We start from the raw sequence: 121896 nt of genomic DNA on the forward strand, positions 1-121896 counted from the left end.
AGCAAATGGCCAATGCCCAGCTCTGTCCACAGGGTGAGGGCTGGGGTCATCTCTCCTCCAAGCCCTCCTGGGAGAGGGGTGGGGGGTGGGGGAACAGAAGATGCTGGGCTGTGGATCCCCATCCCTGTGGGGCTGGGTGGGTCCTATTTTCCCCCCTCACCTGTCTCAGAGGTGGAGAGGAGGTGCTCCCCAGGGCAAACGTCACAGGATGTGGTTGCCGCTGGGATGGGCCCCCCTCCTCGGGCCCTCTGAACCTCCCCAGAGCCACGGGGGATTCCTAGAGGAGGAGCCACTGCTGGGGTGGGTGGAGCAGACTCAGTGGGGGCGGGGAGGTGTTGCAAAAGCCTTTTTTTTTTATCAGACCTAGTGGGTTCAACACCAGTCTCCACCCTGTCCTAGCTGTGTGGCCTCAGGCAAGTCCCTCAACATCTCTGAGCCTGTTTGCTGTAAGTCTGTCTGTAGAGTGTGCACGGCAGGAGTAGTTAGGCAACTCACAGGCAGTGGTGAGGGTTAGAGGCTTGGCGATAAATGCTTCCTCTCATTAGTATATTAATTAATACAGGCGAGAGATCTCCTTAAAATGCTCAGCAGTTCACAGGGTCTTAGTGCGCTGGTGCTGGGGGCACGGGAGGACATGAAGAACATGCTGTCGCACTCTCATTTCACAGATGACGACACTGAGGCCTGGGGTGGGAAAGGGCTGGTCTAAGGTCACTCACTGGGAGATCACAATTTGGCCCCAGCCACCCCACCCCCGCCCCTGCTCAGACAGGGAGATGGGGACATCGGAGTCCTCCCTCATTTCTGCAGCCTCACCAGAGCTGTCCCCCTCACTCCAGCTCCTCCACCCCTCAGTCCAGGAGCAATTCGGAAACTCTGAGGCACATGTCCCCTACCCACTCTCAGCCCCTGGGCAACCTGGGGGCACAGTGTCACACATGGCAGAAGGACTGATATCCGGAGGGAGACCACGGGCCGGGGGGGGGAGGATGGGGGCTGCTCACATAGAGGTCTTTTCCCCCATCCCTATGCCTCCCAGGGATTCAGGCCTGTTCCTCACCGAGCCCACACCTGCCAGGCCCCAAGCTGGGACCGGGAAGGCCAAGATAAGTGCCATCCAGGCTTTGACCTGCAAGAGTGCTAGCCCGGCAGGGAAGCCACAAACATAAGCAGTGCCTTACCCTCCACTCTCAGGAGGCCTCGAGTTATAATACGCCTCAAGGATCTGGGAGAGGAAACACAAAGATGTTCGATGGCTGTGGTAGCTGAATCCTAATTTCAGAAACGTTGACACGGGGAAGGGGCTATATCCGAGACCAGAGGCCCCGCAGCAACTTCACGCTCTGCAAGCCCAGTGAGAGGACGATGCACAGGGGATTTATGGGGCTCAGGAGAGCCCCTGACCCAGGTGGGGGGAGGCCATCCAGGAAGGCTTCCTGGGGAGGCGACGCCTGATCTGGGTGGCAAAGGATGAGTAGGAGTTAGCCTTGGAAGTGGAGCGTGCAGGGAGTTTCCAGTTAAAGAAATGGCATGTGCAAAGCCAGAGCAAGAAACTGCAGAGCTCTCAAGGGAAAGGGTGGTCCCACCTGATAAGAGAGGAGGCTGGGGATAGTCAATTCTCACCCCAATCCTATTGTGTGGGTGAGAAAACTGAGGGCCAAAGAAGTTAAGTAAAATGCCCAAGGTCACGCAGCTAAAAAATGACAGTGCTGGGATTTAAATACAGATCATCTAGCTTCAGAGTCTGAGCGTTAACCATGTCACTTCCAGTAGAAACCCTTTCCTGTCCCTGTGCCGTCAAAGCCACATTGCTGGGCATAGCCAGAGCTCCAGCTGGGGTCTGTAGATACCAACTGGTCTGGGTGTCAATGGCACAGGCACCCAATGTGCTCTGGGATGCTGGGCTCAGGGACACAGAATCTTTCACTGCCTGGGCACCAGTATAGAGCCAGGCTCTGTGCTGGGCTCTGGGGGCACAGAGAGGAATGAAACCTGGCCCTTACTCTCAGGGAGGTTACAGACTCTGGGGGAGACAGACGGAGACCCATGACCACAGTCCATCACCATGGCTTGGTGGTGGTGATGATGGTGCTGCGTAGCATTTACCGTGTGCCAGGCAAATGTTATTTCATATAATCCTCCTAAGGGCACTCCGAGAAGGTATTCTCCCTAATTCATAAATGAGAAAACTGAGGCCCAAAAAGGTCGAGGAGCCAGAAGCCACACAGCTGGCAGGTAGCACAGCTTTTCTGGCCAGCTCCAAGGCCCCAGCGTAAACCCACCGCACTGCACAGGGAGCGCACGTTGTGGGCATGTTTAACCCACACAAACTTCAGTGCATCTGCTCGCAGCGAAAAAGAAAGAAAAAAAGCAACTGAGCCCACTGTTCAAACACCCAAGAGGAGAGAACCAGGGGCTGGGGACCCTCTGTGCCCTCAGATAGTGAGAACTGTTCACCGTGTGGGCATCTTGCCACACTGGATGGGATTTTAGTTATTAAAGATTCATCTTTTATATGTGGTGGGTCTGAAACACACAACCACCACTTCGTCTGGTTGATGTAACACTGCAGGGAAAACATCGGGGTTGGAGCCAGTGCAGGACAGACTCAAGCACACAAGCCTTCCTTGGGAGCATTCTTTTTCCTTCCCCCCTCCCTCTGTCCTTTCCTTCCTTCCCCCTCATTCTTTCCTTTCTTTCTTACTTTCTTTTAAATGGGAAATACTTTTATGTGGTTCAAAACTCCAACAACATAAATTTATACTATTAAAATCTTCAAGGTTTCAAATCCCTGTACCAGCCAGCCACCAAAAAATAATAATAACAAAATAAATTCTTGTCATGTACACTTTCATCTGCAATATCCCTACACTATTTCCTCCACCGACTCCAACCCAGCTGAGCACTATTGATTCTCTGATGCAAACACAAGCAAATATGTACACATCTTGCTGCACCCCCACCATACAGAAATGGTGTTCTATCCACATTCTTAGGCTCCATGCTTCTTTTCACTTCTTAAGTAACCCAGAGAACTGTTTTAAGGAATTCTCAAGAGGAAAGTTACCAAGCACATAGCCTCCTCCCCATGTGGGCCTCCACCAGATTGCTACAGAGGGGATTGCTCTGTGCAGACAGAGGGGAAGAAGCCATTTACTTTGCCAGTGTTTACTGGGGAACACATGACAAAAGAGGGGACAATTGGGCAGGCCATTGAAGGATGTGTAGGAGTTTGCTGGGTGGAGGAGAGAGTGAAGGGTGCTCTCAGTGGCTACATGTGCAAATGTGGTGCACGTTGCCTGAAGCCTGGGGGACGGAGGTGTACATATGGGGACGACCATTGGGGAGCATCTCAGAGGATCTTGTGTAACTTGCCCAGGGGTTTGGTCATTGTCCTAGAGGCTCTGGGAAACCATGAGTAGTTTCTAAGGTAGGGAAGTGGTCTGATGAAACAGATGCTCTAGAAAGATCACTGCTGTGACGTGGAGGTGGGGCTGGAGCCTGGAGGGAGGGAGGCCAGTCGGGAGGTGGCCACAGAGCATGGGTGGCCAGGTCTGGGGTGTGGAGAAAAGGAGAGGGATTGGAGAAGGATTCCAGGATTTGGAGAGTGATCACAGACATGGGAGGTGATTTTCCAACACAGCCGCCTCCAGCCACGATGATAATATGATGACAGTGACATTAATAACGATAAGCTCCAGTCCTGAGTATTTAACTATGTATCAGGCACTGTTCTGAGCATGTGACAGGTACAGACTCATCAATTCAGAGTTTTTCCCAGAGCAGTCAGCGCATCATGGTGCAGCTGGGCCCTGGCTGCTACTCTGCACGGCCTCCTGAGGGTGGTAAGGTCCACGCTGAAGGCTCGTTTCTGAAAGCCCAACTGGAGCCACATCCCATTCTTCAGGCCCCACAGTTAATTTGCATCCTCCAGATGTCTAGAAGATTCCAGGAGGATGAGGCCATGGAGGTTCTGGCAGTCTCATCCCCCCCAGGGGCCACTCAACAAAGCCACTCCAGGGAGCACAGGCTTGGGCTTCCCTTCCCTGCTGGGGCGTCGCCTACTGGCACGAACCTTCTCCACTGGAAACCTCACCTCCGGGGTACACCTGCCAAGCCACTCTCAGCTCCCATCCCTCCCTATTGCCCTATCTGCGGTTTCCACTTCCACCCCTCATGAAGAACCTCTTGACAGTTCTGGAGATGGGCAGAGGTGGCTGGAGCCCCACATGGCCCCTGGGCATGGGCCCCCATTGGCCACGGCCCCAGGTCCCCCTCCTGGCTTCATGAAGATGGGCTGGAGTCTCCTAAGCAGGGAGGAGCAGGGGAGACCCATCAAGGAAGGGATGAGTTCAAAGCAGCCTCAGTGGAAAGTTCATCTCCCACCACATCCTTCAGCTGTTTACCAGTTTGATGGGGTGCTGGCACCTGACATGAAGACAGGCTCAGCCCTCACCAGCATCATCGAGGAAGGACCGAAATAGCAACAGAGGAAGACAATGAAGAGAGAGATAATGGTGGTGGTGGGGGGGGAATAACAAGACAAAAAGGAAAAGAGGAAGACAAAGGGGAGGGGACGGCGTGTCTGAGCAGACAGTGGAAGAGACAGTGAGGCCAGACCAAGCTGCCTTTACCCCCCTCACCCTGAGCCCAGCTCTGTGCTGAACCCCCTACATGTAATCCTCAAAAGCTCCCAGGGCCATAAGGCACCTTCATCTCTGTTGCCTTCCAGGTAAGACAAGTTAAGCCCAGAGAAGTCATGGAACTAGTTCAAGGTCACCCAGGGCCCCCCCGAGAGCCAGATTCACAGTCAGTGCAGCACCACAGAGTAGGCAGGAGGGAGAAAACGAAAGAAAACAGAAAGGTGGTGGCTGGACAGCAAGAGGGGTGGGCTGCAGACCAAGGGGGACCGTGATGCACCTGTCTCGGGGAAGGATACCCCCCAGAGGACCCCAGCCCCATCGCAGCTGGAGGCAGGTGCCCCCTCCTGGCCCATCACAGCCCAGCTCCTCCCACCTGACAACCCCCAAGTGCAGGAGGACTGCAGGGCTGTGGGCTGTGCCTCAGAATCATCCTCCCTCAGCGTGACCTGCTCACAGCACCGCCTCTGCCCGTGGGGTCTCCTGCCTTCCCTGCCACCGCCGAGCCCCGGCCAGGCGCACACAGGCCTCCCTCCACTCGCTCACACAGCAGGGAGAGAAAAACAATCCACATCCACACCTCACAGACACGTTCTCCTCCACGGCCTCCAGAGACTCCGCATTCAGCACGTGCAGCTCCTGCCTCCCTCCCATGGCCTCCCCTCTTGCCCTCCCTCCCCTTGGCCTTGCTCTGTCTCCCCGCACCTGTCAGGTGGGGGCGGCTCTCATCTGAGGATGAGATACTAAAATAACGGGGGGTAAGTAGTCCCCCAACTTTTCTGTATGGCCGAGACACAGCCATGCCCTTTGTCCCATGATCATGACGGTCCCCCTCTGCTCCCCCAAACCCATGGCCCTTGTGTGGCCAGTGGCCTGGCTTCCTGGTTTGCTCTGTGTTTCCTGCTCTCACCCTCTCTCCTCCCACCTTCTTGCCAAACTGAAGGGAGGTGGGTGCATCCTGCAAGCTGCAGGAGAGACTTAGCACAAGTTAGAGATGCACAACAGACCCAAAACCTAGACCTGTCCATGCAGGACCACGCCAGTTCATGCCACATTCACCCTCGGGCAGGAACAACCCATTTCTTAGGAGGGCCTTTCTGGGGTCTAGGGCCAGGCAAAGCCACCCACCATGGCCTTCTGTCCCCAGGCCACCTACCCTGGGGATAGTTAGTGCAGTCCAGAAGTAGCCAGGTCACCCTGCTAGTGTTAAGGCCCCTCCAGCTATGGTGAGCCCTCTGGAGTATGGGGCGATGGCAGTAGCATTGAGTCTGGAGCTGTGCCCAGTAAAGGCCCAAGACCCCCGCCCTCCCTTCTGGTTCCAGAAGACTCACCTCTTCTCCTATCCACACTCAAGCCTCCCTGCTGCTGTGTCAGGCTTCGTTCCCCATTCTGATTTTAAGGCCTGTTCTTCCAGCGACCCTCAGCAGGGATTGGCATGCAGCATGCACCCCCCAGAAGCAAGCCTTCCTCCTAGCTCCTCACCAGCACCCAGGACAGAGCCCAGCCAGAGGTCCCTGAGCTCCCTGCCAGAGGTCTGGGATAGCCTTTGTGTCACCCAGAGTCTCAGAGCTTGACAATCCCAGTGAGATGAGACCCACGGGCAGAATGAAGTTGATTTAAAGCAACATCTGTCAAATCTGTTATCCATTTACATCTTCATAGTTTTTGCTTTATCTGTGGACCATTTTGTTTTGGGGGTTACTTATAGTTTTTCTTTAAATGAACTCACTTTTTAGAAATTTAAATTTATTTCAAAAGGAATCTTTAGACATCTTACAAAACATCTGGCAGGTATTTACAAAAATGCTGAAGTCACAAAATACAAAGACTCAAGAACTGTTTTAGATTAAAGGAGCTAAAGAAACATAACAACTAAATGCGAGGCATGACCTGGGATTTTCTTTTGCCATAAAGGATATTATTGGAACAAGTGGTGAAATGGTAATGAGGTCTGTATATTAGATGATACATTATATCAGTGTTAGTGCCTTGATTTTGATTTTGATAAGTCTACTGTAGTTATACAAGAAAATATTCTTGCTTTTAGGGTGTACACACTGAGTATTGACATATTTAGGGGAAAAAGGACAACATACTTTTAAGTGGTTCAGAAAAAATAATCCGTGTGTGTGTGTGAGTGTGTGTGTGAGTGTGTGTGTGTGAGTGTGAGTGTGTGTGTGAGTGTGAGTGTGAGTGAGTGTGTGTGTGTGTGAGTGCATGTGTGAGTGTGTGTGTGAGTGTATGTGTGAGTGTGTGAGTGTGAGTGTATGTGTGAGTGTGAGTGTATGTGTGTGTGTGTGAGTGTGTGTGTGAGTGTGAGTGTATCTGTGAGTGTGTGTGTGAGTGTGTGTGAGTGTATGTGTGAGTGTGTGTGTGTGAGTGTGTGTGTGTGTGAGTGTGAGTGTGTAGGTGGGTGGGTAAGTAGGTAGGTGGGGGGGGGAGAGAATATTAACACTAAGGGAATCTAGATGAAGGGTATCTAGGAATTCTTTGTATTATGCTTGCAACTTTTCTCTGTGTTTGAAACTATTAAAATTTAAAACAAATTCAAAGGAGATTTTACATTGCTGTTACAAGTGGAAACCAGTATTTCTTGCTATCCATTGACGATAATTCTCAAGTAAAGCAATGTTGTTGCTCTCATTGGATACACTGTCCACTAAAGTCTGAGCCTAGGACCTGCCTGTCCTTGGTTATATGTGGAGATGGGCAAGGGTGAGAGAGGCATTAAAGACATCCTCACACCAGCCTGAGCTGTTCTCTTTGCGGTCATGAGAAGGACTGGCACGGAGTTGAAAACGGCATCGCTTTCTCACAATGTGAGTTGATGATATTTGAAGTCCTGTCCTATGGCTACGAGTTCTAGAACATTCAGTTCATGAAAGTTTAATGGGCACCCTCAGGGTGAGTTCTGTTATGGTGACCTGGCACTGAGAGAGGATAGCATCCCTGCCCTCAATAAGCTCCCAGCCTGGGCAGTCACAGGCATTGGGACGGAAGAGTGTCCAGGGCAGAACTTGCTTCTCTGAACCCCAACATTCCTGGGGTTCCTGAAGTCCAGAAGTGATGACCCCAGGGCTAGCAGGCCCCTTCTCCCAGAGCAGACGCACAGCAGGAGTAGCTCAAGGCTGGTTAAGAAAAGAGACCATCATCACTGTGAGAAATGAGGTGGCGGGACCCAGCCCCACCAGCCGTCACAGCTGGGAACACGGAGAAGCCAGATGTCCTCGTTCTGAGTATCTGTTCTGACTCCTCCTGCTACCCATGCCCACTGGGCTCCTCCTAACTGCAAACGAGCCTTCCTCCCCATCTTTCTTAGGGCACATTTCATTTGTTAAAAATGAACTTTTTATTTTCGAACAGTTAGACTTACAGAAAGATCACGTAGACAGTACAGAGGGTTTCCCTCACCCCACACTCCATTTCCCCATCACTGACATCTTGCATCTGCATGGGAAACTCATCACAATTAACGGACCAATATTGATACACTATTATTAATTAAATCGAATACATTATTCTGATTACTTCAGTTTTTACCTAATGTCCTTTTTCTGTTCCAGGATCCCATCCAGGGTGCCATGGGACATTTAACCATCATGTCTCCTTAGACTCCACTCGGTTGTGACAGTTTCTCAGACTCTGTTTTTGATAACCATGACGGTTTTGAGAAGTGTTTGCTCAGGTATTTGGTAAAGTGACCCTCAACTGCAATCTGTCTGATGTTCTCATGCTTAGACTGGGGTTGTGGGTCTGGGGGAGGAAGACAGCAGAGGGAAAAAATGCCATTCTCAACATATCACATCAAGGGTATGTACGATCAGCACGACTTATCACTGTGGACGTTGACCTTGACCACCTGCTGAGGCAGGATTTGTCGGTTTTTCCACTGTAAAGTCACTGTTCTTTCCTCCTTTCCCTGCTGTATTCTGGAAGGAAGTCACTATGCACAGCTCACACTTAAGGAGGGGGAGTCATGCCCCACCTTTTTAAGAGCAGAGCCTCTACATAAACCATTTAGAATCTTTCTTCATGGGAGATTTGTCTATTTTCCCCTATTTAATCAATCATTTATTTATATCACTATGGGCTCATGGGTATTTACTTTGGGTTATAGTCCAACACTATTTGTTGCTCAAGCTGTTCCAGCTCTGGCCATTGGGAGCTTTTCCATTGGCTCCTGTGACAGTTTCACGTACCCCTATTGTTATGGCTTTGCTTGAGCACGTCCTCACTTTCTGGCACTGCAAGATGCTCCAGGCTTTAAAAAGGAAGGAAGTCCTGACACAGGCTACAACACGAACAAACCTGGAAGACATTATGCTAAGCAAAACAGGCCAGTCACAAAAAGACAAATACTGTATGATTCCACCGACATCAGGTACTTAGAGTAGTCAAAATCATAGAGACAGAAAGTAGAATGGTAGTTGCCAGGCCCTGGGGAGAGGGGGTTTTGAGGAGTGTTTAACAGGTACCAAGTTTCAGTTTTGCAAGATGAAAAGTGCTCTGGGATAGATGGTGGTGACGGTTGCACAGCACCATGAATGTGTTAGATACCACTGTGCCCTTAGAAATGGTTAAGATGGTACATTTTATGTTATATGTATGTTACCACAATAAAAAAAAAAAAAATATGTTCCAGGCTCATTTGGTATATTCCCTGCCGTAGTCTTAGAATCAGCCATTTCTCCAAGAAGCCTTGGTTCTGTTTTTTGGAGAATAATATTAGGAACAAGATCTGGTGCTAAGTGTGCTTGCTGCTGCTGGGCTGTGGTTGTTTCCAGGCATGTCAGCTGAAAGAGCAAGGAAATGTGTGTGTGTGTAGTAACGTGTGTTTATACACAAACCAGTAATGACTTCTCTATGTTTCCATCTGTATCTATATTAAGGCAAACGTGAGCTCATCCGAATGCCTCCAGCTCTGAACCCTCACCACATGGAACATTCTAGCCTCCTCCTCCTGTGGTTGATCTGTAGCTCCCCTCCCCCCACCATCTGCCAGCCACTTACTTAATTGTTCCATTCTATATATCATTTTTCTGCCTTATATTTTTCATATTTTCTCCATCAAGATGATCAGTTCCTCAAAGGCAAAGATCGAGCTTCTTTATTTCTTTCTGTCCCCTCTTCTCCCCCACAATGCCTAGCAGAATGTCTCTTAACAAAACAATATAACTAATATTTTATGAGTGTCCACTATGGGTCTTTTTCTCTGCTCACCTCTAGGGATGCAAAGATGGCTTACAATGTGGGGCTGACTCTGCAGATACTCCAGTGCCAGTGCATGTTTGAACACTAAATACAGGATCTCAGCACCTGCCTGGAACCCCAGCTCCATGTGGGCAGGGACTTTTGCCAGCTTTGCTCACTGCTGTATTCCTGCACCCAGAAGAGAGTCTCACACGTAGCAGATGCTCAATAAATGTTTGAGGACAGGAGGGAGAAGCAGTCCTCAACTTTTGTATGAGTGCCTTCCAACCCCCTTGTCCTTGTGTCCCTCCCACACAGACAACCCTCAATGTCCCCTTCTGTGCCAGTGCAGAATCACCCACGTCAGCGGATGAATGAGTTTTGGAGCTGCTACCACCTGCCACCCACCTGCCCAGCTGAGCTCCTTTGTGCAGTTATTTTGATACCTCATAAAGTACTAAAGATGAATAGAAAATGGAAACACAAAAGGGCCCATTCCAGCCAGAAAAGTAGGTCTAATTAAAAATTTGAAATCAAAAATTAAAATTAGTAGGTCTAATCCAATACAGCTAAGGCAAAGTGGAACCCATCTGGCCTGCTAGCCTCTGGGAAGCTCTCAGGAAAATCCTCGAAACTGGCTGTGAGGTCGGCCTTTGCCAGCCCATGGCATGACTTTTCCTTGATGCAGGGAAGGGGTGGAATGAAGAGGCCCCATGCTCCAACTGGCTTTTGAGTCAGGTCCACCAGGCATAGGTGCCCTTCAGGGAACAGATCTCTTGGCTTTTATGCAAGCATCGGAAGGTCTTCGGTTAATTGTCTTTGTTTGAGAAACAGGCTTGCTTGTTTCTTTGACTTCTGTTTCTATAAATAGATTGTGCTGCAACCTGAACATCTGTGTCCCAAAAAGGTCTGTAAAAAGTTGTAAAAGGATGTCGCTGTCATCCATCATTTCTGCCCCAATTTAAAACAACGTAAGGGCTCAGCTTTGCTCCTATTCTGCCACCTGTCCCCACTGTATCACCACCCCACCCACCACTCACCCCAGGACAGGACCAGGTTTTCTGAGGGTTCCAGACACGACCCTGGTTCTCGTCCTCCAGTCACTGAATCCCAGACCACAGGAGCCCAGGCCCTGCCTGAGGGGGTCTGGAAAACCCACCCTTAGGCACAGAGCCCTGCCTGCAACACCAGCTCCATGTGAATGACACCTCTGAACACCAAAGTCCCTCAGTATGTCACTTTTTAATTAAGCAAGATGAAAGCATGAAACATAATTAGAAAGTAAGCCTTTGGGGTGTAGTGGTGGGAATCAATGTATTATTCCAAAGGCAGAGGGAGATGATTTTTGCACTATCCATTTAGAATGAATCACTCCTCCTTCATTCATCTTGCTTTCATCCGATTTGCAAATATTTATCCTGCTCCTAGTCAACGGTTTCCCTTCCTCCCCCTCCACACACGTGCTCCATGCCAGGCATTTCCCATATGTTATTGCATTTAATCCTAACCACCCTCCACAGCGGCTACTGTTATTATCCCCATAGCTTAGAGGACAACAAATGACCAGCAGCAGAACCAGAATTCAAACCCAGATGCGTGGAGCCCAAGGCCACGCTCTGCCACGGTTGCCTGCTGGGAAGGGGCCAGTGCCAGCGGCTGCAGGCTTTTCTTCAGGGATGTTTCCACACTGGCCACAGCACCTAGGGGAGGGAAGAGACAACAGACCCCTCTCATACGTCGATTCAAGGACATCTGATTTTCCTCTAAGAGGAAAACACCCCCACAAAAACCGGAAAGCAGCCTTGCGTGTCATGCAACAAGTTTATCAGTGCCATCTCAACAGCCACCCCCTCCCCAGGGTCTTGACTGGTGGGACCTAGAGCACCTTCAGTCTGAGAGGCTTCCTTGGGTGGGTGGAGGGGCTGCAATGTGGGCCTTTAGCAGCATCTACAATCAGCACGATACCCCGCTAAATCCAGCCCTTCCTCCCAGAAGCAGCTGAGCAACGGTGGACAGAGTCTCAAGTCCACCAGGTCACCGGCCCCAACTCCATTTCTCCAGTCATCAGAGCTCACTGCCAAGTTGCCAAGCCAGGAAAGGAGTGACATTTGTGAGGACCATTCCACATACGTGTGACCCTCTTGCTGGCTAAGCCTCACCATCGCCTGCAAAGTCTGGGACTGCTCCCCTACTTTGCAAATGAGGAAATCGATGCCCAGAGGGCTTCAGTGATAAGCCCTTGGGCAACACATCAGTGCCAGAGCTGAGGCACAGTCCACAATGTAGGCTTTTCCCTCTCAGCGGTCTCAAACTGGCAGCCTGGGGGCCAAATTTGACCCACAGATGTGCTTTTTGAGGCCAGCTCAGTGTTTTTCAATTTTGGAGAGAATGAATTGACAACATTTGAAAATCAGGAGATTTCACATAGAATTCCAGACTCTGGTCTCCTTTGGAAAAACTGGAAACCTTGGCAACCCCAGGCCTGGAACCTCAACAGTCAGCTATCAGGAGCCAGGAGAGGTTCCCTCCAAGATGGCTTTGTCTTCCCTGCCCCACTGCCCATGGCCTCTCCCTCCACAAAAGCCAGATCGGTCACATCTGAGCCCTGGGCAAGCAGCGCATGGCAGTTGCCCCAGCGGTGGAGCTGGGGAAGGTAGAGGGAGACTCCGAACGCCCAGCCCTCCCCTCCGGTTTGTGGCACCTCCCTCTAGCCGAGACCACTGGAGTGGGTGGAGGGCTGCACAGAATCGTCCCAGGGGACTTGGAGCACCAAGGCCTTTGGGTGTGGCCCGTCCCTGGTCTGCCTGTAACTCATATGGCACCTCCCACTGCTCCCTGCAAGGCCTGCAGAGAGATGAGCTTTTTATAGACAAAAACAGAGAGGGTGAAAAGCAGCCACACCGCCCCCATCCTGCTGCCAAGCCTGGCACCGGGGGTGGGGCTGGCATGGGCTCAGTGCTGTTTCTGGTCTGTTCTGTGCCTGGCCTTCTCCAAGGCTTCTACAGGGTCTAGGAAGTTTGTGGGCTTAGAATGGGCCAAGATGGTCCTCCAGGGGCATTGGCAGGTGTTTGTACTTGGACAGATTGATATGTACAAGCTTTCATCTGTTCACCACAGACACTGAAATTGACTGATGCTGGGAAGAGCCGCTTCACCAGAATCACCACCGCAACCCATGACGGTGCCTGAAACACTAACATCAGCAGCTTGCCCCTTTGCGTTAAAGGTGTTGGCTCCTCAGGGGTCATTTTTAAAGGCTCCTGAGAAGTATCACCATTAACACCTGAGCATGAATTGCATTCCCAGACTTCTCAAATTTTGAGAGCTGGTGGAGAACCAGAGATCACTTCATCCATGGCCAGGAGCAGAGCTGGAGCCGCGATGAGGCTTTCCTGAGTCTGTGGTCGAGGGCAGCCGTCAGCAAACTTTTCCTGTAAATGGTCAGAGTGTAAATATTTCAGATTCACTGGCCACAATCTCTGTCAAAACTACTTACATTTGCCATGAGTGTACAAAGCAGCCATAGGCAATACATAATTTGTATGCGTCATAAAATATTCCCTTTTTTCCAACCATTTAAAAATGTAAAAATCACTCTGCCTGCAGGCAGTACAAAACCAGGCACCAGGCCAGCTTTGGCCCAAGGGCCGTAGTCTGCTCACCCCTGGTCTAGGGGAGTGGGTTCTGGAAAGCCACACCGTATGTCCTCACACATTTTTAAGTTGCTTTCTAAAATGTTTCATCAAAAGTTTGACGAATCAGGATGTGATTCGCATGTCAATCCAATGTCCTATTTTCAGCACTGACATTTAAAAGAAAACTTACGTCATCCTTTTAAATAAACCTAGTGGAATCAACTCTCCTGTCCACCATCATCTATTTTTAAAATATATGAGTAAGTCATTCCTCAACAATTAGTACCTTTACATCCTTCCTTGAACTCTTATTCTACTCTTTCCACACAGTCTTATCCTAGTATATTTTTATGCTTTTAAGTCATAGCAATCATCCTATGATTCTATGAAACAAAAATATATACAAATGAACGTGTTATAACTTTGTTTCCTGTGATCAAAATTTCCTCCTTAGGTTGTGTTGCCTTTATAATTATTAGCACACAAAGCAAAATAACATGTACACTACAAATTTTGATATTATTTATTATATTAAGATAAATGATAATTAGCCACAAAAGGTAAATTTTATTGGAAATGTATCTAATGTATCTTAAGGGGTGTTTAGGTTTCCCCTCCCCTCACTTAGTTAATGTATCCATGGATACATGTTATTTAGTGCTAAAACAAGACAGGAATTAGCATCTTGTTTTTTATTTTTATAGATATGAGTGCTGAGTACATGAAACTAGAAGAAATTTTTTATAGTGATGCTACTCAGTTTTTCAACTCTGTCCCAGTTAGATGCCAAAGAAATGCAAAGTAACCTGAAATCAAATTATTTTTTAATTTTTAAAATATTGTTGAAAAGGAAAATTGGAAATCTCTGACTTGCAAAATGATTTGTTACCCATCTTAGACTCATTCAATTCCTCAGTGCCAATGTCGACATTTCAGACCGTGCCTTGATTGGTGCCCCTGAAGTTTTTCCACCCCATGGAGTGTGGGATGGGCTAGGCCCACATCTTTTTAGTGAAGTGGAGGAAGAGCAATTACGAAAGACTGATGGGAAAGACGAGCATGCGATGCATGGACTGGGAGGAAGGAAGTCCACAAGGAAGATGAGTACCTGGAAATCTATTCCCCTTGAGACAACCTGTTCCCCTTCCCATCTGAAGACCACCGGCTGTAAGACTGGCCTGAAAGCGTGAATCTTACTTGTTGGGAAGGCTCATCTCACAAACACCAGGAGACAGAGATCGCTGCAAACAAGCAAGAGGTTTTTTTATTCCAGCATGCTGGGGTCACTCCGTCTTCAGGACAGAAGCAGCCCCGAGCCCTTAACACAGCCACTTTTTATACAGTTTTTAGACAGACTGTGGCAACAGGATAAGTTGTACATAGCTCATACGTCATCTGAGGGGACCTTTAAATTCATTGGTAGCTTTTTGGCGGGTTGGCACGCTAACAAGGAACAGTGTATTGCTTAATCGTCTTCCCCTCTGGGTCAGACCCGGTGGCCCCTAGATAAGGAACTGGTCAGTCCTTCCTGGAACTGGGTGTACTTTTGGAGGTTACTCCCTTCCTGGAATCTACTGTTCTTGGGCCCACCTTGACTATGCTTATCCTCTACATGACCCCTTACTTAAAGCTGCCTTACTTAAAATGGCTGATGTACTTAAAAATGGCGCTAATTATGTTCCCTGTCACAAGCAAGCAGTAGTACAGAAGCAAATCGTGTATATTAGAGTAATAAAATTTCCTTTACACGGCCTAGCTCAAAGATGAAGAAAAGCAGAGCAACTCAGTCCAAACCCCTGTACTGAGAGACTGGACCAAGCTCAGGCTTCTAGCAGCCTCAGGCCATGTCCCTGGGACAACCCAGCCCCCTCTGGGTTCCCATCTAGAAAAGCTCAGAGCTGTCCAAAGAATTAACCTTCATTCATTCCAACCAACACGTGAGGAGGGGCCCCTGACCTCCCTTTTCTTAGAGCATTTATTTTAAAAACCTACAGTTGTAAATCTTTTCTGTCCTTCTGAGACATATGTGTATCTCCCAGGAGTATCTTTCTCAAGGACGTGAGAACCATTCCTTTGAAATGTCACCACCAGGAAGAAGAGGGCCTCTGTCTCCTAGTCTCCAGGAAGGTGGGAGCCTCACTCTGGCGAACACCGGTTAGCCCACGCAGATGACCTAATCACAATGACATTGACCAACCCTCTTCTCTGACTCTGCTCACACACTCGCAGCTCCCCTCCCTACTCTGTCCTTCTCCCTTTAAAACCTCCAGTCACCGCTGCACAAATCAAGGTTGAGCTCAGTTTACACTGGACTCTCTTCCCTACTGCAGTAGTCATCACTGAATAAAATCTGTCTTTGCCACCTTTAACTAGGGCCCGGCTTTATCTTTAAGGGTGTACACATCTCCTTCCCTGGCAGAACCACTGATCAATTACGGCGCTCTTCCCCAGGGGACCGGGAATCCAGTCTAAGAGTCCCTTCTCCAAAGTGCTCGAGGCAACTACTGACCCTGATCACAGAGGCCACCAGGAGGACACAGAGCCACCCATCCAGGCAAGATAGAACAGCAGCTGCCAATGCTCCCACAGAAGCCCCCTCCCATAAGTCCCCTCCTCCTCAGTCCATCTTCTCTTTGCAGAGGATTTATTGGCTGGTGCTCTGGGGAGCCCAAGTCAGCATCCTGGCAGGACAGACTGACGTCCTTCTGAGCTGAGAAAAGTGCCTCCTTGTTCTGGAAGAGGAGAAACAGGACCCTGATGTTTTGGGACTGGAAGAAACCATGAAGATCCTTAAAGATCACCTAATGCACAGATTATATTGTGTAGCAGGAGGAGGAAGGGATCAGGTGACTTTCCTGTGGCCCCTAAAGTTAGCCAGAGGCCACCATTCCCCTCCATTTCAAATGATCCTGACAACTGTAAACACCATGAGGCCTGGCATGTGACTGACAGAGGGTGACCCCAAGTCCCTCAAACTGCTCAGCTCGGTTCACCTCTGTAGACTCTAAAAGCCTGCGGCAGAGGCCCAAGAGACTGTTCCAGGGGTGGGGAGCCAACATCGAGCTGTATATGGTAAAAATATAAGTTGAGATGCCCCTCTGAAACGTAGTAGTGTCCCTCCCCTGTGGGGCTAGAAAGCTGTCTCGTGGCCAGTTCTGGAAATCGTGTGGCTTGGAACCCTTCATAGGGCATGGTAGGGCCGAGGGAAAGGCAGTCCTACCCGGGACAGGGGCTTGGACTCCTTGACCTCCAGGGAGCCCCGGCTGCAGCCTCCTGGACTTCCTTTAAGGCCCTTGGAGTGACAAAGCATAATTCAGAAGTCAGGTCCCACAGAGAGAGGGAGAGTAAAGAAAATCAATCATTATGGAGACCTAAGCACTCTATTTAAGCTCAAGAGAAAAAGAAGGTGGGAAGGGAAATGCTCGGGGCAAACAACCTCTAAGCAACACCCAAAGACCAAAGACCGCGCCTGGGGGAGAAGGAGCCCAGGCTGCTGGGGCAGGGCCTAGAAATTTTTGTCACTGTGTGGGGGCTGAGTGTTGATGATTGTGAAAAAGGGAAAACATCCTAAAATGCTATCGAGAGGAGACTGATTAATTAGTATGGCTCATCACAATGGAATGCTCTGGGGGGAACACGGTCAAGACTGGCTGGGAGAGGTGACCCCAGTGTATGATTGAGCTAAAAAGCAAATTTAAAAACTGTTTATAGTAAGATCCCGTTTACATAAAATAGTGCCCCCCTCTCTTTCACACACACACACACACACACACACACACACACACACACACACACACACACCTCCAGGTATCTGACGGTATCTGTAAAGTTAGAAAACAGCTTCAGGCCAGCCTCGCGGGCGCAGGGCCCCGTACTCAGAAGGGCCTGAGTTTGGTTCAATGTGTTGCTGCTGCCTCTTCATTCTTAATTATGTAGCTGGCTCTGCATGAAATAAATTCACTTTTTAAAAAAAAAATCAGCTTTGATGAGATATAACTTACATACAATAAAATGCATCCATTTTAAGTGGACGGCTGGATGAGTTTTGACAAATATATACATATAAATATTCCTGTAACCACCACAGTCCAGACATAGAACATCTCCCCCAACTCCCCACAACATTCCTCATGCCTCCTGCAGTCAGTCAGCCCACCACCCTAGCCCCAGGCAACCACTGATCAGCTCTGTGACACTGTCACTTAGTTTTGTCATTTCCAGAATTTGATGAAAATGGAGTTAAACACTATACACTCTTGTTTCCGCCTTCTACCCTCAGTGCTATGTTCTGAGAGTCACCGTGTTGTGTCATCAGTGGTTTGTTTTTTATTGTAGAGAAATATGGACATATGTATACCAACCACTGTTTGTCCCTTTCCTCACTGATGGACATTTGGGTAGTTTGCAGTTTGGGGCTACTATGACGAACACTCATGTACAAGCCGTGTGGGAATGCATGCTTTCATTTTTCTCGTGTAAATACCTAGAAGTAGAATTATTGTGTTGTGTGGTAGGTGTGTGTTCAATCTCATAAGAAACTGTCAAACCATTTTCCAAAGTGGTTGGACCCTGTTTACATAAATAACGTGTTACACTTTTTAATACTACGATCAATATGTTTTTCTTCAATTTCCAGTGCACTAGACACATTACAGACCATCCAAAAAAATCTGGAGACAAGAATTAAATAGTGATTATTTATTGTACTTTTTTCAAATTAGCAGTTGGACCCTTCATACTTGGAGGTACTTCATCTGAAAAAGTGTCTAGAGGTTTCACAAAAACATATTGAGCGTGGTATTCAGAAATGTAAATAACATAGTATTTTAAAATAAGTTGATCTTATGTTTCCTGAATTTTGGGGCCCCCTGAGTGTGGAAAAATGACTATTAGGGTCACCTCAACATTTTAAGCATTTTATAATAACAGTTATGGCTTATTTCCTAGCTATAAAAGCGATATTTATTTGTTTTAGAAAACTTAGAAAATACAGAAAAGAATAAAAATAAAGTTCAAAATCCTAACCATCATAATGTTATTTTCTCCGATGTGTTTGGCCAGGCATTTGTTTGTGTTTAATGATATTAATTGTGCTTTTTATCTTATGTTAACTTTCTAAAATACTTCATTATTTACAAAAGTAGTACTTCCTCATAGCAAAAATTTTAAAACAAAATATTAATACTCAAAAATTTAAAAACAGAAATAAGAGGCTCTTCCCCAAAGCTAACACCTACTATGCATCCTTCCAAATGTTTTTCACATCTGTTCAGTCCTTTAAATATATACACGTGTATGAATATTACGTGCTTTTAAACACATATAATTTAAAGATGTATACAGTTTTACAACCTAATTTTTTCATGTAGTAATATGCCATTAAATGTTTTTAGAAATCAAGGTTTTTAATGTCCACATCATATTCCATTGTATAAATGCACCTTAATTTATTAAACTATTTTTCAAATGTTATACACCGGTTAAATCTGTGTGTGTGTGTAACAACGCTGCTACAAGCATCCTTGTCAGTAAAACTTGGCTGCAGCTCCGATTCATTGCTTAGGATAAAGTCCTAGAGCTAGAATTTCTAGATTAAATTACACATGATTTTTAATTTAAAAAAATATATATTATCAAATTGTCTCCAAAATGTTTTAACCAATTTACCCTTCCACTAGTCAAAATTCAGTTGAACTGTTCTAAAATTTTTAACTACATTAAAGTGAAAAATTATCTCTCATTGTTGAATTAATTTGCATGCTCATGATTATTAGGGAAATTGAGTTTTTTTCATTTCTATCTGTTCTTTTGTAAATTACTTATTTTTCACCTAATTTTTCCATTAGGATGTTATCTTTTTCTCATGGAAATGCAAAAGTATTTGATGTATTTTTTAATCCCCAGCATTTATGACAGTACCTCAACCATTGTAAGTACTCAATAAATGTTAAATGAATGAATAAATATGGGGATATTAGTCTTTTTTCCTATATGTTGCAAATATGTGTTCTTAGTTATCAAATAGCTTAAATTTTTGCTCATGGTGCTTTTTGATTTACAGAATTTTAAAATCAATTTCTATTTTCCTTTTGTAGCTTCGTTAATTATTCTGTTTAATAAGTCTTTCCTTCTTCCTTAAATTGGATAAGCATTGGCCTATATTATCTTCTAGTTCTATTTTTATAAAGCACTTACATCTTAATACCTGGCAGGGCAAGCTCTATTTCACCACTCCTATTTTCCAAAAATGTATTGGTAACTCTTGCCAGTTTATCCTTTAGGTAAACCTTAAAATTACTTAAATCTGCTCCTCCCTGCCCACCGCCACACACAAATATGATTTGAGTTTAGGGATAATTGCCTTTAGTTTATATGTTATGATACTTGGTCTTTCCATGCTGTACCTCGGGTGACTTTGCACAAAATCTCTCCTCACGTCCCTTGGATCTGTGTTGGGATGAGTTAGAAGGGACAAGAGAGTCCATGAAGCGGTTAAGTGACACCCACATCACCCCTAAGCTCTGCACCAGCCTCCTGATTTTCAGTCTGATGTGCTCAAAGATGATTAATTAATCAGTAAATATCTTTAAAAGACAGTCACCAAGTCATTGAGATTCGGGTCAAATAGGCACCCTCTCACTGCACATTGGAATGTACATTGAGAGACTCTTTTTTAAAGCAATCGGAAAATGTGTACCGAGGGCTTTAACCATGCCTGTGCTTTTGAACGGGAGACTATGTCTAGGAACTGCTAAGAAAACAGTGTGAACAGGGACTGGCCGGTCAGCCAGTTGGTTAGAGCATGGTGCTGATAACACCAAAATCCAGGGTTTGATCCCTGTTCTGGCCAGCTGTCATAAAAAAAAGAAAATAGTGTGGACAAACATATATACACGAAGATGTCCTAGAACTAGATGTCTCACACCTAGGAAACCCATTTAGTAAATTCTGGTATGTAGGTCAGATAGAACTTTACATGGTTTCAGAAGTGATTCCTTTTATAAATCCCAGCAAGAGGTACAGTAAACAAACCTAATGGTTGCCCGTGATACTGTGGATGGTAAGATTGATGGGATTCTTTTTTTCTGAATACTTTGTAAAGTAATATTCCAAGTTTTGCACCATGAACACGTGCTTCCGTGATAGGAAGCAATTAACCTGAATTAAATTAAATTGAAATGAATAATGAACATTTTCCAAAATTAATATAGCTTTTTATTATAACAAATCCATACTCATTGAAAGAAAAAAAAAGGCTAAACACTAAACACTGCACAAAACCTAAAGAACAAAGTAAAAATAATCTAAAGTCCTACCACTCGGCGATACCACCTCTATCATTCTGCGTGCAACAATGGACACATGTGCACATACACACAGGGACCCGTGCAAGTTGCTTTGCAAGCCACTTCTCTCACTCATCAATATGCCATGGACATCCCTCCACATCAATGAAAGTCCATCTACCTCATTCTTTTTTAATGGTCTGCATTAAAATATTTCCATCCATACATCTTACGGTATGGATGTACCACTATTTATTGAACTAATGCCCTTTTGATGCACATCAAGATTGTTTGCAATATTTCACCCAGTCATTAACGCATCACTGAGTGAGCTGGACTGGGAGTCAGCCTCTGATCTAGTGTCTTATCTACTCTTAACTCACTGTCCTGGAAGGGGGCCTCATGAGGACATGGGGGACATCAGATGATTGCTGAGATGCCTCCAGCTGCAGCATTCTCTGATATTTTGTGGCAGCTGATTTCTCAAGCATATGAAGTGCTTGGTGTAATTTAGAGTAAATGGCACAGCTAAGAATAGTGTTCCTCTGTAAAACGATACTATGGAAGCCCTCAAATGCCCACCAGACTTAAACAGTACATACTTCCCATTCTGCAGGGTGACTAGATGGCTTTCAGCGCCATCTTGGGCTATAAACATGCTGGAATGCAGTTCTGTCTGCAGCCAGGCCAACATCACTCAAAACACCTGCCTTTTTCCCAGTCATCGAGTTCTCTTTCTCTACAGACTATTTTCAGAGTCTTGCCCTTTTTCTTTCCTTGAACCTCAAACACACACACATTAGGATGCCCAGGGCTGCATGTTTGCCCTACAGCAAATTTCTCAATAATCCACCTGCTATCAGCCACATGCCCCCCTCCAAACCTTGCAAATGCTCCAAAAATGGGCCTCTCCTTAGCAAAGAGCTTCTGATGTTCTGTAGCAAGCACAAGAGTGGGATTCAACCAGGCAGATTGTCTCTAACCTAACAAGAGCAACAACCATTAACTGAGCACCTACTATGTATCAGGCAGTATTTTAAGCACATTTCACGCTTCACTTAATTTCTGTCCCTTCAGAGCTCTAAATTAGTGGCTTACCAGGTTCTAAGGTGACTGAGAGAAAACCTGAATTAAAAAACAAAAACCAAAAAGCCCTCCACTACGTAAAGCTCCCACACTGCAGCAACAGCAAGAAGTTCACATCAGGTGCACATCCGCACCAGACTGCACAAACATCACCTTCCTTCTGGTCACTGAGCATCTGTGTGTGCGTCTCCCCTGCCTGGCCTGCGTACCCTCCTCTGATCCATACACCAGGTACCAGTGTGGGCCTTGCCTCCCCCACGAAGCCTCCCCAACCCGTCCACCCAGGCCCCATGCGCACTCTTTCCTCCGCTCCGTTTCCACCCATTGCAAGCTCATCAGAATTCAGCAGGTAACGGCTTCCAGTCTGCCCCATCCTCCCACCCCTCCCTCCTGGCCTCTGCCCTCAATTGAAGCCACCCACTGCCTGTTCTTGAAACGCTAGCCTGGTTTCAAGCAACATCACAGAAGGCTACCTGCTTGGTTGCATGCAACCTGTCCTTTTTAACTAACATTCAGCCAAAGCGATCATTAAGACCCGGCTTTCACAAAGAGGGATGGCAAATTCTCCACACTGCAGTGTCTACAAGCAGTTCAAATTAAGGACAAACCCGCAACATCCAGCCCAGCACCACAAAACAATCTCTCTAAACAAACACTCCTGAATACAACATGCATCAACATCCACTGCGCGTGTACCCATGACCTCAGTTCCTTCGCTTCCCTCTAATTACTTCTCGGTGAAATGTAGATGATCACGGTGCCCACCTCCACTACTAAGTAGTTGTTTACTTCCCTTCTCTGTGTCTCAGTTTCCTCATCTCCCTGGGTCGCTGCGACTCTAAGTGAGTGGTGGCTTGAAAGGCGCTTAGAACAGGGCTCGCCCACTACAAATGCCATCACGGCATTTGCTCATCATGACACAATTGTCAAATTATTGCAACAACGTAACACTCCCAGCACAGTGTCTGGCATGCAATAAGTGCTCGATAAACTCCAGCTGATGGTGCCGTGTGGTTATTACTACTTCTGAGTTTTCAAAGCCCCTTACATCTTTTTTTCACACGCCATCAGAGCGCGTTCAGCTGAATTCCGTTTCTATGCATTTTTCTTTCTCTTTTATTTTGTAATGAAACAATGCTTTGGGATGGCAAACCATTAGTTAGGTTTGGTTTTCTTTGTTTTCCTTTCTTAAAATAAATTGACTGATTTTTTTTCCCCCTTGGCTCCTCCAAGTTGTAAAATATCACAAATGAAACAACATCTACCATGGAGTCCAAAGCAGAGAGAAGCCACTTGCACCCCCACTCTGTGCCCCCCACAAACCATTGTGCCCTGACCCTGGCCCCTCTGGTCCAGCTCCTTGCAACTCTGTTTCCCCAGGTAGCTTCGCAGGGTTCTGCCTCATGGCTGGTCACAGGACTTTCCTGGGCTGCTCTATCACCACCCAGACTGTCATTTTTAATGGCTGTTTAATCTGACTAGCTTTTTGTTCCTTTCCTTAGTCATGTCTTAAGTGGCACATTGGTTTTCTACCCAATAGATTAGTCCGCAGTGGACATTTCAAATGCACAGAACTTTCTCCTTTAAATAGTGTCCTTAAAGTTAGAACATGTAAAACAAGACATATAATCACATTTTTCCTGGTTTAAATATAATATACAGTTGAAGGAGATCAAAGTACGTCACCCCCAAATATGCCACTTGGTGTAAGGATTGGTTTTAGCTGCAAGCGACTAGCTCTCTGCCCTCCCCTTTTCTGTCTAAAAGCAGGGCATAAATTTCCCTTTGTGAAAGTAACATAAAAATCCATTTGAGAAGGTGTCTCCTTCTACCATGCCAAGAAGAGGACACATTCAGTCACTGGAGGTGTAGATGAGTCTTACCAGTGGAGAAGGCACCAACTTGAGTCTGCATAGCAAATCTCATAAATAACCCTTATGTTCCATTAGTTTCTCCCACATATTTACCATCCCACAATTTATTGCCCCTACAAGCCCAAACCCACTCCCTTTCTTTTGTCTAGTTACTTCTCCACAATTTACTGCCCTTTGTTAAAATGGTATAAAGTCCCTGGATCTAGCCCCTTCTTTGGGTTTTCACTTCTTTCTGGTGAAGCCCCCATTTGCATGCAAAATAAACCTTTCTCCTGTTAATCTGTGTTTTATCAATTTGATTCACGGGTCCCAGCCACTGAATTTAAGAGGGTGGAGGAAAAATGTGTTTATCTCCCCTATACAGTAACACGTTGACATTTCAGAAAATGTACAGATATCTAAAGAAAAATAATTAATTGCTCATGAACAACCTCTCCACCCCTCAGACCACGAATGCCCCCATTTAGGCATCATTTTTTCTAGCCTCCCACCCCCTCCTGCATAGACACATATGAAGCATGTGTCTATAAAACAGGCACATGCGTGTCTGTAGAACAGCGTGAGGAGCAGGGGAGCAGAGAGCCGCACGGTGTTCTGGCTACTTCACCTCCCAGTCATATGACCTTGGGCTTATCACTTAACCCTCCTCAGCCTCATTGTCTCACCTGTGAAACGGGGAGAAGAGGATTTGCCTCACAAGGTTGTGGTGAGGATTCTATAAGACACAGAAAGGGCTGTTTGCAGCCCCTGGCACACAGTCAGTGCCCGCTGACTGGTCTCTATTTAAACATAAACTTTCATTTTAGTCCATAAACATTAGTAATCAATATTTTATAAAAGCATAATATATGTATATATTATATATTCAGTATTTTATAAATAAAAAATACAAAACTATAAATTACAAATTAAAATATACGATGCAGCTGCAAGGACACTATAAATCTACATGTGTAGCTTGATAGTAACACTTCTCGTCTTTACAAGCTGTTATATCATTTTGAATGCCTGCATAATACCTAAAAAGCCCATTTCCACCCCCCACCCTCCCTTTGGTGTCATTAACATCCCTGTGGAAGTGGCATCCCGTGCATTTGGCCTTTGATTTATAATCACCAGCTAAAATGCACACATCATCTCTGGAGGAAATCAAACCACCAGCTCCAAGTGCTTGGACAGACTATTCCCCTCCAAGCCCCACAGGCATCGTCAGTTAGTATTTCCTGGGGGCTGAGAAGGAATCCAGAAAAATGAGAGGCTTTTGTACCCCAAGCAGGCCACACTGAAACCATGGAACCCTCAGACTGGGCTCGACTCACAGAGCACTTTCCCTTCTCCTTTGGATGCTTAGCAGGAGGGAGGGCAAGTGTCCCATCCCCATGGCAGAGGTGTGGACACTGAAGTTCAGAAAGGGGAAGGGCCTGGACCAGGGTCACATGGACAGTGACAGAGCCAAGATCCCTCCAGGTCCGGCTGAGTTCCTGTCCAGTGCTCTCCCCCCCACACCACTTTGCCCCCCAGGAGAGAGGAGTCTCCTCCTGAGACAGAAGCTCAGAGCAGCCTATACCTGGAGGTCTAGGGAAGTCTAGGGTACAGAAATCTCCGTCACACCCACACTTCCATTCCTGACCAGGGATCCGAGGCTAGACAGCCCAGCTCCAGCATGGGGTTCAGGCTGGTAAGTGCTGGGTCCATACAGAGTCCCAGGGCAGCTCCAGACAGGTCCCTGTCTGCAGTTCCCACCCGGCCCTGCCTCCCCAGAACAAGCCTTCCAAGCCTGGGGGGACAAAGTGAGCCCCACCTTCACCACCCCTCACACAAAACCGCAGGAGCCTGGCTGGGGGGTAAACCACAGATAGGGGCCGCTGCCTTGTTCCCAGCTCCCCAGCGTTGGTCTGAACCCTGCACCTTGGAGGAGCCCTGCGCGGAGGGCCGAGACCAGGAGGTGATCAGCAGGTGGGGAACGTGGATGTCCAGGGAAGTGCTATGGGCAGTCAGTTCCCAAAGTAGCCAGCTCTGTCTCCCCAACACTGTGCAAAGGGAAACAGAGACCAGACAACGCAGTCTGTGTGTCCCGGAGCAGCTTGTTCCTGGGTGTGGTTTCTCGGCACCTGGGAGCTTTTTAAATTAACACCAAAGAGCTGCTGACTTCAGCAAACTCCCTGCTCTCCTACCTGGGGGAGCCGGGTCTGGCCCAAACCACACATCGCTGTCCTCTTCCAGCTGCCACCATCACAGGAAATTAGCCCCTGTCTCTTGGGGAGAGAGTGAGCCACTAGTCAATTTAAACGGATTCCCAGGGCTCAGCAGCCTCGGTATTCATGGCTGGCGGCTGCCCCTCTGTAGGAAAGTTGTAGGAGCAGGAAATCACATGGGAAAATGGCTCAAAATCCAATGGAAGAACGGCTGCCCAGGCTTGATGCTGAAGCCAGGGGTTTTAAGGGACCATTGAAAGGGTTTGGAATTGGGCTGACGAGGGTCGGAGCCTGACTCTGACCCTTCAGGGCAGGTTAGCCAGCAAGAAATTTCATCTATAAGACAAAGACAGTAACAATCCTCAGGACTCAGTTTCTTCAGCTGTAAAATGGCACAGTAACAGTAAGAGAATGTCGGGACAAAACTAAAAACGACCCAAATGTATCAACTGGTGAACAGATAAACAAAAAGTGGTCTAGCCGTACAATGAAATACTACCCAGCAATAAAAACGAGCTAGTATTAATGCCTGCTAAACACGAATGAACCTCAAAAACATTATGCTAGGGAAAGAAACCCAGCATGAAAGACCCTATACCGTATAATTCCATTTATATAAAACGTCCAGAAAAGGCAAAACTAGAGACAGAAAACAGACTTGCGGTTGCCTAGGGCTGGGGTAAGAACGGAGAGTGACTGCAAATGGGTACCAAGAAACATTACAGAATTGGATTGTGGTTACACAGCTTTATAAATGTTCTAAAAATCATTAGATTGCACAATTTAAAAAGTGAATTTTATGGTATGTACATAATACCTCAATAAAGCTGTTTTTAAAAAGTACCTGGCAAACAGTGTCTATTGTAAGGATCAGTTCAGATATTGTATAAGAAAGTGTTTTGAAAACTGTAATGTGCTGTGGAGAGGCCAGTCCTAATTACCAGTAAGGCTGCAGCAGAGAGCAGGTGTGACCACAGCCGCAGACCCAGAATCGACACGGGGCTCAGTCCTTACTAGCTGGGACCGTGGGCAAGTTACCTGATTCATCTCTGCAATGGAGATAGTAACAGCTTCGGCCTCAGGGGCCAATGTGAAGGTTAAGCCACTTAGTACCCACTTTGCACGTGGCCAGGTGCCCAGTAAACAGTACCTTGTTATCATCCTCATCCTCACGATTCCTATCCTAGCAGCTCAGAGGCCTCCAAGACCAAGAGCAGGCCTGGAGGCACATCCTATTCATCAGAGTGTCCCTCCTGAGACTCATGCTGCCTGTCACAGTCCCTTGGGCTTCGGATCAGACTTGGTCATTTGTTCTGAACCTCCTCACATCCACCACACAGGAGGAAGCTGGGCTCTGCCCGTCACAGAGCTGCTTCCTGGTCCCACGTAATGGCCATGATGTGTGGCCAGCCCAAAGGCACCTGCAAGGAAGGGTGGGGTCCCTGAGATGGGGCAAGGAGAGGAGGCTGGCTCCAGGACCAGGGAGAAGACACAGGTTGAGCAGCCCAGAGCCCCACCTGGCACAAAGGAACAGAATAACACCAGATGACTCGTACTGAGCCCTGAATTGTCTCTGTGCTTTAGAGCCAAGGAAACTAAGTCTCAGAGAGATAGAACACATTTTCCTGGGTTGCATAGCTGCAAGTGGCAAGCAGGAGTTAAACCTAGTCTCTTTATGCCAAAGCCCAAGTACAGGTGCCCAGAGGAGATGTGTTAAGTGGGAGGTGTGAGGATAAATGAGGGAGGAAGGGAACAAGGCTCTGCCCCTCTCCCCACAACCCCCAACACACACACTGGGCTGCGGAAATCATCCAGATGATGCTTCCCCTGAGGGCACTTGTGAAAATGCAGACTCCGGGACCCCACCCCAGATCAACTAAATAGAACCTCTGGCCTGGAAACAGGAAATGTGCATTTTTTAAAAGTGTCCCCAGGTAATTCTTAAGAAGTTTGAGAAGCACTGCCCCGCCAATAATGTAGGAAAATAGAAGTGCAAATAGAGGAAGATCCAGATGTCAGAGCAGATCACTAGTTTGACTGTCAAAGGATCATATAAAATGCAGCCACTAAGGCTTCTGGTGTGCACAGTTGAGACACTCACAGTGTGCTGATGAGCAAAAGCCTTGCACTGACTTCTCGCAGGCCCCACGATGCCCACAGGTGCAGAGAAGGAAACTGAGGCCCAGAGAGGGGAAGTCATGAAGCCACACCTGACAGAGTGGCCACCAACCCAGACCCATGGACCATGTGAGACTTGTCCCTACACCATTGCCTGCAAGTTCTGCTCAGTGCAGACCCCAGATAGGCATTCTGAAGACCCCAAAGGTGCTTTTCCTCATCCAGTTGTGGGAAAATAGCCTAAGTGATTCATTTTCAAGAATAGCTTAACAACGGTTGCTTGACTAACTCGTGGTGTGACAGCCCATGAAAGTACACGTTCCCGAGGGTGACTTCTCACGATGGTGGCTGGTCACCTTGTTCTTTTTACTTCCTGGTTCTTCTTCCTCCTCAGGACCTTTGGCGGGTCTTTGTTACGAGCTTAGCCTGAGCCCACCCCTTTCCGCCAGAGGGAAGCAGACAATAAATGCCTTATAAGGAAGTAATAAAACTTAGGTGATGTCCAGGAAGATTGTGCACCCCACAGTACTCAGCCAATGAGGAACTGGGGGAGGGACTTGCGCACTAGGGAATAAATTGCTCAGTGTAACCCTTTCCAGCGTGCCTGCCCAACAGATACCTCATCTTGCAAAACTGCCATTAAAGTCTCACTTTGCTATACCTCATGTCTCTGTGTCCATCCTTTGGCATTGGACCAGTGAGGGCATTTCTTACACAAAGCTGCATTACTCCCAGCTGCGACCAAGCTGGGGCCACCTGGCGAAACTCTTTTGTCAGCAGAGTGCCACCCTAAGGTACCAGCCGGATGCACTGACGGCATGATGTGCTGCTCACATGGCCCCTGATGCTTTTCCAGCATTACCACCATTTAGCAGTCACAGTGACAAATGGGTCTGCAAATTACAATCAGACCCAGAATGAGGCTGAGCTCAGAGCCACTGCCTAGGACCCTGGCGACGCTGGGTCCTAAAGGGAGCCAGGCCGGATTCCGGGTTCTTCTGCTGTGGAGCCATAGCTTGGCCATGGTCTGGGAGCTTCTCCCTGGATTACGTGGAGAACACCCATCAGTCCACAGCCCTGGCAAGCTCACCTGCTCCAGCTTTCCTTGCCCCCAGCGCCCCGCCCCCTAGCTATACCTTGTCACCCGCGGCAGTTCCTGGGAAAACACATCTTAGCCAGACCCCAAAGTGCACCTCACCCTCCCACTCTAACAACTCAACTCCAAACCCACCTCCTCAGTGAAACAAGAGCAGAGTCACAAAGATCCCCACCCCCGCCCCTCTGAGTTCCACATGCCCCAGCACATGGCACCAGCACCCCAGAGCATGCTGTCCCGAGCTGTCGTCACACCCAGGCCATTGCTTATCGTCAGTGACTGCTCAGTGGCGGTACTGGCTGCAAATTGCCTCAAATGTTTTTGAATGTGACATTCCACAGGGGCCCAAGGTCATCACACTGTCAACACAAGCTGTGTGCTACGTGGTCTCCGTGCATTCTCTCAGCGCATCCCCACAGCAAGGCCATGAAGCAGCCATTGTTATTACCTCCATTGTACAGACACAAAAATAGGCTCAGAGAGGTAAGCGGCAGGGCCAGGATTTGAATGTGGGTCAGGCAGACACCAGAGCCGGTGCTCTTCTGGACAGCCATGCGGCTCCACCTTGCTGTCCTTCTCACAAGCAGATGGCAAAAGGAGAGCACCGGAATGGGGGTCACACGGTCACGCATCAGGGAAAACACTGAGTCCCAAGTCCACGGGAACCTCACTGCCAGCATGGCCTGTGATCTATCCCCCAAGCCAGGACACTTTGGGGAGTAAAGGGACTATTAACAATGATGGTGGGACAACCGGTGTGAATCAGAATGGTCCCAGGCAAGCAGGACCTAAGGCCACCCAACACAGAGCTGAAGTTGGCTAAACTCTCTGAACCACGTTTAAAGTGATTCAGAGAGTTTATGATTATGAGGACACGCTAAAATAATTTGTGTGACCGCACTAAATAAACTATAAAACCTTATATCCAAATGTAAGTGTTTTGTTTGTTCTTTTAACTTACAATGACAAACTACACTGAGACTCATGAATACGTTCATGGCCTAACTTGACCCTGGGCAAGTCACTTTGCCACTCAGGACCTCAGTTCTCCTGGTGCTGTAATGAGGGGTCTGACCACATTCGAGCTGCAAACCGACAGCACGTGTGCCAGACTTGCCCTGTGTGACAAGTTTTGTTTGGTCGGCAGAGAATTTTGAAGTTTTTGAATCTGAATGTCATAGCCCTGCCACTCCCTGTTGGTTTATACCTGGCCTGGTTCACATGGTACAGTCACCTGCCTGGCCCCCGTAGGCATCTGAGTTTGCACCCTTTGGAACAGACACATCCAAAAGTATTTTATGGTCCTGATGTTCTAGGAGTCTTCCTAGCACTGATAAATATCCGAACTGAAGATATGTAGATAGGTCGGTTGCAGCTAATGTCCAACACTAACCTGTTGGATGGTTAATGCCCAACATTAATCTTAAACACAAGAACAACACCCCCTGCCCCCACCACCACCAATCGACAGTCAGCTGAGAAAAGTGGAGTCACAGAATCAAAGGGTCATCATGCCTCAAGTGGGTGTTTTGGTTTTTCACAAGTTGAACCATTGCCAACCTCTTCAGGTTAACCTTGAACCTGACAACAAAGGTGAGAGAGTGGGGGGAGGGAAAAAGCCTCCACCCTCTGTGTGAGCCTCGGCCTCCTCTTCCATAAACCCGGGAGACTGATGTGTACCTGGCTGGATTGAGAGGCCTCCGTGAGCTTCACAAACACAGAGAGCCCAGTGTGGGGAAGGTGATCAGTAACTGGAGCCCCTACACTTTCCTTCTCATCAACCCACAGTAGGTAGAGTTAATATGGAATCCCTCTCCATAAAGAACAAATACTTGTCAGCAAATCCACCCCGGGTCTCTCTTGCACGCAGCTTCTTGGAGATGCAACGTGTTGTCAGTTAAAGAAGCAGTGAATTTGGAGTTGTGATGACTTCTATTTGAACTCCAGCGGTGGAACCTTGAATGAGCTCCTTCACCGCTCTGGGTCTTTTTGTGCACCTGCTAAGAGGGGGTAATAATGACCCCTGTCCTGCCCACTTCAAGGTTGCTATACTATCTATTGGTACCCTACCTGTGAGATCCAGTAGTCACCAATGGACGTGTTAACTGTCATGTCGGCTGAGAAACTCCCCAACTAGCACCAAGCCCTTTATGCTCAATTCCTGTCTCTGCCATTGAAGCTAATTTAAATGAATGCCATGTTGGGTCTTTTCTTTTCTAGCAAGGACTATACATTGGTATTATCTACCCAGGTTGACTGGTCCCTAGGGTGTAATTCTTATTTGGGGTAATAAGTACATACAAGATGAACAAATATATCAATAGCTAGATCCTATTGACAGAGGAAGCCAGCATTCTAACAGTCAATAGAGCCAGTTCTTTATTATTTGTGATATGTGATCAGAGATGGGTCCAGGTTCTGAAGCTTATACAATTTGGGAAAGTCCTGAAAAATAATATAACAGTACACAAATAAAATTAAAAGGCCTTAGAAGGGCCACACAAGTGAGGCGCCCCAAGGCTGACCTTCTCCAGCTTCAAGGTCAACCTGCCTGGCCCTGTCTGTACATTGTTCCTTTAATGCCTTCCCAATCATCCTATATCACAAATGCACTATTGAAGATGAGAATCAGCACTTAGAGAGGCAGAGAAACTTGTCCAAACAAGCTGTCCAGGAAAGACCAGGTCCAGTGGACTCCAAATCCCATATTCTTTTGGCCACACTATGCATCTCTTGAACAAATGTTAAAAGATGTGGGTAACTGGTACTGATGAATGGAACACAAATTTGGAGTGAGTTTCAGGTTCGCCCCATTTACACCCCACCCAACTCCCACCAGAACTCCTGAATATCACAAATATTCCGCCAGGATCCCACACACAAAAAGTCCCGGGTCATGACTATATTACAGTAATGGAAAACGAGAACACGGAAAAAACCTCCATCATTCCCAGCAAAGACTCAGTGGGGCCTCACCAAGCTCCCCCTTGCTCCCACTGAGGCAGCTTCCGGCAAGTGTTTGTACAGCCAGCGAGAAAACAGAACTCTTGCTGATCTCCATTCTGAGTTTCACAGCATCCCCAAAACGTGCCGGAGTGGGCTGAGTGAGACTCTCGGGGCTCAAAGTCTATCATTACATCTTGGTTGCGACCACAGAGGGTTTTTTTTTTTTAAACAGCAGCTCAAGGGCAGAACAATTAGTCAGGGCTCAGAGGTTCCGGATCGCTACTGTATGGGACCATAACATCACTGTAAGGCCCCAGAGCTCAGCCACCAACCTCACTCGGAGCAAAGAAAACTCCCAGGTACTTTACCAGACACACACAGCACCGTCCTGTTTGGGACTCAGTCATTTGGCACTCAAGGTTCTCAACCCGTAGTAACAGTGCTTCAAGCTTTTGAAACTGAAAAATGCACCCAAAAATCTCGATGACACACCATGACTCACACCCCTCCTGCAGCCCCAGAGTGGGGTGGGGTGGGGGGCTCAGTCCCTTTCATTCACACCTGACATGAAACCAGGTTGGTCCGTGTCTGTCAATTTCACTTCCTGTTTCCTTGGTACCATCAGTGAGGGGAGCTGCTGGGAGTGTTGGACAACACACCACAGCGGGGCCACACAAGCCCACCCTGTTGTGCCTCCAGAAGAAGCACATCTTTGGTCTGGGTGGTAAAAATAAAATCTGGATTGAAATATCAAGTATTGGGCTTCCAGACCACCATTCATTCAAGGTCCATCCATTCAGTAAGCCTCTAGAGAGGCCTCTCCCAGGACGAGTGTCTGTTAGGAGTCGGGTATGGAAAGAAAGATACAATTTTTCCTCTCACCGTCCCCAGAGCCCAGGGGAAACTGAGAAGTCAATAATCAACACAGGGAGATGGGTGCTGGGGCGGGGTATGCAGGGTGCTAAAGGATGGGGATGGGGAGGGGTTGGGGTCAGTCTGCTCTCAAGGAGTCTAGGCAGGCTTCTCAGAGGATGACATGGTAATGGTGATGACGATGACGATGTCAGCGACACTGGCTCAGCATGGCAACATTCCGAGCACTCTCTGACACATCACATTCATTAAGTCATGGAAGCTTAGTCTAGCACCTGTGTGCAAGACAGACTGGACAGGGCCTAAGATCAGACGTGGGAAGATGGTGAAGACATACAGTACTTTCTACGCAGGATCTGAATTGGGGTTCAGGATATAAGCTACTCTTAGGAAGCACTATGTTTTCATGTGGAAGTCTGAGGCCACGGAGATCCTGCCAAGATGACTTACAGACAGCCAAATGGAAAAACAAGAAGATGCTGGGGGATTCACCTTACGGCACTGCAGCATTTAATACATTGATTCCACTCCAGTATTAAACCATTCCGATGCAGAGGCTTAAACAACAGTGGCCAGCAATGGTACAATAAACTTTCACACACAAAAAGAGAGACAGAGAACAGAATTGTGATTATTAGAGGTGGGAAAGGGAGGGGGCAGTTGGCGAGAAACTAGTTAAGGGTCACAAAGATTGATTGCGTTGTGGGAACATGATTATACTAATTATCTTAATTTGATCACCACATATTGCACACGTTTTGATATTTGATTCTGTACCCCACAAATATATATAATCAATAAAAAAAAATTTTTTTTAATTAAAAATAAAGAAACAGTGGACAGTGGCCAGGTCCACAGAGGGCTCTACCTCCTCACTTCATTCCCAACCCCAAACCTCCCCTGCCTGCCATGTCTTCGCCTTGAAGCAGCATGGAGTGCTTAGCCACGGAGCATGGTTAGGAAGGCAGGGGTGAGCGGATGGGGAAAGGGACAGCCCAAGATCACGTCCCAAGAGGACTTTCCCTCCAGCTGGAGAGACGCAGCCGAGCCCCGTGGAGCTACCAGTGAGAAAGACAGATTCTGTCTCTATTTCCACGAGCCATTAACATGCTCAGTTCTGGGACACAGTAGCAGACAGGACAGCAGTAAAGATGTGTTGACGGCGTGATCCAGTAAGAAGGAGAAAAAGAATCAGAGACCTAGAAGATTGATGAGGACCGTGGAAAGATCGTGGTGTTGAAGTCATGCAGGACAGTTTTGCCCACGATTAGCTGTGTGGCTCTGCATACCTCGCTGAACTTCTCTGTGTCTGTTTCCTCGTCTTTAAAATGAGAATACTGATACCTCTCAGGGTGGAGGATTAAAGAAGCTACTGTTGTGAAAGTGCCTGGTCCACTGTAACGTGACCCACAGATGTGACAGGACTTGTTGCCTGTGCGTTATTGTCATCGCTGTAGCTTGCCTGTTTTTGAGTCCAGAGCTAGCCCCAACCCAAAGGGGAAGTCAGCCAAGAGAGTCAAGCCCTCCATCTTCCCTTTCTCCTTTCCAAAAGTGTCCCAGCTCTGATGCTGTCCCAAGACACTTCCTCAGGCTATAAAATCCACATGAAGGTGTTATTCAGAAAGGTCCTCCCGTTTCCTCCTTTTAAAAGGGTACCACGAGCAATGACTCTAACAGTGGTATTTCAGGAGGCATTGGGTGGCTCTTGGGCTTTCAAATTCTATCTGGCAAGCATCTAGATTAAGTCGAACCAAAAACCTGGATAAAAGCTGAAAAATCCAGACAACACGTAGAAGTTTCTAAGTTTTCACGAGTTAACAAACAGGTTTCAACTCACATACCAGATCTGATAGTATGAAACCCTGATTATGCTGAGAATGAATCTGAGCTGCATCTGAACTCAGCAGATTGATTAGCAATGTCCATCAGTGCACAGGAATGGAGTGGTCATACGTGTGTCATACATTTGTTACTAGTGTGGACAAAACATCCAGACATGCTGCCTCTTTTCATTTGGGTTCACTCAGATGTTCAGACTGATAGACCCAGCCTCAGTGTATGACGGCAGAAGATGCAGGTGCCTGTCGGAGGAGACATCCTCCCCACAAACATCCCCACCTTATGTCTGCTCCAGCAGCCATCTGCCTTCGTTTTCTATTGAAAGCACCCTGTCACCTTTTATATTTCCACTCAGGAAACAGCAACCATGGAACAGAAAAAAATCAAGATCCCATGTGCCTTGATGGATTCATTTCGATACAACTTCACTCAAGAGCTAGCCGCTTCCTGATTTCACATTTCACCATCAAAGACGAGGGCCAGGGCAGAGCTGGGGGGAGCGGACTTATCGGCAACATGCCCAGCTGAACAACATCCTTCTGCCTAGAGAAGCGACTCTGGATGGCAGCCTTGGGCCCCAGCAGCCCATCCCAGCAGCCAGCAGAGGAAGGGCATTCTGGAATATCACCCACCCGTCCCATCAGCCAAATGTGCCAAAGGTGAACAAAAGCCTTGACAGAACCCGAAATGAGACAAAGCCTGACTTTCTGTACAGATGAGGAAAGAAGGCCCAGAGAGGGCAGCGTTGTGGTTATGGTCACACAGCAAAGCTCTGGGGTCCAGTCTCCTCACTTCGGCTCGGGTGCGTCACCCCCACAGCACACACCGCTTCAGGCTACTTGATGCAGGGATGTCCCCACTCCTTTCACTAAGGTGGGGACCAAAGTGTCACATTAGGGGCTTGAGCAACCCCAGAACCAGGATTGTAACAAGTTGGTCATCCACTATGGGCCTGGTGGAGAAAAGGACCATGCCCTGGACAGAGCAGGGGGAGGGCAAAGACTGTGAACTTTAGGTCCTCCCCAGGGGGTTTCGTGAGCAACTACTTGGTCCTCAACAGAGAATCCCAGCATGAGTGAAAGGCATCCACAAATGTGGTGACCATGCACTTTGTGGTGAGAATCCGGCACTGGCTCAAGTCCACTGAAGGGAAGAATAATGCATTCATTCATTCAATGAAGTGTGTGCAGAGCTCTGTGGCTACACTCCTGAAAAAATCACAGTACCTAGGTTTTCATGTTGCTTACAGTGAAATCATTAACACTAAATAAATGGGTATTGTGCTCTGAAATACAACAAACCACTGCTGCACCCAGAAACACGGTTGAATTTCACAGACGCCATGAGCCAAAGAAGCCAGACACAAAAGAGCACATTCTCTGATTCCATTTCTGTGACGCTCCAGAAGAACAGAAGTTGTTCTATAGTGATAGAAGTCACACTACAGAGGGCCAGCCCGTGGCTCACTTGGGAGAGCGTGGTGCTGACAACACCAAGTCAAGGGTTAAGATCCCCTTACCGGTCATTTAAAAAAAAAAAAAAAAGTCACACTACAGCTTAGCTCTTGGGGGAGGGGGGATGGAAATGTTCTATATTTTGAGCTGGTGGTGGTTACATGCGCGTGTGTGTGTGGGCGTGCAGGCGTGCGGGCAGGTGTGTGTGTGTGTGTGTGTTGTATCTCAGAAAAAGCTTTTTAAAAAAAATCATTCACAGTTTCTGTCTACACATCTGATTTCAGAACTAACCTTATATATTCTTGATCCAACAATGAGAAGGATCAGCCAGAGACAGTCTTTGAATCCTTCTTGTGACATAGATTGGGGACCCTGCAACCCATTTGTATTTCCTAGCGATCACGGTGGATGGTCAGCCTGGGGCACAAGTCTGTCAGTGGAAATGCGGTGATCACAGCGAGACCCTCCCCGTGGCCCGTGCCTGGAACTGGTCAGGGAGTCGGCCATCTCGCTTTCTGAGCTCAGTCAGAGGAGCAGGGGTGACCCAGGCACCCACCAGAATCAGGGACACATGCATCTCAGATCAACGACAGCCATGGCCAGAGCTAGGCACGGAGGCCCAAGGCTCCAGGGTGACCTAGTTTCCGAGAGAGCTGGGGCTGGCCTTGATGGCCACTCATGCTCTTTCCTCTGCTCAGTGGGGGGTGGAGGGAGCCCAAAATAGCAACCCCCACCTCAACCCACTCATAGACAACAGGTGACAAAAAAGGGCACGCTGGAGAGGAATGGCTGGCAGACAGTGTGGTGGGCTCCAGGCAAAAGTGTCTGACTCTCTTCTCTAGGGCACAGCTGAGGAGTGACAAAGCTCCAGACCCTGCTGCCAGCACCCACTGTCCCTCCCTCTCCATAGTGATGACACCAGTAAGGCTCCAGACTCGCACCCTCATGACCCACTCAGCATCTCCACCTGAGTGTCCAATGGCATCTCAAGTGTCATATGACCAAAAGCAAACTCCCGCCCATCCCCATCCCAGGACACAGTCCTCCATCCTTTCAGGTGCTCTGGCCAAAAAGCATGGCACTACCCCTGACTCCACTTTCTCTCACATCCCTGCTACAAACCATCCAGAAATCTTATTGGTTCTGCATCAAAATGTGGCCAGACTCTGACCACTTCCCGCCACTTCCTCTGTGACCGCTGTGGTGCAGGCCACCATTTCTCACCTCCCGATGGGTCTTCCTGCTTTCTGCCCAGCCTCCCTCCCATGTATTCTCCACACTGTGTAGAGTGACGCTGTATGAAAGGCCCTCATTACCTCCAATCTCATATCGCACCACTCTACTCTGCTCCCACTGCTCGACTACTATGGCCTTCCTGCCATCAAACACCCTAGACAGCTCCTGCCTCAGGGCCTTTGCACTGGCTGGTCCTTCTGCCTGGAATGCCCTTCCCCTAGATATCCACATGACTCCCTCCCTCGCCTTGGGCAGGGCCTTCTCTGACAACCTATTTAAAATTGCCACCCCTCCCTCCCACTTCCCCTTCCCTGCTTTAATCTGCTCCACAGCATTTACCACCACCTGCCACACAATATATTTTTACTTATTCATTGTATTTATTGTCTGTCTCCCCAAATTTGGCTGTAAGAAGCATGAGGGTAGGGAATGCCTCTGGTCTGGCTTGCTCATTGCTGTATCCCCCGCATCAAGAACAGTGCCTAGTATACAGCAGGCACTCGATAAGTTATTGAATAAATGAATGAGTCCAGGATCAGTGACCTCCCTCTGGGATTACGGTCTTGGCAGCACATCTCTCCTCCTTCCTCCTGGCCCCCCAGTGCCCACACTTCAAGGCACCCAGTGTGTCTCCAGAGATAGGGGACCCCTCGGTTCTGATGCCTCGTGATGCCTCTTGCTTCTTTAGGCAAAGCATCTATCTTCCTCACATCTGTCCTGCCCTTTCTTTTTATTTATTTTATTTTTAAATTAATTTTTTTGGTGGCTGACCAGTACGGGGATCCGAACCCTTGACCTTGGTGTTGTAACACCACACTCCAACTAACTGAGCTAACTGGCCAGCCTCCTGCCTTTTACAATTTACAAAGAGCTCTGAAGCCCTGGGGAAGGCTTCAGCATCCTTGTTGCAGAGGCCAGGAGACCCAGACTAAGGCTCAAAGACACGCAGCTCAGAAGAGACTAACCCCCGTCCTGATACCAAGCTTCACCCTCACTCAGTTTCACCCTGTCTCTGCCACCTGCTTCCTCCAGACCAGCACCAGCAGACACACTGTGATGACAGTGATCATACTGGTCAGAGGACAGACAAAACCAATGAGGCTCTTACCACAGGGAAAATGATTCAGCCAGAAACCAGGGGGCTGGGGCTGGGCAGGGGGATACAAAATGGATTAGGGGGCCTGGGAGGACACCAAGGATGGCGTTAGGTTTTTTCCGCTGACCTAAAGCAGATCCTGCTCAAAACACAGCAAGTAATATCCTTGGCCCATTAAATGCATATCCCTGTGACCTCATAACCCTATACCTAGAGATTTATTGCAAATCAATCGTCTCAGGAGTGCACACGGGGACTGTCCAGGGATGTTCATCAGAGCAGCACTGGGGAGAAGAGAACAGTGTCTCCAGACACGGGAGTGGGATTCATAAATCATGACTTCCTTGAAAACAGTGAATGAGCACTTACATTTCCTAACTCGGAAGACAGTCTTGACATTAAGCATAAAACTGTGTAATGTAAGCCCATTCTTTGTGGGGTTTTTTTAACAAAGTATATGTATTTGCACAGAGAAGCATCTAGAAAGATGTACATCGGAAGCATTAACAGTGGTTGTCTCTAGTTAGTGAGCTTAGAGGGAACTTACCCTCTTTTTCATTCTTTTCTGTATTCCATGAATAATTTTACAAATAGCGTATACCAATATATTCTTAGTAAATAAAACAGAAAAGTTGCACCCATTTTAGAAAAACGAATGAAACACTCCAAAGGCTTCCCCGAGGGGCGCAGCCTGCCAGGGCCATCTGCAGCCAGACCTCGGCACCTGCCCGTTGGGAACAGTCTCTAAGCCTCCAAAGCTGAGAGCCTGGCACCTCCAGCCAAGACTGTGTGTGACTGAGGGGGAAAAAAGAGAACCACTTCCTGCAGAGAGGGGGTGGTGGCAGCTCTGGGGGAGGAGAGAAGCCCACCCCAGCCCCAGCAAACGTGAATGCGACTCGGGGACCGCCCTGAATCACAGGGCAGTGTGGCCTTTAGTATGGCCAGGGCTCAGCAGTGCTGCTGCTGCCATTGACCAAGGGCCAGTGACCACCAGGCCTGCGGGCAGGATGTACCCAGCAACACGCCGGACATTGTGGGCACACAGAACCTCACCCTGCTTTAGGGAACCTGGTCTGAGGCAAACACAAGGCCTCAGGCAATAGAATCCCCTGCTGGTCTCCAGAGCTGTGCCCATGTCAGGGCCTCTGGATGGGATCCCATCCCTCTCCAAGGAACGCTTTTGGGCATATCCCCAGCAGCCTAGAGAAGTTTACCAACCCCTCCCACTCCCACCACCACCAAGGGAAAGCCACTCATCGAGGTCAAATCAGAATTCAGGAATCAGACAGTGTTCCCCTCGTCTTTGTATTCAGGTACCTAGCCCAGGCCAGGAGCTTAGGACAGCTGATCCAACGAAGGGACGGATGAATGAAAGAGCCGTCCACAAAGACAACCCACACCACTGCTTTGACAAGAAACACCTTAGTTCATGAGCCGGGCTTCTCAGGGGCTGGAGGTGCAGCTGTGTCCTGAAGAAAGGAGCTGTTTTTAAAAAGAGAAGCGGGAAGGACTGGGCCTGGAGGGCACGGGCCAGTGACAGGAATGGGGCTAAGGACCCCACTCAGTCCTGCAGGGGGAGGGGAAGCTGGCTTCTGGGAAGAAGTGAGGTCTCACCCAGGGCAGTCCCACAGGAGGGAGGTGACGGCAATGGTGCAGAGCCTCAGTTTCCTGCCTTCAGAGGGGGAGGGCCAGTCCACATGGGGTTTGGGATCACGAGGCCCAAGTCTCATTCTCCATCGGCTTCCCACCTGCCAGACGGTGACACCAGTCAGGGGCTCCTCTGGTTAGATTGAGTGACTTGGAGGATTCTCACGCTTTCTGTGGGCCTTGGCCTGGGACAGAAGGGGGCATAGCTTGACACCTTGTGCCTAGGGCATCAGAGGCTGATCCTAGAGAGTTTGGGGCGGCAGGAGACAGGCCTTTGGTGAACAAAGACGGCTTCCCAGTGAGCATGAGGTGGTGGCACCACTCCCCCCGACCTCCCACCACCACATGGGGGCCTACCTCGGTCACCACCACCCACTGTCACCCCCAACACACACACTCTGACTGTGGTCACACCCAGACCAGCGGGATGGACACGCAGAGCCATGAACCCAACCCAAGCTGAGACGCCAAAAAACACAGACGACCAGCTCTGGTGGACCAGGATCTGGAGGGGGCTTTGGAAGCATGTGCTCTGGTCTGCACTGCTCTTTTGCAGGCCCAAAGGGAGGAAAGATGTGGTCAAGTCAGAATCCCACCCGGGATCAGAAGCCAGGGCCCCAGACTCCATGACAGGGTGTCATGGAGAGTTTTCAAGATAAAAGGCATGGCTTCCCAAGAGGTCTGAATTAGCAGGATGTGGTACCAGTTTGCCCATGGGGGACAGTCCCCACCCCCAGATGCTCCACAGACCCTCAGACCACCCAACCTGGAGTTGGGGTGGGCAGGGTTGCATTCGTCCCTCACTGAGGACAGTGGACCCCCAAAACCTTTGAGGGAGATAAGATAAACCCACATGGCACCCAGAGCCTTCTGGAGTCCTCCCAGCTCTAATTCACTGAGTGACCTTGGGCAAGTCCCTTGCCCTCCCTAGGACTCATTTTCCTGGTTCATACAATAGAGTTCGGTCTCTGAGGTTCCATCTGACCCTGAGAAGCTGTGAGACTCCAAGCCTTGACACATTCTTACTGTCACAACTATTTTCTTTCCTAAAAATAGAAAGGCACCAAAAATGATTGGGAATTTAGATACAAGCACCGCTGTTATTTTTGTTTATTAAATTTATTTTTCTAATTTTTTACTATTTTTATTTTATTTCAATAAAAATAATGAAAAATTTTGCCACCTTCAAAGAAAGCATTCCTGACAATGTTGTTGGCCAGGTCGACGGCTGCAGTCCCTTCCCTCTATTTACTGATTTTTTATTTTATCTACTTTTGCCCGTGAATCTGGAGCACATCAACTGGGTATTTTGGTCAAAATTTCTTGTACGTGCTGCATCTCCCCTTTGGATGAAAAGCTCCTAGAGGATGGAGATTATGTCTCCTATATCTTCTTACCCTAGGGCACAAAGAGTTTGAGACCCAGAGCATAAATTTTATTTAGTCTAATTCCAGATCTTTGATGGCAAGGCCCAATACTGTAAACATGTTAATTCTACTTTAGATCAATTCATAACTTCATTGAAACTTAAATCAAATGGGATTTTTTGGAGGTGAAGAGATTTGACAAATTTATTTGAAAATGTGTGAGAATACTTACAAGTGTTAAAGAAGAAAAATGTCCTTGCACATATCGAGAGTTATACTACAATTTAAGGATTCACAGAAATTAAAACTGGGTGTACCATTTTAGGCATAGATTAATTAATGGTAAAAAGAGAGAATCTAAAAAAGGAAACCCATATAATTTATAAAGAAGTTCAATAATGTGGTATTTCTAATCCATGGGGGGAACGTTAAAGGTCACTTTAAATAATTAAAGCAAGTCACATCTCACATCATAATCAAAAATAAAGTACAGTTGGGTTAAAGATTTCTGTGTAATAAGATAAAACAACAAAAATACTTATAAGGGAAAATGTTTACAACTTCAATGTGGAAAATGTCTTTCTAAGCATGATACAAAAACTGAAAGCCATAAAGAGAAAGAAAAAGAATCTTGACCACATAAAAATTTTAAAGTTATGAATAGTGAAAGACATAATAAAAATAAACACATGACAGGCCAGGAGAAAATATTTGCAACACATACAACAAAGAATTGATGTCCATTAGATACAAAGAACTTCTGTAAATCAATCAGGAAGGGACAGACAACCAAAACAAAAAACAGGCAAAGAATAGGAACAGATAATCAACAAAGGAAGAAATACAAATATCCACAAAACACACGAAGAAGGATTTAATCTCCCTCATAATTAAAAAGATAAAAATTAAAAACACAATTAGATACCTGATAGCTATATATTAGTAAAAGTTAAAAATATGGGTAACATCCAGAATTGAGGAGGTGGAGGGGCAATCGGAGCTTTCCTACCTTGACAGGAATAATGTCAGTGGTTCAACTTTCTTAAAAGAACCAGTCAGGCATTATTTTTCAAAATTTTTATGTGCTCGTATGCACGTATCAAATACCACATCTGGAAATATCCATCCTACAAGATATTAGACCCAAGTGCCTAAAGACACTCCTTGTAACGGGAGCAGACTAGTTGTTGATGAATAGAAGAAGGATAAATCATAGCACATTTATATTATGGATGACTGTGCAGACCTTAAAGAGAATGACATAAATCTGCATGTGCCGACAAGGTGAGCCACTCTCAATTTAGTAAAAAATGACAAAAAAAAAAAAGAAGCAATAAGTATAACATGATCCCATTTTATAAAATAAACAAATATGTAAATAAAGATTCAAACCAAACTTTTAGTGGTGGTTACATCTGAGCAGTGGGGTCAGTGGAGAGTGAAAGGAGAGAATGTTACCTTTTAAAAATTTATGTTAGTGCTCTTTGAATGCATTTTGATGATACGTGCAACTTTGCATATATACATACTGTGTGTATACTTACATAATTAACAACAAAACAACATATCCTCACTGGCCCTGTGCAGACGTTATTTTTATTTTAGTAATGAAAAAGCAGTCCCAGCTTATATCACTTGCCTGAGAAACTCACACGTCGTGAATGACTAAGAAGAAATTCCAGTCCCAGCCTGAGCTAAAGCCAGGGAGGACCCTTCCCCGCCCAGCCCACCCACCCTAAACACAGAGCTTGGCTGTGTACATTGCAGACTTGGTGGATGATGGCCGGGGGTGGCAAGTGATCATGCACTGTTTCTTCCAGTGCTATATTTAAAAATATTTCTGATCATCAAAGTACTGTAGTCAACTGGGGGAAGTATAAAATTGTTAAGAAAGAAAAAAAAAATCAACTACCCAGAGACAATTATTATTAATATTTTGGAATATTTCTTACAATATTTTCACTGTATTTTAAAACACGGTTGATATCACACCGTAGGTATAATTTTATATCTTTCTTTGAAAACAACATGTATCAGTCATTTTCTTACGTCATTAAAAATTCTTAAACATCAAAATTTTAAAACACACCAATTTTTAAATAGTAGTATTTTACCTACTTAATTTTAATTTTATTTCACCCTACTTACCCCAGCCCACAGCAATCTAACTTGCAGGACACCAAAGTGTCCCATCTAAGATAAAATTTACTGAGTACATATTCTACTCCAGGCACAGAGATGCGTTAAGATATGCCATATCTCACATCACACAGCAAAATTAATTCTGGGTGCATTAAAGGGCTAAAGAAAAAATATCACAGAAAGGCTCGTATAAAGTGGGTGAGAGTATCTATAAAACCTCTGTGTGGGGCAGGACTTTCTAACCCATGGTATGGGAGAAACCACAAAAGAAAAGATCACTAGATTTGTCTACCTAACATTTTGACACTCTGTAAACAATATGAACCAAAAAGTAAAGGTCAAATAGCAACCTGGGGAAAATACTTGTAACAAATATGACAAAATGTCAATAGCCACAGTAAATAAAGAGCCCATACAAATCAACACAAATCACGCACTGAGACCCCAATATCTAACTGGGGAAAGGCTGAGAGTGTGCTATCCGTGGTAGCCACTAGCGACATGTGGCTGTTTAAATTTAGATTTAAATTAAAACCTTAAATTAAATTAAATCAAATCTTAAATAAAATTAAATTTAAAATTCAGTTACTCAGTCAAACCAGCCACATTTCAAGTGCTCAATAGCCACATTTGACTGGTATTAGACTGCACAGATATAGGCCATTTCTATCATCACAGAAAGTTGACTGGAAAGCGCTGATTAGACAACTCACAGAAGAAGACACACAGGTGATCAATAAACACATTTAAAAATTCAACTTCATTCAGAATAAAAGGAATGCAAATTTAAACAAGGTAATATTTTATATTCATCTAATTAGGATGCTGCTAATTGAAAAGTAAAGAGTTACTGACCATCTGGAAAATAATTTGGCAATATAAATTAGGAGCTATAGGACCAGTTAGCTTAGTTAGTTAGAGTGTGGTGCTGATAACACCAAGGTCCAGTGTTGGATCCCTGAACTGGCCAGCCACCAAAAAAAATCATAATAATTAAGAGCTATAAAAACCCTCGGCCCAGCAATTCAGTTTCTGGGAATACATTCTAAAAAAAATAATCAGAAATACAGAAACAGTTTTATGCAGAAACTAATGTATCCCTGAATTTTTATTAATTCAGAAAGAGAGCTCAGCCTCAAAGTCCAACCTCGGGGAAGTGATTGTACTTACAAAGGTCACCCGCTCGATGACCTTTGTTTTTCCACAAGGATCTAATGGCCTGGGAAATACCTATAAGATTAGATTTAAAACAACAACAACACATTCAAAAATGAACAGCTAAGATAACATCAACCATAAAAATATGGGGATTATACATGCACAAAAAATAACCTGTCAAATGTCAGAAAAAATACCACTGGATAATAGGATTCAGAATATTCTTTATGCTGTTCAGTAACTTCTGAATTTTTAACAATGATCATTTGCTGTTTTTATACAAAATGAGGAAGGTTATTAAAAATTTAGAGGAGACATAAGCTAGTGATTAAGAGCAGGGACTTCAAAGCTAGCAGGCAGGAGCTGCAATGCCAATACCCGGCTGTTCCTTGGCTCTCAGGCCCCAGACAAAGTCAGCTTAGTGTCCTCGTCTGCAAAATTAATGACAGCATCTGCCTCCTAAGGGTTTGAGGGAATTAACCAAGATGGTGCCTGCAAAGTGCTCAGAGAATTTGTCCACACGGCAGACCATACGTGAGAGCCACTGTTTGTATTAACATGGGAAATGCTTATCTTACGCTGTTGCATGACAAACCAAGACCCAGAATCCTCTGTATAATAGTCTCTCATCTGGAGAAACACACACTTTTTAAAAAGTCCAAAAGGACGAGAAAGAGCTTTCCCAAGCTGTTAACAGTAGTCACCTTTGAGAGGTGCGAATATGAGTTTCCTTTCTTTCCTTAAAGAGGCAAGAAAATATTTTTCTGTGCTTTCCAAATTCTCTTCAATGAGCACACTACCTTCACGATGAAAAAGAATTTTAAAAAGAAAGAGCAAAGCTGAAACAAATAAAAGTTTAACAGGTTGTGCTGAAGAGGGCATATTTAAGCCCAGGCGGTCAGCCAGTGTATAAGTGAGAGAGTGACCGCGGTTGGAGGTTAACAGTGGAGACTTCTGGGTGGTGGGATTCTGGGGGTGATTTAAAATTTTTTTACACATATTTTATGTACTTTCCGAACTTTGTACAAAGGACAGTGATTAGGTGAGATTTCTTCTAATCAGAAAAAAAGGTAGTTAAGAGAAAAAAAGAGGGGCTGGCTGGTTAGCTCAGGTGGTTAGAGCGTGGTGCTGATAACATCAAGGTCCAGGGTTTGATCCCTGTACCAGCCAGTCACCACCCCAACAAAAAAAAAAAAAAAAAGAAAGAAAGAAAGAAAAGAAAAGCAGGTTCCCTTTCTTGGGCTGGTGAGGGAGACTGAGGCAGACAGAGACAAGTACCAGGGGGCAAGGGTGGGGGAAGTGTTAAGGCAGTACAGGGACCACACCCTGAGAGGGAGCCCACCCTACTGGGCTGGACCGAGAAGCCTCAGAGTGCCGTCCTTGCTCCTCTTCCAGCTTCTTGTCCCCTTGCCCACCTACAAGCCCAGCCTGGCACTGCTGCCAACACACCGAGGTACTGATCTGGACTGGGAAGTGGTACCTTTTTATTTTCTAAGCTTCTGATGAAATGTCTGTGAATTTTTTCATGGTCAGAACAGATAGGAAAGGAACTTGTATTTTGCAGTTCCTATAACCGATAACAGATCTGTCACATTTCTGTCACTTACAGATTTTTTTTTTTCCTCTGAGAACCTGGGAGTGATCGTCCCCTCTCTGCCCCATGAGCCCCTAAAGCTGGGCCTAGTTGTGACAAATGCTCCCAAACCCACAGGCCCCAGGCCACATACCTGGGGAACAAAAGAGAAGCCTCTAACATCAAACAGGGCCACAGCCATAATGAGGAAGAAATGCCTTCTCAGGGTGAGGTCCTGCTGCTCCTCTAGCAGGCCGAGACCTCCTGACCTCTGAGCTCCACAAGTGTCCCAGGGCCTCAGGCAAAGCGTGTGAAGCCTCTTAGTAGGGGCCCCTGGGACGTAGATCTGTTCAGCCTGTCATACTTCTTAGGTACTGAATGCAGAATTTTGCTTGAAATGAGAGGGCTGTCCCTGGAGGCTGAGAAGCCCAGGATGATGAAGAAAGAGATGATGAAAATTCGAGGAAACAGGACAGTTTTGTGCAACATGCAGGAGGGATTCTGGGATCAGACAACAGTGAGTTCATCAGTTTTCTCATCTGCAAAGTTAACGATAGCACCTGCCTCCTCCACTCATAAGGACAAGAACCCTGTGCCTACAGGGTTGTGGTGAGCAGATTAAGTGGCCGCTGCATGGAAAGTGTCAACAGTAACTATTAAATCCCTCTGTCTCCTCTTCTGCTGTTGCAATGGGGAAGGCCATGAAGTTGGAGAATAATGGGATGAAAGGACCCAGGGTCCAGAATCGGAAGTCCCAGACACCTTTCTAGACTGGCCGTTTGGGCCCATGCTGGTCACTTGACCTCAGGGGCCTCAGTTTCCTTCTCTGTACAATGGATTCATTTCACCTCTGAATGAACAAAACAAGCCCCAGCAGCCAGCACCTTACCAGAGCTCCTCATCACAAGACTTGGGGAGACTACGGAAATGCTGTAATGTCTGCCAGAACAACCAATTGCACACAGAGCCCAGCAATAAAGACAAAAAGCACCAAGCCCAGGTCACCAAGGGGCGGTTTCCTAAGTGGGGGAAGCTGCATTCTCTGCAGCAAAACCTAGCAAACCAGCAGAACATGAAACCACGCTTCCACATTGTGCTGCCTTGTTCTGCACGGGACATTCTCAAGCCTTTTTTAGGTATGAGGGAGGCAATGAGACTCAGACTAAAGGTGTGGGCTTTCTCCCCAGAAAAATGCACAAATGCACACACATGATGTCAGACAGCTTGTGGAATCCTGAACACAAATCCGGATCTTTAGGCAGGGATGCCTGCCCCACCCCGTGCTCAGAATGCCGCTAGTCATCTTCCCCAGCCAGGGGCAGCCCTCAGAGGAGGCAGAAACTAGACTAGAGACCCCGCAGGTCTCAGTGATTTGCCCAGCAGGAAACTCTGTCCCTAGCTCTGGGGCTCAACCACCTGTCCCAATTGGTGTCATGCTGGCTGCCTGTGGGATGCTTCCTCCCCACTCTCAGGGCCTCCAAAACCCTGGGCTGAACAAAAGGAGATCCTCAGCTGGGCCCCAAAGGCCTCCCTTTAGATTCACTCTCAGTGGGCAACAGGACCCCAAAAAAGCAGCTGTGTTCCAGGGCCTTCAAGTGTACCTCATGTTGAAATGCCCCACCTCCAGGGGTGGCTGCTCTGTGCCCTGCACCATTCGGGACCCCCAACATGACAGGGAAGCCTCCAATCCCTGACATCAGTCCTAAGCCCCAGCACGCAGCCTCCCTATGGGGACCAGGACTCTGGGAAGACTTTCAGCTAAGCAACAACCCCCATGAGAAATCCCCACTTGTGTTTTAAATAGCCCATTCTCCCCGCAAAGCCTGTATTGGGACTTGACCTAGAGCTTCTCTGTACAATCTGTTGGCCACACTGGCTGTTAGCAGGGCCTGGAGAGAAACAAACTCTCAGGATTACAGAATTTTAGACTTTTCACTTTTCTGTTGCAACCCCTTTGTCGGAGAAGGGAGTTCAGAGGAGGAAAGAAGATGTAAGAAGATGGAGCAGGCCACGCCTCAGTGCAGAGTGGGAACCAAGGAGGGCTTCCTGGGGGAGGAAGCCTTGGGCCAGGGCCTGGCTGAGCAGGAGAGTGGAGGCAGGATCAGCTCCAGTTTCCTTCCACCCCCCACACTCCTTCCCATGCCCCACCCAGACCTCACCCCGGGGTGCGTTGCCCCAGAAGCAAGTCTGGGGTTTCCTGCCTGGTGCCTACCTCACCAAGGAGCCTCAGCCAGCCCTGCACATTGGTCACACCGACCTCATGGGGGCACAGAGGGCAGGACTCAGCCCCCACAAAGACACACAGCCCAGACAAGGGGCTTCCCTAGAGCCCCCTCTGCCTAGTGCAAGCCCACAGGCGCAGTGCGGCATATATGCCATGGGGCACATTTTGCTCTCTAGCCTGGTAAAAACGTGGCAGGAAGGTCTTGCTAGAGAATCAAGGGAACAACATCCATGGTGACTGTTTGCATGCCAGTTCCATCTGCTTCTGACAGTTGGATGGCCTTCCTCACGGTTACAAATAACTTCCCTCTGGAATATCAGGGAGGGGGTCCACGTGTTCGCTGCCCTTTCCCACACGTGGCCCCAGGCCATCCTGAGCTGTCTCCAGGGCAGAGCCTGCAGGGGAGCGCGGGGTGGCGAGTGCTAGTGCCAGACACTGGTCTCAGAGCTTTATGGGCTCCACCTCATTGAATCCTCGCAACAAGCCCATGAGACATGTACTGTTACTATTCCCATTGTACAGAGGCAGGTACTCAGCTGGTGATTGGCAGAGATTAAAAAGGGTCTCTAGCAACCCTCTTTAAGCCCCCATCCCCACCTGGAAAGCTGCACCCCAGAACATCATGCAGCCTCCCCGCCCAGCCCCATCCTGCAGACCATAGACCCGGGAGCCATGGGCTCTCACCAGCCTGACCCTTCTTGCTATGTGTCCTGGGGAAGCCCCTAACACCGCTGGGCCCCATGCCCCTGTGACTTAGGTCCCAAGGCCTCAGAGCAGGGTAAGTCTTAACAGAAACTCTCCCCTAGTGTACAGCACCAGGGGTAGTGAAGGGTATCCTCTTGGGCTGAGAATCAGGACCCTGTTGGTTCCTTAACCTGCCAGGTGACCACGAGTAGGTCACTTCTCTGCTCTGGAAAATGGGCAAAGGTTATCTGTGCTGTCTTCCCCAGGGGTGTCATGCAGATCAGAGTGACTATAACAATGAACGTGAAAGTGCACCACGCAGTGCGGACAGCTCCACAGATGCAGTCATGGTAATGGCGACCACTGCCGTCCAGGAGTCCTCCCCATATTTTGCAAATGAAACAAAGTGAGGCTCAAGGGAAAGTGGGTTTTCACTCCAACAAAAAGAAAAAAATGGAGACTTATTTTTGTTTTAAATCCTTCTCAGAAGGAGGCTCAAACCCCCAGGCTACAGGTCCCCTCAAAACAGACAGAAAGACTCTCCCGGGCCTAGCAAGCTCCCTTGGATTTACCAGGCAGCTGGAACGAGCTACAAATAGCCAAGGACTTCGTATCAGGAGATCTGAGTTGGTTCTGGTCCTTTTTCACCGCGTGGTGTCAAAGTCACTTCCCTCAGCTTGTTTCCTTGTTTATAACATGGGATGAGGCATCCCCCTTCCTGACAGGGCTGTCAGGGACATGAAGGAAGATGCTTCTGGGACAGCACTTAATAAAGTGCAATTGTGCACAAGAAGCATTAAGAGTGTCCAAACCACTCACCACCAAGGCCACCTCGAAGTCGCTCTGCAATTAGGAAAGCAGCTGTCTCTGTGATTGTGGCTTTGTGTGTTTCACACCCTCCTTGGTCTCTAGCTCCTTGAAAGTCCTGCTTACTCTGTGATGTGCAGGTATCTGTGGGTGGCAGCAGAGCTTCAAGGTTAAAAAATGTAGACTTTGTAGGACCAAATGCCCATCATGGGAGAATGGTAACTAAATAATGGTATAGTCACACAACAGAACATCATACAGCACTGAAAAGAACTAACTCCTGCTATAACACCACAACGTGGATGAAGCTCCCAAGCATAATGGGGAGTGAAAAACATCCAGACACAAAAAAGTGTAGACCGTGGGACAGCATTTAGACCAAGTTCAAGAACAGGAGAAACCAGTCTACGGTGATAGAAGTCAAGATAGTGGATGCCTGGGTGGGGAGCACTGAGTGACTGGAAGAGGCACATGAAGCGGGGTTCTCGGTGCTGGTTCCACAAGTAAGCTCAGTTTGTGAAGGCACAGAAACTAGATGTTGAATGATATATGCACTCTTCTGTGTGTATCCTATATTTAAATAAAAAGCTTTTTATATTAAGCATCTGGGTTCTAGTCCCAGTTTTCCCACTTGCATATTGTATAATCTCAGGCGAATTAAACTCTCTGAGCTTCCTCTCTCTCCTCTGCAAAATAGGGACAATAATGACATCTGCCTCAAATGGTCCCAAATGTCAACGATTTAAAGTTCCCGGTGTACTGATGAGTACAAAACTGTGTTATTTACTCTGAGTCATTGTACAGTATATGCATGTACTGAAACAACAAACCGTACCCCACCAAGTAGATATTAAAATAATTTGAATGACAAAATAAAATAAACTGTAGAGCAGCAAAAAATACAGTTCCTTTCATTATGTTTACCTTATTGAAGCACCACGTATTATTCATCATTTAATATTTTTTCCTTTATGTCGACTCAGTAGTTTTACCTAAATAAATAACCTAAAAATGAAACTTCAAATCACTCTCCTGAATCATGGGTTTGGTGTGCTAATTGTCTATTTGCTGGTGTATAAATTAATAAGAATAAAAACAAACACATAACTATTAAGATAAAAATATTCATGCAAGCCACCTCAAATCATCCTTCATAGCAGTGAGGGTGGCATAGTAACTGGAGAAAAACGAGATAATGTACTTACTTAGAGCCCCTAGCACTGTTCGGGGCCCTTAGTAAATGGTAACCATTATCACCATCATCATCACCACCATCATCATTGTCACCACACACAAAGCTTCCAGACCACCCCATAGGGTCAACCCTCAGCAGAGCTTAAAGAATTAAGAACACAGGAGCCATCCTGAAGTTTGGGGGCCTGATGGGACAGACATCCAGCCAAGGGCTCCGAGTGAGTATGGACTGGATGAAATTGCTGGGCTGTATCTTCCCGCCAGACCAGAGCTGATCTCTCTCCAGATTGCCTTTGTGGACCTGCCTCTTCCCCCAGGCCCAAGGCTGACCACACCCAGGCCCGTCCCCCCATCTCCCAGAACTTCAGTCTCCTCATCTCTAAAACAGAGCTGGTGGCCTTGGCTCCTCAGAACCTCCCACCAACGGGCCAAGAGGAAGAAACACAATCAAAGACAAACAGAAATCATCAAGGCAGAGCACTGAACTCTCAGTAAATCATCAAAAATGTGTCTTAATATTATCTCAAATTTGCCCCCTGGGGTGGGCCTGGACCCCTTCCTCACTGACTGCCACGGGTTACCCAGAATGCCGGTCATGGAGTAGAAAAACTCTGGTCCCTAAAGTGGTTATAAATCACTTCTGCTGTGCCCGTCTTTGAGTAAACTCAGCCAATTAGCATTCTGATCCAGTAGAACTAAGCTGGGGTGGAGGTTACTAATTCAATTTTTATACAGGGCTTTTGGTATTTAAAATAACCTTTGACTCAAATAATTCTATTTAAAGGAAATAAGGATATAGAAAAAGATGATGTGCAAAGAGATAGTTATCGCAAAGTTATTTTTCATAGCAAAAAGAAAAAAAGAGAAAACACCAGAAATGTCCAATAATAGGGATTAGTTAAACAAACATCAGGACTTCTATATATTAGCTACTGTAGAGCCGTTTTTAAAAACCGTGTTATACAAGTCTACAACACAGGAAGATACTCAAGATATATTTCAAGTGAAAAAGCAAGCTACGAAGATTATATATATATCTTTGTGTATATATGTATCTTTTATATATCTTTACATATATAAAGAATATATACCTTATATAGAGACATATTTATCATAAATATGTAATACTAATTTTGAAACACTATAATTATTATAATGATAAATAGAAAAAAGAGTGAAAGTATATACCCTAATACGTTAACAGTAGTTATATTGGATGGTTGGATTGTGTGTGGTTTTATTTTTCTTTATACTCTACTGCATTTGCTGATTTTTCTCAATAAACATGCATTATTTTTATTATTAGGAAAAATGATATTATAAAAATGTTTTATGTTACATATAATTATACAAATACATGGGAATTTTTTCCTTAGAAGATTTTCTGCAGATCCCTTTATGTTATTTTTAAATTTATCATAAAATCATAATATACCTTGTTTGAAAAAAGTTAAACAAGACAGAAGTGCATAAAATTAAAACAAAAGCCCTACCCAATCTCACTCTACCATCTCTGTCTCACCTCCACAATTAATCTGTTACTATTTTGATGAATATTCTGCATAAATGTATCTTTCCATAAATGTAGAAACGTTTTATCTAACTGTTCAATTCACTCATATTTTTATTTTATGAAAATAAGACTGCAATATACAAATTGTTCTGAAATTCAGTTTTCTCACTGAGCAAACAGGCACAGCCATGTCTGGGTCATACCCTGGGAGCTGTTCCTCTTTCTTGAAGGCTGGACAGTATTCCAGACTGTGGCTGGGTGGGCACCTGTTTGCCCGGTGCCCTGTCTTTTCATTATTTCACTATCCCAAGGGGCATTGCACACCCTGCTGTGTTGCCCTGCACCCTGCTGAGTACGGAAGAGCTTTCTAAAGGCAAAATTGTGAAGGAGTTTTTTAAAAAAATGTTGTGTCTTTTGCCACCTTGTCTTTTAAAATAAAGGCTGTATCAATTTTTCAGGTTCTGGTAAACGGCATTCTTTAAGATTTCAAGCCTCAGGTCACACATTGAGGAATCTCAGGGACCATCTGGCACAGCCTCTTTATTTCACAGATAAACTGAGGCCTGGGGGAGACAATCGACCCCAGGCACAGAGTCAGGAAGATTAGGCTTCAGAGCAGCAGACTCTCCTAGACAGTTAGAGCAGTATTCAGTGTTTCTAAAACCTTCCTGCCTCTTTTATTATCCAACCCAAGCCTTCTCTCTCAGCCCCCAGCACAAAGCTCTTTCTTGAATAAATGAATGAATGAATGACAAGGAAGCTTTCAAGATAGGCACATAAAACATTCTAACAAGCACCGCCCCCCACAGCCCTGAGCTTCCAGTCTAGTACAGTCTAGACTGTCTAGTTTGTCACCTGACAGGCAACTGGGACACAGCATGAGAAGGGCTAGGCCTGAAGGAGCATCAGGGAGGATGTGTGTCCAGTCTAGCCTCTGGGAAAGTCAGGGAAGCCTTCCTGGAGGGGGTGACACCCAGGCAGAGACCTGAAGGTTGAGTAAGAGCTTTCCAGCTTGGGAAGGGATTGATGTTTCAGGCTGAGGGAAGAGTGAGGGCAAAGGTTTATGGATCCTGTTGGCAAAATAGCCATGCTGCAACAAACGAGAAGGGCCTACAAGTCGGGGGATGTGGCCTCAGTGCCTGGCTCAGCTACTTTCACAACATTCCTTCAAGACAGACTCTGTTCCACCCACTTTACAGAAGGGATGTGAGGCTCCGAGGCAGCCAGATCAAGGACACACAGCTGGGCCTGCCAGCCTCCTAGTCCCCCACGATCTCTACTATGACACAACAAAACCCCTTAAAGTCCAGGGGAAGCACCAGCCTGAGATGAGAGAGAGGCCGCACTAAGGCAAAGGATGCCCTCGGGCCAGGAGATTCACTGTCGGTCAGCTGTGCGCCTTGGGAAACTCACCCAACCTCTCTGATCCTCAGTTATTGCATCTGAAAAACGGGCTTGGTTAACACCTGTCCTACATACAAGATGGCCTCATTTTCTCAACCGAAACTTACGGCCTGTCCAATCTTACTTATAGGAGCAACAGAAGAGAAAACATGAATGCTGAATCCTGGGGCCACAGGCTGTGGGATGTGTGATTCGCACACATCCGCCATGGGGAAGTCTGCGGCGGGTCCGGTGGGGGTAGGGCTGGGGGTGGAAAGGGTGGTCGATTCATTCAAGGGCCTCCACACACAAAGCCCTGGTGAGGGAAACATGAGAAGGGCCCAGGAGGCTGGGGTGACCAACTCTCACAGTAGGGGTGCCCTTTATGTCATTATCACGGAACCTTCCAGAAGCTGTGACGCAGGAAGATGATGAGTCTCAGAAAGGGGAAGTGACTTGTCCAAGGTCACCCACTTAAAATGTAAAGCCAGCTTCCGGACCCCCAAGTCCTAGATTCCCCACCCTGAAAATGACCATTAAACCCAACAAGTACAGTTCCTGGAGCCCACAGTATAAGCCACGATCCTGCTATGCTCTTCACGCAGATTATTCTGCTTCATCCTCAAACAATCACATTTTATAGATGGGGCATTTAGATCATTTGCTTGAGTAATTCATACTCAAGGGTTCACCACAGGGATTTGAGGCCAGTGTTGTCTGGGAAGGGAAAGAGGGGGCGGGGGTGCCCGAGCGGCCCCATCCCCACCTGGAGCTCAGGAGAAGTGCACACACTGAGATACCTTGCCGAGCCAGCACGCCTCTGTCCTCTGCCCTTCCTCAAAAGCCCCGACACTTGACACCCTCTCATAAGTGAAAGAGTCACACTCTCCAGGTCCCAGAACAGAGAAATCCCCCACCTCCAACAGGACTTGGCATCGCCCCCACCACCACTCTGGCCTTGGAATCATCTAACTCCCTCATTTTACAGATAAGCCAGCTGAGGCCCAGATTGTGACATGGACTCACCCAGGGTCACACAGCAAAGGCAGGACTCATATGCAGGTGTCTGCAGGGCCAGCACCTCTCCACCACACCTGCATGCCTGTCAGCTGCTGCTGGTCCAGAACACAGATCTATGTCCTTCTTTTTCCTCCCCTCCCCCAATGATCTGACTGGGCAGGACCAAAGCTGGGGGAGGGGACCTGTTTCCTGAGCAGTGGGGGGGAAGGGTGCTGCAAAGCCTGCTCCCAGGGGTGGGGCCCCTTCAAGGCTGCCCGTAGAGGTTTTCAAGAACTCAGGTCACTGAGTCATTCAACAAACACGTATTTGGAAGGCTCTTCCTGCCCTTCTCATCTGGCCCCCAGGCCATCCCACGGTCTTCAGAAACCATCCATAGCTTCATCCACTCATTCATTGAACAAACACTGAGGTCCTACCATGCATGCACACCAGTCACGTTTCCCAGCCTTCCTCCCCTCCTCCCACCCTCAGCTCCTCCCCCTTCCCCACATCCCCTGTGGCCCCTTTACCCAGGGAAGAGGGCAAACCCTGGGGGTGAACCCTGGGGGCGCTGGACTGACCTGCTGACAGACACACACCCCATCCAAGATTACCTGGTGTGGCCCAGGGCAGCACAGGAGGCGCCTCTCCGGGTGGAGGCCGAAGAGGTTCTGACACCCGGCCCAGGGTCTCGCCAATCCCTCCCCCACCTTCGGCCTCCACCCTGCCCGGGCTGCATGGAAAACCCAGCCGGGCTCAACTGACTTCCTCTTGTGTCATGGAAAGTGTGGTGATGAGGACAGGAAACTCCCGGCAGGGGTCTGGGGTCTGAGCAGGGAAGAGGGCCTAGGGACTTGGGAGGGGTGAGAGGAGTGGGACCACCCTGGTAACTCATGGGGGGGGCAACAGGGAGGGTGTTGGGGGGGGGGCTCAAGGCAGCCCATGGGGCAGCAGCTGGGGAGGAGGAGGCTCTGGAAGCGTCGGACCCTTCCACTAGGGGAGGGCAGGTACCCAACCCCAGGGGCCGGGAAGATAGCAACCCAAAGCCCTGGTTTGCTTTCAGTCTTCCAAAAACAAACCAACAAACAAAAAAACAATAAAAGCCATATTCACATCTGAGATCAAATAAAAAGTCAGATTTTTTTTTTGCTTTGCTTTTGGTGAGGAGGCGGGGGCGAGTGGCAAGGGTTGTGGAGTGAGAAAAATGTGGGTTCAGATCACAGTTCTGACCTCCTGGGGCCAAGTATGTTGCTTCCTGAGCCTCAGTTTCCCCATCGGTGAAATGGGAAACTGCACCCACTTCCCATGATGGCTGAGAAGCTTAAAGGAGGTGATGCTCCTGCCTCGAGGCAGGCGCTCGATAAAAATCCCTTCTCCCTTCTGGGCTGCAATGATGTAAACCGAGTGTGGGAACAGGGGCTATGTAATGCACACAGCTTGTGTGACCAACACAACCTTTCTAAACACCAAGTCTCTAAGAAAAACATAACCCAGAGCGGTCTTTGGGGTGTGAGCAGGGTAGGGACTGCGTCTGTCTCCTTCAACTCTGCGTCCCTGGTGCTTAGCATGGAACAAATATTTATTGAATGAATGAATGAACGAATGAATGAAGATCTCCCCCCCCCCACACACACACACACACTGATGAAAGCCCAGCACTCGTGGAGGAACTTCGAGTGTGTTTGCTGGTGAAATAACACCTGTGGAGATCACTTCCAACTTCCAATCTCATCCCTCCTAAAGGGAAGTGGAGGGTTTCATTTTGACTCTGCATCAAGACCCGATGTCACGCCCCCCCACTCCCCACCCCTCACCACCGCGCCCCTCTTCGTGGGACCCCTCCTTCAGGGACTTGTCTCCTGCGCACCCCTCACGCCTGCCCTCTGCTGGAGCCAGGCCTTCTCTCTCCATAACCCCCACCCAGGACTCCCACCCCGCAGCCGTGTCCCTCTGGGATGCCTGGCCCCATCCCAACATGGGCCTTGTCAGGGGACACTGCTCCAGCCCTGGGCACTGTGGGCAGGAAGCTGGCAGTGGCCAGGGCTGCCATTCGAACTGGGGCAGGTGGTTTTGCCAGGAGGAAGTTGACAGTTCAACTTCAAACACAAGTGACGCAGGTCCCACACTGTCTACTCCCCCATCCCGAGCCTGCCGGCCCCGCCCCTCCCTCCCTGAGAGCAAGATACTAGGCCAGACACCCTCACCCACGGGTGCCGAGCTTGCCAAGGCAGAGGCAGGAGGAGCCCGCACCAATGGGGTCTCGGCAGCCGCGGCTGGCTACCTGGTACCTGCTGGGGATGCTGGGTGAGTACCTCTTCCGGGCAACTGCCAGGATACCTGGGCTCACTCGGGGTGCAAGGGAGGAGCTCCCAGTTCTTCCTAAGTCTGTCTCTGGGGCCTACATGTCACCTCTCTGGAGTGTCGTGGAGGATCAGGTCCCAGCGCAGCTCTCAGTCCTGCTTGTCCCACCCACCAGCCCCCTGACCCTACTTCTCTCTGGTGCTGTTAAGGGCCTTACTTACCCTTCCACGCAGGATCCATGCTAAACTAAGACTCTTTCAACCTAGAAATCAAGTCATCAGGCCCCCATCCAGTGCAGGCTCCCCTCCGCAGTGTCCCCGCAAGAGTGCCCAGCCTTTACTCGGTCACCTCCAGGGACGGAAAACTCGCCATCTCCTATGGAGGCTCTGATGATGCTCTGGGCAGAGCGGGCTGAGGCAGGGTGGGACCGCCTCTGAGGCCCGGTGGAGCGGAGGTCAAGGACGCCACAGCACAGCTCCTAGTCCTTCTCGCACGCAGCTCTGAGTCGCGTCGGTCCCAGAGGGGGCCCCAGCCAGGCCGGCCGCTCTCACTTCAGGCTAGAGCCCTGCTGCTGGGGCAGTCACCAACATTGCCAGTGGGGACCACCCTGGGCAGCCGGGAGGCAGTGAGTGCTGCAGCCTGGGAGGCCCACACCTGGGCTCTAACCTACCCAGGTGTGACCTCAGAGAGGTCACTGAGCCCTGCAGGCCTCAATCTCCCTATTTACACAATGCAGGGGTGGGGGTGAACTGGATGGGATCTGACTGCTTCCCAAGGGGGTAAAAGGTGTGGTGGGGTGAGGGATGGGCTCACCTCCAGGGTGGGAGCAGGAGGAAGCGAGCAGCTTCCCAGTTCGGAGAGAAAGGACTCTGGGAGCCATGCCTGCCTGAGCAGGGAGCTTCAGTCCCCTCCCAGAGAAGCGGGTGGGTAGGTGTGAGTGTGTCTGAGCATGTGTGAGTCTGCGTAAGTCTGTGTGAGAACCATGTGTGTGCTTGCCTGGGCACAACATGGCCTCCAAAAGCAGGCTTACCTTCCCCCGTGCGTGTGACAATGGCACATGTGCACACATCGGTATTCCTATACTTAACAGCAAGAGATACAAAATGCCTTCAGTCCCGAGGTCTGAGGCCCAGAGATAAGCCCCCACCTGGCTTCCAGGCCCTGCTGAGGAGCTGCTGTGGCCTCCTTGGTCTTGGGGATTCCTAGGACCAGGCCTTAAACTCCCTACCTACCCCCCACCGATGGTCTCCGACCCCATTGGGACAGGGAGCCTGGGTCCAGCCAAGCTCCCAGGTGGGCAAAGGAGTAGGGCTCTGCTCTATGGGCCTTCCCACCTGAATCCCATGATGGAATCCTGGTTCCTGGCAGGACCAGGCAAGTCCCCTGGCCCAACACAACCCAGAGTCAGGAAGAACTGGAGGCAGTGCCTTCACCCCCAGCACGGGGACCACCTGAAACCCCAGGAGCACGTGGCTCCCAGTGAGTGTGTTTGTGTGAACTGGTAGGTGACAAGCTCTCCCTCTGTTCAGTGGGTCACAGATTACAAAATCCGCTTAAAACCATTTTCGTCTGTAACCTTCACAACAGCCTATGAAGTAGGCAGGCCCACTGTCCCCATTTTCCAGTGGGAAAAAGCAAGGCCCAGAAAAGCCAAGTGGCAAGCCCAGAGTGGAGTGGCTAGTAAACAGCAGAGTCGACCCCAGCTCAGCACTCCTGCCCTCCGGAGGACCCTCTCTGTACCCCTAGCTAAGAGTAAAGGCCCACCAAAGCCACTCCACTTAGGAAAATGGCCGCAGGACACAACCTTCACCAGCAAATATGCAGCCACCAAGGGCTGGGCTCCAACGGCCAGGGCCGGGGCTGGAGGCAAACAGCACAGGCACCCTTTGAGCCACTCCAAGAAGAGATGCATCAGTGCCAGGGCCCTGGGGACACCACAGCCTCCTGGTGGCATCACTGCTTGGGGACTTTGGGGCCCCTGAGGCGAGAAGATGGCCACAGCATGCCTGGGTGACAGTGACAGGCCAGGGCTCCCCACAGCTCCTCCCTCTTAGCCACAACCTGCCTGGGGCTCATCTGCTAGGGGGTAGGGGGATCCGACGACTGCGTGGCCCCTTCAGGCCCAGCCACTGGGCTTCCAGAAGCCACCATGGAGGTGTGGGAAAATCATAGACTCTGTAGTTCAAATTCCAGACTGCCACTTGCCAGATGGGTGACCTTGGACTAGTTTTATAAGCCTCAGTTTCCGCATCTGTAGATTGGGAATAATAATAGTACCTCACAGAGGTTTGTAATGATTAAATGAATCCTTTCACACAGAGCTTTAGTATCACACCTGGCATATAGTACAGTAAGTGTCCAATAAATATGAATAATAATAATAACAACTTTTATTATTACTATTACCAGGATCAGCAAGAAACAAGGTGAGGTAGGACCCGGTGGGGATGAGTCTTGCCGGATATTCTCCAGCCATCGATCTCTCTCTCCCCCAATCCTCCTGCATAGGCTGTCTGTTCATTCATTTATTCATTCACAAATATTTATTGAGCATTCACTATGTGTCCAGGTCTCTGCAAAGCACTGGGGATACAACAGTGATCAAGACAGGAGTCCCTGCCCTCATGGATCTGACCAGCTAACAGAGGAGACCTGTTAGAGGACAAACTAAACAGCACCCAAAATATTTACAAATTTTGAAATACTGTGATAAGTGCCATGGAGGGAAGAACACCTGGTCAGGGCACAATAACAGTGTGCACAAAGAGGACAGCCCTTGGCTGGGCAGGCAGGGAGGGCCTCCCTAAGAAGGTGACGTCTCGTCTTGTCTAAGACCCTAGTGATGGAAGGAGACAGCCAGGCAGAGAAAGGAGGGAAGAAGGTCCCAGGCAGAGGGGAAGGCAAAGGGAAGGACGGGCCTGAGAGAGGCTGGGTGTCCGTGACAGAGGAGGGGAGAGAGGCCTCTAGATGGGAGCAGGCCTGTCCCAGGCTGCAGAGCTGAGGCTCTTGTTGGTTCTGAGTACAGAGGATCAGGCCCCTCGCAGGTCTGGAGCTCCCCACCCCCAACAGGAAATGGAGGGAGCTGGGAGTCAAGGGGCTGGCACTGGCCTTCTGGTCACTCTGTCTGGTTCCACCAGAGAGAGAATTCAGCTCACTCTGACAAAACTGATTGAACGTCTACTCTGTGTGTGTGTGTGCACGTGCGTGTGTGCTGCATGTGTGCATGTGCATGCGTGTGCACAGCCCTGCAATGAGGGGCTTTGGAGCAACACAGATGTAGATTTGACTTCTACTTGGCCACCCACAAGTGACAAGAACAAATCTCGGAATCTCAGCCTTCTCGTCTGTAAAAACAGGCGAATAGTTGCGCCCACCTCAAAGGATAATTGCAATACTAGTCATGCACCGCATAACGACACTTTGGTCAATAACAGACCACATATACAATGGTGGTCCCATAAGAGTATAATGGAGCTAAAAAATTCCTATCATCTAGTGACGCTGCAGCTGTCTTAATGTCATAGTGCAATTATTTTATTTATAATTATTCTATTTATATATTTTTTGGTGGCTGGCCAGGAGAGGGATCGAACCCTGGACTTTATTGTTATCAGCACCAAGCTCTATCCAACTGAATTAACCAGCCAGCCCAATTACTTAATTTTTTTTATAAATATAGCGTAGCCTAAGTGTAGAGTGTTCACAAGGCCTACAGTAGTTCACGATAATGTCTGAGGCCTTCGTGTTCACTCACCACTCACTGACCCACCCGGAGCAACTTCCAGTCCTGCAAACTCCATTCATGGTAAGTGCCCTATACAGGTGCACCATTTTTTATCTTTTGTACAATATTTTAACTGTATCTCTTCTATGTTTATAAATTTGTAGATACACAAATACTTACCATGTGTTACAATTGCCTGCAGTAGTCAGTACAGTAACATGCTGTGCAGGTTTGTAGCCTAGGAGCCATAGGCTATACCATATAACCTGAATGTGCAGTAGGCTATACCATCTGGGTTTGCGCAAGTACATACTATGATGTTTGCACAATGACAAAATGGTCTAACAACCCGTTTCTCAGAATATAGCCCCATTGTTAAGCGCCGCATGCCTGTAATTACATCCTGCTCATTCAGAGAGCAAGTGTTTATTGAGTACCAACTATGTGCCAGGCACTGTTCTGGGGGATCTGACGTAGCAGTCAATGAGGAGACAGACAAGAGATGATCTATGCTAATGACAACACGGACACTAGAAGATCATGAGCAGTGTGGGGAGAGAGAGATAAAGGAAGGTTGGGGGATTGGGAGTGCTGGGGGGTGGAGCGCACTGTACTGGGGAGATTGAGCAAATACTTGGAGGAAGTGAGTGAGCCCAGGGAGGAGCATTCCAGACAGACAGACAGAGGGGTCCTCAGCACACAGGCTGGTGGGGAGGGAGCCAGCAGCCATGCAGGCTGCGGAGGACTTGGGCTTTTCCTCCCATGAACTGGAGAGCCATAGAGGAGAGATGACAGCAAAGGAAAAATGGTAACTCTCACTACTCCCAGTCCTCAAGCCCTTATCTTAAGGCCCGGGGCCAGATGTGCTTGGGAATTCAGGAGTTTTCAGATTGTAGCAGGTAACATTGAGTAGGTACCGTGTGCTCACAGCACATGCGACGAGGGCTGGGGCAACACCCCATAACTGAACACATTCCCATTTCTGCAGTGAAACATATGAAACTGCACACTAAGAGGGACCTGTACACACCCTCCAGCTAAGAGCATTAGAAAAGACTTTTAGATTTTGAATTGTAGATAAGGGATCAGGGGCCTGGATCTCTTCCTCCAGAATTATCACTACCACCATTACTGTCATCATCATCGTCATCATGTGCCCCTAGAGGCTTGACTCTCATGGGTCCCAAAGGGTCCCTAATACTCCCTTCTCCCTGGGGACATGGCTGGGACAGATGTGGAAGGAACAGGATAGGAAATGGATGGGGAGTCAGCATAGGTGACAAGGGTTCTATGCACCACCACAGACTCCCACAGAGGCATCTGGAGTGAGTCCCCTCCCTCTCTTTGGCCTCAGTTTCCCCCATCTGTATCATGGGAGAGCAGGCTCTAAGGTCTCCCCCTGGTAAACTCCCATGGGGCCCTGTCAGGTGATGGAGATAGGGTTTCTGTCCTCACTGTACAACCAGCTAGCTGTGTGACCTTGGACAAGTCATTCAGCCTTTGAACCTCGGTTTTCCAATCTGAAAATGGGGGCAAGCATGGTCCCTTCTTCACAGGGCTGTGGGTGGAAAGAATGACCTTCGTGCATGAAAGAGCTTTGGAATATATTAAGCTCTGAACAAAAAGAAGGGCTTGGAGCTTGTCACTGTGACAACAGAGACATAGTATATGGCATGAAACTCATGCAAATTCAATTAGACATGCCAAGCCACCAGAGAGAAATAACAATTTAAATAGTGAAGGTCATTCCACCCACGCTCCGCTGTCCATTCATTGCACAGGCTCTGGGTAAGCAAGATTAGAGACCGAATCTGCTGCTCCCTCCTGGTTTAAACCCAGTGAGATGATATGCATGTTTCGCACATAAAAAAGACTCCTAATCGCAACCTACCATTTCATCTGGTGTTCAACTTGAGATACAGAATTTTGGCTCTTTATGATCTTTGTTTCCCTGAAACCATGATACAGCTTCAGGTTAGACACAGCTCTGCTGATCACTGTCGTTTCAGAAAAGAGAGGTTTCTGACCTTCTGAGTCAGGCAACGTAGAGGCTTCAAGGAAGGAAAATCCAAAATTTTCCCCCAAAGGCAGGCAGAAAAATTGATGGCTGTAATTGTGGAGAAGTTTATAGCATGTTAGGGAGAATTATTGTTTATGGAAAAAAGGGAACATCAGAGCACTAAGTCAGCCCATCGGTGTCTTTATCTGTGAGACAAGGTGGTGACAGTCCCCCTCATATGAGGCTTCAGGGAAGAAACAGGATCTTCCATAAAAAACCCTTGCCCTGGAGTCTGCACAGGGTAGAAGGGCTATCATTGTTATTATCATCAGTAATGTCCCAATCCCTTGCTGTGACCCCAGGGGCCTGCTGGACCAACAGGCCACACCCTTGCCTCCACTTCCCAGTGTGTAGGAGCTGCAAATGGACATGCGGAAGGGTCCGGGCAGACCCTCCAAATGGTCAGAGGCAGGGTCGAGAGTACAGGCTCAGAAGCTAGCTGTCTGGACTAAAATGTCTCCTCATCTGTAAAATCGATCATACAGGTCCTCAAACATCCATCTGCAATTCCAAAACCCAAAAAACATTTGTAAATTTCTGACAAACGCCTTTGGTACAAATCCTGACCTGAACTCGTGGGAGGCAATTTATAATCTTGACACATCCCACTTACTGTAAAAATTCCTATGTTTCACTGCAGACACCATCATGGGTTTGAAGCCAGGGCTCTCCAGACACATGGCAATGGTAGATGACACAGGCACGTGGGCAAAACAGAAGGCACAGGCCAATGCCCAGGGCTCGCGGTGATGCAGCCGGCATGGCCTGGGTGTCCTATTTTTCAGAAACATTTGGCTCTTGGAATTTGTTTAAAAAGCAAAAGAAAATAAAAAGAAACCTCTTTTAAAATGGCTCAAAAAAAATTTAAACACCATGCTCAGCAAGTAAAACATCCCTGATTGGATGTAGCCCATGGGATGCCCTATAGAGAGCCAAGGTGAGAATCATTCTGAATATTGTGGGGGCCGGAGGAGGAGAAGGGAGGAGATGAGGGTATAAATGTCTTGGAGCTGCTGTCAGGAATTCATCTAATCTTCACCAAGATCTCATCAAGGGAGGCAGGGTCAAAACCATTAAATCTCTGCAAATGCAGACGAACAGACTGGGGCTCAGGGAGACTGATTAAGGCTGCTAACTCTCTCTGGCTTTTTCAGCCCTGAGTTTTGCCTGGGCTTGCCCAGTCCAAGCCTAAATTGTCAGGGCAAGGGAGGGGTCTCCACAGAATTCTCATTCCCAGCCCAGCTGCTTGGGGTATAGATGTCGAAGGCAGGTAAAGAAATGGCATGATGCTTCATTCCTCGTGTCCCTCATGGTCTAGGTCTTGAGGCTCCTGTTCCCAGATTTGGCAGCAGCAGAGCATCTGGTCTCCGGCTGCAGGGGCTTTAGGGAGGACAGGGAAGAGTAAGCTGCAGCCCCAGAGGGAGTCGGGGAGACCCTGAGCACAGTCTGCAGGGTTCAGGGGAAGGAGGGTGTTGGTCTGACCCCTGTGAGAAGCAGCTAAAAAAGTGAAAATAGGTTGTGGATGATGAAAACCTGAACGTATCCCTGGATAGGCAGAAAGACTAAGTCTCCAGCTCAGCCAGGCAGCTCAGCATCCACCTCTGCCCTTCCTCCACCAGCCGCTGAGAGACATCAGGAACTAAAGACTGTAGATCACAGACGTTTGAACCGAGAGGAAGGTGAGGGATCCTGGAAGCTAATCTCTTCGCTTTACAGATGAGGAAACTGAGCACAAAGAGTTTAAGCGACTTGCCAAGGTCACACAGCAAGTTCACGGCTAAGTCTTCCCGTGGCATGTTTTACTGCCTGAACAGAATCACAGGTTCATTCCCTCTGACAGGACTGCATGCCAGGGACATACAGGAATTGGTGAAATGCAGGGCAGAGCATCGCAGGCTTCCCTCTGAAGGGAAGGGAGGCAGCTTGGCCCTGCCGGCAAAAGCAGATCCTGCGGCAGACAGCTGGGTTGGGGTCCCAGCCCAGCACCCACTAGCAGCTTGCAAAAGCTATTTAACCTCTCTCAGTCTCCTCATCTATAAAATGGAGACCAAAATAATAGTACCTACTTCATAGCGTTGTGGTGAGGCTTGAGAGAGGTACTGTATAAAAGGGCCTGGAAGAGTGAAAACTTTAAAGTGGTGATGGTGATAGTGATGGTGTTGATGCTGGTGCTGGTGATGATGATGTGGTGATGGAGATGTGATGGTGTTGGTGATGGTGATGATGACAGTGAGGGAGGGAGAAGAGAGGGAGCACTGTTCCTCTGAGGACCACACACGCACCCAGAGGGAGGGGACACCCTGCAATGCATAGACATCTTTTCTCAACACAACGTTTTCCTTTTTAGCATTCCACTTGGTTCTCCAGCTTGTTCAGTCTTTCCTGATAATGTTCTCTGAGCAGGGCCTGGGCTGTTCTGTGCGGGATCTGCAAGGATGTCAGGCCCGTCCCTGCCCCAGGGGCTTCACGGTGTGGCTGCTCGAGCACTTCAGGGGTAGGTCTAGGTGGTGCTCATCTCTGCATCTCCAAACTTAGCACTTTGGAGGTGCCACTGGGTGGCTGAGAGCAGAGAACATGGGTTTTGAAATCAGACTCATGGTTTGAATGCAGGTCCTGCCACTTGCTAGCCACATCACCCTGCACAGGGCACTTGCCCTCTGCCAACATTTATACCATGAACATACTCAACTCATGTTGTAAGGCCGGTAGAAGATTAACAATAATGTCTGTAAGGAAAGACCAAGTGCTGAATACGCAGCAGATGCTCAACAATTGCTAGCTGCTGTTAATAATGACTGTTGACTGTGAAGACTTCGGGAATACAAAGTTTCCAGGTGGGAAAGGGCAGTGGTGAGCCCTCTGGTCTGGCTCTCTGTGCCAGATGGAGCAATCCTCCCACTGGGAAAGCTCCCCGAGGCCTGCAGTAGTGGCCACACCTGCCCCAGGCCTATCCTCCCACCCCACAGACCAGCAACAGCTCTGAGCACTGAACACGGGCCAGAAAGGCACTGGGTAGGTCCTTTATATAGATTATTTCATCGCATCCTCACAGCATCGCTGGAAAACTGGTCCCATGCTCATCCCCATGCTGTGGATGAGGACACTGAGGATCAGAGAGGCTGAGACACTTGCTCGCCAGGTGCCGCAGGCAGGAAGTAGCAGAGCTGGTACTCAGACCCAGAGCAATAGAAAGTTACCAGTACCGGAAAACCAGTCCTGCATTGTACAGCACCGAAGGGCGGATCTTCAGGTCCTCTCTCCCCACAGACGCCACTTCAAGCTGTCTCAGCCCTCATGACTTAGCCAAAGGAATGACTCCCTAAAGGTGGATGGCCCTACTCACTATGGGGAGCTGGGACCAGAGGGAGGTGGGAGAGATAGGTCAGAGGTGAGAGGCGAGGGCAGGGCAGAGGGCCTCCTGCCTCCGTGCTCACCACACTAGCTGCTAGCTGGGCATCCACACTGTGCCCTCCTGAAGCTGCCCTGTCCACTGCAATAGATCAGATGATTGACAGCTGGACCATCCCTTTCACCCAGGCCAGAGCTCTGGCCACTGCTCCCAGCCAGACACTCACCATTTGCGAGAATAACCTTCCCCTTCCAAGGCCCATGACTCCCAAGGCATCGGTGATGGGATCTTGTGAAGATGGGGAAACTTACCACAGAGCCACGACGACTTCATTACAAGGAATCTTGGCTTGGGAGGGGAGGAAGGGCTGGTGGGGGCACTTCTTTTAAAATCCTACCACAAGCAAGAAAAGACTTTTTTAAAACACATCTATTTTGTAACACCCAGCCACAGTTTCTCACAAGCAATTTAAACACAGCTGTTTCCTATATGAAGAAGTCTCCTGACCAAATGCCATCCCCAGCTCCCAACCGAGGAGTAAGCCCAAGAGTCAGACAGATGGAAATCAAAATACCTGCTTTGTGACTGATAAAGCTTGGTGGTGAACACAGAGGGTGGGCTCAGAAGCCACATGAGCTTGTTACCCACCCCCCGTCCCCACCCAAATTAAACCTCCTCCCTGCCCCAGACTAGCCAGCCAGCTGTTGCTCAACCAAGAGCTCCACGCAATGGGCCACTCTGCCCCTGCTCCACAGTCAGACAGGGCTGGCAGGAGGCAGAACTTCCCAACTGGCCCACACTGGGGAAGGCTGGTTCCTTACAGACCGTGTTCACCGGGCCTGTGGTCTTGGCTCCCTAACTGGCTGTGCCACCTTGGGCAAGCCCATCCATCTCTGAGCTTTGGTCTCCTCTGGAAACCGGGAGCTGTTAAAGATAAACTGCTGGCATTATCCTACCTAGGGAATACTAGAAGTAGCAAACACTCTCTTGGGTTCCCTTTCAGGCTCATTTCTTGATTCTCTAGAACTACCAGAGTTCAAACGTTTTTGACCAAAAGCAACACAAAGGACATTCTTACATTGCAACCCCCAAAGCACAAAAAGTGATACTTCCCCTCACAATACATAGTGCATTTTGACGTTCTCTATTCTATTTCATTTTGTTTTTTTTAAAAAATTGATGGTTGCATTACTACAAAGGGATAGCACAAAGAAGTCTGGGAAGTGACAGAACTGGTGTACTCCTTGTGTTGGTGGTCACAAACATCTATATATGTGTTAACATTCACAGAATTGTTCACTAAAGAAAAATCAGTTTCACTATGTTCATTTATAAGGTTTCAAAAAAAGAAAAAAAAATGATAGTTGCAACCCACTAAATTGATTTCATGATTGCTTAGGGGTTCCAACCTGTAATATGAAAATCCCTGCCTCTGAACCCCATGACAGCGGGTGGAGGGAGGCAGAAAGGGCCATTGTTCAAGCAGTGGGTAGGTATGAGCAGGCGTGGGGGGAGAGGGTGGGAGGCTTTACTTCCTGACCTTTCTCTCTCTTTTCTGCAGTCACTTCCTGCCTTGGATGGTTCAGCTGGGACGACTCGGGTAAGGAAGAGCCACATGGAGGGAGGCCTGGGGCAGAGGGACAGCAGGGCTACAGTTCCATCAGGCTGTAGGGGGACCTGCAAGTTAAGAAGCCGTCACCTCCACCAGAGTGAACCCCACCGTACACACAGACACATGCACATTTAGGATGCCCGTGGGTGTCCTTGCTGACTACAAAGCACCACAAATGCTAGCTCTCATGATAGGTATTATGAGTCACTCACCAAGCACAGAAAATATACAGCCCATAAATGAAACTTACAAAGTCCTGTTCCTACCCAGTCCTGCCAGATGCTCCATGGTCAAAGACATTTGCCCTGAAGCTGCAGAGAGAGGATATGCCAGATTGTAAAGTGTAATGAGTGTCCAGCCTCGGAGGTTGGACATTAATCCTACAGTAGTTCCCAAACAGGGTTCTGCGGAACATGTAACACCACATCTCCCACTGGACACTGACAGTGTACACCAGGCTAATAAAGTCTCTGAGAAGTCCTGCAGTAGAGAAACATGCTAAACATTTTTTAGCTCAGCAATTCCCACAATTACAGACCTCTCCTCTTCCCATTGACTGGGATAACATCACACTGAGTGTATTTTGGGAGAAATGTGGCTGGCAGGTATCACAAAACCGCCATGCAGCCCAAGGGGGCCACAGGGGCCTTGGCGGGCTCTGGGCTGGGCCCTGGATCCTGCGCTGACATCCTAGCCTCAAGCTCTAGCAAGTTACTTGACCTCCCTGAGCTCTAATTTCCCCACCTGTGAAGAAGGGAGAAAATCTTTTCCCTGGTAAGGATTCAGTGAATCAGCTCCCTGGGCAAAAATCCTGCAAGGCAATCCATCAGCATTAGGTGTTGAGACTAGCTCGCTTTGCCTCTGACTAGCCACAGGACCTTGACAAGCCCTGGCCTTGCACGTTGGCCCCAAAGTGTCCTCATCTGAAGAAAAAGGCAGCCTGACCAGTGGTTCCCTTGTCAGGGAAGAATTTTTTAAACTTCTTGAATAGGTAATACATTCATCTGGCTCAAAAATTTAAAAATATAAAAAGATCTACAGTGAAGAGTCTCACTTCCACCTCTGTCCCCCATCTTTTCAGTCCCTCTCTCCACCCCAACACCCCAGGTAATGATCACATTCACTCGTTTTTTTGCATATCCTTCCAGAATCTCTTTATGCAAACACACACAACACACACACACACAGACAAATATTTTCCCCTCATGGAGCTTTCTAAAATTGCATAAGCCATGTATCTACCTATGACCCAGCAATTCCATTCCTAGGTATTTACCCAAGAGAAATGGAAACTGCCCACACAAAGGCCTGAACATGAATGTTGACAGCAGCTTTATTCATAGCAGGCAAAACCTGGAAACAACCCAGTTGGGGAATGGAAAAACTAATGTGGCATATCCATACAATGAAATATTATTCGGCAATGAAAAGGAATGAACTACCTATACACGCAAAAATATGGATAAATAAATCTCAAATACATGCTGAGCAAAAGAAGCAAAATTTAAAAAAAAAAGCATGCTGTTTCCATTTATGTGACATTGTAGAAAAGGGAAAGCTAATCTCTAGTGACAGAAAGCAGATCAGTAGTTGCCTGAGGCTGGATTCAAGGAAATTAACCATAAAGGGGCATGAGAGGACTTTCTGGGTGATGGAAATGTTCCATGTCTACATTATGATGGTGGTTACGTACATATATACATTTGTCAAATTCCATTGAACAGTACTGTTAAAATGAGTACATTTCACTGCATGTATACTGCACCTCAATAAAATTGATTTTAAAATTTAAACACACATACACACAGATGTTAGGCCTTATGTCAGACTTATTGAAACAGAATTTCCGGGAGTGGGGTGATTCTGCTGGACAGTGGGTGCTGAGACCACCTTGCCCACTGCTCCGACTTCCCCTCCAACTCTAAAATCTGGAGCCCTACCCTCCTGCACCCAGCTTCAGGCTACCCCCCCAGCCTGAGTGCCCCAGAAGGGACGAAGCTCACAAGGAGCAGGGCAGGCAGCCAGCGGGGTGGGAAGTGAAGGAGGGAGCCCAGCTGGGCGTGAGGGGCTAGGTGGGGAGGGAGCAGTGAGGGGCCCCAGTGGAGAGCCCTTCCCAGCCTGACCACCCACAACCTCTTTGACCCCCAGATTTCCAGGGGAGGCTGGCCAACTCCAACTCAAGGTGCCAGGGCCAGCTGGAGGTTCACCTCAAGGGCCTGTGGCACACCGTGTGCAGGTGGAGCTGGGGCTGGAGCCCAGACGGCCGGGAGGATGCCAGTCAGGCCTCAAAAGTCTGCCAGCAGCTGCACTGCGGAGAGGCCTTGGCCCTTGCCCACTTCCCTCCTTTCAGCAGACCCCAGAACCAGATCATCTGCCACGGACACCCAGGGTCGTTCTCAAACTGCAGCAGCAGCAGCAGCAGCAGCAGGGCACGCCAATGCCCCCCGCTGGGCCTGGTCTGCTTAGGTGGGTGACTCCAGCCACATGGGCACCGTTGTCCTGGGCACCCCCAGGAGGCTGGCCAGGGCCTGTGACCTGAGGCCTGAGCACGCAGGTGGAAGGGGAAAGGGGTCCCCAGTTTATAACTGGTGGGGAGCTGGAGAGGGGCAGTACCTGTCTGGTGGGATGAAAAAGGAGGACCTATTTCTGCCAAGTGCTAACTTCTGCATCCCCTCTGAACCTCTGTTTTCCTATCTGTAAAGTGGGGTGGTTCTGCCCACCTCACCTGGGGCTTAGAGATAATGTATGGATCAAGTGGGCTTAATGTGGCAAGTGGTACTTACGTCACAAGCTCGGGTATTTCTCAACACTGCTGGATCCCCCTGCCCTCCCCACACCCCATTCTTCCCTCCTACCCCCTCATTCCTCCCTCCCAGGGTCGCTTGCCCCTCCCTCACCAGAGTGTCTCATTACAGAGCCCCAGACGACAACACCTCCACCCACAAGCCCCCCGCCTACAACCACTCCAGAGCCCACAGGTAAGAGGATTCTGAGGCCCCATGGAGATACAGAGTCAGATTTAGCAAATAAAAACTCAGGATGCCCAGTTACATTTGAATGTAGATAAATGGGGAAAATTTTAACCATAAGTGTGTCTTATGCTATATTTGGGACCTCATCACCTTCCAAGGGTGACCAAAGAAGCATCAGTTCTCACGTCTGGCTCAGTGCAACCCCATCCCCCATCTCCATCTCTCTCCTCTCCCAGCTCCTCCCAGGCTGCAGCTGGTGGCAGGGCCCCGGGGCCTGCGGTGTGCTGGCGTGGTGGAGTTCTACAGTGGCAGCCTTGGTGGCACCATCAGCTATGAGGCCCAGGACAGGACCCAGGGCCTGGAGGACCTCATCTGTGCAGCCCTCCAGTGCGGCTCTTTCTTGAAGCATCTGCCAGAGGCCGAGGTAGCCACGGCACAAGACCTAGGGGAGCTCTGGAACCGCAGGCTCTTGCCACTTCGATGGAAGGTCCAGAATGCAAGCTGTGCCTCCCTGGAGCAGTGCTTCAGGAAAACCCAGCCCCAGGAGGGTGGCCGAGCTCTCGCCCTCGTCTGCTCAGGTTAGTGAGCCCTGGCCAAGCCCCATGGGGCCTTCTGCTGCCCTGGGAGGAGTCACGGTCAGAGAATCCCCAGAGGGGTTTCCTGAAAACCCCAGCATGCAGCACAGGAGATGAGGCACGATGGGGAACACAAGGGAAGTAGAGGCCTGATCCTTGGCCTCTAAGAGTTGGGGTAGGGCAAGTTGGAGGACGCACACTCGCACTCAGTGCCTGGGGAATCTCTACAAAGCAACTGACCAAGCCCAAAGGAATCACTGGCCCAGCTGCCACATGGGGAACTGAAGTCAAAACTTCCAGGAGGAGACAAGGTCTTTCCGTGAGTTTGGTGGAGGAAAAGAGAAAAGGTTTTGTGGGTGGGAATCATGGCTTGTGCCAAAGCATGGAGCACTTGGAGGGGCAGGCTTTGTAGGAAGGGAGTTTGTAAATCCCAAGAGATGAGGTTGGAGGGTGGTGAGAGATGGGAGTTCCCTGAGGCCTGGGGGCCAGAGCATGGCAGGCAGAGACACACAAGAGCAGGCCCCCAGGAGGGCTCTCTGCGCAGAGTCCTGAGCCATGGCCCACACAATGGAAACTGGAGGTGCTGGTGTGGTTGAGGGAGAAGGCAGGGAGGCTGAGTCTGTAAGACCCCAAGGGCCAAATCAGAATCAACAAAGGAAGCTGAGGGGAAGAGATCCCAGTTCAAAAATAAGGAAAAACAACCATAGCACGCCCCGGGAAGCAGTGGGTTCCTGTCACCGGAAGTGTTCTAGTGGAGTCCAGACTCTACTTACTGAGTGCTTAATTTGTGCCAGGGACCACTCCAGGGCATTCTTTTATTTTCACAATGACCTTAGGAGGTGGGTACTGTTATTATCCCCTTTTACAGATGAGGAACCTGAGGCTCAGAAATATTAAACGTTTTGCCCAATATCATCGAGCACTAGCTGGGATTTCCACTCAAGCAGTGTCACTCCATAGCCTGTTATCTAAGCCTCAGCTACTCCAAGTGTGGTCCCAGACCACACAGCACGGACGTCACCTGGAAGACTCTCAGACCTGAATCAGAATCTGCTTTTTCTTTTTTTTTTTTTTTTTTGAGTGGGGGCAGCAGATGACCGGTATGGGGAACCAAACTCTTAACCTTTGTGTTACAAGGCTGAGCTCTAACCAACTGAGCTAACCAGCCAGCCCAGAATCCGCATTTCAGCAAGGTCCCCAGTGATTCCTGTGCACACAAATGTAGGAGGCATTGCTCTGGACCATTCTGCTATCCTGTAAGCAGGGCCACCCCCAACCCATTGGGTACCTGGTGTGAATTAGTAAAACACTGCCCCCTCCAGGCAGAAGCAGTCCCCAAGGTCTCTTGGCCTGATGAATTGGGGAGTGGGGAGCCAGCTCTCAGCCCCACTCACCCCCTTACCCCCCAGCCCCCGTCCTCAGGATCCTTCCTGCTGGCTACAACCTGTAAAACCATACCCAGGGTTCTTGCCTTTGAAGTTTCTTCTAAATAGAAGACTTACTAGGGCTTTGAAGGTGGATGTTGCTATGGAAACTGGCAAAAGCTGGTGAGATTACAACTCACTGTGAACTGAGCATGTGTGGCCTCGGCTATGGAATCCCAGGCCCCACCCTGGCAAGCAGACAGAAAAGAATGCAGGTTTCTGTTGGGCCAGGCCCCACTCACAAAAAGCCTCCTGCTCAGGGCCCAGGGCCTGGGCAGCAGGATTCCTGGGTTCTGTCCCACCTGTGAACCACCAGGACTCAGAGCAGGAGGTCTTTCTCATCCCTGAGCCTCAGTTTCCCCCTTCTGAAAAGCCCTCCCTCTTCCCAAGGAGCAGCAAGAGAACAAGATGTTTCTAAGAGGAGTGGACCCAGGTGGACCTACTTCCTACACTCTTCTCTCACCTGCACCTGGTTCAGGGGCCAACTCCCTGCTGGTGGCTGCCTCTTCACTGAAAGTGCCCATGCTACAGCACCTCGGGATGGCTGCTGGCAGCTGCCCAGAGGCACCAGGGACAGACACCTTGGTTGGGGGAAGAGCCAGAGATGATGCCAGAGGAGGGAAGGACAGAAAGGAAGATGGCTTGTCCTGGTGGTCCCACACGGTGCCTCCTTGCTGCCAGGGGGCCCCAGGCGCCAGGCATGCAGGCTCATCTTCCATTGCTTCCCCTCCCTAGATTTCCAGCCCAAGGTGCAGAGCCGCCTGGTGGGGGGCAGCAGCATGTGCGAAGGCACCGTGGAGGTGCGCCAGGGCATGCAGTGGGCAGCCCTGTGCGACAGCTCTTCAGCCAAGAGCATGACGCGGTGGGAGGAGGTATGCCGGGAGCAGCAGTGCGGCGGTGTCAACTCCTACCATGTGCTGGATGCCGGTGAGAAGACCTCCCGGGGGCTCTCCTGTTCCCAGGAGAAGCTGTCCCAGTGCCACGAGCTTCGGGAGAAAAAAGCCCACTGCAAGAGGGTGTTTGTCACATGTGAGTTGACCACAACTGACGGTGGGCAGAGGGCAGCCCCAGACGTTCCCTCGAGGACCCAGTCAGTGAATGTGTCTCTGAAGAACTGGCCCCAGGAGCTAGACAGAGAGCCCTAGAATGCTAGAAATGGAGAGAGGGCAAATGGGGATCGGGCAGCAAGAGTGCTCAGACGGCAATGTCACAAACGGTAGGTGGGAGACTGAGCTAGGCAACAGACATCTCTGTTGGGGAGCTCATGAATGACAGAACTCCTTCCACCTTCTGCTCTTCCAGGGTGGAAGCTAGAAAATCAAGGGGTAGGTGGTGCATATTTGCTACGTGAATGGTCACTGAATAACAGATAAAAGAAATGGATGGGTGGGTGGGTGGGTGGACGGACGGATGGGTGGATACATAGAGGGCTGACTGGCCTTCAGTATTCGATCACATATTGGTATATGATGGTATATGACGGCAAGGTGATCACTTATAACTGGCAAATGGTAGAAAGTTAAACAGTTTGTAACAGGGTGGCAAATGATAGCTGGATGATCATTTGTAGATAATAAATGGCGAATGGGTAGCAGAGAATTCTAGAGATGGATGGAGGGACAGCCAGATAGAGAAGTGCCTTCCTCACACGCTGGTGAATTTCTGGTGACTAAGGGAAGCCAGGCAGCCAGCAGCTTTCCTCTGAAGGGACAGTCTTTATACCACAGGGCTGGGACTGACCCAACTCTTCCCCCATCTCCAGGCCAGGATCCCAACCCAGCAGGCCCAGCAGCAGGCACCGTGGCAAGCATCATCCTGGCCCTGCTGCTCCTGGCAGTGCTGCTCGTTGTGTGTGGCCCCCTCGCCTACAAGAAGCTGGTGAAGAAATGTAGGTGCTGGGGCCCCGAGCTGCACTGTCCCGGTGTGGGGAGACTGGAGCCTCACAGAAGAGGGGTCCCACCTACAGAGAGCTGGGCCAAGGGCACCTCTGCCTCCCCATCCAGCCCTCCCCTCTCCTGCCCACTGGCATTTTTTTCCACCCAAAGTAACAGAAACAGAAAGTCGGGAAAATCATAACCACTGATTTGCCCATATCTGGGTCCAGCTGAGACCCACTCCAGGCCAGACGGAGGCTGTGGCCATTGCCTAGGCTTTGGCGGCCCAGAGGGCCATCAGCATGGCCTCTGATATGTCCACTCACCAGCTGCCCCTGACGCTGATCGGGCCACTTCCTCTCTGAGCCTCAGTTTCCTTATCCACCAAGTGGGTGACTGCATGCCCTGTGAACGCAGAGGGTTGAAATCCCTGCCTGGCAGAACTCAGGGGAAAATTATTCAGAGACTAGGAAGTGAGATTAGGGAGGCTGAAAACAGAGAGCCGAGAGGTAGGCAGTGTCAGCTCCCTAGCACCCACCCAGGTCTTAATTCTGGTCCTAAACACCTGCAGTTGTTTCTCCTGGGGACCCAGCCACCTCTGCATCCTCCTCAGCACAGTCCTTTGGCACTAGATGGCTCCAGTTCCCCTCCTGAGAAAGTTAGAAAACTGAGGCCTGAGAGACTTCAGGGAGCAGAACCCAGCAATGATGCCTCAGCTGCACCTGCCACCTCCTCCGTCCCCCAGGCCCCGCCCCCTCACCTGCACTCCGTTACCCCCCCCCCCCCCCCCCCGCCCCCGACCCTGATGTGCTTTCCTGTCTGTTGCCCAGTCCGCCAGAAGCAGCAGCGCCAGTGGATTGGCCCAACGGGAATGAATCAAAACAGTAAGTGTCCCCAGAGGCAGGGTCCTCCCTCAGCCCCAGGCCACGGATCCAGTCAAGGCTCACTGCTGATCACAGATGGAGCCAGGGGCTTCCTGAGGCCTCTGATCACCACCATGCTCATCTAAAGTGCGACTGTGGCAACAGATGTCCCCACACTGGGAGGGCCAAGGCTTCTTTTTTTTTTTTTTTCTTTTTTCGTGGCCGGCACTCAGCCAGTGAGTGCACCGGCCATTCCTATATAGGATCCGAACCCGCGGCCGCTGGGAGCGTTGCCGCGCTCCCAGCGCAGCACCCTCCCGAGTGCGCCACAGGCTCGGCCCCCCAAGGCTTCTTGATGGGGCAGACATTTGAGTGGTTTTTGACTCTGAAGCCTCAGAGACCACAGTGTCCCCTCTGTCTCTTGCCTCATCTCAGGGATTGACTTAACCAGAGGTCCCCAGCAGCCTTCGCCTGCTCGGGCAGCAGTCCCCAACACCATGGCCAACGTTGTTAATAGGTGATACTCACAAAAGAGGACTCCAGGCCTGAAATACCATGAGTTAAGCAAAGCTAAACACCGTTCTTTATTTTAGGACTTATCAGAACCTTAATGGGCAGTTTTGCACTGTTTATTCCCAAAGCAGGGATGCTTTAAGGAGGGTTGTTCAAGCTAATTTTATTACAGAACAACTTTAAAGGGCCAGTTTTAGACCATTTTGATGCAGTCAGCCCCACCTCATCCCTGGTCTTCATCATCCCTCCTTCCAGCCACAGCCAGAGCCACCCTAAGGCATGGAAACAGTCCTCCCCCTGCCTCCCATTCTGCATTCTTCTGCCATTCACAAGTCTGGGGCCAAATCCTTCAAGAAGGCTCTGTGTTGTCCAGTCTTTTTTATAACACAAAGGCCCTCAGCTCCTGGAGGAAAGAGAGTATGTCTGCCCTGTCACTTGTGCTCCAATTCATTGCTCGGTAAATGTTTGATGACCGACTGACCAACCGACTGAAGGCCCCACCCTGCCAATCAGAACTCTGGCCAACCCACAGCTGTTCTAAAAGTCTGCCATGGACCCCGCTAGCATGAACCACCCCAGGGAGAAAGGAAATGGGGATGCATTGAAGGGGCTGTGGGTGCCTTTGCCCTCTCCCACATGACATAATGGGAACAGGACATTAAAGTTCTGGGCACCTGCTGGGGAAGGAGGGGTAGGACAAAGCAGCAAGTCTAATGACACTGTCTCCTGCATCTGCTCAGTGTCTTTCCATCGTAACCACACGGCGACCGTCCGGTCCCAGGTTGAGAACCCCCCAGTCTCCCATGTGGATAACGAATACAGCCAGCCTCCCAGGAACTCCCACGTGTCAGCTTATCCAGGTAAGCACCAGTGGGCAGTCCTAGGCATGCAGGCAGAGCTGGAGCAGCCCTGCTGAGACAGGTCATGTGATGTCCTTGAAAGTCATGTGATTGCCCAAAGGGAGAAGGGAGATCCCAGGGCACCGGGGGAGGGGGGGGGGATCAAACTGCCTGCTAGACAGCAGGGTCACAGCGGGAGTGTGGAAGGGATACTGCCTTCACAGGCCTCAGCTGTCCCTTTTGAGACTGTCAACCACTCATCTAAAGAGAAGAATGCACTCAGATGGACACCATTAACCCCAGCCTTGCTGTGACCTAATGGGCCTATTCCCCTGCAGGGCCTTGAGGGGTCTGGCTGGTAAATGAGGTCCCTTGGATTCCTTCAATACAGAAGAGAGCCATTAAGTGGCCTGCAGGAGTCCTGTACTGACAGCTCCCTTCCTGGCACTAACAATTAAACCCTAGGGAGCCTGGAGCTCAGCATCATTAGTGATCACTTGGCTGATTTGATCAAAACAGATGCCGCGGTTGTTACCAGCTCATAAAGCCCCTGTGATCTTCCTACCCACTGTGGGCGGTGGCTCTGGCTCCAAGGGGCTGTAGGCTAGTGGGACAACCCCTCTGCCAACGGCCCTCCTTTCTTTCCTCAGCTCTGGAAGGGGCCCTGCATCGCTCCTCCACCCAGCCTGACAACTCCTCTGACAGTGACTATGACCTGCACGGGGCTCAGAGGCTGTAAAAGGTGAGACTGCCTCCAGCTGCCGCCCTCACCCAGGGGTCCTCCACAGCCCTGGGGATGAGCACCAGCCACTCCATTCCCCCCTCCACTCCCCGCTCCCCCCCCCCACCGCCCCACCCAGATATTCACACAAGACTCTGAGCATCTTGATTCCTGTAAATGGAAACAATAAACATCAGCAGTTTAGGTGTTTAGGTGTCGGCAGCCAACTTGGCGATTACAGCAGAGATCAATCTTAAAAAGCATCTCTTAAGCTCCACCTTGGAAGATCACACAAAAAGAGCCCCTAAGTTTCCTGATGGAGTAACAACCCCAGAGCTGCCAATGAAGCCACAGGGAAGAGGAGCCCCTGATGCAGGATAGCAGCTGCCCCCAGGGCATGGGGCCTGTCCCCAGCCTCCCTGAATCACCTCCAGGATGAGAGGTTTCCTCCACTGACACATTCCCACATTCCCTTCTCACCCTACAGAACTGGGAACCAGCAACCAAGAGCCATGCCTATGTGTCCTGAGAAAACTCTGCATTTGCAATTTGGAAATGACATCCTGATTTCTACTCCTAGCTGTGGGAGAGGATGCCTCTTGAGCATGTGCACCTGCCTTCCTGTGGCAGACCAGCTCTGACACCCCCCACTGGAGCCTGGCCCAGGTGAAGACCCCACAACAGCTCAGCAGGCCCCTCCCAGTGTGGGCACTGTGAAAGGGCAGAGCCCAGAAACAAGCAGCCCTTCCAAGGAGAGACTCAACAGGTGTCCAGGAGAGGGTCCCTCTTCCGCCCCCAGGCAGCACCCCCCCTGCCTGCTGGGGAGCAGCACCTGAGCAGAATCCAGCTTTCTCCTCAGACTTTGACCCCAACAAGGAATAACAAGGAAGCTCACACTTGGGCTCATGTATTTTTAATATGCTCTTTGTATATAATGCTCTTTCTACTTTCTGAGAACTAGAGTGCTCTGGCCTCTTCTGTCCAGGGTCTACCTCGTAGATGTCTCTGGGGATGCCCACATGAAGGGGCATCTCCTTGGGGCACTCTACAGCCATCATGGTCACAGAACTGCACATCTGAGCACAAGGACAGCCTAGTACATCCCCAGCAGCTGCCAGCAAGCAAGCTGTGTAGCTGCCCAGGCCCAAAGCCTCACTCCACGCCTCCACCTGTGACTCCCTGCACACCCTTCATCTAAAGATGCCTTCCTCTCCAGAGAGCAGGGACCACTGGCTATCAAGCCCAAAGGGTACCAGGGCTACCCCAGGGCCCTGCATAAAGGGGGAACCTTGCAAATCCTAGCCAATTTGGGTTTTTGTTTCACACAGCAGCTTAAAATCGCAAGCTAAGGTAGTTTCAGCCAATCAGGAGTCAGAGAATGGGTCTGGATATGTTCTTTCAGTTTAAGTAATTCCCTCAACTAAAACAGTCTCAGTACCAGCCACCAAAAAAAAAGAAAAAAGACTAAAAATTCTCCTCTACTTCTTGGAGATCCTAGAAACATACCTAATCCTGCAGTGCCTCAATTTCCTTAACTGCAAGCAGAGGAGGATATCTAGTTAGGAACCTAGGGTCTAATAAAGGGAAAGGCTGTGCCAGGGTCACTAAGCTTTCAGCATCAAGCAGCTCTCTATCGAGATGCAGCAGAACAGTGACACACCTTGGGTTTTCCACACAATTGGCACTGTATCTACTGGGAGCAGAGAGGTCAATGATCCAAGTCAAAAGTCAGCTCTAAAAGAGCAAAAGGGAGTGACTAGAAGGATATGGGGGATGGGGTGGTGTTCACAGAATCAGGGGAGCTGGGGGGTGGGGCTGCCAGCATGCCCAGAAGGGTCTGGTCAGCACACAGCCCCCACCAACACCCTCCAACCAAGCCTTCCATTCTGAGAGCTCAGGCGGCAGACCATGCTGGGAATCCAGAAACAGGGACACCTGTTTACCTCCCATTCTTGGTGGGTGTGACGGCATTCCTCAGAAGGGAACTAAGAGGCTGCTCCGCAGGGGAGCAAAGGACGCGAGGTGCCCAGGGTCTCCTATTGATGCCTTTCCTGATAAAACTCTCTAATCTGTAGTTTGGCCACCGTACAGTGGCCTCAAAGCAACTCTGGCCTACATTAAAAAAAAAAAAGTTTAGTAGAGGAGAAAAGCATCTTTAGAAAATTGCTTTCCAAATGGTGGTAGGCTTAGGTGACGCATTCCAGAAAGATCTGTTTGGTTATGCAACTGAACCGGAACCATTCCAGTCTTCAAGGTGTTTTTGTCAAGTTCCTAACTTAGCTGGTAGACCCAACCGCAGGTCTCTGGGTCAGCACTGCTCCTCCATGAGCCACTCATAGAGCCAGTCACCCTCAGCTGTAGAGGATGCCCTGCTTAACCTTGGCAACCATGGGGTTCCCATTCCTGCACCAAGACAACCTGCTAGAGCAGAGCAGGAGCTGCCCCTCATGCTCTCCTGTGTGTCCCCCACATCCCAGCCTGCTTCCTAAATTATGTTACCCAGCCGACTCTTGGAGGTATCTGAGTGTGATTCTAGCACATACTCATGTTAAGTGAAGGAAGCTGAGGACCCAAAGGAAAGCTCACTTACACTACCAAGCTTCAAACAAGTCCAACTTCAAAGCTGTCATGCATCCAGCGGTCTGGGAGCATAAAACAGAACTGACATGACAGTTGAAAGGATCCCAGCCAGCACAGCAGTGTCTTCACTAAGACAGGAATTTCTTTGGGGCTCTAAATTGGACACGTAAGAGTCGGTCTCTGTGCAGCCAGCTCTGCAGCAGAGGCCCACTGTGGTCTGGCAAAGGGCACCCGGTGATCTTATGGGGATGCAGGGAGGGAGGCATGGGAATGCCCATGTGTGTGCACGATCTAAGGTGTGCGGGCCCAGGAAGAAGAGAGAGCCAGGAGCACGCTGAGTGACCAGTCGGAGCAGGCCAAAGACAGTCCTCTCTTAGAAAGCCAGCCCCTCCATGCCCCTTGCCCCGACTCTGGCATCCATCCATTGTGCTCCCACAGTGAGACTTTCAGCTTCTACCTACAAAGCCAGGTTTTCTTCCAGCCCTCCCTGGTGTCCTATGTCCTCAGCCCTGGACACTTGCAAGGCAAGGCCAGAGTTCAGCAGGGAGCCCAGAAACTCTCAGCTGTGTCCTTGGAACAGACTTCTGGTACCACAAAGGCACGGTGGAGAAGCCCCTACAGCCTCTGGGATCTGACAGGCCTGGGTCCAAGTCCCGCCTCCGCCCCCCCAAGCTGTACAACCTGGTCAGTGAACCACCCACCCTGCAGTTTCATCCCCATTTAAAACTGAGGGATTTGCAAGATAACGAATGTGGAAGTGTAGCACAAGGGCACCCTGCTGAGTATTTACCATCACCAATTCTCTGACTCTCTGGACATCACCCACAGGCAGCCTACCCTTGTCACTTTGCAGGGGAGGAAAGGCAAAAGGGCTGACTTGAGGGACCACTAGAAACCTGGTCTCCCGACTCCCTCGAAGCTGCCCTTCCACTGAAAGCCGAAGATGTCCTCCCAGGGCTCCTCACAACTAGTTCAGCATCACAGGCCAGGATGACACTGGGGAGGGAGGCAGGCTGGGCCATGGCAGAAGACTGGCTCGCTGCTCCTCTAAGCATACTGCAGGCTCAGTTTAGAAACTGATGGGTCACGGACAGGCCGGCAAGCAGCGGATCCTGCCAGCCCAGAAGGTACCTCCCAGGCTGGGCTGAGGCCCGCACGCCCCCTGGTGGTATCCTGTGGCCTTGCATGCCACAGCTTCTGGCTCAAACGTGGGCTCCAGCAAAATGGCTTGGAAGGAAAACCAAAGAGCAAGAAAGGAAAGGGAAACGCTAGAAGAGCCAGGTCTGGAGGGCAAAGGAGCAGGGGAGGGCAGCAGCTCAAGAGATGACATCGAGATAGGTGATGCTTTGTGGACATGAACCAAAGAGGCCTTTCAATAGAGCATGATTCTGAAGGCTGCAGAAGAAATCAAGGCCCACACAAGTAGCCACATCTGCACTTCTCAAACCCACCAGAGCCACAAGACTGCATGTAATTCATCAAAGTTTATTATGGCAATTAATTATACAAACATACAGGTGATCATTCATCCAGTGCACAAGCACTGGAACCAGTAGAGTCCATTAGTGATTTCTCTTTATAAATAACTTACAAGAAGCAAGCACAATTGGTAAGGAACCAGCAGCACTAATCTAGCATCACGCACACCTAGTGATGGCACGCGGGCTGGGGAGGGGGCAGCACCAGAAGGTCAAGTTTCTTCCTTGGCCCCCAGCACCCCCAGGCCCACCAGATGCTGGGTACTTGGGTAGTGGACATTTCAAGGCACATACTTCCTAACCGATAGCAGCTCCAGGGTCTGCCCTGCGACCTGGTTCACAACTGGAACAACCAAGTTAATGCTTCATTCCTCACACCCCCTTTGGTCTAGTGTAGTTTTTATTGCCAAACATGCCTAAAACCCCATAATGTGCTGGGGCTGCATGGGACACAGAGTCACAACCTCTGCCCTTTACATTCTGAAGATGAGAGAGGTGCAGAGAAACTGACCCCAGTATAGTGATGGTGTTTTAGAAAGCACCATTTGGGAAGTGACTGTTAGGGCATCTTTTGATGTCTGTCTTAGGAGAGATATTGCGGGCGGGGGAGAATTACATCAAGGTAGCCAGAGAGGGAGGAAATGGGCAGGGGGCTGCTTTCGAATGAGATTCAAGGCACTAAAGGAGTGGACGGATGGCTGGACCTCAGAAAAGTCAACCAGAAGTGGAGGGTCCCAGAGAAGAGAGTGGCTAGGGGGGTGACCCGACCATCCACTCCTAAAAGAGCCCCATTGTGGCCATAGTCTCTTGGGCTACAGCTGCTCCCTTCCCTCCAGCCAGGGAACCCAGATTCTCCAACCAGTGTAAAGCAAGGTCTGGGATTGACCTTCACACTCCCTAGCCTTGTCACTGTGCTGGTGCTGCTGTCGTTTAAACTAGCACACAGGACAAGCTTGTCTGAGATCAGCTTATTTGAGTTAAATTATGGCTTTATAGGACTTAAAAATCATCATTTTTCCTACCTCTGTTCTCTCCCTCCATTCCAACCCTAGCCATGGTACATGAGGCAGACCATCCTCAAATGGACTAAACAGACACAAAGAGCTGCATCCCTTGGCACGAGGCTCCACATCGAACATGCCAAATCCCAGGGGAGCAGGAGGGCGTGAGCAGGGTCCTGAGACCAGGGGCCACCTCCTCACCGAGATAACTCTGTACCAGGTTCTGCTGTCCCTGAGTGCAGGCACAAGCAGACTGCCTGCATACCTGTGCATGCGCTCATGCTCACAGGCACCCATGAGAGGTACTAGACTCCCAGACTGGCTAGCACCAGAAAAGCTAAAGCCACTCACTGAAAGGAGGAGCTCCCAGGAGGAACTCCATCCAGAAGGCCAACAAGTGCTGTGACCGTCTGCCATGGCCAACCTGGTCACACTGCCCAGTGCCTTTCGGGGGCTTGCACACTCCCAGCCAGGTCACCCTAAAGCCGCCATGTACCCACGCAAGTCCACAGGAAGCACCAACTCCACTTCCAATTTAACCTCGAATCTCAGCGATGGGTGGGCCAAAGGTCGTGGTATGGGTGGAGGTAGGGTGGGGCCGAGGGCCAGGAGCTTGTCTGTGTCTAATACCCAGGCCAGACAGGCCCCTGAGGTGGTGGAAAGCCATAGGGAGGAGCGGGCCCTGGGGGATACGGGGGCTGCAAGGGAACTGAGGGCTGGGGCTGTGCTGGGAAGCTTGGGAGCTGGAGCTGCATTGGGTAGGGAGGTCTTCTTCCTGCTGGGAGGTAGGGGGACTGTTGAGGATAACCAGGACTGGGGGTCTGGCCCCCTGCCAAGGGGTACCCGGGGCCAGAGGCACCAGTTTGGGCCACGGAATAGCCTGGCCGGGGAGGCATGCTCCGCTGTGGGGACCAGGAGAAGCCCGCAGCAGCCCTTGGTCCTGGCTGGGCTGAAGGGTAAGCAGGACCCAAAGGCCCACCGTAGGAGACAGAGGGCTGGGACACCACAGGGAAAGGGGCCGGTGGCAGAGCTCCTTGGGCGGTGGGACCCACAGGCAGGCCAGGAGATGGGCTGTAGGGCAAAGGGTAGGGAGGGGTGACTGATGGCAGTGGTGGCTCTTCGGCCATAGGGGGTGTCGCCTGGGAGGCTGGGCGAGGCGGGGGTGGTGGGCGGGATGGAGGGGCACTGCCGGCCAGCTCCTGGGAAGCTCTGGGCTTCCTCACCAAATCTTGGAGTTTCTCCACGCGCACCCGGCGCAGGTGGGACAGCATCCTCATGGAGGAAAAGTTCTCCAGAAACGTTTCCAAGGGCACCTCGCCCTCCAGGAACTTCTCAGCCATGGCCTAGAAGACATAAGGTCCAGTGACCACAGAGGCCCACAGGGATCAAGAACCCCCCGCTTTCCCCCTTCGGAGTTCCACTGCAGCCCTCCCACCTGGCCCCCATCCAGGAATTTTTCAAGGGCCTTCTCATTGCTGACATCACATGTGCATTTGTTTGTTCTCTATCTCCCTCACTAGAATGTCAGCTTCTTGAGGGCAGGGACTATATCTGTCCATGGTCACCACTGTCCCCCCGCCCTGGCATCTCACCAGGCCCATCATGGCCACTATGTGTATGTGTGTAACTGGATGAACGCATGCTACTCAGGGGCTAATGCACACCAGCCCAAGGACTGGGAGGACCTGGAAGCTTCTCCCCAGAGCACACAGAAGCAGAGAGCCAGTCTGCCCACAGGGACTGGAGAGATACCCAGAGGGAAGCAGGAAGCAGGAGAAGGGGGGGGCTGACTCCAGTCCCTTGTGGCTCCAGCTGCACCGCCCTCCATCCGGGCCTGTGAGTTGCCCCAGGTGTTGCCATCAGCCACCCACTCCTGCTACAGTTAGTGGACTGGGTGCCCGTTATTTGAATCCAAAAGGGCCTCCCTCCACTGGGACTAATGATGTTATCCGTCTTTGCCATCAACCAAAGTGCTCTAGAGTCATGCTCTGCAGATATTTGCTGTCGTTACAAGGTCTCTTGCTCCAGGAACACCCTATCCAAGAAAGACAGAGTGTCACACACCACCTCACCTCAGACTCTTCTTCAACCTTCATGCCTTCGATCTGCAGAAGGTCCAACAAGGTCCCTGGCTGCAAGGCTGAAGAAAATTTCTCTGGAAAGAAGGGCAGAAAGGTTGACATTTCAAAAGTGCTTCCTGATTCAGTGTTGGAGAGTTCAGGAAAGGCACTCAGCATGCCCTCCGTGTGCATCAAAGCCCAGCCCCCACCCTGGGGTCTACTGCAGAGTCCCCCTTCAGGTGGGCCTGTTGGGCCCTGTGAGTCCAGTTTCTTCAGATCACCTTTCTGAGCAGAGAAGAGCCCGACCCAACCCAGCCCACCCCAGCCCAGCCCTTGGCCAAGCAGTCTCCCCTACGCCAGCCTGGGAAGGGAAAGGACTCAGGCTGCAGGGCCCAACCGACCCGATCCCCCTCCGTTCTGCCTCACAAGGGAGTTGCATATCCTGTCTGTGTGTCAAGCTCCCTCACCGTCAAGGCCAGGACAGCACCTCCTGACTTCACAGATGGCCAGTCCTAGACACAGAGGTCAGGACTTGCTATGTAAGCATGGCAGTCGAGCTGGCTCAGCTGACAGCAGCAGCAAAGGATGCAGGCTCTGGATTCCAATCCCAGCTCCACCTATTTTTAGCTGGGCAGCCTTAGCTAAGCTCCTGAATCTCTCTGAGCCTCATTTTCTCATTCTATAAATGAGAACAACAGTACCTGCCCTTATATGAAAAAAAACATATGTAAAACACTTAGCACAGGGCTCAGAACACAGCCAGTCTCAGGAGCTGCTGGCCCTTTCCTGTCCTGGGAAAGGCAGGAGGAATCTATTCTTCTGCACTATTCCAGATGCTCTCCCCAGCCTGACCTTCAACAGGGACCCTGAGTTAACAGGGGAGCTGCTCAGAGCACACTCCCAGGGCCAGCCACCATACCCAGCTTTGCCTTCTGCTCCTGGCACCGCTCCACAAGCTTCCGGAGCTCCTGGTATTTGTCCGAGAGGTTTGAGCGGCTGATCTCCAGAGGACTCTGGAACTCCAGGTTCTGCTCAGCCAGGCTCCGGTTTGTAGCCAGTGCCATCTCCCGCTCTAGCTGCAGGTCCTGGACCTAAAAGAGCAGGAAAACCAACTCTAAGAACCACCACGACTCACCTCCCTGTAGGCTGGGCCAGGGGCTTCTGGAACTCGTTGCTCACCTCGGGGAAAGCAGGGCAATAGTTCTCAACTACAGTCAGATGAACCTGGGTTCAAACCCTGAGCAAAGCACTGACCCAGGCACCTCACTGAATCCTTAGTCCAACAGCTGTGAGGTGGACACATGGGGAACTGGCACTGGAGGTTAACAGCTTGCCCAAGGCCACATGATGAACAAGTGTGGGGGCCAGAATGGAGTGTGCAGAGCTCCAGGGAGGAGGTGGGCCAATTACATGGGAAAGTCAGAGGGTTTCTAGAAGGGAAGGGACCAAAAGCCCCAACCACTTATCCCCAAGCTTCAGAGTCCAGAGACCTACTAAAGTGCACTAAGGTGGCCCAGGCCACACCCACAGGCTGGAAGGCAATGAGACCCCAAAAAAAGTTTTCTGTGGGGTGGGAGAGCCAGGACCCTGGGCAAGACCATGACACTGATTCGGGAGAGACTTGTCCCTGCCTCCTAAGCCACATATATCCTGCAGAGAAGCTGTGGATGAGTTAATGGAGGGCTACCACAGACGTGCCCCTGGCTGTGCCCCGCTGAAAACCCTTCCCCACACCGAGCACTCTGTCCCTCACTAGGCCCTCCCTTGCTGCCAACCAGCGAGCCAGAAGCCATGCAAGCCCTACCAGCTGTCCTGTGACCTTAAGCCCTACCCATGTACCAAGGAGTCCTCTTTACTGAGAGGATTGCTGGAGAGCCAGACCTACCACCCTGAGACAGTGGAAATACACTGACAGCACCATGTGGCACCAGAAGACACGACTCTGCACAGGATTCAGAGCACAGCTTGGTCCTACTTCCAGGCTGTCAGGTTTGCCCCTACAAACACCCTCTTAACCACCGGACAAGCACACAGACTCAGCGACATAGCCACTGGGGAGTTTCACTCTAATTTCTATTAGCCACAGAGGCTTTTCTTTGCTTACGTGACTGACACAGAATGGGAGGCCTCAGGCCCTCCTGCTCAGCACCCCTTGTAGGGCCAGCCCCACAGATCCTCTGGTCCTCAGATACATCCACTGCCTTTTCCCTGAGTCTTAACCAGTAAGTCTACACTGTATCTCCCCCAGATCTTGTCCTACCCATTTCTGCCCCCTCTCCTGACAGCCTCATCGAGCCTTTCTCCACTAGGGGTTCACTATGAAGCCCTCCACCAGTCACGGATAAGAGGTCAGTAAAGCAGCCTAAAACCCAACCCAAAGGGTACCCCACCCTGCCTCGGCCCCACCGTCCACACTCCTTTACAGAGAAGTGTCCCCTACTAACTCTCCTCCAAGAAGTGTCCACTGACACTGAATGAGCCTCTACCTCTTCCCACAATTCTACAATGACTCCATTATTGCTTTACAGCCCATGATGGAGAAGCTAATCCCAGGTTTTTTGACAGTCTAAGTAGCTTGCCCTACTTCATTTCCACCTGACCCACATGATCATTTTCCCCTCAGGGAATTCAAATCAACTGGCCAGGCACAGCTGCACACCACAAATTCAAGTTGCCTTCTGCCCAAGAGGTCACTTCTGCTTACGTTCCCGTGACTCTATGCTTGCTCATAGATGCTATCAGCCTGCTCAGCTTGGAAGTCAACTAATTATAGCTATGGAAAGGCCTGTTTCTGTGAAGCTCTGTGCACCTTAGAAGCAGGCCTTGGAATTCCCATAACACTGCTCACAGCAGATTCAAGAAACACTCGTTGCTGACACATGACAACTGCATGGAAGATTAAGGAATGAGGACTGCGCTATGCCCGGCACCCGGGCCAGGGAAGAGCCAGGCCCTGGCAGCACTCACAGCCTAATTACCCATTGAGTTGGCCTTGGCACTTACCCAGGACAAACTCTGCTTCACGTCCTTGCTCAGATGAGGACAGTGACAAGGCCTTGGGACGGGTGGACATGCCACATGGAGTCCTCGTACCCCTCCTCACACTTCATCCACCAGGAGGCCTTTTCATCCCAATACTCCCTCACCCCCAACCCTAGCAAAGATGCCTCACTTGGGTAAAGGATGGGTGGCAAGCGACAAGGGCACAAGTGAGGACAGGGGCCGGGGACACATCGGTGCTGTGCATCCTACAGCAAGGAAAGTGCCCTGGGGAGGGGCAAGCAGGAAGAAGGTGCACAGGGAGCTGCATTTTTCTCCTTTTTTCTAACCTACTGTGAGTTCATGGAAGAGACACACCACACCCGTTCCTCAGTGAAAGCAAAAATATACTCCAAATACTAATCAAATGAGCTCAGCATTATTTGTGTTCGTGTCTCTCTCCCACGTTAGGAGCAGGAGGGCAGGCAGGCTGAAGCCACTCAGGGGTGCCCGTGGATATTCCCCACTATGTGGTGGCCACATCCCATTGCCTGACCTCTCCCATCTTGCAGAGGAGTCACAGGGTCACAGGAGACGGGGAGGGCAGGGGAAGTCCTTTAAGCATAAAGCTCTGTACAGACTGAGAGTTGTGGTTATTCCCACGAGGACTCTGTGATTAGGAACGGAGAGGATCAGGTGCCATTTATGACGGGAAACAGGATCAAATAGGAGATGAGTTATATCCCCAGCCAAGAATGGCTCCTGGAAGTCTTAGAATCACCTGAGATTCAGGGTCACACAAGGCCTTGGGGAAAGGTGGGGACAAAACCATACTATTGCTTTGAGGCACTGCCTCAATTCAGGCTGGAACAGTGTGGAGACTCCTGGGGCATCTGAGTCCCGGGAGGTACCAGGAGTCCAAGTCCATGCGGGGGCCCTGGACTCTCTAGCATTCCCTAGGACCCAGGAACTGGCCTGAAACCTCAGGGTTCCTCTGGCTGGGTCCAAACCAGGGTGAAGTCCACAGAAAAAGGAGATGAATTTGGCTAAAACTCCCAATAAGCCAGCATCTTTAAATAGGGCCTCTTAAAAAGTCCCAAGTGCTAGCCTTTCTTGGGCCCTGTGATGGCCTCCCTCTACCTCAGGGGACTCCAGCGCCAGCCGGTCAATCGCCTCTGGGTCATTCTGCATCTCCTCCAGCTCCTGCAGGGTCTTGTCTTTCAGAGTCTCCATCTCTCCCTGTGAACACACAGTGACACCAGAGTGAAGAAGGGGCAGCTCAAGGGGAACAGGTCCCCAAGCCCATCCATGTTATAGGTCAAAGACAAGCTGGAGTTTTCCTACAATATCACTCCACAGGGAGGCTCGAGGAGGCAAGGGTCCCTGCAAGCACATTCCTGGATCTCTGCCCACCCTCTCTCCCCAGGGACACCAAGGAACTGCTCCTTCCACCCAAACCCTGAAGAACAGCCTGTGTGGAAGCATTCAGCTGCCAGAAGGCAACATCACAATTCCTCGTGGTGCTAGATGGAGCTCCCCAAGGAGCAGGCAGGAAAAGGCAGAGGAGGGGGCCAGGCAACAAGGACGGAGACTAAATTTGGCCCAAGGCCACTAGCAAGCGCTGGTGCCATCGTGCCCTCTGGTGGGTGTCTATTTCTGTCTGAACCAGAAATACACCAACCTCCACACACGGGGGCTTTGCGGGCTTCAACACCACAGGCTCAAGCGTGTCACTGCTTGCTATATTTAGCACACCAACAACCTCAGGTCTCCCTCAAGTATTCTCTGCAACTGCAGCCCTCTCCGCATGTCACAAAAACCAACTGTCACATGCATATCTTCATCGGAGCAGAGAAAAAAATCACCAAATTGGCCCCCAAGACAATCAGGAGGAAAGGCAATTGACTGACCCAAATCTGCTCTGACAGAGAGCTGGTATCAACGGTTCTCTCCCTGCCACTGCCCAGAGGGCCATCGTTCATCTGTGTGACAGACAGGTCACCAGCAGGCCCAGGAGGGAATCCCAGGGACTGAGCAAAGGAAGCACAAATACACCCAGCACCCACTTCTTTTCTGCTCACAGTATCCTCCATTTTTATCTGGTTTTTACCTTTCCTAGATGTGCGTTTTATAGCTTTAATGTTGCTTTTTCCCAGGACAAAGGTAATGGTAGTTTTCAAAAGATTCCAACATCACAGAAGTCTAGGATCCTCCACAACCCTCCCGCCCCAGCACCCTGCTAGGCTGAGCCAATTCAGCCAAGAAGGCGTTTTGGAATCAAGGATCAGAGTTCTAGCTGTATGGACAGAAGCAACCTTCTCCAGGTCTTAGTTCCCCATGTGTAATAGGAAGGAAATGGTATCTCCTAGGGTTGTCAGAAAGATGAAAGGAGAGACATAAACAGTGACCACATGCTCCCATTTGCCAGAAAAGTCCTGATTTATGTCTCTGGCATCCCCTTTCATGCTCAAAAGACCCCTGGCTTAAACGACAAATTATATGGTCATCCTACTGATAAAATGCTATCCAAATAGAGTCATCACTACTATTTGTTCTCTACTGAGGGCCAAATGCAGCTCCCAGCCTCTAAGCAGGGATTGCCAAACTTCAACGTGCACTTGAATCCTGATGAAAGCTCACTGACAACGCAGGTGCCAGCCCTACCCACAGAGCTCTGCCCAGTAGGCCAGGGCGGGGCCCACAAATCGAGTCCCTCTCGGAGACATGAAGCAACTGGTCCAGAGCGAGACTGTGAGAAAGACAAGATCTCCCTGCTAGTCGTGTCACAATGGAGGCCACCAGTTCCTGAGCACCTGCAACGTGACTTTGACCTGTGTAGTCTCTCCTAATCACACGAAGCAGCAGCAGTTGCCCCATAAGCAGATGGGGAAAAAGAAAGATAGGGAGGTCACAGCTGGCAAATGGCAGAGCCAAAATTCAACCCTGCACTCTGTCCACACCTCACCCTGCTGCTCCAAAAACCCTTGGTCTCAAAGCTGAAGCAGGGGAACAGCAGACTGCAAAGACCCTGGGGTGGAGCAGAACCCCGGGGATACAGCCCTGCTATCACACTGCAAACCCAACTGCGTCTACCACAAGCAGGAGTAACATTATGAAGATAAAGGAAACACATTAAGGTCACCAGCTCCAGTGAGACAAAGCTAGTCTGAATCCAGGCCCTGCCACCTGCCAGCTGTGGGACCTCACACAAGTGGAACCTCCCTGAGCCTCAGGGTTCTTCATCTGTATAATGGGTATAACAACACCTCCTTCGCAGGTTGACACGAGGTTCAGTAAGATAATGCAGGCAAATGCTGGCTTGATGCGAGGCCTGGCAGAGAACAAACGTGGTAGTCCACCACCGCAGAAATGACTTAGTAGTGTGAAGGCCTCCGGCGTGGCCCACTTCCACAGCAGCAGCCCCTAGACCGCCTCTGCCCAGGGAGAGGCCTGCCATAGACCGAAGTATTTGCTCGCTCCTGCAGTCAGGCTGAGCACAGCACAACAGATACTACCGGACCAAGGATGCAAGCTTTGGCAAACAGCACAGTCGGCAGCACCATCTGCAAAAGCACCCAGCAGGTTCAGGACTTGCTCTCGCACAAATGGAGGTGTCCACGTCCTGGGGAGCTCTGACCCAACTGAGATCTCCAGGCACCAACTCTCCCCGCAACCACTTACCACATAAGGCATCGCCAGATGCTCCATGAGTATCTCATTTAAGTTAACACAGCCCCAAACAACAGATGGAAAACTTCCTGGTTTCGGGATCCTTCTTCACTCCCAACATTACTGAGAACCCCAAAGAGTTTGCATTCATGCAGATTGCAGCTATCAGTATTTACCTTATTAGACACTGACAGCAAGAGATTTTTAAAACACAAGAACACACAAGCACACATTCCATTAGCCAACAGAATGATAACATGAGCACAGGTCATGTAGCCTCTGAAAACTACTGTATACTCATGAGACAGAGACAGTTAAAAAGGAAAATAATGTCTTACAATTATTACGAAAATCGCTCTGACCTCATGAACAGCCTGAAAGGGTATTGGAGACCCCCAGGGATCCCTGGAACACACTTGAAGAGCCACCAACCTAGATGTTAGGACTCTGGAGCCATAATGCCTGGATTTGAATCCTGGCTTTGCCACTCACTAGCTGTGTTAGCCCTCTTTGTGCCTCAGTTTCTCCATGTGTAAAACAGAGCAGTACCTGGAACATAATAAGCACTACATAATATCTGAGAACCCTCACAACCATCTTTTACATTGGGCACCAATATTAACCTGACCTCACAGAAGAGGTTTAGAGAGATGAACTAACCTGCCCACAGTCATGCAGCTCGGGAGTGCCTTAACCAGTCCAGGGAGGGTCCCGGCATGGGCACCAGAATCATCAGGAGTCCCTGTTTAAAGCCAGAGTCCTTATTCCTCCTCCAGGCCTAGAACTTCAGCACCTCCAAGGTTCTTAATTTAATTTTTAGTCATCTTAATTTTAACTAAGCGACCTGGGTCAAATTAATCCAGCATCTATTTATTGTGTTATTTTTCCCCTCCTCCAACACTGAGTGAACTCAGGGAGTTGCAGTCCCTCTGACAGAGGAAAATCAGTGACTCCAGGAAAGGAAGGGGCTCGTCACCGGCCCACAGCAGAGGCGGGAAGAGAACAAAGGCTGTGCCCAAGGGCCCCAGATGCACTTCCCTTCAGTCCCTATGGCTGGCTCTGAGTGGGCACGGGGGACGACACCAAGGTGCACAAGACAGAGGTCTTTCATGCCAGGATTTAAGCTCTAGGTTTGCAGTCCCATGACAACGAGTACTGCCAAGTGAGGCAGCGTCAGAGTTGGCCACGAGGCAGAATATCATTCACAAGAACAGAGCCAAGCTCAGGCCAACTCTGCAGGGGAGAGTCGTATGAAGATGATGCCTGCTACAATGTCAGGCTCCTAACGGGCCATGAGACTGCACCCTGCGTGGGGAGGCTAAGCCCAGAAGGGCCAAGGTGGCTGCCCCAGCCACTGCCTTGTCCGCTCACTGGCCTTTCTGCCTCAGAAGGTGCCACAGCATGTGCAAGAGACATCTGTACCCTTTTCTTCCAGAATGAGGCGTGCTCAGGACTCCACTCCCAACTTTGCCAAATATCTGGAGACCAAATGTCCTCTTGTTAGGGCAATTTTCCTTACCTATAAAATGGGTAAACAAACCCTTAAGGTCACATGGCTTCTTTTTCCTGAAATCAAAGCCATTTGCAAACTCTCCCATTAATTTAAATAATCACTCTAGTAAGCCAAGCCAGCATAAGGCTTAATTATCCCCATTTCAGAGATAAAATAAAGCCCAAAAAGAAACAGGAAGAGTATCGCCCCAGGTCCTATAAGATTTTGGGGGTCAAACCTCCGGAGGCCCCAGGCCCTTCCCTCCTCTGGTGTTTTCATTTCACCAACACCTCTGCCCCACCTGCTCTGCCTCTCACAGGGGTACAAGGAGGATAGAGTCTGGGTACAAGGCCCAAGATCCAGAGATTACCAGCCCACTCAAGCATGCTGTCTCAGCCCCTCCTCAGTCCTACCTCCAATGGAGGCGGCTCACTTCGCAACCTTCACAACACTTCAGGCCAAGCAGGCAAGTGCCATCCTGTGCAACTGTCACAGCAGCACCCACCCACAGAAGGTACAGGTACAGGTGCTTTTCTTTCACAAGTCATGGAGACATCACCTGCTCCTTAGAGGCCCCCTATGGAGTTGAAAACAGCAAGCACTTCTCTAGGTCCATAATTTAGAAAAGTTAGGGGAGAACAGGAAAATATTTTGCCCAAGTCTCACAGAGCTGCCATCTGAGGAGCCCCTGAAGCCTGGGCATCTGCTGCTGGCAGCGTTCCAAGTCCCAGTCACCCAACATGGTGGAAAAGTCCAAACCAGCACTTCTTGGAGTGGCCACAACCACCGGGAATGTCACAAAGTAGAGGACTAAGGGGTTACAGAGATGTTATTTGGGGACCCAGAGTCCACAGGCTTTTGTTTCTGGAGAGTCTGACAAGTCCAATTGCCTCAGCCCCTTGGTACCAGGGCACCAGCCCAGACCCCCTCCCACTACCAAGATGCCCAGGAGGATGCTGGGAACTTCTCTGGTGATGTCCGGAGTTTGCTACTGGGGGGAGGAGAAAGGAGAGAGGAGCTGAAGATGAGAGGAGATAAGCCCCTCTCAAAGACGGACAAGGAGAAAGTGTTATTCATCTTTGTATCACCAGTGCCCAGCACAGACTGGCTCACAACATTTGCCAGAAAAAATGGTGAAGGAAGAGAGGGAGAGAATAATCTGTCAGCTGGTGGACGTACAAGACGTGGGACATGAGAACAGCCTTCCTCCGCTCACTCATGCCTGCCTTCATTTCCTCACGCCTTTACTGAATAAACTTACTGCACAGTCACTACGTGCCAGGACTGTGCAAGGCCCCACATCAGAGGAAGGATAGATGGGGGCAGGAGGTGTAAGTAAGTATCTATGGAGTTCTTACTTAAGCCAAACACAATTTTAACACATAAAAATTAATCCTCTCAAGGAACACAGTTTGGTTTTAAAAAGCCAAAAATGACTCAAAATAAATTATTGTGAACACAGGTGAGAGGGGCCACACTAGAGGTGGGGACCAGTGAAGGAGTAGGGGGGTAGGCAGCTGAGGGGCCTGCGAGGGCACGCTTGAGGGGGCTGTTCGTGCCGTGTGGGTGGGACAGGAGCAGCAGGGCCCTCGTGGGAGGCACTGCATATCCCAGTGGCTGAGAAGGGGACAGATGGCTGGCGACGCAGGTGGTTGCACAGTGCTCACAGGTACAGCAGGACAACACCTCTTTCTGGGGCGAGACCATCAACTCAAAAGTGACCAGACTGGGAAGAAGCGATGCACGAGCTGGTCTGCGTTCCCTGCACCAGGAGGGGAAATGTGCTCCATTGCCTCAAAAACAACCACGAAAAGGAGGAGGCCTGCTATTGTTTTTTCTTTCTTTTCCTTAGTTCCTTTCTTTTCAAGTTTTGTCTCCTCTGCAGTTTTTACCTCTGCAGTTTTCACCTCTACCAGAGGTCACAATCCCAGCTGCCTACAAGGACCAAGCCAACAAGTCAGAGGCCAAGCGACAGGCGGGTCGTGTGTCCCACTGGAGAGCAACACCAGCCCTGGCCCAGCTCCACACACCTCCTGCAGGGAGGAGGGCTTTGCCAGACCTGCCAATTCTCCAAGGGATGCAAAAAATCCAGATTTACATGAATCTCCCCATTTCAAAATTTCGGTAGCCAATTCAAAGATGTAAAAAACTTTGGGGGGCCATCAACATCCACAGGCCATGGTTCTCCTGGGAGACATGTGCAGGATGACAAATTACAGAAAAGGAGTGGGACACTTCACAGGAGTCCTGGAGCCCCACCTTTTGCCACAAAGCACTGAGTAGGAGTCGGGGGGGGCGGGGGGCGGTGGTCCACAGGCTGAAAAAGCTGAAGCTTCATAAGCAGAACCAAGGAAGCAGCATTTCCCAGGCCCTTGCAGTCCATCCACCTCTGGTGAGGAGAAAACTAAGCTCCAGCCATCTGGCCCAGACTGCTTTGATCTCTGGTCTCAACTTCTTTCCGTTACTTTATATCTTGACTAAATCGCTCCCACACGCCTTGAACATGGGGAACATGATCTAGTAGAAGATAGCGAGGCTCAAAGGCCGAGTACTGGCCATTGGATTTAGGACAGAGGTGGTGCCATTTCTCACCAGACAGCTGGGGGGGCCCGCAGAATCTCCTGGTAGAAGGCCGTGCAAGGGATGCCGGGAAGGGCTCACATTCAGGGCAGTCTGCCAGATCTGTTCTTAACAGGGGGAGAAAAGCAACATATTGTTGGTTCTTGCTTAATGAGGACCTTGCCATGATTATTCAGCTCAATAACAAACAGTTTCAACTGATATCAGAGATCTGTTACAAGGATAAACTCTGAGGGAAAAAAAACATAGAGCTGGAAAGCAAAACACAGCATTTTCTAGGCAGCGCAGGAGCTGAGAGTCGGGTTAGACACGCTAGCCCCACAGTCGGCTTGAGGCGCCCTTGCCCCTTATCTCCGTCTAAATGGTTAATGCCAGCTCTAATCCCAAAGTGTGCAGGGAAAAAATTTACAGAATTTGGGGACAGATGCCCTTGGTTTGTACTTTGGCTCCACAGCTCTTTAACTGTGTGACCTTGGTCAAGTCTTTTTTTTTTTTCAATTTTTATTGAATCATAATTGATTGTACATATTTTACGGGTTCAACATTGACATATGTTGATCAAATCAATATTATTAGTATGTATATTGTTACAAAGTGTACTTATTCTTTTTTTTTTTTTTAATGTAATTTATATAAAATTTTTTTTTTTAATTTTATTTTGTCGATATACATTGTAGCTGATTATTGCTCCCCATCACCAAAACCTCCCTCCCTTCTCCCTCCCCCCCTCCCCCCAACAATGTCCTTTCTGTTTGCTTGTTGTATCAACTTCAAATAATTCTGGTTGTTATATCTTCTCCCCCCCCCCCCCGGTTTGTGTGTGTGTGTGTGTATGTGTGTGTGTGAATTTATTTATTAATTTTTAGCTCCCTCCAATAAGTGAGAACATGTGGTATTTCTCTTTCTGTGCCTGACTTGTTTCACTTAATATAATTCTCTCAAGGTCCATCCATGTTGTTGCAAATGGCAGTATTTCATTCGTTTTTATAGCTGAGTAGTATTCCATTGTGTAGATGTACCACATTTTCCGTATCCACTCATCTGATGATGGGCATTTGGGCTGGTTCCAACTCTTGGCTATTGTAAAGAGTGCTGCGATGAACATTGGGGAACAGGTATACCTTCGACTTGATGATTTCCATTCCTCTGGGTATATTCCCAACAGTGGGATGGCTGGGTCGTATGGTAGATCTATTTGCAATTGTTTAAGGAACCTCCATACCATTTTCCATAGAGGCTGCACCATTTTGCAGTCCCACCAACAATGTATGAGAGTTCCTTTTTCTCCGCAGCCTCGCCAGCATTTATCGTTCACAGTCTTTTGGATTTTAGCCATCCTAACTGGGGTGAGATGGTATCTCAATGTGGTTTTGATTTGCATTTCCCGGATGCTGAGTGATGTTGAGCATTTTTTCATATGTCTGTTGGCCATTTGGATATCTTCCTTAGAGAAATGCCTATTTAGCTCTTTTGCCCATTTTTTAATTGGGTTGCTTGTTTTCTTCTTGTAAAGTTGTTTGAGTTCCTTATATATTCTGGATATTAATCCTTTGTCAGATGTATATTTTGCAAATATTTTCTCCCACTCTGTTGGTTGTCTTTTAACTCTTTTAATTGTTTCTTTTGCTGTGCAGAAGCTTTTTAGTTTGATATAATCCCATTTGTTTATTTTTCCTTTGGTTGCCCGTGCTTTTGGGGTCGTATTCATGAAGTCTGTGCCCAGTCCTATTTCCTGAAGTGTTTCTCCTATGTTTTCTTTAAGAAGTTTTATTGTCTCAGGGTGTATATTTAAATCCTTAATCCATTTTGAGTTGATTTTAGTATACGGTGAGAGGTATGGATCTAGTTTCATTCTCCTGCATATCGATATCCAGTTATCCCAGCACCACTTGCTGAAGAGGCAGTCCCTTCCCCAGTGAATAGGCTTGGTGCCTTTGTCAAAGATCAGATGGCAGTAAGTGGGTGGGTTGATTTCTGGATTCTCTATTCTATTCCATTGGTCAGTGTGTCTGTTTTTATGCCAGTACCATACTGTTTTGGTTATTATAGCTTTGTAGTATAGCTTAAAGTCAGGTAGTGTTATGCCTCCAGCTTTATTTTTTTTGCTCAGCATTGCTTTGGCTATGCGTGGTCTTTTGTTGTTCCATATAAATGTCTGGATAGCTCTTTCCATTTCTGAGAAAAATGTCTTTGGAATTTTGATGGGGATTGCATTGAATTTGTATATCACTTTGGGTAGTATGGACATTTTCACTATGTTGATTCTTCCAATCCAAGAGCATGGAATATCTTTCCATCTTCTTGTATCCTCTCTAATTTCTCTCAGCAGTGGTTTGTAGTTCTCATTATAGAGATTTTTCACCTCCTTGGTTAACTCAATTCCTAAGTATTTTATTTTTTTGGTGGCTATTGTAAATGGGCAGGCTTTCTTGATTTCTCCTTCTGCATGTTCACTATTGGAGAAAAGAAATGCTACTGATTTTTGTGTGTTGATTTTGTATCCTGCTACTGTGCTGAAATCATTTATCAATTCCAACAGTTTTTTTGTAGAGGTTTTAGGCTGTACGATATATAGGATCATGTCATCTGCAAACAGGGACAGTTTGACTTCATCTTTTCCAATCTGGATGCCCTTTATTTCCTTCTCTTCTCTGATTGCTCTGGCTAGTGCTTCCAACACTATGTTGAATAGGAGTGGTGAGAGTGGGCATCCTTGTCTAGTGCCTGTTCTTAAAGGAAAAGCTTTCAGTTTTTCCCCATTCAGGATGATATTGGCAGTGGGTTTGTCATATATGGCTTTAATTATGTTGAGATACTTTCCCTCTATACCTAACTTATAGAGGGTCTTTGTCATGAATGAGTGCTGAACTTTATCAAATGCTTTTTCAGCATCTATAGAGATGATCATATGGTCCTTGTGTTTGAGTTTATTAATATGGTGTATCACATTTATTGATTTGCGTATGTTGAACCAACCTTGCATCCCTGGGATGAATCCCACTTGATCGTGATGAATAATTTTTCGTATGTGTTGCTGTATTCTGTTTGCTAGTATTTTAGTGAGGATTTTTGCATCTATATTCATCAAGGATATCGGCCTGTAGTTTTCTTTTTTGGTTATATCTTTACCTGGTTTTGGTATCAGGATGATGTTTGCTTCATAGAATGAGTTTGGGAGATTTGCGTCCGTTTCAATCTTTTGGAATAGTTTGTAAAGAATCGGTGTCAATTCCTCTTTGAATGTTTGGTAAAATTCTGCTGTGAATCCATCTGGTCCTGGGCTTTTCTTTGTTGGGAGCCTTCTGATAACAGCTTCAATCTCCTTTATTGTTATTGGTCTGTTCAAATTTTCTACGTCTTCACGGTTCAGTTTTGGGAGCTTGTGTGTGTCCAGAAATTTATCCATTTCCTCCAGATTTTCAAATTTGTTGGCGTATAGTTGTTTATAGTAGTCTCGAATGATTCCTTGTATTTCAGATGAATCAGTTGTAATATCGCCTTTTTCATTTCTAATTTTTGTTATTTGAGTCTTCTCTCTTCTTTTTTTTGTTAGCCATGCTAATGGTTTGTCAATTTTATTTATCTTTTCAAAAAACCAACTTTTTGATTCGTTGATCTTTTGAATTGTTTTTTGGTTTTCAATTTCATTCAGTTCTGCTCTGATCTTAATGATTTCTTTCCGTCTGCTAACTTTAGGATTGGATTGTTCTTGTTTTTCTAGTTCTTTAAGGTGAAGTGTTAGGTTGTTCACTTGCCATCTTTCCATTCTTCTGAAGTGAGCATTTAATGCAATAAATTTTCCCCTCAATACTGCTTTTGCAGTATCCCACAGGTTTTGGTATGATGTATCATTGTTTTCATTAGTTTCAATAAACTTTTTGATTTCCTGCTTGATTTCTTCTTGGACCCATATGTCATTAAGTAGAATGCTGTTTAATTTCCATGTGTTTGTATAGTTTCCAGAGTTTTGTTTGTTATTAATTTCTAGTTTTAATCCATTGTGGTCTGAGAAGATACATGGGATAATTCCAATTTTTTTGAATTTATTGAGACTTGATTTGTGACCTAATATGTGATCTATCCTGGAGAATGATCCATGTGCTGATGAGAAGAATGAATATTCTGAGGTTGTTGGGTGGAATGTTCTGTAGATATCTGCCAATTCCAATTGGTCTAGAGTCTTGTTTAGATCTTGTGTTTCTCTACTGATTCTTTGCCTAGATGATCTGTCTAATATTGACAGTGGAGTGTTCAGGTCCCCTGCTATTATGGTATTAGTGTCTATTTCCTTCTTTAGGTCTAATAGAGTTTGTTTTATAAATCTGGCTGCTCCAACATTGGGTGCATACATATTTATGATTGTTATGTCTTCTTGATGGATCAATCCTTTTATCATTAAGTAGTGTCCCTCATTGTCTCTTTTTATGGTTTTTAGTTTAAAGTCTATTTTGTCAGATATAAGAATAGCCACTCCAGCTCGTTTTTCTTTTCTGTTTGCATGGTAAATCTTTTTCCATCCTTTCACTCTTAGTCTGTGTGAATCTTTATGGGTGAGGTGGGTCTCTTGTAGGCAGCATATAGTTGGGTCCTGCTTTTTGATCCAGTCAGCCAGTCTGTGTCTTTTAATTGGGGAATTTAAGCCTTTAACATTAAGAGTTGTTATTGAAAGGTGTTGATTTATTCCTAGCATTTTATTGGTTGTTTGGTTGTCTTAGGTGTCTTTTGTTCCTTGCTTTCTGATTTACTGTTTGGTTTCTTTGTTTGTTGGTTCCTTAGGTTGTAGATAGTGTTTTTGTTAGCTTGTTTTCTCTTCATGAATGCCATTTTTATTGTACTAGCAGGTTTAGATTTTTCTTAGGTTTTTATGGCAGTGGTAGTTATTTTTCAGGAACCAAACCCAGTACTCCCTTGAGGATTTCTTGTAAGGGTGGTCTTGTGGTAGTGAACTCCCGCAGTTTTTGTTTGTCTGAGAAATATACTATTTGCCCCTCATTTCGGAAGGATAGCCTTGCAGGGTAGAGTATTCTTGGCTGGCAATCTTTGTCTTTTAGTATTTTGAAAATATCATCCCATTCCTTTCTAGCTTTTAAGGTTTGTGATGAAAAGTCTGATGTTAACCTGATTGGGGCTCCCTTATAGGTGATTTGACGCTTCTCTCTTGCAGCTTTTAAGATTCTCTCTTTGTCTCTGAGTTTTGCCAATTTGACTATGACATGTCTTGGAGAAGGCCTTTTTGGGTTGAATACGTTTGGAGATCGTTGAGCTTCCTGGATCTGAAGATCTGTGATTTTTCCTATACCTGGGAAGTTTTCTGCCACTATTTTGTTGAATATGTTTTCAATGGAATCTCCATTTTCCTCCCCTTCTGGAATACCCATGACTCGGATATTTGAGCGCTTGAGGTTGTCTGATATCTCTCTCAGATTTTCTTCCATGTCCTTGATTCTTTTTTCTTTCTTTTTGTCTGCTTGTGTTATTTCAAACAGCCCATCTTCAAGTTCAGAGGTTCTCTCTTCAACTTCGACAAGCCTGCTGGTTAAACTCTCCGTTGTGTTTTTTATTTCGCTGAATAACTTCTTCAGTTCAGCAAGTTCTGCTACATTTTTTTTCAGGACATTGATTTCCTTGTATATTTCCTCTTTCAGATCCTGTATACTTTTCCTCATTTCATCATGATGTCTAGCTGAGTTTTCTTGTATCTCATTCAGTTTCCTTAGAATTATCACTCGAAATTCCTTGTCAGTTATTTCAAGGGCTTCTTGTTCTATAGGATCTAGAGTATGAGATTTATTAACTTTTGGTGGTGTACTTTCTTGATTTTTTGTATTTCTGGTGTCTTTTTTTTGGTGTTTATTCATTGTGGCAGGGGGTTTCACAGTCCACCGGTTTGAGACTAATGACTAACTAGGATGTTGCTGTGGTTGCCAATTTGGTATGGCTCCCGCCGTGACTGCTCAGTTGGCCTCTAGTGTCTTGTGTGTGTGGTTGCCTCGGGTCTTGGGCTTCTCCGGGGATCCACCTTTCTGGTCAGCTTGTACTCTGCTGGGCTGGTGGATCACGTACCACAGGGTGTGTGATCTCTGTTGAGCTTTCACTTTCTGTACAGGACTTCTCCCCGTTCCGTGTGCTCTGGCCCAGGCTGTTAGATCGTGCAGTGGCGACCCCACTGGGTGTGTGGTTTCTGTCGAGTCTCCGCCTCCCTGGCCGCACGTCTCCCCCCTCTGTGCACACTGTGCTGGGCTGGGGTGTGTCTTCTGCACTCCTCGTCTATCAGCTGGGCCTTCAAGACCCTGCTCAGCACCGCCTCGCCCAGGAAGTCTACCAGGTTTCTGCTAGGCACAGACGACCGGTCTCTCTGGGTGCCTTTGTAGCACTGTGTAGATCTTTCTCGGGTCTTGTTCACCTTTGTATCCCCCCGGTATAAACCGAGTCTAGTGCCCGCCTGCAGCCTGCTCTCCGGCAGGTTCAAGCGGACCTGGGAACTCTCCTACCACACTATTCCCAACCAGAAATACGTTAGGCTTTTTTCCAAACTGGTGGTCGCAGAGATGGTATCTGCCTCCCAGTAACAGGAAGTTTACCGGGGCTGGAGTCCAGGGTGTGGTGGAGTGACAGTCGGCCCGCCCGTACTTCCTAGCCCTCCCAACACTGGTCGGGATGCCCCACACCCCCAGCCCCGCCAGAGAACCGCGGAGGGAGTGGGAGAGGAGGCCGGCCCGCAGGGTCCGGAAAGCCCCGCGCCAGGCCAAGCAAATGGGCTCAGTGATGGCCGAGCAGGGCGGAGCTACCCGCCCTGGGAAAATGGAGGCAGCACCGGGGCAGTGAGTGGCCTGGTGGTGCAGGCGGGAGCCGCGTGGGCATCCACCCCCCGAACAGAGCTGTGCCAGGGATCACTCACAGTGCTGTGCCAGGTCGGGCGCTCGCTCTGTCTCTGGTTTGTTGCCTTCCGTGTTCTCGGCGCTGCCGCCTCGGGCTGTTCAGTCGCGGCGCCGCTCGGGCGCTCCCAGGAATCTTCTTTAATGCCGGCCTGAAACCTCGAATCCTGAATAGGGCAGCTGGCCGCCTTCAGTGCGGCCCCAGCCTCCGGGATCCTGGCTGCATCCACAGCAGCCCTGGCGCCGTGTTCCCTGTTTCAAGACTCGCTTTTGCAGCTAAGAATCAGTTCTTTTCCTGCTCCACACTTCAAAGCTGTTGCCTGTAAATGAGGCAGCCTCTCCTGCCGGGGGCAAAGTGGCGTTGAGCCCCCACGACCGGCCAGCAGCAGCAGTCCTCCCTTAAGAGATGGCCAGAGGAAGGTCCACAAGTTTCCCGGCTGCCTGAGGCCCAGTGGCCACCTTTTCCACCTCAGCTACTCCGCGCCAGCCGCCGCAGCCGCCGCCATCTTGAAGAAGAGTCTCTTCAGACCATCCTTCACATCCTGCCTCCCAGCCCCTGGCCTCAGAATCAGTCAAACTCCAGGCCCATCTGCTGCCATGCCCAGCCCAGGCCTGATATACCTGAAGTCAAAGTGTACTTATTCTTTATGCCCCTTGTCCAATCTCTCCCCATCCCCTTCTCCCTCCCCCCTCCCACCTCTAATTACCCTAGAATTCTTTTCTCCTTCTGAAAGAGTAATGGTTACTCTGTTGATCTGATCAAGTCTTTTAACCTCAGTTTCCTTATCTGGAAAATGGGGCACAGTGATGATAATCCCACCTTGGGGACTGATGTGTGTCTCAGATAAGCAAAGGGCCCTGAAAGAGTTTTGCAAACTCCTGAACACTAAACAAATTATTCTGGCTCTTGGGGGTAATCTGATGATTAGGGGTGACTCCTGAAACCCCTGGGGAACAATACTGAGTCAAGTAAAATGACTGCTATTACTGAATCACAACACTGCCACCTGGGAGCTAGCTCAGCTCTAGCAGCTCTCCTCACCGCTACCAGCCAACACTTCACTTGCCAGAGACTTCAAGCCTGAAATCACACTGCAAGGAGAGCTGTTAAGTCCTCAGTTTCTTATAAATTTCCCACATCCGCCTATGATATTGGAAGAAGTTGTTACCATAGCAATCTGCAAAGTTCAATCTGCATGTGTTACAGGGAATTGGCCCCATCCCACCCCTCATGTCAAAAACACCTGCTGTTGCCTTAGAAACCTTCCTAATCCTGCTGCTTAATGAGGAAATATTTGTTGACCTGATCTAGTTTTCTTTTCCCCAGAATGCATCCAAATATCAGACTGTTTAGTCTCCTTCCTGACTTCCCACCGGAGGTGATAAAAACAAATCAAATCATATCACACTCTTCTCACCTGACCCAAAGCAACACCAAATTGACTTACCCCAAGATTTGAAAAATTGGAGTAAGCCACAGAAAGGGAGACTTTTTTGGTTTCATTCTTTCTAAGGAATTGCTGAGGTTAGGGTTGGAGACTCCTCCCTGGCCCCCAGTGCTGAATTGTTAAGACAGTGTGAAGGGCAGAAGAAAGAGTTCAGGACTTTAGAGCCAAATACCCCTAGATTTAAATCCCAGTTTGACCTTTTACTAACTATGTAAGCTTAGGCAAATTATGCAGCCTTTCTCATTCTGCTTCTCATTTGTAAACAGGGCCAATATTATCAGCATGGGGGGCGGGGGGGAACGGAGTGTAAGGATTTCATGAAAATTAAACAAGACAATCTCTAGAGGTGATAAGGTGCTAGAAAAACCAAGCAGCAGGCTTGGCCCTTGGCTGGTGCTAGGTAGTATTAATTCACACACCCTCACACCTTATTTTATAACCTTATTGGTACAAAATGCTGCCTGTCAATGCTGCCAGGCACCCAGCTAGGTACAGTGTCAGAGGACTCCGAAAGAGCTGATCCCAGAGGGAAGCAAAGGGCATGGCTTTCTGAAACAAGCTCCAGATCCATCTGAACAAAGTCCTTCAATATGAGCACATACATACTCATATATCTATGGGAGGAATGTACAATCTCTCACTATAAGGCTTTATGAAGGAAACCATCGCCTTTACATAAATATTTACATAACAACCCAGTGCTCCTCAGGTCCACTGAAAAACTCCATCTGAGCCCCACTCTGCCTAGAGGCAGTGCCCCCCAAGCGAGAAGACCCAGGAATGGTGAGCCCACTCACTGTGCCAAAAGTGGAGGCACTCAGGAGCTGCAGAAGACTCCAGGAAATCAGCTAAACTGCCCAGCGGGTTGGGGTGCTCCGTCAGCACAGGGCAAGCTGCAGAGCCTGAACCCTACCCTTGCAGGGTCCCCAGCTCCTCACCTGCCTTGCCCACACAGCTCATCCCCAAAAGGGACGTCCTCCCAAACCTGATGAACCTCTCGCCTGCATACCAGCATTTGACTCCAAATGCCGACATCTCCACCCACCTCACTTACCACCTTTTTCTCTCCCCAAAACCAGACTCCCTTCCAACCTCCACTTCCATCAATGACCTCAGCCTCTCACCCTCATTTCGAATTCTCTAGGCCAGCTCAGACATGTGGGTCTCCCTCATCTCTGAGATCCGATCACCAAGTTTTGTCTAAGTCCCTTAATTGCATCCATCCCTGCCCTTCCGCAAGCTCCAAACTGGTCTTCCAACCTTCCTTAAGACCATCCTGCCTGCCACGCACCTCTGGATTAATTTTTCCTGAAACACTGCTTTCCCACTCCCTCCACCTTCCCTAAGGCTAGCCATCTCTTCCCTTCCCCCCCTTATCTCCCATAAGTGGGGACAGAGCAGTCTACACAGCCTGACCAGTCAGGACATGACACCTCCATCCTCTCTTTCCACTTGTCCAGTGTGCCCTACTCCTGTCATTTTTCAACATTTTTTAAAGAATTTTTTTTTTCTAACAAAACATTACCCCAAACCCCACTGCACAGAACAGACCAGGGAGGACATGCTCTGGGCGAGGGGTCCAGAGAGCTCTACTCTCACAGCTCTGTTTCCCCCTGACCCCTAGGTGGCTCCAGACGCACATTCCCAAAACACCCTTTGACAACCACTGCCCTGACCCCTCACCTCTGCTAATCTCAACATTCGCCACCCTCACACCACCCCCGGTCCTCCACTCCCTTTCAGGTGCGATATCTCACCAGCAGAGCAGAGTGAGGGACAGTTCTGCAGCAGAGAGGAGGGGGTGGAACCAGGCTTTACCACCTACTGCCTGGCTGCCCTCCTGAGCAGGCATAGCTGTCCCATCAGTGAAATAGGAATGATGACGGTCACAGCAGCTAACATTTAGAGAGCCTTCACTATGTACAGAGCCCTGTTCTAGGTACTCTATATACAACGACTCATGTAATCCTCACAACAGATTATGCCATGGTATATCCTCGGGTTTTCCTCATTTTACATACAAGAAAACCAGACCAAAGAGAAGTTTCGTGCCTGCCCACAGTCTCATGAGGAGGAAATGGTGGAGCCTGGATTTCAATCAAGGTCTGGCTTTGGGGACCACACTCTTCACCACTACACTACGCTCCTCTCAATCAAGTCCACACCCATAAAACGCAGTGCCCAGCTCTGAGGACAAACTTAGTAAATGGTCGTTATTACTAATATCTTTCAACTAGCCTCCTAAAGAGTAAGGCTTGTTATAGTATGTTCTGAACCCAGCACAACACTGTCATCAACAAATACTAGCATGGTAACTGCTCTCCTTTACCAGCCCTCAGGCTAAAGTCCAAACTCAGCCTCCTTCAGACCTCTTCTGTGCAGGGGAGACGTAGTGATTATAAAGGCTCAGAATCTGGAAGGCAGACAGCCCTGCGCTCCTGATCACCTACCAGCTGGGGAGCTTAGGCAGGTTATTTACCTCTCTGTGACTAAGTTTCTTCCACAGACTGGACTTCTATAAGGACAGAATGAGTTAGTGCCTTGAAAGTCTAATCCCCAGAGCACAATAAATGGCCATGATTTTTATCACCGTGACTGAGCTCACGCACTCAGCCCATCCTTACCTCTGAGACTTAAGTGCTTCCCATGTGGACTCTGAGAACTTAGGATTCCTCCAGAGACGGCATCAGTCAACAGAGAGACGTAATTCTGATCCTTGGATGTAATCAGATCAATAACATTTAACTTCAATCAATAGGATGGCCAAGAAACAGGTATTTGAATAAGTAGTCTGTTCTTGAAACTTCCTGACAGTAAAACCCAGCCACTTGGTGAGGCCTCCTCCTTCTTTGGCCCATGACTCTGATTTGAAAAGAAAAAGATCCTAAATGACTTCAAACCAAACTTCCATCTGTTTCTCCTTTGTCCCGACTGTTCAGATGGCTCAGAAAGGATTTCAGTCTGCCATTGTCAGTCCTCCTCACCCACACTTGTAATCTGCACATAGCAAGCTGAGCAAGCAGATTCAACTTTCCTTTAAGGAAGGATCTAGAGGGTCAAAGCAAAGACACACTCAGGACAAACACCCAGGAGTATGCATGGGGTCAGGCAAGGTGTGTCTATTCTAAGTTCAAGATGACGAGACTGCTGTTCTCACTGATTTGGGGCCATCATAGGCTTGTATAAGGTGGCAGACCCTGCCCCTGCCAGCGATAAGCCTGACCCTATGAACTTCTGGGTCCAGCAGAATCATAAACAGGCAGACAGGTGTGTTGAGAGCAACAGCACAGCCACAGAAAAAGAGACACCAAGACAGAGTCTCCTCATATGTACTTTTAACTCAGGCTGGAATCCACGAAGGCCATTATCAAACAGGCAGAAGGTGGCAGTGCTGTGCCAGTGGTTACACTGACCTCTGGAGTCATTTTCATCCTTATGCGGAATGTCTACCCCAGCCAGCATCTCCAGCAGCTGCCCGCCTGGTTCTAACAGACTCAGCCCTCTCCAGCCCTCTTCCACACACCCCAGCAACCTCTAAAAAACAAAATCAGACTCTCGTGGCCCTGCTTTAAAACCTTCTATGATTCACCAGTGCTCTCTGGTGTGATGTTCAAAATCTTGTGCTCCTTGGCTGAGTATACAAGGCACTGTAACAGCTGACCCCAAACCTCCTTTTCCCGCTAGATCTCCCTCCACTACCCTTGGGTTGATCACTCCACCCAAACTCTTTAAGTTCCACCTACTATTCCCATAACACAAAACATACTTCAGGTCACTTAACAAATATTGATCTATAAAGATTAGTGAGACAGGGATCCTGCCCCTAAGGAGTTCACAGCGCATACCGCCCTGCGTTTGCTCTGCCTGTTCCTCTGCCTGGAATACTCTGTCTACACTTTCTCCATCTAGAATATGCCTGCTCATCCCTCCAATGTCAGCACCTCTGTGAAGCTTTCCTTGCTCCAGACTCCCAAGGAATTCATCCTGCCTGCCAGTGGTACTCTGTAAATACCACATAACATTTATTATTTAGGAATCAGCATGTTTCTTCAGCAAGAATGTGAACTCCCCAAGGGCACAGCCTGTGTCTCACTCATTCCTGTGTCCTAGCACCTAGGTCAACACTGAGCACACACGAGGCTCCCCATGAGTGCTTACTGGACAGCAACTTCCACTTTCAGCCGGCATGGAGGAACAGGGACCTTGCCTCAAACAACTAAAAAGCCAGACAAAATAAATAAAACAAAAGTTTTCAAATATTGAACAACCAGGCAGCACAGAAAAGTGATGCGTGAGAGGGGGAAACAAAGAAGGGGAGCTCTGCAGCTGCCCAACTCACTGCCTAGACAGTCTCCAGGCCATGGCACAGGGAGTTGAGGACAGGGATTCAGGAGTCCAGTGAGGCCAAGGTGGAGAGAAGAGAGCTGCACAGAGAACCCCAGAAACGCACAGAGGGTCCCCTCCAATTCTCAGCTAATACCAATCAGTACTGATCAAGATTAGAGGGTAACATCATCCTTGGACCTCAAATTAAGCCAGGAATAGTTTGTGTCCTCACCAGCCACAATGGAAAAACCTCATAATTTGCAGGATGTCAGTAGAATAATAAGAAGGGTATTGCTTTGATGGTAGGGAAAAATTAGGCCTGGTCTAAAGGCTGTTCTGATCTTTAGAGGATGAAACTATTTCCAAGTAACTTAAGAGTGTCCCAAAACAATGCAAAGAATATTTACAGAAATACGAAAATATCCAACACCCAAAAAGGTAAAAATCACTGGAACAACGTCTTTAAAGTACTGAAAGAAAAACAGTCAACCTAGAATTCCATATCCAGGGAAAATATCTTTCAAAAATAAAGCCAAATAAAGACTTCATCAGACATCCAAAAGCTGAAAGAATTCATCACCAACAGACCAGCACTACAAGAAATGTTACAGGAAGTCTTCAAGTCAGAAAGAACATGAAACAAGATGGAAATCCAGATCTATATGGAGGAATTAGAGATGCTTACTATGTGTCTTAGAGCAACCACTAAAAAAAAACTGAAACTCTGCACATATTACACAGTAACGCCCCATTCTCCCTTGCCCCCATCCCAGGCAATCATCATTCTTTTTCCTGTCTATATGAATGTGACTACTCTAGGAACCTCACACAAGAGGAGTCATACAATATTTGTTCTTTCATGACTGCCTTGTTTCACTTAGCATGTCTTCAAGGTTCATCCATGTTGTTGCATGTGTCAAATCTTCCTTCCTTTTTAAGATTAAATAATATTTTACCTAATGCAGTACCACATTTTGTTTTCCATTCATTTGTTAATGGAAACTTGGTTTGTTTCCACCTTTTGACTACTGTAAATAATGCTGCTATAAATGTGTGCTCATATAGTTCATATAGAACAAATACCTGTTCAAGTTCCTGCTTTGACTTCTTTTGGGTATATACCCAGAAGTGGAATTGCTGGATCATATGGTCTTCTCCGTTTAATTTTTTGAGGAATCGCCATACTGTTTTCCATACTGACTACATCATTTTACATTCCCATCAAAAATGCACAAGGGTTACAATTTCTCCACATCCTCACCACCACTTCTTATGTTCTGTTATTTTGATAAGAGCCATCCTATTGGGTGTGAAGTAGTATCTTATTGCGTTTTTAATTTGCATTTCCCTAATAACTAGTGATGTTGAGCACCTTTTCATGTTTTTGCTTTGGGGTCATTTGTATACCTTCTTTGCAGAAATATCTATTCAAGTCCTTTGCCCATTTTTGAATTGGGTTGTTTCTATTTTCACTGTTGAGTTGCAGGAGTTCTTCATCTATACTGGATATCAATCTGCTAACACCAACTTTTAAAAAGCTGGACTGTCTATATTAACATCAGACAAAGTAGATTACGGAGCAAAGAATATTTCCAGAGATTAAAAGGGTCATTTCATGATAAAGGAGGTCAGTTCATCAAGGGAATATAATACTAGTAAATGTTTATGCCCTTAGTAACAGAGCTTCAAAACACATAAAACAAAAACTGATAAAACTCCAAAGAGAAATGGAAAAATACTCAATTACAGTCAGAAGTTTCAATGCCCCTCTCTCGATAACTGATAAAACAGTACACAGAAAATCACTAAGGACAACTTGAACAACATTACCAACCAACTTGACTTAATTGAAATTTACAGAACACTCCACCCAACAACAGCACCCAACAACACAATCTTCTCAAGTGCTCACAGAACATTTACCAACATAGACCAAATCCTGGGCCATAAAACAAGTCTTACTAAATTTAAAACAATTCAAATCATACAAAGTATGTCTTCTGTCTATAAAGAAATTAAATTAGACATCAATGTTTACTGGCCAGGAAAATAAAGTAATACTGTAATACTAACTCTGCCCCTTTTACTACCTGTAATCCTGCTGAGGAGGGACCAGAAAAATTAGCAGCAGGATTAAAAGTACTTACAGGTCTTCATTGCTAGGCCTACCTGACCTGAGTTGTCTGTTTGAAGTTCCCAGGTCAGAGGCTCTCCTCCTCTCCTCTCCTCTCCTCTCCTCCACAACCCATCCTAAGCCCCAGGGGCCCCACTTGTCAGCGTCAGCTAAGTCAAGACAAACCTGTTTAATATGTGCTCCCTCTTTCATATAAACCAGTGAAAGCAGATAAAGAAGAGAGAAATGAAATAGAGAGGGCATCTAAGTAAACATGTCTTTAAAGTAGCAAAACCTCAGAGACTACTGCCATTACAGAGGTCTCTCTGTCACAGGGCAACCATCTGAGAACAAACCAGAACCTTCTGAAAACTCCAGATCCTGCAAGGAAACTTCTAGCAGAATTTCCACATAACAGAGATCCAATTGGATTAAAACATGGTCTTCAATGACCTGATTATGTCAGTTTGGAAAAACCCTACTACTACTGGCCAACAGTGTCCAGAAATGATACATATGGCTAGTTATTTCAATGCCCTCTTAGCAGCAGATTAGCAAATTTCAAAGCAAGAAACAAAAAGAAAACAAGAATCCTTAGTAATAATCTCACTTCCAAGCTACCAGTGGCCCAGCAAATCTACAAAGTTCCTAAGGTGGTGCTTCCCAAACCTGCTTTACTGTAAGAATCATCCAGTGTTAAAAATAGTTTTCTGAGTCCCCCTTCAGACAGTATCACAACAATCTCCAGACGCGAGGCTCTGTATTTTTAACAAGTATCACAGATAATTCTTAAGGTCCAACAAGTTTGGGAAACTAAGGAATCTGAGAGGCAATATCACATACTTAAAAGCACATTAGCTTTGGGCCGAGCCCGTGGCGCACTCGGGAGAGTGCGGCGCTGGGAGCGCAGCGACGCTCCCGCCACGGGTAACGCTCCCGCCACGGGTAACGCTCCCGCCACGGGTTCGGATCCTATATAGGACTGGCCGATGCACTCACTGGCTGAGTGCCAGTAACGAAAAAGACAAAAAAAAAAAAAAAAAAAAAAAAAAAGCACATTTGCTTTGAAATGAGACTGATACGTTAAAAATCCCAACTTGGCCACTTACTGGCTGTGTGACACTAACCAAGTTATCTAACATCTCTACAAATCATTTACTCCATCTGTAAAATGGGATCACCACCTACCTGGAAATGTTCTCAGAATTCAGTATGTTGAGAAAGCCCCTAGAACCGTGCCTAGCACAAGGCAGCCAAGCAAGAAATCAGAGCTATTAGTTGCTACCCGCAAAACAGCCACCAGAAGCTACCCAGATGAAGTCTACAATAACAATTTTGTACTTAATGGAAGTTACAAAGGCACCGGGCCAGATTTCCAAGATAACCTAGGAAAAAGGCTTTTCTGGGTACTATGGCTGCCAAGAACGAACACTCACTTCAGCATCCATTATTTTACCCCAACAGTCCTCAATCCCACCCAGAACCAGAGTGCAGGTATGCGCAGGGTTGCAGCTTCGGATGGCAGCCAAAAAAAGTTTCTCCTTCCACAGTCCCTCTGTCACCACCACCTCCAACTTTAGGACTGGGAGTCAGGTGGCAGCATCCGGGGTGCTCCAGTAGGAAATGGGAGGCATGGAGCCAACGAAGGGGGTGGAAAAGACCTTAGACAGCAACTGAGAACTGGGATACTGCTGAAGCAAAGGGAAATGAGTCTGTGAAGTTTATAAGGCTGAATATGGACAGTCCCAGGGTGAACTAGCCTAAACAAGGTGTAGCTGAGAAAGCACTGCCTGGGCTCAGGAGCTGACACATTGAGATGCAGTCAGCTTTGCCAGTAACTCACAACACAGCCCTGGCTAATTCCTTCCCCCATCCATAAAGTGGGAAATCACCACACCGGCTGTGAGGAGGAAACTGAGAGGAAACAGGCATACACCGGGTATATATATACTACTGCCCTTTATACCCAGAGGGTCCAGGGGTAAGGATTGGTCAGTGACACTAGGCGATCCAAGATCTGGGTCCAGAATAAAGGACAAGAACAGAGCCAAGGCTGAAATCCCCATCCTCTCGCTGACCTGGAGAAAGGGCTAAGCCCCTCCAACCCCACTCTGTCACATGCTTCCCGTGTGTCGTCTGGCAATTCAGACCCCACTCGGAAGCTTCAGTTTCCCCATCTATACAATGGGCAAACTAGCTCTAATGGGACCAGAATTGTTACCGCAAGATGCTTGAACACGGGGTGCGGGGCTGCCATAGGGGTGGAGGATGGAGGGTGGCGGTGGGGAGGGGTTGGGGCGGGGCTGGAGGCGCGACCTGCCGGGGAGGGGGGGAGCCGGGGCGGCGCCTCGAGGCCCTCCGCCCCCCACCGCAAAGGGCAGGGGCGCCCCCACCGCGCGAGTCACGCGCCCCTCGCGCCCAATCACCGGCCTCAGCCGGGGTGAGGCGGGCAGGCGAGGGCGCGCCGGGAGCCATTGCCGGCGCCCCCCCCACCCCTCGTCCTCGGCCACGCCCGCCTGCGGCAGAGCCCGGACCCCCCACAAGACCAGCTCACCTGCCGGTCCGCCGCCGCTGCCGCCGACGCCGGTTAAACCACAGCCGCGCCCACACTTCCGGTATCTAGGAGGCCCGCCCCTCCCGCCGGAAGTGACACCCCCTCCAACGTCCCGGCGCTGGAGCAGGGCCACGCCACTCGCCCCCCGAACACGTTGGGCACCCCGCCTGGCGTGCCTTGGAGTTACCACGACACTGTCCAGCACACGAACGTGCACTCACGGCCACCCGGTACCACCCCCACGGGAGGGCCCACGAGACCCTCCCGCTCGCGCTGGACGCCCGGCCCCGCCCCCGGAGGAGACCCTGCCCCCTGGGCGGAGACCAGGCCGCCTGGGCGAGTGCGCCTGCGCAAACATCGTGCAGCTTCCTAGCGGGCGAGTGAGGAATTCCTTTCACTGCTGGGGAGGCTGCTCAAAGAGGCCCGAGAGGAAACAGGTGGAGTCCCAGCACTTAGGGAAGGCCCTGGAAGGGCTGAGCTCAGACTGCGGAACCCCCAGGCCAACCACACACTCATTTCCGTGACATAGTTTGGCCTCAGGACTGGAGTGGCCGCAGACCTAAGTGTCCTCGGGCACACAGCTGTCAGTGCCCGTCAGTCTGGAACGGACTGGCGGGCTCCTCAAAACAATTCTGAGTGGTTTCCCCAAAAGTAACTCGCTTCCCAAGGCCCTAGATTACACTTTTCGTCCATTCCGTGGGGGTAGTGCTTTATAAAGCACAGCGGCTTTACACATTCTCGGTTGCCCAGAGTTACAAGGCTGATGACCGGGGAAGCAGGGCCCTGATGCTAGCGCCGTCTTCCCTGTGCAGCTTGTACTGAACAGCCGTTCCCTGTTTGGCCTCTCAGCCATGTCCATAGCTGTCACTTTGAAAAATGGTACCCGAGGAGGTGAACTTCTTAGACGGAAACCATGCCACCCAAAACTCAAAACCTTGTTGTTAGACGCTGAACTAAGAGCATCGTTGCTAGTGACAGAAACCCAAGTCAAACCAGCTTCTGCAAAATGGAAATTATTGGGTCCCATAATCAGAAAGTACAGGGGTGATGGTAGTGCCAAGCACAGCAGCATCCAAGGCCTCCTTAATTTGACTCTGTTCTTTCTCTTTTGTGTCATCACCTTTTCCTTTCAGCAGACTCTCACAAAATTTCTATTTCAAATTCTGGAGGGAATGAATCTGATTGGCTAAGATAATCATCATTGCCCCTATTGGGCAGGGCTTCTTCATCTTTGCCACCTCATAGGCTGCCAAGCAGCCTATGGGTTAACAACCCTTGGGTCAGGTGATCACCCTTCTCCAATCAGTGGTCACCCCTGACAGCGCAGCCTACTTTAGAAAGGAAGGATCAGTGAGGAAGGCAGCCTCAGCTACTGACCTTTATGGGACAGCTGGTGACTCTTAGGGATGCCAAGTTGTTGGTTGTGCAAACATTTCACTCTGAACATAATGTCAGAGTGACTCCCATTGACAGCAGCTGCCAGAAAGCTAGGTTGACACTGTGTCTGAGGGATAGGGAGGGCCAGGGCAGATGAGCTTAACTTTTAGTCATAAATCCTTTAGTGCTATGTGATTTTTAACTCTCCACGTGTATTGCTTTTGAGGGAAAAAAATTCTAAAACAGTCAATGGATTAGCCTGAATTTATATTTGCAATCCTTTCACTCACTGGTACCATGTTGAAGGTAGAATGTTGATGTGATGACTGGAGCTAGAGTGGTCATCTTGAACCATGAGGTGACCATGGGAATGGAGGCCACATCTGGTAGCACAAGATAGGAGGAGCCTGGGCTCTGATACCATGGAGTACCATGACACGACTGGATTCCTACCTCTGGACTCTTACATGAGAGGGAAATAAACCACTTAGTGTAAGACACTGTTTTTGGTTTTCTGTCACTCATGCCCTTAGGACTTAGACTCTACCTCATCTAGAAGGCATTTGGTTTTTTGTTTGTTGGTTTGTTTGTTTGGTTGGTTGGTTGGTTAGTTTTTGTTTGTTTGCATCCCCAAGACTAAGTACCCCCCTTGCATGTTATTCAGACATCCCACACTCCCTTTCTTAGCATTTACTATACTTTTCTGTATTTGACCATTCACTCCCCCTGGATAGTAACTTCTCTAATGACAGGCAGAGGCTCTGTTTTATATATCATTTTATGCAGATACTAGAAACTGCTAAAGCTGAAACAATAACAGTGAGAACCTGTGAATGTGACAGACACAATAATTCCACTGAGAGTGTTGAGGGGAAATGGCAAACTGCTGCATACTCTTTGCATGTCCTGAGTCATTGCCAAGCCATCTTAGAGGGGGAAAGGGGAGGGGGGCCTTCTGAAAAACTCTCTAAAGATAGAGAATTAGGGCAAAGGTGGGAGGGAGAGAGAGTTGCAGGAAATGGGTCATCTGAGGCAGATGGCTTTGGAAAGGTGCTGTTTCTACCTTGTTCCCTGCTATTCTCCACTTCCGGTCCTTTTCAACTTACCTTCATCCCCTCTGGTCCTGGTCTTCTATCGCTTGCACCTATGTCCCCACATCCCATGCCTCAATTACATCCAATTTCATTCATATCCAGAGTGGCCCTGATACATGCAAAAATATATATATATACTAAAAAGTTATGGGTACAAATAGTCCCTGTTAGAGAAGGCAGTGCCTTACTCTTTTCTCCTGTTCATTTGTTCATTCATTTCACATGCATTCACCAAATACCTAAACTGCAAGGACTGCGGATGAGAAGATGAACAGACACCATCACCAGCCTCAAGATAGTCACATTCTTGGTTGGGATTTGAGAGGAAACAAGGAGATCTCCCTATCCCAAGATATCTCAGTCCTTCAAACGACCTTGATCAGGAACAATAAATATTAAAATAGTATTCACTGTATTTCCTCTCTACTCACTTCTAAAAGGTGGGTTTTGTTTTGCTTATTTGTTTAGCTGCTCAGCACTGGATCTCGTTATAGGGGTTGAATGGATGGACAAGGGATGTAAACAGAAGTGAGGAAGGCTAGACGGGTAGGTTAGAGTTCCAGATAACAAGACATTTGAGAATCAGAGGTACAAGGAGAGATTTGGAAACTGGGTTGGAAAAACAGTTTTTGGAGGAAGTTTTGCTGTCTGGTATGTATATCCCCAGTTTGTTTCTGTTTTTTGTTTTTTCTGGAGGTGAAAGATCATCTGGCTGATTTCTCAGTCCGGCTTCTTCCTCCTGGCTCCGACACTGTGCAGCAGACCAGCCTGCACAATCCAGAAAATGTATTGTGCCTTGGCAGCAGGGGCTGTTAGCTGCCTACAAAATTATCCATTCTCCACTTTTCCTCAGAAAAAAAGTGGAGTCTATTTTATTCAGGATAGCCATGTGCCCCATCAGCTAAAAGAGTGCATTTCCCACCCTCCTTTGCTGTGAGTTGTGACTGAGTGACTTTGTGATATAAGCAGAAGTGTCTAGAGGCATTTCGTGGAAGGCTGTTGTAAAGGAGCTGAGGCAGCTGGGAGGTGAGTCTTTTTGCCTCCCCCGCCTTCTTAACTGCTGCCTAGATTTCAGGTGTGAAGGCTGGAACTCCTTTTGGACTATGAGATGACCTTGGAAATGGAAACCATTCAAACTCTGGACAGATTTAAGTGGGAGGGAAAAAAAATCAAGTTTTATCTTGTTTAAGTTACAGCTATTTTAGGTTTTCTGTAATACGTACCTAAACTTAAACCTAATACTACTACATAGCTAATATGTGTCTGAGTCTGCTCGGGCTGCAGTTAAAACATACCATAGACTGAGTGGCTTAAACAACAGAAATTTATTTTCTCACAGTTGTGGAGGCTGGAAGTCCCCAGATCAGAGCCATCAGGATCAAACTTTGGTGAGGCCTCTCGTCCTGGCTTGCAGATGGCTACATCCTTGCTGTGTCCTCACATGGTGGAGTGAGACAAAGAGCAAGCTCTCTGATGTCTCTTCTCATAAGGGAATTAATTTCATCATGACGGCCCCACCCTCATGACCTCATCTAAACCTAATTCTCAAAGTCCCCACCTCCAGACACCATCACATTGGGGGTTAGGACTTCAATCTATATGAATTTGGGGGGGACACAATTCAGTCCACAGCAATATGGTACAGCTTTATTGTTATTATTTTCTTGGGTTTGGTAAACGAATTTATATTTTACAATTTTTTTTTTCTCTTTTTTTGTTTTTGTTTGTTTTTAGCATCTGGGCTGGTCGGTATGGGGATCCAAACCCTTGACCTTGGTATAACACCACATTCTAACCAAGCTATCTGAGCTAACTAACCAGCCCCAAACTTCTTTCTTTTATAATTTCATTAAATTTATGCATAAAACCACATGTATACATAATCTTGCATAAATGCAACTTGTGATTATAAACATGGTTAAAGTATAGTTTGGGGATTTTTTTCCATTTTTTGGCCTGATTCTCCCATTTATTAACAGCCTATGTATGTCCTCCCATATAACCTTATCCAAATCTATATGTACTGGCTGAAAGATACTGAGGGGTGGGGTGGGGAAAATCAAAAAGTAAAGTATAAGCACATCAGTGAAGGGTAGTGGCCATTGTAGTTGTTCACAAACATTCTGTAGCAAGACCACACTCCCCCTCCCCGATTCATCACCCCGCACTCCCTACCCGGCCCTGGGGTTTGCCAGGGCCATGGAATTTACTCTGAGCAATGGAATGTGAGCAGAGGTGATGCGTGTCACTTCCAGGCGGAACCTTTAAGAACCAGAGTCCAATTTGCCACAGGTCCCCTTCCCCTGTGAATAAGTCAGTTTTGTGTTGCTATAACAGAATACCTGAAACTGGGTAATTTATAAAGAAAAGAGGTTTATTTGGCTCATGATTCTGGGACAGCTGCATCTGGCACTGGCCTCAGGCTGCTTCTACTCATGGCGGAAAACGGCAGGGCAGCCGGCGGGTACAAGGGGATCACATAGCGAGAGGAAGCAAGAGAGAGAGGGAGAGAAGGTGCCAGGCTCCTTTAAAAAAAAAGCAGCTCTTGTAGGAACTAACAGAGCAAGAATCACTCATGTACACCCCCCATGACCACCACCCAGAGATGAGATTAATCTGTTCATGAGGGATCTGCCCCCATGACCCAAACACCTCCCAGTACTGCCACATTGGGGATCAGATTTCAACATGAGCTCTGGGGAGACAAATATATCCAAATTATATCACCCTGCATCAAGACAGAGCACCCATCAGCCTGTGTCCCTAAGTGACAGTAATGAGCAGAGCTCCTGCCAACCCATGAGTGAGAAATAATCCTTAGCTGTGTTGAACCTTTGAAATTTAGGGATTGTCTGTCTTCACAATGTAACCCAACTTATCTTCACTGAAACAGGAGGGTATAACAGGAACTGCTAATCATCTCCTTCCTTTAGTAATCAAACCCCAACTTCTACCCTAGTCTGTGACCACCCAGCTAAAGACTACATTTCCCAGCCTCCCTTTCACCTAGGAGTGCCCCAATGACTCCACTATGGCCAATGAGATATGAGTAGAAGTAATATTTGAAACTTCTGGGTTACGCCTCTTAAGGAAAAGGGCACATCCCCTTCTCTATTTCCTGCTAGCAGGAATGCAGATGTAATGACAGGAGCTGGAGCCATAACAGACCAAGAGACAAATACCACACATTGAGGATGAACAAGCAACAAGAAAGAATTTGGGCCACCACTATAGACCACCCGGACTGTCGTAGGAGAGAGAAATGAAATTGTATTTTATTTAAGCATCTGATATTTGGGCATTGGTTCCAGTCATCGAACCTGCAACCTAACAGAGGGATTTCCTGCATGTTAGCCTGTTTTGACAATTAGAGGTATGGCAGACAGAGACCACAACTACTTACATGGACTTATGAACAAGTCAAATAAGATCCCTGTGGTCAGAAACATGTGGTCTAGCAGGGAGTTCAGAAAATCAAGCCACGGCAAAGCCACATGGCAGGGAAAGCTTCTAGGTGCTCTAGGAACACATGGGAGGAAAACCTGACACAGTGGAGGTCATGGTGGGTTGCCTGAAAGAAACCATCTTAGGTCAGACTCCCCAGAAGTAGCTGGGGAGACAAGGGTTCATTTACAAGTGATTTATTTCAAAGGGCTCCAGGAAACCAGTGATGGAGCAGAGAAACAGCAAAGGGAAGAAAAAAGCCAAGCAATGATGTGATTTCATGCAAGTCCTGCCAAGAGAAGCTCCAGCCTGATCCCACAGGGGAATTCTGGAATGAAAGTCATTGCCCCAAGCCGAGGCAAGGGAGATGGCCTTTCATACTCTCACACGCCCCTCAGCCACTGGCTAAGGCCACCCTGTGCTTGTGGGCTATTGTATTAGATCCTCCAAAGACAAGTCACAGATGCCATGAGAAGCAAAAGCACCCCAAAGCCGGGTGAAATGCAACCTCAGATGATGTTGGGGTGTTCCACACCTCTACTCTCTCCAGAGTCATATCAGGAATCCTGCCAAGGCTTCAGGGGAGAGCACTTCTGGTCCCCAGAGGCAAACACACCCCAAATGTAAAGGGAAAGATATTTCTGATGAACCATGGAGAAGCCACCAGGTGGAGCAACAGTCTGTTCACCCCAGTGATGCCCATGGCATTTAAATCCCTGCTTCCCCAACATGCAAGGTTTTTATTTTATTTATTTTTTTTTTATTTTTATTTTTTTTTAAAGATGACCGGTAAGGGGATCTTAACCCTTGACTCAGTGTTGTCAGCACCACACTCAGCCAGTGAGCGAACCGGCCATCCGTATATGGGATCCGAACCCGGGGCCTTGGTGTTATCAGCACCGCACTCTCCCGAGTGAGCCACGGGCCGGCCCATGCAAGGTTTTTAAAAGCAAGATGCAGGAAGTGGTGTGAGTGTTATAAAGTGCTCAGCTAAGACGGGCTAGACTCAAACCCTGGGAACTTTAAGTCTTTGGTGGCCCACTGCAGCTCCCACACTTGGATCCTCACTGTTCTGTGGGCAAGAACTCTCCCAGGAATGGTATGAAGGTTCTCAAGTCTTTGAAAGCAACTTGGTATCAGCTATGATAAGGCCACCAGAAGTCAAATAAACCTCTCCAACTCTGAAGGCCAGCTGGACATCTGAATGAAAGGACAGCCTCTCTTCTGGGCAGCATCCCCAAAGCAGTCCTCGGACCAGCTGGAGGTCAGACAGCCTCGGCTTGATCCTGCTCAGGCCTCGAGGCTCACAAAGCAGCCCATTCATTCTACAGCTGGACAGCCCCGGTTGCTTGCTGAGATCACACAGCTACTAAGAGACTGACTCAGGGCTCAGACTTGGGGCTCTCTGACTCCTGAGTTCCAGTCCCTGTTTTGCCACTAAATCAGCTTCGTCCAGAGTGACATTGGCCAGGTTCTTTCTGCTCTCCGGGCCTCAATTCCCCATCTGCAAAGCCAGAGACTAAACCAGAGGGTCCTTCAAGACTTACATTCTTTTAAGAGGCACTCCCTCTTAAACTCTAAATCCTGGACAAGCTCCCTATGGATAGTAGGTATAATAGGTATGAATTTGAGTTCAAAATACATGATTAGGGCCGAGCCCGTGGCGCACTCGGTAGCGTGCTGCGCTAGCAGCGCGGCGACGCTCCCGCCGCGGGTTCGGATCCTATATAGGAATGGCCGGTGCACTCACTGGCTGAGTGCCGGTCACGAAAAAGACAAAAAAAAAAAAAAAAAAAATACATGATTAATTTTTTATAATATCTATATAGCACTTACCAGTAGTCTAAGCACCCTACAAATATTGACTCATTAGGTTCTATTATTTTCTCCATGTAAAGGTGGGGAAATAAGGTACAGAGAGAGTAAGTAACTTGTCCAAGGTCACACAGCTAGTAAATGGCCACTGAGCTAGGATCTGAACCCAGGACATCTGGCTCCAGCACTGGGTTCTTAAGTGGCATGCCACGCTCCCTCTCATTTCATAAGCAATATCACGTACCTTTATTTTTTTAACTCAAGTTCAAGCTTCACTGAACCTCCTCCTCCTCCAGGCCAGAAAGAACTTATATCCCACTCTTCCTTCCCCCTCCTTAGAATCTTGTGAGATTTCCAGACTATTAAGGTATCAGAGAAATGGAAGGAGGGGGATGGAGACCAAGTGCAGACACCGTGGTGGTCACCCTCTTAGCTACAGCTCTCTCAGCTGCAGGATGACGTGCCAATGCCCTCTGTCTCTGGGCAGGTCACAGAAGTGCCCTTCCAAGGGCCTGGGCCACAACAAGGGCCAGTCCTAAGGTACCTCCCAGCTCCTCTCACATGCTCAGCAATCAGGACCCAGCATCAGACCTATGATCAGAAGTTCTGCCCCTTCCTGCAGCCCAGAATGCGAAGAGAGCCATCCTCCGCCACGCATGGAAGCCACCCCTCCTTCCTCCTTCTATCTATCCTGGCACTTACCCACCTCCTCATCTGTGGATACTTCCATGTAACTTCATCTTTCACACACTGGCTTGGGTGGGAGTTTTCTTCAATGCAGTCCTAGAACTCAGCACTTAGCTACCACCTCTCACCCTCAAAGAACAGCCCTAGCCTACAGCATTAAATGTCCATTCCTTCTCCCCTACAGCTGTGAGAACAGGAAGGAAATCAATCTCAAAATACTACACACATCCCCCACTCATGCAA

The 121896-nt window shown here is 48.6% G+C and overlaps 2 protein-coding genes across 6 annotated transcripts; one reads left to right on the forward strand and one right to left on the reverse strand.

Moving 5' to 3' along the window:
* Positions 1–57230: 57230 nt before the first annotated feature.
* CD5 (CD5 molecule) lies at positions 57231–78099 on the forward strand. Its single transcript, XM_063095155.1, has 11 exons — positions 57231–57559; positions 58055–58181; positions 65743–65833; positions 70449–70766; positions 71216–71278; positions 71509–71850; positions 74007–74300; positions 75034–75159; positions 75976–76029; positions 77262–77381; positions 78011–78099. Exons 1-11 carry the CDS (start codon positions 57231–57233, stop codon positions 78097–78099), a joined length of 1953 nt encoding a protein of 650 aa, XP_062951225.1.
* A 4040-nt stretch (positions 78100–82139) lies between these two features.
* On the reverse strand, positions 82140–113514 carry VPS37C (VPS37C subunit of ESCRT-I). 5 transcript variants are annotated; one of them, XM_063093563.1, is made up of 6 exons: positions 113237–113514; positions 95933–96022; positions 89320–89418; positions 86120–86291; positions 85213–85295; positions 82140–84483 (listed from the first exon to the last, which is right to left on the reverse strand). In XM_063093563.1, exons 3-6 carry the CDS (start codon positions 89410–89412, stop codon positions 83764–83766), a joined length of 1068 nt encoding a protein of 355 aa, XP_062949633.1. In that variant the 5' UTR covers positions 89413–89418; positions 95933–96022; positions 113237–113514; the 3' UTR covers positions 82140–83763. The 5 variants fall into 5 exon arrangements, with proteins under 5 accessions (XP_062949633.1, XP_062949630.1, XP_062949632.1 ...); XM_063093560.1 differs by lacking the exon at positions 113237–113514 and adding an exon at positions 106868–106956; XM_063093562.1 differs by lacking the exon at positions 113237–113514 and adding an exon at positions 106868–106956 and having other exon boundaries at positions 95933–96027.
* Positions 113515–121896: the final 8382 nt, after the last annotated feature.

Source organism: Cynocephalus volans, chromosome 4 (assembly GCF_027409185.1).
Source record: "Cynocephalus volans isolate mCynVol1 chromosome 4, mCynVol1.pri, whole genome shotgun sequence".
Classification (NCBI taxonomy): Eukaryota; Metazoa; Chordata; class Mammalia; order Dermoptera; family Cynocephalidae; genus Cynocephalus; species Cynocephalus volans.

Excerpts from the sequence above, each read along its gene's own strand:
- CD5 (XM_063095155.1), top strand. The coding sequence starts at position 57,231 with ATGGGCCTTGTCAGGGGACACTGCTCCAGCCCTGGGCACTGTGGGCAG. Across the intron at positions 65,834-70,448 it reads GCTGCTCGAGCACTTCAGGG|ATTTCCAGGGGAGGCTGGCC; the intron begins GTAGGTCTAGGT and ends TTTGACCCCCAG. Across the intron at positions 71,279-71,508 it reads AACCACTCCAGAGCCCACAG|CTCCTCCCAGGCTGCAGCTG; the intron begins GTAAGAGGATTC and ends CTCCTCTCCCAG.
- VPS37C (XM_063093561.1), bottom strand. The coding sequence starts at position 89,412 with ATGGAGACTCTGAAAGACAAGACCCTGCAGGAGCTGGAGGAGATGCAG. Across the intron at positions 86,292-89,319 it reads TGGCGCTGGAGTCCCCTGAG|GTCCAGGACCTGCAGCTAGA; the intron begins GTAGAGGGAGGC and ends CTGCTCTTTTAG. Across the intron at positions 84,484-85,212 it reads AGGTTGAAGAAGAGTCTGAG|GCCATGGCTGAGAAGTTCCT; the intron begins GTGAGGTGGTGT and ends TATGTCTTCTAG.